This window comes from Prionailurus bengalensis, chromosome A1 (genome assembly GCF_016509475.1).
Source record: "Prionailurus bengalensis isolate Pbe53 chromosome A1, Fcat_Pben_1.1_paternal_pri, whole genome shotgun sequence".
In the NCBI taxonomy this organism is placed as follows: Eukaryota; Metazoa; Chordata; class Mammalia; order Carnivora; family Felidae; genus Prionailurus; species Prionailurus bengalensis.
Window position 1 is genome coordinate 20,223,116 of NC_057343.1, and position 144,179 is coordinate 20,367,294.

The 144,179-nt window shown below is 43.5% G+C and overlaps 1 protein-coding gene and 1 pseudogene across 2 annotated transcripts; both read right to left on the reverse strand.

Moving 5' to 3' along the window:
- Nucleotides 1-2,777: 2,777 nt before the first annotated feature.
- Nucleotides 2,778-94,769, reverse strand: FAM124A (family with sequence similarity 124 member A). 2 transcript variants are annotated; one of them, XM_043578204.1, is made up of 4 exons: nt 94,494-94,769; nt 84,908-84,939; nt 64,848-65,581; nt 2,778-6,125 (listed from the first exon to the last, which is right to left on the reverse strand). In XM_043578204.1, the coding sequence occupies exons 1-4, from the start codon at nt 94,556-94,558 to the stop codon at nt 5,328-5,330; spliced, it is 1,629 nt and encodes a 542-aa protein (XP_043434139.1). In that variant the 5' UTR covers nt 94,559-94,769; the 3' UTR covers nt 2,778-5,327. The 2 variants fall into 2 exon arrangements, with proteins under 2 accessions (XP_043434139.1, XP_043434149.1); XM_043578214.1 differs by lacking the exon at nt 84,908-84,939 and having other exon boundaries at nt 94,494-94,724.
- Nucleotides 94,770-133,115: 38,346 nt separating this feature from the next.
- Nucleotides 133,116-133,196, reverse strand: LOC122496956 (annotated as a pseudogene).
- Between the last annotated feature and the right edge of the window lie 10,983 nt (nt 133,197-144,179).

A 144,179-nucleotide genomic window follows, 5' to 3' on the forward strand; every position in this document is an offset into this window, starting at 1 on the left:
GCCAGGCCTGCTTGATGCCAAAATCTGAACACGTAGGTACTTGCACCAGAGGTTAATTCCATCAGAGCGATCAGCGGGACTATAAAATCTAAACATTAATGATGGCAGTAGGGGCGGCTGGTTCTCTGAGGGAGAGACGACGTCTCTTCTGTTCAGTCCCGGGTCCCGAGCACCCAGCCTGACACGTAGTGGAGCTCAGTAAATGCTTGTTGGATGAATAAGTGAATCTCTTCAGAGCAATGAAGAAAGAGGTACGGGGACCTGAATTCGTATCAATTCTCAGGAAGCTCGGAGAGGGATGCTGAGGGGATTTGTAATTTATCAGGAAGGGCTTCCAAGTGCCAGGGAGAGGGGTAGAGAGTGGAGTAGACTTTGGAACCACAGAGCACGGGTGAGGATGCAGAAGGGCCTCCAGAAGATGTAGACTCTCTATGCGTGTAGGCGAAAACCATGGGTAGAAGCCTCTGCTTTCTCAGTGGGATGTTGGCCTCATCACCTGCCCTCCACGTGCCAAACTATAGATTTGGTCTCCAGAGTGCAGGAAGCCAGCCTTCAGGCTTTCTGCCCTCTCCCCACAGTGTGGCTGGAGATGTCTAGCAAGGCTCAGTCAACCCATGGTTGTGTCTGCTCCTCCAGATCTTGTAAATTCCATCCTACAATCAAGAAAGCTATCAACTTGGAGCAAACTAGTATCCCTTGAGAGAAAATCACTCCTGGAAATCCCTTTCTAAGTGATTTTTTAGAAATCTGTGCTAAGGAAAACTTGGTTCCCATTGAGGAATACCATCAAGGCAACTTAAATTATAATGAATATAAGGCAATGTCACTAGATTTTCAAATCCTATGTGAGAACCAGGCTATTCACGTTTCCCTTTTTGCTTTGGCTTCTGGGAGAGTCATCCACAACAGTTAGGTTTTTCTTTCTTTATGGTTGGCATATTTATGGACCCTTTAGCCGTTAGCCCTGCTTTTCTACTTCTATTTGCATTGTCTTCAGTCGTGATTTCAGTTGCTGTGATACCTTGTAGAAATAAATGCAGAATAATAAGTGGAAACGAAATGCTTTCTTGTTCACCTGGGTGGAGCCGTCTTCAACGAAAAGGGTGGTTGCTGGCCCTCCTGGGCATGGCGGCCAGCAGGTGGCACCAAAGCTTTCCCACAGCCAGCTAGCTAGCGAGATGAGTGGGCCTGAAGGATTTCGTTCATCAGGCCCTTTCTTGGACTGTGCCACACACATGTGGAGTTGCTCCTGTTCCAAAATGCTCTGAGCTTTGTTCTAGAGATTGGGCAAGGCTGACCTCAGGGAGCCTGGCTGGCTTCTTCCAGATGCTCAACTTCTAAGACCAGTGTTTCAAATAATGGGGTGGTTGCAGCAATCTCCAACTGGACTAGGCCAGATGGGGCCTGTGCCTCATCTATCTAAGCATTTTTTCTGTACCATCTTAGGCAGCTGGAAGTGGGACCCTCATCACAGATGGAGAGTTCAGAAAGCATGCCATAGGGACCCAGAGAAGGGGCCTTTTCAGTCTCACCAAATCACTCTGGAGACTCCTGTCTGAAATGGATATGTTGATCCTAATTTTGGGCACATAATTGGACAATAGTTATCACATCTCTAGAAAAATTATTTAAAAAAGACCAAAGTGTGCCAACATTACCATTGATATTTCTTCCGTTATTCACTCAAATTATGTGATTTAAAGACATTTTGTATCTAGACTTCTATGCCCAGGATTAGAAAACAGCCTTCAGTAAAAGTTGGAAGAGTTTAATTATATAAAAATCTTTAAATTCAGGTTCCTGACCCCTCCTGAATCCATTTTTATATGTAAAGTCAATTTCTCATGTTATTTTTCTCAAGCCTCTACTGTATCTGATCAATTGTATTTCCAAGGAATTAAAGAGAAACAGAACCCTATAAATCATAAGAGGCATTTGTGTTGAGACCAGAAACACGGAGAGATGCGGTGGGCAGGGAGGGGGAAAGAGGACTATTCAGCTCTCTCCACTGCTCTCCTGAAATTCAGATTTGAGATCATTGACCACAATGGCTCGTTGATAGCATTCTGGGGGTTTGGGAGGGAGGAGCTCTTCACGATTACTTTTATTTGTCCTTAAGAATCTCTTCCAGGAATTCTGAATCTACTTAGGTGTTTCTTACCTGATGAATTGGAGAATTCATTCATCTACACAGACTCCAGCAGGGGGAAAGAAAGACTCCTGTATTTCTCCTGATTTACATGGTTTTCCCAATAAAAGTAAACATTTGGTCTTACTTGGAACGTACTTTACAGCACGGTCCCACTGACTTCCATGTGACCGTTCCCCCGTTCTTGGGTCACAGGGCTCAAAGAACACCCAGGACTATATTCCATCTTGTACACACGTCAGCCCTCCGATCACAAAATTATCTTTGGTAGCTCACCAACCCACCCCCCATGGGTGACCCAAGATGATTTCTGTAGGGGCTGGCAGGTCAGTTGGGAACTACCTAAGAAGCATTTGATCTTTCTAGCCCATACTGGGTGGTATTTAGAGTAGACCACGGTGGGACCATAAGCAGTAATTTGGGGAGTCTTTTTGGAAAAGAGACAAGAGATGGGTTGTCCTAGACCAGGACATGTGGCACCATGCCCCACCCCCTGTGCAACACTGGGGGGAGATAGAAGATCAACAAGAGATTGGGTTCCATTAAATGACAAAAAACTAGGGCTAAAATCTAGATTTCCTACACCACAGAGCCTAATCCAGGAGGGAAATAATTTGAGACTGCCTCGTGTGTTTCAAGTGAACAAATTTATTGAGCACTTACAGTATGTCAGCATCTATCACAACAAAAGTAATGCGGCTCCCCCAGTGGGTGTCAGGAGACTTCCTGGATGAGGAAAATGCTGGTGCACAGCCAGAAGTTGAAGCTGGGGCTTTGTCAACATCTCTCTGTGACATTCTTCTGCACAGGGTGTACGGCCACTTCTGACCACAGCCTGGGAGGGAAGGGAGGGGGGGATGCATGAATGTGTGTGGTGGGCTTCCCTCAGTGCTCCCCTTGTGTTACAGGGGCATCTTGCATTTCCTGCTTTTAAATGGCATCACTGACATCCTTTGGGGTCGCTGAACTGGGTAGACTGGACTGTGCTGAGGGTGGGTCACAAAGAAGGGATCGGACCAGACAGCATCAGGGTTGGGCTCCGAAGCAATCCTGGGGGTGCATGCAAGTATAATAAGGGTACTGGTAGGGGGGAAGCCAGGAGGAGCCAAACTTGGCAGTTGGTCCACTTGTTTATGTCTCATGGACCTTTGCTACGCATGAGCTTGCCTCCTGTTCCTCAGAGGCTGCATCGACACCTCGGAGTTTTCTCTTCCCTAACGTTAACATGTTGTTTTTCATCCTCAGCTGCCGTGAGTCACATTTCCGGAGGGGAGGTACACAGCTAGTGGCTTTCTAGGAACCATCTCAGCAGAAAGAAGTCCCTCACTGCTCTGAGCCCTGTGGTTCTGTAGTCACTGGCATGACGTGAGGACCCCACAGCAGCAGAGGGCTGCAGACTGAGAAGCTTTACTGTGGACTGTGCCCGAGATCGTAAATCATCCTCAGTCCAGCACGAGGCTTAGGCCGGTTCTTGTGAAGAAAGCTTTACTGGAACTCAGCCACGCCCATTCACGTGCACATCTTCCATGGCTGCTTTCGCACTGTGATGACAGAGTTGAGTAGTTGCAACAGAAACCCAATGGCTGGCAAAACCTAACATGTTCATTACCTAGCCCTTTCTAGAAAAAAGTTTGCTCTCTCCTGGCCCAGAATTATAAGAGATCGTGTTTTTATTTACTTAAAATGGAGCATATTATGATTTGGGAGGCCGGGAATATCCAGGATGTTTGGGACAGGATCTGAGCTTCTCGTTACAGGGAAGGCAAAGGCTTAACGGCAGCTTGGAGGACAGTGTCGACGAGGATTCCGAGGCGGTGTCTGGACTGGTCTGGGCACTTTCAGAGAGGTGAGAGCTGGGCTACGAGTCATGTAGGCGAGGAGCACCAGATGAGGAAATGAGCAAGGCAAATAAATCCATGCCCTTCTTTCCCAAAGGTGAAAGCACTTGGCACTGCTGAGTTTGGAACTGTAAACATACCCTCACTGGAGTGAGAAAGGTGACACTGAACTACCATTCAAGCTTGACAGAGGCAGACAACAGGCAGAAAAGGCTAAGGTTGGGCTAGAGCTCCTGCTTCAGTTAAGGCTTCTATGTACTCATGGGAGGCTAGCAATGAAACAGTGTTCATCCAGGGCGGCATTTCCTATAAAGCTTCCCATTTGGAGAAGACGGGGGCATTTATTAATCTGTGCAATTGCAATGCCGCTTAAAAAATGTTACAAATTATTTAAGGACGAAAAGATCAGGGTGTGTGACAATGCACGTTTATTGGAGAAAGTGGTCTAAAATGTGGCTCCTGTCATTTATATAGAGACGTATATACGTAGCCCTTGGACTGTGGGTTTTAAAGTTGAAGAATCTTAACACTACCTACTCCAATGAGCAATTCTTCAGTGATCCAAATAAATCCGGGTAGTGGAGTGGTCCTCCGCAGACTCTCCTTGTTACGGTGAAGGTGTCGCTGAAAGGTGGATGCCAGTCTGGTTTTGGGAACTCAAATCACAGAGTCTGTCACTCAGGATAAATCCTTCTAAAATATATTAGCTACCTTCGCATAAATCCAGATTTCCCGATGTCGCACGGCATCCAAGTGAGACGCTACCCTAGTCTGATACATGTTTACTGTTTTATCAAGCTGAGGTTTTTCACTATTAAGCACTCCCTGGAAATTCTCAGGGCCACTGGTCCCTGGTAATGCAAATACATACGCAGAATCCAGTAAGCTGTACGTTACGTTATTGTGCACTAATCTCTCCTACAGGTCACTTAGTATCTTTCCCACATTCAACGTTTTGGCTTTAATTGTTTTTCCTTCACAGCATGAAAAATTGCCAAATCAGCTCCGGCTGACTAGGTTTTCTTTTCATTTCAAATAATTATAGGAAGCATTTAAATTGTATTAAGTGCACTAGACCGTATCTCAAAGGGAACGGAGGATTCAAAAAATTTTTACAACAGAAGCTGGAGAATTTATTTGCATAAAAACGCTGGTATTTTTCCACCGAGTGTCTAGAAACCTGCCCCCTCTCAGGTAAGCATGGGCCGTGCGGCCAACGCGTGATGAGCCGGATCCCAGACAGACCGGGGAGCGGGGCTGAGAACTCGGGTGGGGTTCGGGCCCCAGCGGGGCCAGCAGGACCCGAGCCAGTGTGTCTGAAAAACAAGGGCAGAGGGTGTTCAGATGTAGAATTCCTCCATGGCATTGTCCACAGGTCCGGGCAACGCTGGGGGCGGTGGGGCATCCCCGCCGGTCTGCTCGGCGCTGGGAGCAGCACAGGGAGGCTCCGGCGCGGACTCTGTGAGCGAGGAGGGGCCGGAACCAGTGGGAGCAGGAGCAGCTGTCGCGGAGGAGCTGGCGGGCCCTTTGGTGAAGAAAGGGAGGGAAGCCCAGGAGGTGTCTGTGGTCACCCCGCCCCCAGCGGGCAGTGGTCCGTCTCTGGAACCCCTGGGCTTGGACCAGTGGCCGCCGCATCTTGCAGAGGGGAGGGCTGCTTCCCCGGTGCCGCAGAACCTACTGGGTGCGGAATACGCAGAGACCACAGAGAGGTCCGAGGAGGACAGGCGGAGGCCCGTGTCCACGTCCGTCTCCTGGGCCCCCTCCAAGTCATCGATGGAGAGGAGGCAGCCATGCCTCCACTCCGATGCCCTGTGCCCCGCGTCACCTGTGTTTGAGAACCACTGTGGTAGGGCCGAGGAGCCCGGGGAGGGGTCTCCCGTGGGCAAACAAAACAAGGACTTGCTTCTCTGGAAAGACCAGGGGAGGCTGGGAGGGCCGCTGGCTCGTTGGGGCCCAGGAGGCAGGCCCGTGGGGCCGGGCCCCAGGTGTGACCCTTCCGGCAGGGGCTGCTGGCTGCCCCCAGGTGTGCTGCTCGGGGCCGGGGCCGCGGTGCTCGGCGGAGGCGCGGGATGAGGTCTCTGCTCTGACGCGGGCTGAGTTCTGCCGGGTTTCGGAAACTTCCTGTGCACCCTTTGCGCCTGTAGGGGGAAGAGGGCGCATCAGGTTAGCGGTGGGCGGGACTGTCACGAGACACACTTCCTGGTCACTGGAAAATTCCAGCAGGGTCAAGGCCATCAAACAAGACCAGGAATTTCCTTCTCCGAACTCTAACGCGAAGACAGAGGCGGCAGAGCTCAGGAGAGTGTGGCTCACACTTCTCAGCCTGAGGAGCCCTCTCTAAACCTGGGAGGAGATGCAGGCCCTCGCCTGGCAGGGAGTAACTGCTCTCTCAGCGGATTAGCCACAAGAAGGAGGGTTGGGCTGCGCACGGAGGAGGGAGATAAGAATTACCAGTAAGTGCAAACAGGATGCTGGGAGGGTGTGTTTCTCTCCAACCAGAGCACCACTATTTGCATGTAACTCATGGGAAGATGAGGGCGATCAGGGTGGGGTAGCACAGAGCATCTCGGCTCAGAAAACACGGGACGTGATTCCAGTACATGTGTGATTGCCAGGACATATCCTAGGGGTGGCCCGTGGCTCAGGGCAGTATATCTGTGACAAGTGAGGGGCTATCAGGAAATTAGCATTTATTTACTTGCCGTCTGGGGCCACCGATCCTCTACAGACCTTGCCTTCCAGGACCTGGACAGGAAGGGGGGCTGCTGACTACTGCCTGACACCTTGGATGCCCCACAGACCTTGGATAAGCCGTCTCTCTGCCTTTAACACCTCACCCTGTTGTGCTATTCCCCCACCCTCCCTGTGGCGCACCAGGAACCTGCTTCCGTTGCACAGAACTGGGGACTCCTCTTTCCGCTGCACATTCCCACTTGGGTCTGCTTCTCTGAGATTCTCCGCCTGGCCTAGCTCAGTGCCCAAGCTTACGGGCCAACCTTACTATGCAAAGTTTCCATGAAATAATGGTTTTGGGAATAGCAGGTCTGGCTCTATTAAGTACAGCATCATCTGATTTATGAATCCTTGAGATAAGGATTAGGAGGATGGTTTACTATCAGAGATATTTCCTGGCACCCAGCAGGCTATGAGACACCGGCCCTTCCCTACACAACAAGCACCCTTACCTCCCTATTAAATGAGAACTGTGTCTTCCCACAGCCACTTGGGAAATACAGTTGAATGTAATATACATTTATCGTGCATCTGTTACAGGCAAAGGAGGAAGGACTGTGATGAGACTCAGTCTTTGACCACATGAAACCTACATTTCATTGAAAGGATAGGAGACAAAAAAGAAATTGGTCAGACAAGAACGAGACTGTGATGACGAATAGGGCTATGAGGGCGAGACCATGCCTGCCCGGTAGGAGCAGAGGAGTCTTCAGGGGAGGTGGCCCTCAAGGTGAGCCTTTGAGATGGGCAGCTGTTCTCCTGGTGGATGGCATGAGTGGAGAGGAGGCTGTTCTGGAGAGAGGCCAACTCAAACAGAGGCTGACTGTTGGCAGGTAAGCAAGGAACTTGCAGGGGGCACTGAGTAGTTTGCCTTGATTACAGTGCAGGTGCATGAAAAGATAAGTTGCAAATGGAGTCTAGTGCCATAGTGGTCAAGGAGACCTTGACTGAGTAAGAAATCTACATACTTCTCTTTATGTTGAAGTCTTAATTGTTGGAGTTTTTTTGACCAACCAATATATGAATATATGACCATTCCTTTCATCGATTTCTAAGATCTTTGCCTAATTGCAGATATTGCAATCTTTTTTTAAAGTTTTAAAATTTATTTTGAGAGAGAGCATGTGCATGTGGGGGAGGGCCACAGAGGGAGAGAAAGAATCCCAAACAGGATCTGCGCTGATGGGGGGCTTGATACCACGGCCATGAGATCGTGACCTGAGCCCAAATCAAGAGTTAGATGCTTAATGGTGAGTCACCCAGGGGCCCTGATATCTCTTAATCTTATAAACAGACTCATTGACTCATTCTTTCAATCAACATCAACGAGGGTCTTTTACGCAGGGCTTCCTCACTGGTGTGTTTACGCTTTGAATGGGTTATCAAAGGCGAGCTGAGATCTGGATCTCTTTCACCAGCAGCCTGTTGCACTATATAAATATTATTATTATCATTTTCTATGTGCTCTTTGGTGTGAGAAATGTCTGGAGGGCCAGGCCAGATAATTTTGCGTAAGACATGGTCTTAGCAAACAATTAACAATACAATGTTCAAGTATAATAAAGTGAGCTCTGATGATAAAGTGAATGGCAATATACAAGCCATGTTAAGGCACAAAGGAGGGAGAGGTTGAATAGGGGTGAGGCAGCATGGGGAAAGGTAGAGAAAGCTTGCCTTGGTAAGTCACACTTGGATGAAATCTTAGAAGTGGAAGAAGTGTTTGCCACCTGGAGGGCAACAGGTGAAGCATGGAAGCACACTCAGGCACAGAAGCAGCCTGATCAGAGGCTGGAGGCAGGAACCAAAGCCAAGAGGTGAGCTCTGAGAGGCGAGAGGAGTCTTGTCGTGGTGGACCCCAAATCATGTGCATGTATAAGGCACATGCATTTCAAAACCCAAAGGCTTGAAAGCAAGATGGTGGCATGGCCAAATCTGTGGCAGCAGGGTAAAGGAGAAAGGACTGGATGGGGGGGCAAGACTGGTGGCAGAAAGAGCATTTGGAAGATACTGCTGTAGTCTTTCACTTTTGAAGATTCATTTCAAGTAAGCTGTATTTTCAGTTGCTCGCATGAGTTTCTTAAACATCAGTTCAGATATTCAGGATTCTGTATGGCTTTGCTGTCCACCCTTCCTGATCCTCTCCTTAATTCTCAGTCTCTACATTCTGTAGCGTGGATGTGTACCCTTGTCCTGCCGCTTCTAGTCCTGCCCTCCAGGCTCTGGAGAGCATCCTGAAATTCCCAAATCATTCTGCCAAGGGTGGCTTAAGGAGCTAAAGGTGAAAGCGGCAATTGAGATTTCTGACGGTCTGAAATTATTGACGCTTGAAGAACGTGACGCAGAGTGCTTTTAGTGCAGGTTGTAAGTGGGTTCGGTGTCAGTCTTCTAAAGATAGCGCTCCACAAGGCCGTCCTCACCATGACACTTCAGTTTGCAGCAGCCCCAGCTTTTATGTGCACGAGGGACCTTGCTGAACATGGCAAGAAGACTTGGAGCCGAGCTGGTTCCTGCTGGAGGTATGATCCACTCAGTAGGGCTTGCTGCTCCGTGCTCCGGCATCTCCCGGACTCCCACCCAGCCCTTCTGACTCTGGAAGGGTAAGCATGAAGAGTCCTACCTTTGGGATGGGGACAGGAGCAGCCTCTGAAGGCACAGCTGTGCCCAAGAGGTATCACAGCGAGGTGGCTGTCGGGGAGGCAAACTGATCTTCTTACTTGCTGGAGTTTGGCCAAACAAGAGAAGATAAATCATGAAGCTCTTTACAGAAGGAAGTCCTCGGGGATGGAGGAAGCTTTGGGAGGGGAGAGGCAATGTTTATTCATTAAAATGTCTATCAGGACCAATTCCCTGGGGTGCCCCAGTGTATTTTCTTATTTGGAAATTTTCTTACACATTACCCTATGACTTCCATCTGTGGAGCCTTATTCGAGGAGCACGCTCTTGGGGAGCATGTTTGCATTCTCAATCTGCTTGAAAAAGGGAGCCTCTGAATATTACTTCCTGAGAAGCCAAAAGCCAAGGTTCCCAAGAAAGAAAGTGCTAGGAGACATCTCAATCTTTCCGCTCTCAGGGACAGAGTGGTGTTAACTTTGACTTAAAACCAGGAACAACTGGCAGAGGAGGAACATTTGATGGCAGGCATTGTCATCGCTGTGCTTGTTTAACAAACCTACCTGTGCTCTCTTATTTTTACTCCCTTATGAAGGCAGGAATTCAGATAAACCCTAAATTATGCTGCTTTGAAGAGAGGAGGAGGCACCTGGTGTTTGTCACCAGAGGGGGGCCCAGGTGCGCCGTGGAAGTGCCAGCTGGGCAGGTGGGGCTCCAACTGGACTGGTGTTGGCTGGTGGTAATGACAGGGTCTGGGGGCAGGGAGCTGCAGAAGGGTGGCTGCGAGCCTCCACACCCCAGCTCTCGGGCTGAGCACACGTGGGATGTGTTTGCAGCACATCAGGTATTCCCTGGTGGTATTCCCCAGCTCTGTACAGAAGAAGCAGGGTCTTGTCTGTCTGAAAGACAAGTCGCGTAGACCAAACACGGAGCTGCTTTCTTGTGTCCTCCTGGCTGCGGTAGCTGTTTCCGGCCTCTCTCGTCTGCTCGTCTAACTTGACCAGGAACACTAGAGGCTGAGAATGAATGGTTGGAGATGTTTCAGGAAACCCCTCCCCAGGTGATCTTTCCAGAGTTGAAACAATACCCTATGTGCCCTCCTTCCTTGGAAGCCTCTCTCTCCTTCTGTGACAGCAGCAATGTACCTTGGGGTCACCTTCCTTTCTCTTTGAAGCAGTGCAGGCTAGCTGACTCACTGGAAGCCAGTGGTTCCCCCCTTTGCTATTTATGGAACAGAATGGCATTAGATAAATGAATCTGCTTAAGGCAGCTAGCCAGGAGATCTGATTATGTCTCTGAAATCATCAAAAACTTGAAATTGCAGTAATCAACCCAGAAGCTTCTCATGCAACTTTGAGCATAGACAGTTTGCAGTTAGGGAGGTAAAGGAGTCTGAGCCGAAGCATCTCTTTCAATGATCTGGGTGTCAGTAGGTTCATTCCCTGGCACATGGGTAGATTCCCCAGGGAAGGGGATTCTGCCCCTGACCCAGTGACCCTGGGCAGTGTCACACCGGAGTTCACGTTCATCCTCACACTTCCTCTTTCTGAGAAAGGTCATTTCTTGTTGTGTCCTTGGCACAAACACAACGACTGTGGCTTTGTCTGCTATGTAATGAGTCAGCAATAGAGCTTTTAACCCAGGGACTAATAAAAAAAAAAAATTAGGGGCAATTCAAGGAAATTGGGCAATGGGTTCACATGAGAAATCAGATTTTTGTTCTAAAGAAAAACCCATCTTCCTTCTCCTTTCACTGTCCTTTGGGAAGTTTCCATATAACCACTAAGAGGGATACCCACAGGCAAAGCCTATGTTGTTTGTGAAATTCTTTAAAAATTTTTGAATAAAATTATTTTACCAAAACAATTCATATTGAAATATAGTTGATATATAACATCAGTTCCAGGTGTACAACATAATTTTTCGATGTTTATGTATATTGTGAAATAAGCCTAGTTAATCCATCACCGCAGACTTTTTTTTCCTGTAATGAGAACTTTTAATTTGCTCTCTTAGCAACTTTGAGTATACAGCCCAGTATTGTTAACTACAGTCATCAAGCTGTGTTACATCCCCAGGGCTTATTTGATAATTTTACAAACGTTTACATCTTTTGAACAGCTTCACTCCCCATCTCCCAATTCTGACAATCACCAGTCAGTTCCTTGTATCTATGATTTTTTTTTAATCCACATATAAGTAAGATTATATGGTACCTCTCTTTCTCTGACTTATCTTGCTTAGCATACTGCCTTAGCATAGACAGACCCTATGTTGTCATAAGTGGTGGAATTTCCTTCTTTTTCTATGGCTAAAAAAAAAATATTTTTCTTTACGCGTTCATCTGCTGGTGGGCACATAGGTGGCTTTCGTACCTTGGCTATTTTAAATAATGCTGCAGTGTACGTGGGAGGGTGCGTGCAAATATCTTTTTGCGTTACTGTTTTCATTTTCTTTGGATGAGCGCTTACGAGTGGAACTGCTGGATCACATGGTAGTTCTATTTTTAGTTTTTGAGGAATCTCCATGATGTTTTCCACAGCGGCTGCAACAATTTACATTCCGCAGCCTTTACTCCTCATCCTTGAGAACACGTTGTTTCTTGTCTGTTTGGCAATAGCCGTTCTGATTGGGGTGAGGTGGTAGATAGCGTTTGTGGTTTAGATTTGCATGTCCCTGATGATTAGCGACGTTGAGCACCGTATTATGTACCTGCTGGCCATCTGAAAGCCCCCTATAGAAAAATCTCCATTCAGCATCTCTGACCCATTTTTTAATAAGATTTTTTGTTTATTTGCTACTGAGTCACGTGAATTCTTTATCTGGATATCAACCCCTTACCAGATATGTATTTGCACATATTTTCTTCCACTCAGTAGGTTGCCTTTTCATTTTGTTGACGGTTGCTTTTACTCTGCTGTGCAGAGGCCTTCTAGCATGCAGCCTCACTGTTTATTTTTGCTTCTGCTGCCTTTCCTTTTGGTGTCAAATCCAAAAAATCATCACCAAGACCAATGTCAAGCAGCTTATCACCTGTTTTCTTCTAGGGATCTTATTTCAGTTCTTAAGTTCAAGCATTTAATCCATTTCGAGTTTGTGTGTGTGTGTGGTATAAAACAGTGGTCCAGTTTCATTCTTCTGCATGTGGCTGTCTGTCCAATTTTCCCAGTCCCAGTTGCTGAAGAAACTGTCCTTTATGCATTGTATATTCTTGGCTCCACTGTTGTAAATTAACAACCACATAAGTGTGAGTTTATTTCTGGGCTCCTTATTCTGTGCCATGACTCTTTGTGTCTGTTTTCATGCCAATACCATACGGTTTTTATTGTTATAGCTTTGTAATATAGTTTGGAATCAGGAAGTGTGAAGTCCCCAGATTTGTTGTTTTCTTACGATTGCTTTGGCTATTCAGGATCCTCTGTGGTTCCATACACATTTGAGGATTATTTGTTCTAGGTGTACGAAAAATACCATTGAGATTTTGATAAGGATTGCACTGAATACGTAGATTGCTTTAGGCTGTATGGACGTTTTTTTTTTTTTTTTTTTTTTGGCAATACTGATCATTTCCTTCCAAACCATGAGCATGAAATACCTTTCCATAATCTGTGTCTTCTTCAATTTCATCAATGTCTTTGGTTTTCAATGTATAGGACTCTCAACTTGGTTAAATTCATTTTCTGTGCTTTATTCTTTTGATGAAATTATAAATGGTATTGTCTTAATTTCTCTTTCTGATAGTTCATTAGTGTATAGAAATGCCACAAATGTGTATATATTGATATTGTATCCTGCAGTATTACTGAATTCATTAGTTTTAACAGGGCTTTTTTTGTTTTTTTGTTTTTGTTTTTTTTTGTATAGGCTTAAGGGTTTTCTATTTACAGTATATCATCCATCAATAGTGACAGTTTTTTCTTTGCAATTTAGGTGCCTTTTATTTCTCTGTCTTCGTTAACTGATGTAAGACTTGCAGTATTATACTGAATACATGCGGGGAGAGTGGGAATCTTTTGTTTCTGGCCTTAGAAGAAAAGTTTTCAGCGTTTTACCACTATGTATGATGTTAGCAGTGGGCTTAACTGTTATATATATATACCTTTATGATGTTAAGGTGTGTTTCTTCTATACCCAACCCCAGTTTTTTTTTGTAAATGTGGAATTCTGTCAAATGCTTTTTCTGCATCTATTGTAATGACCATACAATTTTTATCCTTCATTTTGTTAATGTGGTATGTAACACTGATATGCAGATTTTGAACTATCCTTGCATCCCTGGAATAAATCCCCCCTTGATCATGGTGTATAATCCTTTTAATGTATTGTTCAATTCAGTCTGGTAATATTATTTTGTTGAGGATTTTTCCATGTATGTTGATGAGGGATAATGATTTGTAATTTTCTTGTGGCATCTTTGTCTGGTTTTGGTATCAAGGCAATGCTGGCCTCGTAAAATGAGTTTGGAATGTTCCCTTCTCTCCTATTTTTTGGACGAGTTTGAGAAGGATTGCTATTTCTTCTTTAAATGTTTGGTAGAATTCACCGGTGAAGACATCTGGTCCTGGACTTCTATTGGGAAGTTTTTGATTATTCATTCAGTCTCCTTATTAGTAATTGGTTTGTTCAGATTATCTATTTCTTCATGATTTAGTCTTGGTAGATTTTATGTTTCTGACAATTTATCCATTCTTTCTTAAAATTAAAAAAAATGTTTATTTTTGATAGAGTGTGCAGGGGAGGGATGGAGAGAGAGGGAGACACAGGATCTGAAGCAGACTCTGTGCTGACAGCAGAGAGAAAGCCCAATGCTGGGCTCAAAGTTATGAACTGCGAGGTCATGACCTGAGCCAAAGTTCAATGCTTAACTGGCTGAGCCACCCAGGTGCCCTGGCATATAATTTCTCATAGTAGTCTCCTATGATCTTTTTTTTCTGTGGTACTCAGTTTAACATCTCTTTCATTTCTGATTTTTTTTTGAGGGATATCCTTGGTTTTTTTTGTGATGAGTTGAACTAATGGTTTGTCAATTCTGTTTTAGCTTTTCTTAGGTTCATTGATCTTTTTATTATCTCCTTTCTACTACATCTGGGTTTTCTTTTTTCTTTTTCTAATTTCTTGAGGTGTAAAGTTAGGTTGTTTATTCGAGCTCATTGTGGTCTCTTGATGTAGGCATTTATCTCTATGAACTTCTGTCACAGAAATGCTTTAGCTGTGTCGCACATTTTAGCATGTGGAATTTCCATTTTAATTTGTCTCATTGACAAATGAGACACTATAAAATCATTATAAAATAACCTTTGTCTCTTATTACAGTCTTTCTTAAAGTCTATTTTGTCTGCTAGAAGTATAGCTTACCCCTGCTTTCTTTCCATTTCTATTTGTATGGAAAATCTTTATCCCTTTACTTTCTGTCCGGAAGCATCTTGTAGGTAGTATATAGATACATCTTGTATAGAGATATGTTTTTTAAAATCCATTCAGCCATTCTGTCTTTGAGGGGAGAATTTAGTCCATTCACCCTTGCTTATTTATTTGCTTATTTATTTATTTTGATAGAGACAGAGAGCAAGGAGGGGAGGGGCAGAGATAGAGGGAGACAAAGAATCCCAAGCAGGTTCCATACTGTCAGCATGGAGACCAGTGCAGGGCTTGAACTCATGAACCATGAGATCATGACCTGAGCTGAAATCAAGAGTCAGATACTTAACCAACTGAATCACCCAAGTTCCCCCATTTACATTTAAGGCCATTATGGCCAGGTATGTACTTATTGCCATTTTGTTAAAACTGTTTTCTGTTTTATAATCCCTTTCTTTTCTTGATCTCTTCCTTTATGACTTAATGATTTTCTGCAGTGGTGTGTTTAGATTCCTTTCTCTTTATCTTGTGTGTATATACTACAGGCTTTTGCTTTGGGGTACCATGAGGCTTACAAAAAAACAACTTATATACTGTAGTTTATTTTAATGTAAAACAACTTAAGTTTGAACACATCCTAAAGCTCTAAATATTTATGCTCCACCCCAACATTTTTGTTTTGATGCCATAATTTATATCATTTTATCCTGTATATCCAATAACAAATTACTGTAGTTATAGTTATTCCTACAACTTTTGTCTTTTAACCTCCATACTAGCATCATAAATGATGAACCCATCACCTTTACAAAATTAGATTTTTCTGAATTTTACTGTATATTTACTTTTAGCAGTGAGATTTATACTTTTTCGTTTTCCTGTTACTCATTAACATCCTTTTGTTTCAACTAAAAGTAGCCCCCTCAACATTTCTTGTAGGACTGCTTTAGTGGTAATGAACTCTAGCTTTTGATTGTGTGAAAAACTTTCTCTTCTTCAACTGAAGGACAGCTTCACCCAGTATTCTTGGTTGGCAGTTTTTTCTTTTCCTCTCAGCACTTTGAGTGTATCATTCCACACACTTCTGGCCTGCAAAGTTGCTGCTGAAAAATCCAGTGATGGTCTTACAGGGGTTCCCTTGTATGTAAGAAGTTGTTTTTCTGCTTTTAAGATTCTCTCCTTGTCTTTAACTTTTAACACTTTAATTATAATGTGTCTTACATGGGTCTCTTTGGGTTCATCTTCTATGAAACTCTCTGGACTTCTTGGATATGGATGTCTGTTTCCTTCCCCAGATCAGGAATGTTTTCATCCATTATTTTGTCAGATTTTCTGCTCCTTTTTCACTTCTCCCTCTGGGGACCCTTATAATATGAATGTTAGTTAGCTTCATAGTGTCCCATAAGTTCCTTAAGCTATCTTCACTCTTGTTCTTATTTTTTTCTGTTTGCTGGTCTAATAGGAGGAATTCCAAAGCCCTATCTAGAGGTTTACTGATCCTTTCTTCTGCTTCATCTAGTCTGTTGTTGAACCCGTCCAGTGCATTTTTCAGTTCAATAATTGTTCTTCAGCTCTATGACTTCTTATGTGGTACTTTCTTATATTTTCTTTTTGTTGAACTTCTCCCTTTGTTCATTCATTTTCTCCTGAGCTCAGTGAGTATCTTCATCAGGTAAATAACTTATCTCTGTTTCATTAAGGTCTTTTTCTGAGATTTCATCTTGTTATTTCGTTTGGGACATGTTCTTTTGTTCATTTTCTTTGATTTTCTGTGTTGGTTGTGTTAGAGAAACACACTTCCCAGTCTGAAGGACTGGGATCATGTCCGAGATGAAACTATTATTCATCCTTGCTCTAGCTCTTTATCTCAAAAACTTTGTGTTTGTCCAAGCAGCCCATTTTATTCCTAATTGCTCCAAACAATTGAGGGCGCTCTAAGACCTGTGAGTATCCCAGAGGGAGAATCTCAGTCAGCACCTAGATTCAGGCTGATGGAAAGCAAGAACCTCAAGCAGCACATTTGAAAGTATGCAAATATACCTCTTTCAGCAGAAGACTGGGTGACAGGCATTATTGTCTGCTCCCTCTGCACTGAGCTCTGGGATGACAGCCAGTTAAGAACCATTTCTTTGTTTGCTACCATCCCACTGAATCTGGGAACACAAGCCCTGCCGGACACCAGAGCCAAGCTATCAAGGAATGTTTTCTCAGGGTGGCAGCCACAAAACCTAGGGCACCAAAAAATATAAAAGCTCCTTTCGTGGAGACACTGGCAAACTTGGGCCAGGAAGAGGAAAAGTGTGAAGATGGAGAGCACAAGGATGGTGCCCACCAGCCCTCCCGGTCTCTGGAGAGGACCGTAGTCAGCTCCTATACAAGTGTTTAAATAAAAGCATGCCTCACAGGCCATAGCTATAAAGATATGCTAATAAGCTTCTTTTAAAGAGTATTTCAGTCTGATGCTTCTTTGCTGTGCCCTGACGTATAGCTGGTTAAGAACTCTTTTTCAGTTTGTTAAAATCCTGTGGAACCCATGAAAGGAAGACCCCCCCTGGACACTAGAGCAAGCAGCCAAGGAGTGTCTCCTGGATGACAGCTGCAAAAATCAGGGCACTGTCTAGCCCTTTAAGAACTATTTCTCAGGGTGCCTGGGGCTCGGTCAGTTAAGCATCTGACTCTCGGTTTTGGCTTAGGTCATGATCTCATGGTTTTGTGAGTTCAAGCCCCGAGTCAGGCTCTGCATTGGTAGTGCAGAGCCTGCTTGGGATTCTACCTCTCTCTGCCCCTCCCCTACTCACACTGTCTCTGCCTTTCTCAAAATAAGTAAACTTAATTTTTTTAAATAAAAAATTTAAAAAAATAAAAAAGAACTATTTCCCAGATCACTATAGCCTTGTGGGTCTCACGGACACGAGGCCCATGGTTTTCAAAGCTAGATGTTTTGGGGACTTATCTCCCAGGTTCAGGTCTTAGAAGCTGTAGAACCACAAGAGGAGTTCAAAGCCTTTACTCCACAGGGAGAGATTATGAGTTGTGAGATCCCTCTTGATGGTGGGTTACCTTGCCAGGGCTGAGATTCATTGTGAGACTGTGTCTCAGTCTAATTTTTTTTTTTTAATTGAAGTAGAGTTGGCATACCACATTACGTTACTTACAGGTACACAACACAGTGATTCAACAAGTCTGTATGTTACACTATGTTCACCTCAATTGTAGCTACCAACTGTCACCATAAGACACTATGACAGTAACATTGACTGTGTTCCCTATACTGCACCTTTCATCCACAGGACCTACTCATTCACTAACAGGAAGCCTGTATCTCCCACTCCCCTCCCCTCTGGGAACCATCAGTTCTCTGTATTAATGGGTCTGTTTCTGTTTTTTCTTTCATTTTAGTTCACTTAGCATAATACCTTCTAGGTCCATCCATGTTGTTACAAATGGCAATCTTATCCTTTCTTATAGCTAATATTCCATTGTGTGTATGTATGCATTTCTGTATACACACACACACACACGTATCTTCTTTATCCATTCATCTATCAGTGGACACTGGGTTGCTTCCATATCTTGGCTAATGCTACACTAAACATAGGGGTGCATATATCTTTTTGAATTAGTGTTTTTGTTTCCTTTGGCTAAATACCTAGTAGTGGAATTACTGGATCATAGGGTATTGGCTTTTAGTTTTTTGAGGCACTTCCATACTGTTTTCCACAGTGGCTGTACCAATTTATATTCCCAACAGCAGTGCATCAAGGTTCCCTTTTCTCCATATTCCTGCCAACAGTTCTTTCTTATCGTTTTGAAACTAGCTATTCTGATAGGTGTTGATATTTCATTGTGGTTTTGATTTGCATTTCCCTGATGATTAGTGATGCTGAGCATCCTTTCATGTGTCCATTGGCCATCTTTATGTTTTCTTTGGAGAAATGTCTATTCTGATCCTCTGCCTATTTTTTAATCGGATTATTTTTCTGATGTTGAGTTGTGTAAGTTCTTTGTATATTTTGGATATTAACTGCTTATCAGATACATCATTTGAAAATATCGTTTCTCACTCAGTAGGTTGCCTTTTCATTTTGTTGACAGTTTCCTTTGCTGTGGAAAAGCTTTTAATTTTTGGTGTAGTCCCAGTAGTTTATTTTTGCTTTTAGGAGACATATCTAGAAAAATGTTGCCAAGGCTCATGTTTAGTAGATTACTGCCTATGTTTCTTCCAGAGAAGCTTTATGGTTTCAGGTCTCACATCTAAGTTCTTAATCCATTTGGAGTTTATTTTTGTGAGTGGTGTAAGAAAGCTGTCTAGTTTTATTCTTTTGCATGTAGCTGTCCAGTTTTCCCAGCACCATCTGTTGAAGAGACTGTCTTTGTTGTATATTCTTGCCTCTCTTGTTGAGATTAATTGACCATATAAATGTGGGCTTATTTCTGGGCTCTCTATTCTGTTCCATTGATCTGTCATTTTTGTGCCAGTACCATCCTGTTTTGATCACTATAGCTTTGTAGTATAGCTTGACGTCAAGGATTGTGATACCTCCAGCTTTGTTCCTTCCCAAGATTGCTTTGGTCATTCAGGGTCTTTGTGATCCCATACAAATATTGGGATCATTTTTTCTGGTTCTGTGAAAAATCCTATTGGTATTTTGATCGGGGTTGCACTGTATTTGCAGACTGCTTTGGGTAGTATGGACATTTTAACAATATTTTTCTAATCCATGAGCATGGAATAGCTTTCCATTTGTTTGTCTTCAGTTTCTTTCACCAATGTTTTGTAGTTTTCAGAGTGTAGGTCTTTCAGCTCCTTGGATTAGTTTACTGGTACGTATGTATTCTTTTTTTTTTTTTTTTAATTTTTTTTTTAACATTTATTTATTTTTGAGACAGAGAGAGATAAAGCATGAACGGGGGAGGGGCAGAGAGAGAGGGAGACACAGAATCTGAAGCAGGCTCCAGGCTCTGAGCCACCAGCCCAGAGCCCGACGCAGGGCTCGAACTCATGGACCGCGAGATCGTGACCTGAGCTGAAGTTGGACGCTTAACCAACTGAGCCACCCAGGTGCCCCCGTATGTATTCTTTTTTAATGAAGTTAGAATTGTTTTCTTAGTTTTTCTGCTACTTTGTTATTAGTGTATAGAAATACAACCAGTTTCTGTGTATTCATTTTGTATCCTACAACCTCACTTTATTCATTTATCACTTCTAATAGTTCCTTTGGTGGAATCTTTAGGGTTTTCCACATATATAGTATCATGTCATCGGCAAGCAAGTAGTGACAGTTTAACTTCTTCCTCACCAATCTGGATAACCTTTATTTCTTTTTCTTATTGCTGTGGCTAGGACTTTCAGTTCTATTTTTATTTTTTATTTTTTATTTTTTAACGTTTATTTATTTTTGTGACAGAGAGAGACAGAGCATGAACGGGGGAGGGGCAGAGAGAGAGGGAGACAGAATCGGAAACAGGCTCCAGGCTCTGAGCCATCAGCCCAGAGCCCGACGCGGGGCTCGAACTCACGGACCGCGAGATCGTGACCTGGCTGAAGTCGGACGCTTAACCGACTGCGCCACCCAGGCGCCCCTAGTTCTATTTTAAATGAAAGTGGCAAGACTGGACATCCTTGTCTTGCTCCTGATCTCAGAGGAAAAGCTCTCAGGTTTTCATGAGTAGCAGGTTAGCTGTGAGCTTGTCATATACGGCTTTTATTATGTTGAGGTATGTTTCCTCTAAACTCCCCACTTTGTTGAGTTTTATTATGAATGAATGTTGAATTTTGTCAGATGTCTTTTCTGCATCTGAGATGATCATATGATTTTTATTCTTAGTTTTGTTAATGTGGGTATCGTGTTGATTGATATGCTAATATCAAAGCATGCATGCATCCTGGAATGAATCCCACTTAAGGTGAATGCTCGATCCTTCTAATGTACTACTGAATGCAGTGTGCTAGCATTTTGTTGAGGATTTTTACATCTGTGCTTATCAGGGATACTGGCCTATAGCTTTATTTTTTTCATAGTGTCCCTGTCTGGTTTTGGTATCAGGACAATACTGGCCCTGAAGAACATGTTTGGAAGCTTTCCTTCCTCTTTTTTTTTTGGAATAGCTAGTGAATAGGTATTGACTCTTCTTTAAGTGTTTAGTAGATTCACCTGTGAATCCATCTGGTATTGGACTTTTGTTTGTTGGGACTGTTTGGATTACCAACTCAATTTTGTTACTAGTAATTGGTCTGTTCAGATTTTATATTTTTTCCTATTTCTCCTGGTTTGTCCTATTTGTTGGCATATAATTTTTTTTTTTTTTTTTGTGGTGGTCTCTTAGAACCACACATTCTGTGGTGTTGGTTTTTACTTCTGTTTCTGATTTTATTTGGGGCCTTTTTTTGAGTCTGGCCAAAGGCTTATCAATTTTGTTTATATTTTAAGGAACCAGCTCTTGGTTCCATTGATCTTTTCTGTTTTTCTTTTTCCAGTCCCTATTTCATTTATTTCTGCTCTGGTCTTTATTATTTCCTTCCTTCTACTTAACCTTGGGCTTTGTTCTTTTTCTAGTTCCTTTATTTGTAAGGTTAGTTTATTTGGGATTTTTTTTTTATTTCTTGAGATGGGCCTGTTTCACTATAAATTTTTCTCTTAGAACTGTCATCGTTGTGTCTCAAAGATTTTGGACCATTGTGTATTCATTTGTTTCCATGTATTTTTCGATTTCCTCTTTGATTTCTTCATTGACCCATTCATTGGTTGTTCAGTAGCATGCTGTTTAGCTTCCATATATTTCTGGGGTTTTTTTCCAGTTTTTTTTTTTTTTCTTGTGATTGATTTCTACTTTTCATACTGTTATGGAGAAAAAAGATGCCGATTAAAACTTGTTTTGGGCCTATATGTGATCTAGTCTGGAAAATATTCCATGTGTACTTGAAAAGAATGTTATTCTGTTGTTTTTAGGTGCAGTGTTCTGTTTACATCTGTTAAGTCCATCTGGTCTAATGAGTCATTCAAAGACACTGTTTCCCTATTTTCTGCCTGCAGGATCTATTCATTGATACATGTAGGGTGGTAAAATTCCCTACTATTCTTGTATTTCTGTCAATTTTTCTCTTTATGTCTGTTAATAGCTGCTTTATGTATTTAGATGCTCCAATATTAGGTACATATTTACAATTGTTATATCCTCTTACTTATGTAATGCCCTTCTTTAAAAGATAAAGACTGGGGGCGCCTGGGTGGCGCAGTCGGTTAAGCGTCCGGCTTCAGCCAGGTCACGATCTCACGGTCTGTGAGTTCGAGCCCCGCGTCAGGCTCTGGGCTGATGGCTCAGAGCCTGGAGCCTGTTTCCGATTCTGTGTCTCCCTCTCTCTCTGCCCCTCCCCCGTTCATGCTCTGTCTCTCTCTGTCCCAAAAATAAACGTTGAAAAAAAATTAAAAAAAAAAAAAAAAAAGATAAAGACTGTAACAAAAGAGAAAGTCTATTTCATCTGATAAAGCACTGCTACCCTATGCTTTGTTTTGTTTTGTTTTTGCATGGAATATGTTTTTCCATCCTTTCACTTTGTCTTTAGGCATCTTTAGATCTGAAGTCTCTTGTAGGCAGCATAAAGATGGGTTTTTTTTTTTTTTAATCTGTTCTGCCACCCTATGTTTTTTGATTGGAGCATTCAGATTATTTACATTTAAAGTAATATTGGGACACCTGGGTGGCTCAGTTGGTTAAGCATCTGACTGCGGGTCAGGTCATGATCTTGTGGTTCAAGAGTTCGAGCCCTGCGGCAGGCCCTGTGCTGACAGCTCAGAGCCTGCTTTGGACTGTGACTCCTTTTCTCTCCGACCCTCCGCCACTCATGCTTTGTCTCTTTCTCTCTCAAAAAGTAAATGCACATAGGGTTGATGGGGGGTGGAAGGGAGGGGAGGGTGGGTGATGGGTATTGAGGAGGGCACCTTTTGGGATGAGCACTGGGTGTTGTATGGAAACCAATTTGACAAGAGATTTCATATATTGAAAAAAAATAAAACTAAAAAAAATACACATTAAAAAAATTTTTTTAAAGGGGGATTTATGCGATCTGAAGAGATATCAGAGTTATTGACATGTATGTCCTTATTGCCATTTTGTTAATTGGTTTCTGGTTGTTTTTGTAGTTCTTCTCCACTCATTTTTTTCTCTTGGTCTCTTTCCTTGTGATTGATGACTTTCTGTAGTGTTATGCTTGGCTTTCTCTGTCCTTTGATCTGTTACAGGTTTTTGGTTTATCATTACTATGAGCTTTATATATAGCATCATGTCTATATCAAGTGGATGGTCACTTAAGTTTTAGAATGTGTCCAAAGAACTTTTCTACTCCCCCTCCACATATAAAAATGCTGTCAGTTTTATATCTTTTTATTCATAATTTCCTTCTAATTATGGCCTTTTCCACATCAACATGTCCCTTTATCATTACTTTTAAGGCTGGTTTAGTGGTGATGTAGTCCTTTAACTTTTGTTTATCTGGGAAACTTGTGATCTCTCCTTCACTTATGAACGATAACCATGCCGGGTAGAATATTTTTGGTTGTAAGATTTTTTTTCTCTCCCAGCTTTTTGCATTCCAGAAGGGAGTAGCATGATACATTCCATTTCTGCTGAAAAATCAGTTAATAGCCTTATGGGGTGTCCTTTATATGTAACTTTTTGCTTCTTGCAACTTTTAAAATTCTCTTGACCTTTAAACCTGTGGTATTTTAATTATTATGTGTTATGGTGTAGGACTCCATGGGTTTATCTTGTTTGGAACTCTTTCTTAAACTTAGATGTCTATTTATCTCCTTAGGTTAGGGATGTTTTAAATTATTTCTTCAAATAAATTTTCTATACCTTTCTTTCTTATTCTTTTGGGACCCCCCCCCTATAATTCAAGTTTTTGTCTGATGTCCAAGAAATCCCTTAACCTGCTTCACTTTTCAAAATTATTTTCTCCTTTAGCTGTTCTATTACCTTGTTTTCCAGATCACTGATCCGTTCTTCTGCATCTGGTAATCTGCTCACTCCAATATATTTGTCATTTCAGTTATTGTATTTTTCAACTCTGATTCTTAGTTGAAGTTCTCATTGGGTCCTTCTACTTTTCTCTCCAGTCCAGTTAGTATCTTCATATACCATTACTTTACATCCATTATGAGGCATGTTGCCTATCTCCATTTAATTTGGGTCTTTTTCTGAAATTTTTTGTTTTTTTAATTTGAAACCTATTCTTCTGTCTCCTCATATTGCTTGACTTTCTGTGGATCCATGAGTTAGGTAGAGTAGCTACTTCTAAACTCAAAGGAATGGTCTTGGGTATAGTCATCCCCTTTGTAGACTGTGGGTGCAAGCCAGGGTGTCCTGGGGCTCTCCAGCAGAGGGCACTCTGGTAGGGGACCTGGAACTTACGCATGGTACTGCTGGGGGGTCCTGGGATGTTCTGGACTAAGAACTAAGAGCTGAGGCAGGCATGAGCTGCTCCAGAGCACTCTGTACTGGGGGTACCCAGCTGAAGTTGAAGTGGTATGAGCCTGGAGTACTTCAGGTTGCTTGTGCCTGTGTCACCTTCGTGCAATAGCTGAAAATGTAATAAGTGCTGAGCAGGGCTGTCCTGGTGTGTGCAGCACTGTGTTGAGGCCACCTCAGGGGGACAGCTGGTGTGCTGTGGGCTAGGGGCCTGGAGGTCACTGAGTTAGGCTGGCTCGGGCACATGGACCCTGCTCCCACCCGTACTGCCAAGCTTAGGGGTGGGGAAGCCTGCCCCTTAGACCCAGGGAGAGTTCCAGCAGCTCTCTTGCCTTGCGGCCGGTTATAGTGCTAGTTCCTTTGTATTGTAGTTGCTGTTTTAAACTGCAGCCTTTTTTTTCTGTGCCCTAGGACAGATGAATCAGCTCACAGCCCCTTTGTACTAACTCTTCCCACTTCAGTTCATAATGTCAAGGGTTGGGGGGGGTTCCCTTCATGCCCCCAACTCTCTTGATATGTGACTTCTCGGTCTTCTGTTATGCAGAAGCTGTTCATTCAGCCCTCAGGGGGGGAACTGCTCCATAAACAGGTACAGATTTGGTGTGCCCATGGAGGAGGGTGAGTTCAAGGTCTTCCTACATTGTCATCTTGGATCAGAACTCCCGCTCTTACCCACTTTAATGTGGGTGTGCTTCTTGTTTGCCTGATCTGGGGGATCTGCTTACCTGGTTTTTGGGTTTCCTTCAGAAAGCAAATCTCACAGCTGTAGTCTTAGTGTGTCTAGGGAAGGAGGTGAATTTGGGACCCTCCTATGTCACCAGCTCAACCTGAAACCCTGTGTTGTTTTTTAGAGTGGTCATTGGAAAGAAATGAGGACGGTTCAGAGGAAAATCACACTGTAAAGGTAAACAAAACCTGTGCGCATTTGGTGAAATCAGTGACATTTCTAGATAGGACATTTGAATAGTGTCGAAGAGATTTTTCTAGGCCATATAAATCTTTGCTAGAGGGTCATTTTATCCTGTGTGTCATTCTATAATAGAAGAAAAGTACTTTTTCTCCAGAATTGGCCAAATGGCAGCCAAGTGGTAACCATCCACACTGCCTGGCTTCCTGCTAACAGTCACACAGCCTCCCTAATTTCACTGCACACACCAATCTGCGTGATGTGGAGAAGGACAAATCTGAACGTGTCCCTTGGCGGAACAGACCCAGTAGCAAGCTCTGCAACACTGTACAGTTCCAGAAAGACACAAGACCGAAGGAGTAATCTTTGTGTTTTGCACCTGTTTGGAAATGATATTGTTCCCCAACACACAGGTAGGCTTATATCTCCATGACTTCATGCTTGTCTGCTTAGAGAACACTTGCCCATCTTCAGAAACCAAACTCAAGGTGATGGTGGGAAGCCTCCTATGGCCACCTTCCCTCTTTTGTGAACAATGTGCACTCACTTCTCTTGGGTGTATATCTAAAGGTGAGCTTATTTTTTTAGCATTAGAAGGTACTGGAAAACAAATGTCCAAACTGACTGTATCAATATATACTTCTAAGAATTTGTTTCAGTTGCCTCACATACTCACCAACATTTGGTGTTACTGTTCTTTAAAATTTTTGCCATCCTGGTGGGTTTGGCATTTTCCAGATGACTGATGATATGGAGTATCTTTTATTGGCCTTTTGGATATCCTCTTTAGTGAAGTGTTTGTTCTTCGTGTGTATTCTGGATTCAATTCTCTTTTCAGATGTATACATTCGGATGTAAATATCATCATTCATCATTTAAGGCTGGTACTTACTATGCTGTGTTTTAAGAAATTGTTGCTACCCATCTACCAGCTATGCTAAGTCACAGGGTGGAGAACCTAACACAAAAAAAGCTTGGAACCCTGAGGACTGCCACACATAAGACAGAGAAAGCAGCATGTATCTAATAAAGCCACTATTTGTCCTTTCATAAGCCTGACCTTGCAAATCGCTGAAACAGAGCCATTCGGCAGAAATGTATATTTATATGTAGTTAGAGGGACTGGGTTAACTGTAAAATCCCAGTGCTGCAAGGCTTTTAGCAACTGGGTTGAATGACTTCTAATATTGGTATAAATGTTCATATTTGCACATAACAGTCACTTAATAAATTCCTACTGCATGAATACAAAAATACACATGAGGTAAAAATACAGATATTCTAAAAGTGATTATCAAGGGAATTTTTTAAAGTGCTTATACATATATATATATATGTATATGTATGTATACACACACACAAATATTCATAAATGGTTTTTGTAGGAAAAGAAATCATGAGAACTCTGGGATTATGGTAAAGTGGCAGCAGCATCTATGATAAAAATAAAGTTTTCAAGTCAAGGAATGCCTCAGGGACCAACTTTGTTTAATATCAGTGGCAGCTCTTGGGACTATGTGGCAAGTATCATAGAAGATACTACATAGAAAGGGACTATAAACCACTGGAACTGCTAGGAACCTACCAGGCTATTGGATATATATTAAAAAGCTATCCATTTGAGGAACAATAGAGAAAATCTGAGAAAAACAGATCTGAGGATTGGGAGCTGAGGCTGATACATTTAATGACAGAATCTGTATCTAAAATATGATTCATTAGAGGAGCATATCATGCCCAATAGTTAAGCTTGGTCTAAGTCCTACAATTTTCCCTGAATGCTTTATGTATTACCTTACTATTGGCTGTAAAGAGGCAAACCGAGCTGAGTTTTGTATTAACAAAGGAACGTTAAGAATTTGATTAAGGAATTTCAGAAGAGAAACATCCCTTGTCATAGTTCAAATGAAGAGATCTTAGAAGTAGCTGGCTGAAATGATTACCAACAACTTAAACAAAAATCCCATTTTTTTGAAATTCAAAGAAAATGAAGAAATCCTATTTGAACTATGGGGCACGATCAAAGAAACCAACTCCTTCTGGGGCTTTTTTTTTTTTTTTTTTTCAACGTTTATTTATTTTTGGGACAGAGAGAGACAGAGCATGAACGGGGGAGGGTCAGAGAGAGAGGGAGACACAGAATCGGAAACAGGCTCCAGGCTCTGAGCCATCAGCCCAGAGCCTGACGTGGGGCTTGAACTCACGGACCGTGAGATCGTGACCTGGCTGAAGTCGGACGCTTAACCGACTGTGCCACCCAGGCGCCCCTGGACCACATGGATTTAATAGATATATTCAAAACATTCCATCCTGAAACAGAAGACACGTTCTTTTCAAGTGCACATGGAACACTGTCCAGAATAGATTACATATTAGGCCACAAAACAAGTCTCAACTAATTAAAAAAGACTGAAGTCATACCATGCATCTCTTCTGACCACAATGCTATGAAACTAAGAATCAGCCACAAGAAAAAATCTGCAAAGAGCACAAATGCATGGAGATTAAATAACATGCTACTGGGGCACCTGGGTGGCTCAGTCAGTTGCGCGTCTCTTGATTTCAGCTCAGCTCATGATCGATCTCACGGTTCATGAGATGGAGCCCCACATCAGGCTGACAGTACAGAGCCTACTTGGGATTCTCTCTCTCCCTCCCTCTCTCTCTGCCCCTTCCCTGCTCACTCGTGTATACTCTCTCTCTCTCAAAATAAATAAACTTAAAAAAAAAATAACATGCTATAAAGAATGGGTCAACTAAGTACTCAAAGAAGAAATAAAAAGAATACATAGAAACAAATGAGAATGTAAACACAATGGTCCAAAATGTATGGGATGCACAAAAGCTTTACTAAAAGGGAAGTTTATACAATACAGGCCTACCTCAAGGAGCAAGAAAAATCTCAAATTAACAACCTAAACTTATACCTAAAGAAGCTAGAAAGAGAACAAAACCCCAAACCAGTAGAAACAAGGAAATAATAAAAACTAGAGAAGAAATAAGTGAAACAGAACTAAAAAAACAATAGAACAGACCAATGAAACCAGGATAAAAACAATTGATAAACCTTTTATCAATTGAAAAGATAAACCTTTTATCTTTGAAAAGATAAAAAACAATTGATAAACCTTTAGCCAGACTCGTCAGAAAGAGAGTGTGAGAACATGCATATGAGAGTGCTCAAACAAAATCAGATATGAGAAAGGACACATGGCAACCAACAGCACAGAAATACAAAGGATTGTAAGAGAATATTATGAGAAGCTATATGCCAGCATACTGGACAACCTAGAAAAAAAATGGATGACTTCCTAGAAACATATAACCTTCCAAAAAATCAGGAAGAAAGAGAAAATCTGAACTGATTAACAGCAATGAAATTGAATCATTAATCAAAAAACTCCCAACTAACAAAAGTCCAGGACCAGATGGATTCACAGGTGAATTCCACCACATATTTAAAGAAGAGTTCAAACTATTCCAAAAAACAGAAGAGGAAAGAAAACTACCAAATTCATTCTAAAAGGCCAGAATTACCTTTATAACAAAACCACATAAAGACACTACAAAAAAGGAGAACTACAGGCCAATACTTCTGATGAACATAGATGCAAAAATACTGAATAAAATACCAGCAAAATGAATCCAACAATACATTAAAACAATCATTCACAACCTTCCTAGGTTGCAAGGGTGGATCAGTATTTGCAAATCAATCAATGTGTGATACATCACATGAATAAAAGAAAAGTAAAAACCATATGATCATTTCAACAGACACACAAAAAAGCATTTGACAAAGCACAACATCCATTCATGATAAAAACCATCAACAAAGTAGGTTTAGAGAGAACAAACCTCAACATAATAAAGGCCATATATGAAAGACCCACAGCTAAAATTATATTCAATGGTGGAAAACTGAGAACTTTCCCAAGTCAGGAACAAGATAAAGATGTTTACTCTCACCACCTTTATTAAGCATGGTACTAGAAGTCCTAGGCACAACAATAAGACAAGAAAAAGGAATAAAAGACATCCAAATGGTAAGAAAGAAGTAAAAATTTCACTATTTTCAGATGACATGATACCATATATACAGAGCCCTAAGGTTAGTAAGGTCACAGGATACAAAATCAACGTACAGAAATCTGTTGCATTTGTATACAATAATAATGAAAGAGCAGAAAGAAAAATTAAGAAAACAATCCCATTTACAATTGGACCAAAAATAACAAAATACCTAGGAAGAAACTTAACCAGGAGGTGAAAGACCTGTTGTACTCTGAAAACTATAAAACACTGATGAAAGAAATTGAAGAGGACACAAACAAATGGAAAGATATTCCATGCTTATGGATTAGAAGAACAAATATTGTTAAAATGTCCATACTACCCAAACAAATCTACATATTTTAATGCAATCCCTATCAAAATATCAGCATTTTATATGGAACTAGAATAAACAATCCTAAAATCCATGTGGAACCACAAAGACCCTGAATAGCCAAAGCAATCTTGAAAAAGAAACACAAAGCTTCACAATTCCCGATTTGCAGATCTATCGTAGTAATCAAAACAGTAGGATACAGGCACAAAAACAGATACATAGATCAATGGAACAAAATAGAAAGTCCAGACATAATCCCATGATTATATGGCCAATTACTCTTTGACAAAGGAGGCAAGAATATGCAATGGGAAAACGACAATCTCTTCAAAAATGGTACTGGGGGGGCGCAGTCGGTTAAGCGTCCGACTTCAGCCAGGTCAGGATCTCGCAGTCTGTGAGTTCGAGCCCCGCATCAGGCTCTGGGCTGATGGCTGGGAGCCTGGAGCCTGTTTCCGATTCTGTGTCTCCCTCTCTCTCTCTGCCCCTCCCCCGTTCATGCTCTGTCTCTCTCTGTCCCAAAAATAAATAAAAACGTTGAGAAAAAAAAAAATTAAAAAAAAAATGGTACTGGGAAAACTGGATTGCTACATGCAAAAGAAAGAAACTGGACCACTTTCTTACACCATATACAAAAAAGAAATTGAAAATGAATTAAGGACCTAAATGTCATACCTGAAACCATAAAATCCTAGAAGAGAAAACAGGCAATGATTTCTTTGACATCAGCCAAAGCAACTTATTTCTAGATATGTCTTCTGAGGCAAGGGAGACAAAGCAAAAATAAGAGAGTGTGTGAGAAAAATAAAAAGTAAAAAACATCAAATAAAAAGCTTCTGCACAGCAAAGGAAACTATCAATAAAACTATCAGGCATCCTAGTGAATGGGAGAAGATATTTGCAAATGACATATCTGATGAAGGGTTAGTATTCAAAATATATGTAAGAACTTAACACCTAAAAACCAAATAATCCAATTAAAAATTAGGCAAAAGACATGAACAGACATTTCTCCAAAGAAGATACCCAATGGCCAATACACACATGAAAAGATGCTCTGCATTACTCATCATCAGGGAAATGCAAATCAGACTCACAATGAGCTATCACCTCACACCTGTCAGAATGGCTAAAATCGACAACACAAGAAACAAGTGTTGGTGAGGATGTAGAGAAAAAGGAACCCTCATGCACCTGTTGATGGGAATGCAAACTGGTGCACCATTGAGCAAAACAGTATGGAGGTTCCTCAAAAAGTTAAAAATAGTACAACCATATGATTCAGGATTCATACTTCTGGGTATTCACTCAGTATGAAAACACTAACTCAAAAGGGTATATGCACCCTATGGTTATTGCAGCATGATTTACCATAGCCAAATTATGGAAGTAGCCCAAGTATCCACTGATACATAAATGAATAAAGGAGAGGTGGCATATATATACAATGGAAGATTATTCAGCCATAACAAAGAACGAAGTCTTGCCATTTGTAACAATAGTAATGGATCTAGAGGTTATAATGCTAAGCAAAATAAGTCAGATACCATACAATTTCATTGCTATGTGGAATTTAAGAAACATAACAGAGGAAAACAAACCAAAAAATAGACTAACTATAGAGAACTAATGGTTGACAGAGGGGAGGTGGGTGGGAGGATGGGTGAAACAGGTGAAGGGGATTAAGAGTAAAGGGGCGCCTGGGTGGCGCAGTCGGTTAAGCGTCCGACTTCAGCCAGGTCACGATCTCGCGGTCTGTGAGTTCAAGCCCCGCGTCAGGCTCTGGGCTGATGGCTGGGAGCCTGAAGCCTGTTTCCGATTCTGTGTCTCCCTCTCTCTCTGCCCCTCCCCTGTTCATGCTCTGTCTCTCTCTGTCCCAAAAATAAATAAACGTTGAAAAAAAAAATTAACAGTACACTAAGCCTGGGGCGCCCGGGGGGCTTAGTCAGTTAAGTGTCTGCCTCTTAGTATCAGCTCAGGTCAGGATCTCACAGTTCGTGCCCTGCATCGGGTTCTGCACTAGCAGCATGGAGCCTGCTTGGGATTCTCTCTCTCCCTCTCTCTGCCCCTCCCTCCCTCCCTCTCTCTCTCAAAATAAATAAACTTAATTAAAAAGTTTATTTAAGAGTACACTTATCATGATGAGCACTGAGTAATGCAGAGAACTGTTGATTCTCTATAGTGTACCTCTGAAAACAATATAACACAGTACATTAACTATACTGGAATTAAAAAAAAAAAACACAACAAACCCTCTTTCTTACTTTTTGTGAAACGAACTCTTACAACCTTCCAGCCCCCAAAATTTGTGATTCTAAAACACCACGAAAACCAAGACCCAGAAAATTGAGCCTGGTATAATTTGCACTGACAAAGCTAGTGGGAGAGGTGCAGCCAGCACACAGGAATATTCTTTTCTCTTTTTTACCCCTCTCATATCAATCAGAACAGCATTCACTTTTTCCTCACGTTATACAATTATTTTGGCTTAAGTACACTGAACTTGTTCTCTCAATTAACCTCTGTCTGGAAAATGATACAGATGATGGAAATTCCGAAGAAAAAGTTTCCACTGCCACCTTCCCCTCTCAGTAAGTTTTTACTCTGTTCTTATCTGAAAATCTGTTTTAATAACAAAATGTGCCTTTTAGCCTTGAATCCTCATCAGTCCCAACCACCGCTGTGGCTTACATAAGTTTCTTCTCGCAGTATTATCTGTTAACTCACTTAGAACAGACACAACTATTGAATGCGTTTATAATGCTTACGCCAGAAACACGAGGCTGCCTCCATCAGAAGAGATCAACTAACCGCCCTACAGAACAAAGACCCAGGCTGAACAAAAGCCCCATCCAGCCTTCCCCAGAACACGCAGACGTCATTGGCATTGTACATTCTAAAGAGCAAAGATGGATCTAATCTTTTCCGTGAATCTGCCTCGCTGGGGCAAAACACTGATTGCTGAGATTAGTCTTGTAATAACAATGCCTCCACTCAGCGAACAAAATTTAGGACAGCACCTGAAAGTTTCGTGGGTTAGTAACATGTCAAGAACTCTCTATTGCTATTATTTGCAATGCAGCAGTACTATGTCCTTAGGTGCTCTCCTGGCTAGAACTGTGTGTGGGCTTTCCTGGGTGATGAAAAGTAAGTAAAAAAAAAAAAAATCCTGTCTTTGAAGAGCTTACTATTCAAGACACAGATGCAGAAACAGAAGGACCTAAAGATGGAACAACTTGATAGATGTGCAACAAATACGTCAATGAAATAACCACTTTTACTGAAAATAAGATGGGATGCAAGTATCTTCATATGTTGCAAAGGATGAGTCATTTCAGGCTTGTATTTTCAGATACGGTGACAACCTGACATATGTTCAGTTGGCTGTTTGCCTGAAGAAATATTAGCCACTTAACCAGATATCAGGCCTGGAGGACAAATACAGGTCCAGGGTCACTGCTTGGGGTTGGGCCCATCCTGGGGTTGCAGAGGATCATCAAAGGGATGGGCTGGATCCCAATTTCCATGGGATCTTGGAGAGCCCTAAGTAAACAGAACCTCTCCCAGAATGCCATGAGTGGGAGTGGGTCCCCAGAACTGTCTCACTGGTCCTAAACTCACCCAGTTCAGTAGCTGGGTCCTTGGACTTTCTCCAGTTTTGGGGACGACTCCAGCTGTACATGGACTCGTTCTGGCTCGGATTAAACTCATCTTCCATTAGTTACTCACTTAAAATTCTAGAAGTTTTCTGATCTGCTTTTGTGTACAGAAAAATATCCAAAACTACTTTTGAAAAATTAATATCCCATTAATTAAAGTTACCAACTTCAAGTCCAATTTCTTCTTAAACTTACTGATTTGAGCTCAACTCCCAAATCTTATTATTCTCCTAATCTATCAAATGTTAACACTTATTATTAAAAGGGCTTTTGCAGCCTAATTAACTAATTTCCTTTAACATCTTAAAATACACTTATATATTTAATGTACTGATTTTCTAAATAGTTCAGTGACTGCTGATTTAACAAGAAAAACCTTTAAAATACTTTAAATATTCGTGTAAAGCTGATTAAACATATAAACATGGTGAATATTAAATCCTCTTAAACGTTTCAATTTTACAAATTTACTAAAACTTTACCCTATACCCCTCAACTTAATACTGCAAATATAAATCAATTATAAACTACATTTTAAATTGGAATCACAAAGTTGATCTCTTGCTCTAATAGACCAAATTCTCTAAAACACAACAAATTCTTTTTTTTTTTTTTTTAATTTATCTTTGAGAGAGACAGAGTGCCAGCAGGGGAGGGGAAGAGAGAGACAAAGACACAGAATCCGAAGCAGGCTCCAGGCTCTGAGCTGTCAGCACAGAGCCCAACGTGGAGTTTGAGCCCACGAACTGTGAGATCATGACCTCAGTTGAAGTCGGACACTCAACCGACTGAGCCACCCAGGTCAGGTGCCCCCACGAAATTCTTAAAATATCAAACATGAACAAATTATTTCTGAACCTAAAGCAGAAATTTTAATTTTATAGATTTTATTTACTTTATTATTTCTGTACTTAATTTTAATTTTTTTCTTGTATTAAAACATAAATATCCACTAAGGGGATAACTATGTTATTCCAAATAATTTGGGGTTGCTTTTCTAGTGGACTGAGGTTACACATGGATAGCTGTTTGGCCAGGAGATGTCCCAACAGGGAAAGAGAAGTAGGACCCTCTTCTATGGTTGCTTTACCAGGGATTCCAGGACTTAAAGGGCCCATCTCCCTGGATAAGTTCGCTCATTATGTAATTTCTGTCTACTAACAGCCTCTGCAACCTGCTCTCAGTCTGTGGCTAACTTCCATCACTGCTTTGTTAGGTCTCCATGTCTGTTTCTCTGAAGATATTTACATGTTACCCTATTGGATTCCTACCTTTTAAGGCTTTGCTGACTCTACAGTCCCCTGATAACCAGATATTCTTGGGTTCATGAAGCAGAGGAGCCTGTAAGGCCCAGCTATTTGAAATATCCCATGTGAATCTGGTGTTAATGGAATGACCCCAAAGCAGGTGGGAACTGAGGAGAGAGGAAGGGTCAGGAAAGAAAGGTGCTAAGCTGCTCGGGACTCAACTAGCAACCCCCCAAAACTTAATGGGATCATGGAAAAGCAATGTGATGCCCTGGCTTCCAGGGCCCTAAAAACTTGGCATCTTCTTGTGGCCATTTGTGGGCCCACAGGCTTCTAGAGTCTCTGCCTCCTCCTGAGGTCCCGCTTGGGCTTGTTCATGCCACATGGTCCTGCTCCCATTACCTCGGTTACAGAGCCAAGAAAGAACCCCCTCCGTAAGGGAAAGGAAGCGAAACAATGGGGTGAGTAACTGGATTCACTCCTGAACAAATACACACAGCCTATGGTGGTCACACAAACAGCATAGCAGGAGTCTGAAGTTATGTGTAACAGAAAAAGTTATTAGTTCTGACCTTACCGCATTTATTCTGATGAAAAGGAGATGAAAGGCCTTTTTATAGTATTGGAATAGGTTATAAAGTTGTTTCTTTATTCAACAATGCCCAAGCTCTGGAAGCTTCCTCCATGATCGTGTTTATTATTTAACTGTTTTCATTGATCCTTTCTACAGCCTTCTCAAAAGACGGTGATCCAAACTGAATTTTGTCCTATAAGACTGAACGTACTACCCTTTCAGTTGTCGAGGACAGAAACTTGTCTCATGCTTTTTAATAAAGGAAAATGTAATACTGAAGAAACACTCATAGCTGCAGAAGTGCAGTGAGCCACAGGAATAAGTGGAGCTAAGGATTCACATGCAGTGCGGTCCATTCTTTTCTCTTCTCTGGCGTTTTCTTGTTGGTCAGCACCATTCTTCTCTCTCACAGCGGTGTGGCTTTCTCTATGTGGTGGAAAACAGAGCTGCTAACCGCTCCATAGCTTTACATGTTAGAGCTTCAGCCACCTGGAGGGAGACTAACTTTTCTTTCCCAGCCAATACCAGTTCCCCAATGCCAAAATGACATCAATGCACGGTCTAAATAGTTCAACTAGAGCTGGGAGGCAGGACTGGGTTATCCTACCCTGGTGCTCCGCATGTACCTGTGTGAATGGGGGACAGGGCTCTTGACAACCAAGTACTAGGAAGGGAATACCTTACTTGGCCACGATACAGAGATGACCAGTGCTAAACATGAACAGAAGAACGTCTTAACCATTATACTTCATATCATAACTTAGATGGTTCAACATCAGGCTTTGTCTTAAAAAAATTACATTTCTCATTTACATTGTTTGAATGTCTTTAGAATCTGAAAAGGTAGAACATAAAAAAGAATCTTACTTATATGAAAGTTAGGTGACAAATAAATTGCAAAACCTAATTTCCTGGAAATGTGTAGGGAGTGTAGTCAATAACTTAATGACAGGTGTGATTTCAGCCTGGCTGTATTAGGCATTTTCTTTACTTCTCTTTTTAAGGAAGATACCCTTCTCTTTTGAGGTCCAAGGGAGAAAAATCCATTTGTAGTTTCTGACCGCAAATATCACAGATAAGCGATATATTGGGATCAGACTAAGATGACATGTATTTTGTAATTTTCAAAGTTACATACATACATTGTCAAGCGCACATGGAAGATTCTCTAGGATAGATCACGTGTTAAACCACAGGCAAGTCTTGATAAATTTAAGAGTTTTGAATCCTATCCTATCAACCTTTTTTTTTTTACCACAATGATATGAAACTAAAAATCAATTACAAGAAGAAGACTGGAAAATTCACAAATACATGGAGATTGAACAACACAGTACTGAGCAGCCAAAGGGTCAAAGAAGAAGTCCAACGAGAATTCAAAAATTACCTTGAGAAAAACACAAATGTAAATACAACATACCAAACCTGTGAGATGTAGCAAAAACAGTTCTGACAGAGAATTTTGCAACAATCAATTCCTATATCAAGAAACAAGAAAGATCTCAAATAGCCTCACTCAACACCTCAACGAAGTAGAAAAACAGCAAACAAAACCCAAAGGTAGTAGAGGAAGGAAATAACAAAGATCAGAGCAGAAATACGTTAAAGAGAGATTAAAAAGACAATAAAGAAGATCAATGAAACTAAGAGGTTTTTGTTTTTTTTTTAATTTTAATTCCGGTGGAGTTAACATAGTGTTATATTCATTCCAGGTGCACACTATAGCATTTCAACAATGAAGAGGTGATATTTTAGAGATAAACAAAATTGACAACCTTAGACAGACCCACCAATAAAAATGAGAGGACTCAAATAAAATTAGACATGAAAGTGGTGTTACAACTGATACCAAAGAAATACAAAGGATCAAAGATACTACTGTGAACAATTATATGGCAATAAATTAAACAGCCCACAAGAAATGGATAAATTCCTGGAAACATACAACCTACCAAGACTAAATCATGAAGAAACAGAAAATCTAAACAGATCAATTATTAGTAAGGAAAGTGAATCAGTAATCAAAACCGCCCAATCAACAAAAAAGTCCAGGACCTGATGGCTTCAATGGTGAAATCTACCAAACATTTAAAGAATTTATGTTAATTCCTTCTCAAACTCTTCCAAAAAAATAGAATTGGAGGGAACACTTTCATTTTATGAGGTCAGCACTGCCCTGATACCAGAACCAGACAAGGGTACGACAAGAAAAAGAAATTACAGGCTAATATTCCTGATGAACGTAGATATAAAATTCCTTAACAAAATATTAGCAAACTGAATTCACAAGATATTAAAAAGATCATACACCATGTTCAAGTGGGATTTATTCCAGGATTACAATGGTTAAGCATTAATCAATGGAATATACCACATCAACAAAATGAGGATAAAACATACATGATCATCTCAATAGATGCAGAAAAAGCATTTGACAAAATTCAACTCCCAGTTACGATAAATACTCTCAACATACTAGGTATGGAGGGAACATACTTCAACATAATAAAGGCCATATGGGACAAGTGAACAGCTAACATCTTACCCAATGGTGAAAACCGAAAGCTTTTCCTCTAAGATCAAGAACAAGGCAAGATGGCCACTCTCACCACTTTAATTCAATATAGTATTGGAAGTCCTAGCCAGAGTCATTAGACAAGAAAAAGAGATAAAAAGCATCCAAATAAAAAGGAAGAATGAAAACTGTCTCTTATTTGCAGATGACACTATATTGTATATAGAAAGCCTTAAAGACTTCACCAAAAACCAGTTAGAACTAATAAATCAGTAACGCTGCAAGATACAAAATCAATACACAAAAATCTGTTGCATTTATATACACAAATAATGAACTACCAGAAAGAGAAATTTTAAAAATCCCATTTACAGTTGCATCAAAAATAAAATGAAATGAAATGAAATAAAATAAAATAGCTAGGATTCAATTTAAGCAAGACAATAACAAATTTGTATACTGAAAACTGTAAGGTGTTGGATGAAAGAAACTGAAGATGACACAAGTCAATGGAAAAGTATTCCATGCTAATGGGTTGGAAGAATTAATACTGTTAAAATGTCCAGACTATCCATGGCAACCTACAGATTTAATACAATCCCTATCAACATTCCAATGGTATTTTTCATAGGAATAGAAGAAACGGTCCTAAAATTTGGATGGAATCACAAAAGACCCCAAATAGCCAAAGCAATCTTGAGAAAGAATAAAGCTGGAGGCATCACGCTTCCTGATTTTAAACTATATTACAAGGCTAGAGTAATCAAAACAGTGGTATTGCCATAGAAACAGACAAATGGATCAACTGAAACAGAACAGAGAGCCCAGAAATAAACACATGTCACATGTATGTATGGTCAATTAATTTATGACAAAGGAGCAAAAAAATACAATGAGGAAGACAATGTCTTTAATAAATAGAGTTGGGAAAACTGCACAGCTACATGCAAAAGAAGGAAACTGGACGACCATCCTACACCACTCACAAAAATGAACCTGAAATGGATCAAAGATTAAAATGTAAGATTTGAAACCATAGAACTCCTAGATCTTTGACACTGTTTTGGCAATAATTTCTTGGGTAGTCACCCAAAGTAAAGGCAACAAAAGCTAAAACAAACAAATGGGCATACATAAAAACTCAAAATGGATGAAAAACTTGAATGTAAGACCTGAAACCTAAAGCTCTGAGAAGAAAACACAGACGGTAAGCTCTTGACATTGGTCTCGGTGATGACTTTTTGGATTTGACACCAAATGACAAGGTGACAAAAGCAAAAATAAGTAGTACTAAATCGAACTAAAAAGCTTCTGCACAGCAAAGAAAATCATCAACAAAATGAAAAGGCAACCTACCGAATGGGAGAAAATATTTGCAAATCATTTATCTGATAAATGGTTAGTATCCAAAATCTATGAAGAACTCTACAACTCAATATCAAAGAAACAAACAAAAACCCAACCTGATTGAAAAATGAGCAGAGATCTGAAAAGACATTTTTCCCAAAGACATACAGATGTGCCAATAGACACACGAAAAGATGCTCAACATCACTAGTCATCAGGGAAATGCAAATCAAAACAATAATGACATAGTACCTTACACCTGTCAGAATGGTTATTTTCAAAAAGAAAAGGAATAACAAGTGTTGGCGAGGGAGGACGTGGAGACAAGGAAACCCTTATGCACTGTTGGTGGGAATGTAAATTGGTGCAGCCACTGTGAAAAACAGTATGAAGATTCCTCAAGAAGTTAAAAATAGAACTACCCTACTATCTGGCAATTCCTTCTGGGAATTTATCTGAAGGAAACAAAAACACTAACTGAAAAAATACCTGCACCATGTTCTTTGTAGCACTGTTTATAATAGTCAAGACACGGACACACCTTAAGTGTCCACTGGTGGATGAACAGATAAAGAAAAGTAATACACACACACACACACACACACACACACACACACACACACGAGAATATTACTTGGCCATAAAAAAGAGAACATGCAACAACATGGATGGACCCTGAGAACATTATGCTAAGTGAAACCAAGTCAGGGAAAGACAAGGGCTGTGTTATTTCTCTTCTCTGTGGTGTCTAATAGATACAGAGAACACACTGGTGATTGCCAGTGGGAGGGGGTGAGGGTGGGCAAAATGGATGAAACTGGTCAAAAGGTACAAACTTCAGTCAGGAAATAAGTCAGTCACGAGGATATAACATACAGCATGGTGACTACAGCTACATAATAGTCAATTACCTACTGGAAGTTTCTAAGGGTAGATCTTAAAAGTTCAGGTAATGGAGGGGCGCCTGGGTGGTTCAGTGAAGCATTCAACTTTTGATTTCAGCTCAGGCCTTGATTTCATAGCTTGTGAGTTTGAGCCCTGCATTGGGATCTACACTGACAGAACTGAGCCGGCTTGGGATTCTCTCTCCCTCCCTCTCTGTCCCTCCCATGTCTGTGATCTCTTTCTCTCTCTCAAAATAAATAAATAAACTTAAAAAAAAGTTCTGGTGATGGATGTTAACTAGACTTACTGTGATCATTTTGCGACACATACAAATCATGATGTTGTACCTCTGAAACTACTATTATTTTTGTTAATTGCACCTCAATTAGCAAACGCCAGAGAAACAAATCATCACCAAGGTTCCTGAAGTATAGAATAGAACAAAACATGTTGGTCCAGATTCATTAGCTTCAGTCAAAAGAACATGAATCGGTAGGTATGATGGTATATGCATTTTTATCAAATACTCTAGGAGATTTTGATGCAAGCGTTCAGAAAAATAAATTCTCTCTCTATATATATTTTGTATAATATATTCTGCAAAAGCGGAAGAGGGCATTTGAAAGCTAATATGGTCACTTCTCCCAAAGGAAGTTTATCCAGATGTTTCTAGAAGTTTTTGCTCTGGGTGACAGTGAATCTTAGCATCTATGAGGACAAATACTGCTTGACTAAAGTAAATAAAAATTCTTAGGCTTTGAAGGTTTAATTAGCAGTGTTTTGATAAACAGAATCAGCCTTGCACTGCAAGTCTTACAAAGTGTGAATCCATTTGTCCTCCCAAAGTATCTCCTAACATACTATAGAATTTATTATCTGTCTCCTCCTGCTCGTATAGAAATTTCATGAGGGCGGGGATTTCTGCCTTGTTTACTGCTGTGTTCTGAGCTCACAGTGCCTGGCACAGAGTAGGTACTCTGTAAATTGGGTGAATGAACAACTGGTTAAATTTAGGCATGATGTAAATTCCCTGTGGCCTACAGATTACAGGTCTGTGTTGACGCCACAAACTGCCGTAAGGATTAATTATGGGAGCGGATGGCGTTGCGGGACTGATCTTATTCCCAAGGGCCAGCACGAGAGCAGCAGCGCCCGGTGGAAGCCACAGGGCCTTGTGTGGGCAGAGACCAAGGAACATGGCCACACAGGAGGCAGGCCATACTTTCCCTAGGTGGGTGGCCGTGTCTTTTACTGGGAGAATACTCAAGTTTCTGCTCTTGCAACCTCCATTCCTTATAGACATTTTTACAATGGCTATAAACTTATGGTATTGTAAATCATTAACCTATATCGTCCATAATGGGCCTCATCCCCTTCTTTAGAGTCAAGCTGCCAAGTGCTGCGATAGGCAAACTGCACGTGCTTACTAAGCATTACTGAGCCCCACTCGCTCAACTGGCTTTGGGGTCAGATAAGAGGATTCCTGGTTACTAATGCACGTTAAAATGCTGCTTTAGACGTCCAATTCAAGAGTAAAGGAGCACTGTATTTGTTTTATATTTTACCTAGTATATTATAGTTTTTATATATTCTAAATACAAACCCTACAATGTCTATGCAGCAGACTTTAATGAAAGGCCCTCCAAACTATCCCTAAAAATGACTGAAAATATGTGTATTTTTTGTCAATGTTTATTATTTAACTTTTCAAGTATAGAAAAAATGTTGAAAGAATAGTACTAGGAATGCCCCACATACCACAGTTATTTTGTCTCATTTTCTTTATTTACATATGTATAGATATATTTTATACGTGTGTATATTTTACCCTTCAATTTGTCTATATGTATACACCTATTTATGAGAATATGTATATGTAGTAGGATCAATATATAGCTTTTTGCTGAACCCCCTGAAAGCAATGTGTGGCTCTCATAACATTTTATTCTTACATATTGCAGCCTGCATCTCCCAAGAATAATGTAGGCGTATCCCATTTATGTGGCAGAGGTGAGCGCATGTTCATATGTATCAGTCAAGTATCTTGAATTCTTGTTTCAGGCAGAAAGGTGCCAGAATTGTTATATTCTGGAGAGAGGCCCCAGAGGTTGGGAGGTCCTGGCAGCCACCAGTTCAGCTAATGGCAGAGTCACCTGTGTGCATGTGAAATCTTAGTGAGCCACTTATTAGCTCTGTGGCCTGGGGCAAGTGGCTTACTAGCTCTGAAGATGATGATAGCGATAACAGCAGCAAACACCTACTAGCTTACTATGTGCCAGGATTTACTATTCTAGATCTTCTCCCTAGGAGTGACATCTCCAAGATGGTAACATAGGTAATTGCTACCTTTACTCCCCTTCACAACAATAAGCACAACTAACAACTATTTGTGAATGAGACACCACTGAGAAAATCGTAGACCTGGGGGGCAAGGCTGATGCACCCCCTGCACCACAGAAAACAAGACAGATTCATTAGAAGGGTAAGAGAAGCAACTACACCTTGACCGCATTGCCCCATCCCCAGGACACCACAGCACCATGCAGAGAGGTTTCCCTTGAGCCTCCAGTGGGAAGAGAGAGCCCAGGGTGGACATCCCACTCTGCCAGCATTGTGCGTTGCTCCTTGGGAGCTCCCACTCCTGTCTCACCTCACGAGGATCATGAGGGCATCTGCAGAGCTTGACGACTGGAAATCTGATCATGATGGAGAAGGTGGGAGGGGACTGCAACCACCAGTAGTCGGATCTTTGCTGAGTTTCTACCTGCAGCACCCAAGTAGTAGTCCCAACCAAACTTGCTCATCTGCAGAGCCAAGATGGTGGCACAGTCTGACCAGGGAACTAAAACACAGGTCTGCCTGATTCAGCACTCAAGCCTTCACAGTTCTGGAGCCCAGTCTGTCCTCTCACCCAGGCAGGGGAGCTGAGTCACAGTCCCGTCCACTGCTGAGTATAGTTCCTGGTCCCGCCTAACCAGGAAGCCACACTGGAACACCTGAAAGCTGCACAGTCCAGCCACACTTGAGTGGAGTCCAACAGGCAGAAGAGACACAGAAGAAAGCCAGTGGCACCATTCAGCCAGGGTACCTGAGGTATGTGTTGACTTGAGTCAAGACCACACACAGAGCCTTGTCAGGCTTGGAGCCAGTTCTCTGTTCCACCCAGGTAAGGGGGTTAATTCAGAGTTCCATCAGAACAGCTGGGAAATTACATGAAGTCAGCTCTCCTACTCTGTCTGGAAAAGGGAGCTAATTCATAGCTTCACTCTACTGAGGGTAGCTTTGAGCCCTGCCCAACAGGAAAGCCTGGCCTGAGCACCTGGGTAACAGCTGGGTCCAGCAGCGCTAGAGAAGAAAGCCCAATGAGCAGCCCAGCCTGTCTTCAGAGGCAAGCTGGTGACCCAGTCTAGGCAGAGAGTTTGGTGTACAAGTCTGCCTGATTAGCTCCCCAGACAAGAGTCTTGTCAGCTTTCGGGTATACTCTGTGTGCCATGTCCCCTGGCCCCTTACCCCTCTGGGACAGGGAAGCTAACCTATAGCCCTGTCCCGTGCTGAATACAGCCTCCATCCCTGCTAACCAGGAAATCTAACAAGAGCTCCTGGGAATCTCAGTAGCCCACCCTGCAGCCCTGATTACTGTGGCATTTGAGCAGAAAATCCAACTAGTAGCTCTGTATCCACAGAGCCAATATTGTAACCTCATCTGTACAGGGAGCTTAATGTGTAGGTCTGTGTGATTTGATTCCCAAAGAGCCTTGCCAGACCTGGGGACTGCTCTGCAACCGTGCAGGGAAGACAATTTATTGCCACACCCAAAGCAGAAGAGCCTCCAGCTCTGGAAACCTAATCAGAGCTCCCAAGAATCTGTATAGCCCAATTTATAACTCCTATTATAGAAGCACTGAGTGGAGAGCCCAGCCAGTGGGCCCACTCATCTCAAGAGCTGGGACAGTGCTCTGTCAGGCCACAGAACTTGGTGCATAGTTCTGACTAATGTGATCCCCAAACAAGAGCCTTGCCAGTCTTGGAGCCTGTATGGGGCCCTGCCTGGGCAGAGAAACTAATTTGTAGCCCCATCCACTACTGAATACAGCTGTCAGCCCACCCAACTAGGAGACCTAAACAGAGCACATGAGAAGCTGTGTAGTCCGCCCTACAGCCCTGCTTACAGTGACACATGAATGGAGAGCACAACACAGGGCTTTGCCCATCTGCACGGCAAAATTGGTAGCCTTGTCTGACCAGGATATCCAGTCCTCAGATAATGAGCAGCATGGGCCTCGAAGCCTATTCTGCTAGCCCACCAGGACAGGGAAGCTAATTCATAGCCATGCCTACTACAGAGTATAGTACGCCAGTCCCAATCACCTGGGAAGCCTGACCAGAAAACTCCAGGAATCATGGAGCCTATCCTACAGCCTTGCTTGAACAGGGAGCAGTCCTATCCAGTGTTATCAGCCAGTTAGCACTCCCACCCACCCATGACCTCAGAGCCTTGTCAGTGGCCTCATCCAAAGATAGACTCTGATAGCAACCTCCACCTTCTTGAGTATGTTATCAGCTGACATGGCCAGATCACCAAGCAGAATGGTGAAGGACTGTCTGACAGAGTGAATGTGCAAAGTCTGGAAAAGGAAATAGCTTATTCAAACGCCCAGACACTAATGTAAGGAATCAAGGATTGTGAAAAATTGGGTAAACATGAAACCATCATGGGAAATTTATAAAGTTCCAATAACTGACTTAAAGAAATGGAGATCCATGAAATCTATGAACTGTCAGACAATGAATTCAGAATAATCCTCTTAAAGATATTTAATCAACTAAAGCAACACACACACAACTAAATGAAATTAGGAAAACAATGCATGAACAAAAATAAGTTCAATGAAGAGATGGAAACCATTTAAAAAAACACCCCAGAAATCCTAAGGCTAAAAAAATACAATGACCGATCTAGAGAATTCAATAGAGAGTTTCAAAAGCAGACTTGACCATGTAGAAAAAAGAATCAATGACCTGGCACAGGAAGAGTGTGAACGAATCAATGACCTGGCACAGGAAAAGAGTGAAAAATAGTGAAAAAAGCCTACAGGATGTGTGCAACACAATCAAAAGAAAAAACATTCACATTATGGGAATTCCTGAAGGAGAAAAGAAAAAGGACAGAAAGTAGACTTAAAAACACTAATGGCTGAAAACTTCCCAAACCTGTAGAGAGAAATGGACATCCAGAACCATGAAGCCCAAAGGACCCCAGACAGGTTGAACCTAAATAGGACTACCACCACCCCACATTATAATTAAAATTTCAAAAGTCAAAGACAAAGAATTCTGAAAGTAGCAAGAGAGAAGAGACAAGTTTCATGCAAAGTAACTCCCATCACATTATCATCAGGTTTCTCAACTGAAACTTTTCAGACCAGAAGTGAATGGGATGATATATACAAAATAATGAAAGAAAAAACTCTCAACCAAGAACTGTATACCCAGCAAAGCTGTCCTTCAGAAATGGAGAGATAGACTTTCCCAAACAAGCAAAAGCCGAGGAAGTTCATCATGACTAGACCTGTTTTACAGGAAGCTAAAGGGAGTTATTTGAGTGAAAGTAAAAGGACACTATTTAACAGCATAAAAACATAAGAAGATAGAGTGAAATTCACTAGTAATGGTAAATATATAGTCAAAGTTAGATTTTGTAATAGGGTAATTAAAGGTGGTGTGTAATAAACTTACAACTTTAGTTTAAAAGTTAAAAATACAAACAAAATAAAAATAGTCACAACTGCAATAATCTGTTATGGAACGCAAAGTACAAAAATACTAAAATGTGAGTGGGAGAAGTAAAAGTATACAGTTGTTATCAGTTTAAAATAGGGTGCTATAATTTTAACATATTTTATGTATGCCTCATGGTAACCGTAAGGGAAAAATCTGTAGTAATTACACAAAGGAGCATGCTACAGAAGTAAAGGCATACTGATCCTGAAAGACATCGATATATTTAAATATGTATATATGTATACATATGAAAATTTATAAAATATGTACATAAAAATATATGTAAAATATATATACTATATATAAATATACATCAAAGCAAAAGAAACAAGGAAAAATGGATATACAAAACAGTCAGAAAACAATGAACAAAATGGCAATATTAAGGATCTATCAATAATTATTATAAATGCAAATGGATTAATTTCTCCAATCCAAAGGTAGAGAATGGCTGAATGTATATATACATGTATATATAACCCCACAAGATCTAATGATATGTTACCTACAAGAGACTGACTTAAAGATACATGTAGACTGAGAGTAAAAGAATGGAAAAAGATATTCAAGCAAATGTTAATTAAAAAAAGCAAGGATACCCATATTTATGTCAGACAAAAGAGACTTTAAACAAATAATGGAATGATGATACAAAAATGGCCATTATAAAATGATAAAGAGGTCAATCCTTCAAGAAAATATAACAATTTTGAGTATTTATACTCCCAACATTGGTCCACCTCACCTCAATATATAAAGCAAAAACTAACATAAATAAACACCAATAAATAATAGTTTGGGTCTTTGTAAAACCCTCTCAACAATGGTTTGGTCATTCATACATTAAATTAATAAGGAAACAGAAGATTTGAGCAAGACTATAGACCAAATGGACCTAACAGTCATGTACAGAACAGCTTATCTAACAAAGCATGATACACATTCTTCTCAAGCACACATGAAACATTTTCTAGGACAGACCATATGTCGCGTCACTAAACAAGTCTTAGCAAATTCAAGATGACTGAAATTATACCAAGTATCTTCTCTGAACACAATGGTATAAAACTAAAAAATCAGTAACACAAGAAAGCTGCAAAACTCACAAATACGTGGAAATTAATGCTCTCTGGAGCAACCAATGGATCAAAGAATAAATTAAAAGAGAAATTTCTAAGTATCTTTAGACAAATGAAAATGAAAACACAATATATCAAAACTTACGGGATGCAACAGAAGCATCTGTAAGAGGAAAGTTCTTAACAATAAATACCTACATAAGCAACAAGATAACAAACTTAAGTCTATGCCTCAAAGAAGAGAAAACTAAGTCCTTCAGCTGGAGGAAGGCACTAGTAAAGAGCACCAATATATGAAACAGAGAGAAGGAAAACAACTGAAAAGATTAATGAAATTAATGTTGGCTCTTTAAAAAGATAAACAAACTTGACAAAACTTTAGCTAGACACCAAGGAAAAAAGAGGGAGGACCCAAATAAACAAAAGTGTAAAGGAAAGAGGAGACATTACAACAGATATTACAGAAATTTAAAAGATCATGAGAAGCTACTATGAACATGACAAACTGCACAATCTAGAAGAAATGGAAAAATTCTTACAAATATACAACCTACCAAGGCTGAATCGTTAAGAAATAGAAAATCTAAAAACACCAATTGAATATGTACATTGAATATGTAATAAAAAAATCCCCCCCCCCCAAAAAAAAAAAAACCCAGGACCATATGGCTTCACAGGTGAATTTTACCAAACATTTACAAAAGAATTAACACCAATCCTTCTCAAATGCTTCCAAAACACTGAAGAGCAGGGGACACTCCCAAACTCATTTTACAAGGCCAGTAGTATTACCCTGATACCAAAGCCAGAAAAGGACACCACAAGAAAACTATAGACCTATTCCTGATGAATATATATTTAAAAAATGCTCAATAAAATAGTAGCAAACAAAATTCAGTGGCATGTTATAAGGATCAGTCACCATGATCAAGTGAGATTTATCCTTGGAGTGCAAGATGTTTCAACATATGCAAATCAACAAATATGATACATTAATAGAATGAAAGAAAAAAAATCATATGATCATCTCAACAGAGGCAGAAGAAGCATTTGACAAAACTTAACATCCATTTATGATAAAAATTCTTTTTTCTTCAATACAAATTCTTAACAAATTAGGTATAGAAGGAACTACCTCAACATAATAAAGGTCACATATGACAAACCCACAGCTAACATCACACTCAGTGGTGAAAGGTTGAAAGCGTTTCCTCTATAATCAGGAATCAGACCATGGTGCCCACTCTCATTACTCCTATTCAACACTTTACTGGAAATCCTAGTCAGAACAATCAGGCAAATAAATTAATTAATTAAATAAAATGAAGATAAATAAGACATTAAAAAAAAAGATAAAAGGAATCAGCACTGGAAAGAAAGAAGTAAAATGGTCTCTAGTTTCAGGTGACATGATTTTACATATAGAAAATCCTAATTATGCCACCAAAAAAACTGTTGGATCTAATCAATGAATTCGGTAAAGTTGCAGGATACAAAATCATATGCAAAAATCAGTGGCATTTATATAAAAGCAAATTATCTGAAAAAGAAATAGAGAAAACGATGACATTTTATAATAGCATCAAAACCAGCAAAATACTTAGGGATAAATTTAACCAAGGAAATGAAAGTTCTCTACACTGAAAACTACAAGATAATGATGAAAGAAACTGAAGATTACACAAACATAAAGGGGTTCAATGTACATGGATTAGAAGAACTAATATTAAAAGTGTCCACACCACCCAAAGACTTGTATAGATTCAGTGCAATCCCTATCAAGATTCTAATGCCATTTGTTATAGAAGTAGAAAAAACAATCCTAAGGTTTACATGGAACCACAAAAGACCCTGAATATCCAAAGCATTCTTGAAAAAGAGGAACAAAGCTAGAGGTATCACACTTCTAGATTTGAAGCTATTTTATAAAGCTATGATAATCAAAACAGTATGGCACTGGCATAAAACCGGACACAGAGACCAACAGAACACATCTGAGAGACCAGGAATAAACCCATAAGTAGTCAACTAATATATGACAAGGGGGCCAAGAATACTCAATGGAGAAAAGATAGTTTCTTTAATTAATGCTGTTGAGAAACTGGATATTCCGATGTAGAAGAAAGAAATTAGACCCCTATCTTACCACTCATGAAGTAACTCAAAATGGATCAAAGACTTAAATGTAAAATTAGAAACCATAAAACTCCTAGAAGAAAACATAGGAAAAAAAGCTCCATGATATGGGTTTTGGCAATGAACTTTTGGATATGATCCCTAAGGCACAGCAGCAAAATAAAAAATAAGTGAGATTACATCAAACTAAAAAGGTTCTTCACAGAAAAAAAATTAAAAAGTGAAAGGAACACCTATGGAATAGGAAAAAAATTGAAAACTACATATCTGGTTATTTTTGTATACTATTTGTACATAAAATATAAATATATGTGTGCGTGTATGTATATGTGTATACACACATTTATATATATAAATATAATATATATAAATATAACATTTATATAAAGATATATATAGTAATTATATATATTATATTTATATATTTATATAAATTTATATTTATGTCATATTTATATAATATTAAAAATTTACATTTTACATATATACACTTTTACATTATAATTTACATATAAATATAAAATATTACAAATATTTACATATAAATTTACATTTATATAAATATAAATTTATATAAATATGATATATAAGGATATATTTATATAAATATATATAAAAATACACTTATGTATTTATACATATATTTATATATATAAAATCACTCAATAACAAAACACCAAATAATCCAATTTAAAAATGGGCAAAGAATCTGAATGGTAATTTTTCCAAAATGGTACACATATGGCTAACAGGTACATGGAAAGGTGCTCAACATCACTAGTTATCAGGGAGATGCAAATCAAAACCACAATGAGACAATGCCTCATGCCTGTTAGAATGGCCATGCCCAAAAAGACAAGAGATAACAAATGCTGGCAAGTGTGTGGAAAATTCTTTTGTGTACTGTTGGTGGGATTGTGAAGTGGTGGGCCACTATGGGAAACAATCTGGTGGTTCCTCAAAAAATTACAAATGTAATTACCCTGTGACCCAGCGACTCTACTTCTGGGTACATATCCAAAGGAAACAAAAAATCATGATGTCAAAAGATATCGGAAACACCATGTTCACAGCTCTATTATACACAACAGCTGAAACATGGAAACAACCTAAATGTCCATAGTGACGGACGCTTCTTTGAGTAAAGAAGTTGTGGTATATATTCACATTGGAATGTTACTGAGCTATTAAAAAGGAGGAAATCCTGCTATTTGCGACAACATGGAAAGGTTTTGAGGGCATTATGCTATGTGAAATAAACCAGACAGAGAAAGACAAATATGTGATCTCACCTATAAGTAGAATCTAAGAAAAAGCAAGCTCATAGAAAAAGAGATCAGATTTGTGGTTCCAGGGGTTGGGTAGGGGGATGTGTGTGGGAACTGGATGAAACTGGTCAAAAAGTACCAACCTGGAGTGATAAGAAAAGTAAGTACTAAGGATGTCACGTACAAAATGATGGCTATTCACAACGCTATATGGCATGTTTGAAAGTCATTAACAGCAAATCCAAAGAATTCTCATCACAAGGAATAAACTTTTTCTTTTGGTAACTATATGAAATGCCTGGTGTTCACTAAACGTCTCATGGTGATCATCTCACAATACATGTAGGTCAAATCACGCTGTATACTTATATACAGTGCTATATGTCAAATATATCTCAATAAAACTAGAAAAGAATAAAAATAAGATCCTTCCCTGTATTTCAGTGACTTCATCCCATAATCATCACAGCTTTGCATTGGGTCAACTTAGCTACTACTATGTGTCCTGGAATTCCCTTCTCTGTATGATTCTGTGTAAGGTTGGTCACAAGAGAAATGTGCTTGGGACGTGAGGTGGAAATGAAGGAGCGGCCATTTTGCACGCTCTACAGGTTGGAGCAGGTTGCTAGGCACTGTGGCAGCTTGTACATGCAGTGCTGGTCTGCTTGCTTGCCTGGTGGGCATGTGGCTGTCCTTGGGGCCTGTGGACTCCGGCTCCCACTGGACCTCCATCGTCAGCTGCTCCTGGCCCTGGTCAGGTGTCAGGTGCATTTCAGGTCCATTCCAGCACACCTTTGACCTTGACTTCCCCTCAGCTTTTTCTCCTAACTGTTGATCAGATCTGGGGAAATCTCAGGTCCAACACCAGGGGCACAGCCTTCTCTGCCAGTTCCCATGATTATGTACAGTCCGTATGGTAGGTCACTCATAAGCCTGAGTGAGCCCTGGTTGATACAGCTGTCCTACGAGGTGCTTATTTTTATTACCCTCCTTGACAGATCTAGAAACTGAGGCAGAGAGAATATAACTTGCCCGGGGTCATAGAGTTAAGTTTCTGGAAGACATGGGATACAAATGCAAACTGTGACTCAGAGGCCAAACCTGGGATAATCATTTTTCTAATATGCAAAATGGTAAAAAAAAAAAAAATGATTCTCAGCTTTTGGAGATTAAAGGTGATATATATCCACAAGAGAGGCAGATATATGCTTATTAAGTGGAAGCCATTGGTTTCAGCAGAGACACATCTTAAAGCATGAGCCACCAAACCCAGTGACAGAAGGGGACTGATATGTGGGGGCAAGGGGTGTTGGGTAGGAGTGAGGATTGAGTCCCGAAGGATGTACCAGCAGAAGGTGACTTGGGTTTTGAGGGACCCTATGAGAACAGGAACAAGGACAAGCGGCAGGGAAAGAAGGTGCCTCATGGGTCCACCTGAATGGTCGCTCCCATCCTGCCACTGTAAGGTTTTATGTACGCCATCTATAATTTATTTCCTCTTCCCAAGCCTTTGACAAATAACAAGCATTAAAACACTTCCAGAGCAAACAGGACAGCATCTCTCACCTAAACACAGCAATGGTTACAGCGACTAAAGTCATCAGTCATCCTCGACTTTATCCCTGGCCACACAAAAAACATTTCTGCATCTTCTAAAAGTCATAGCTGAAGACCATCCACTGTTATCTTGACTGATTGTTATAAAAGGAACCTGCTGAAACTCAGCACCCAGAAACGTTTGTGTTTTCAGATCTGGATTTTTTTTTTAAATCAAACAATGAAAATTGTACTTCTCTTTCTGCTTTGGCTTTCAGGAAGCTCAACAATGAATCCCCAATGCCTTTTTCTCTGCCCTTCTCTATATGTTTTCTGATCTCTCAAGACAACTATTCTGCGATACACACACTTACTTAAAACACTTGCAGAAGTAAGGCAGTACATAATTTATATATACCAAATACAGACATCAAGAAGTATTAACGAAATAAAAAGTAAAACCAAGCAGGATTGTGTAATATTATCAGTAAGTAGAAGTAAAATGAGGGATACTGCTTGCTTGCCTCCTTCCCAAAGTGATTGGAGAGATTTGTGCGCCCAAGTGGAATGCTACGCTAGTTTTAACCACATCCCCCCTACTTACAAGTCACTGAGTCTAAAGCCCATTTAGAAAAGGCTCACTTGGCTGAGCAAGAGCCTTACTGTGAGACCCAGCAGAGACGTGTCTCTGTCACTTGTTAATCACAGTGGCTCTTCAGCCAGGGGATGCCTGATGGCCTTTCATTTAACAGGGAAGGACTCGGTGAAGAGGCATCTTCAGGGATACAGTGAGATCCAGGGGCCAGGGAGGTGGGCAAAGAGGCCGGGAACCATTCAGGTCCCTTTTGGACAGAGCAGGACAGTCGAATCCAGGCATCTTCCTCCTGCACTTGCAGAGTGCTCACGGAGAAGGCACTCTACCCGATCTGGAGTCACACTTGGTCTCCTGGGAGCAGAGCTGGCATTGGGGCACGCAGGCCACCAGCTTTCAGCAGCAGGTGGAGAGACAGCCCTGTGGGCCAGGCCTGGGGGTTGTCCAGGCTCTTCCTCCTGGCTGCCACTGCCCCTCCCCGTGACTGGAACCCTCCACTCCTTCCTGCCTCCCTTCAGGACCTACTGATTACCCTGCCCCACCCTTGGTCCACACAGCAGAAGGAAAGGTCACAGCCCAAGGTCACTCAGTGGGAAAGGTTAGGGCTCCCACCCGAGGGTCTGCAGACCTTCTGGCTCCCACGGACATCAGCAGGGGCTATACTGGGTCCAGAAGCCCTCTCTACTTCACCATGGCCCTGGGTGGGGGGGGGGGGGCGGTGATTCTAAACTTCTGAGGCCAGTTGGTACTGGCAGTGTGGGGCTATTATTTAAAAGCAGGTGTTTACTGGAGCCTGCTGTGAGCGGGCTCTGTGACAGCCACTCTGGTACATATTAACTGGATCCTCCCAGATGTCCCCTTCCAGACCACCTTGGGAAGAAAGTGATTCCTCTTAGGTGACAAAAATCCAAACTAGTGGAACCTAGACTTCTCAGGTGGCAAAGCTGTATGTGAATACAAAGAGGGAGATAGAAATTCCCTCAGCATAAAGTTTCAGAGGGCCCAGGGGCTCATTCTCCCGGCATGAAGCCAAGAATCAGGCAGAAAGCTCCTTAAGCTCAAAGTAACATCTGAATTTCCATTTCGTTGGGTAGAAGGTTGGAGGTGAGAGAGAGAAAATCAACCAAAAGATCTGAAGCCCTTTAGCAAAATGTCTTTGCTGACATTTTTTTTTTTTTTGAGGACAGGTGAGAAAGAGAAAGCGAACAAAATAGGTTTTTAAAGAAAATGGATGTATACAGTTTACGTGACCAAAACCCCAAACAAAATAAAACAAAAACCGAAAGCTGGAAGAAAATGCACAAAAACGTCCCGTTATGGTGGTAGCAACAGCGTCGTTGAGAAAAACTCTCACTTCCAAAAGTAAATTTGGGGAATTTGGTTTCATTACTTTCTAAGGAAACTTAGAAAGCAATGAACACATCAAAGAATGCCTAATTGGAAGGTGACAAAAAAGTCTATTAACACAGGAGGAAAAGTCACTGGAGGCTAAAGTAGGTGTTTGGTGTGGTGTTTCACGGTTTAGCCAAGCTGACAGGGCTGGCAGGTTACCAGACAAACAGGGTTCGGTCTGGATCTGTGAGATCTGCAGCCCAAACTCCTAACGGCTGGCTCCCAGAAGGCATCGGCCGCAGTCCTGTTGTCCCTGGCCCCAGAGGGAGGCGCCCCAACTCCGGAGCATACACACCACACCCCACTTGGCCGCACCACACTTGCACACATCCTGCTCCATGGAATGGTCTGGACTGGCTGTGCACTTGGAGCCCAGGGACTCTCCTGGTCTTGAGAGGAGACATTCAAGGTGTTTGCTGACTCAGACGGCTCCCTAGGGTGCCAGACCATCCGTTTCAGACCACAGTGAGGTTGGCCTGCAGGGGACTGGCCCAGCTGGCCGGGAGCCGTTTGCCAGGTGCAGAAACAGCAGCGCTTTCTTCCAGATCCACCACCAAACCTGACTCCTTTGGGAGCACAGCCCTGGACAGACCAAACTAAATAAACTAAGTGAGACAGGCAGGCCAAAAGGAAAGGTGCTCTAAGACTAAGAGCAGAAAACATGCTTAAAATTCCTCACTCTCCTCCCTCTGCCTCAAAGAGCTGATTCTGAGTCTTGCCAAGGCTTCAAATCACAGTTTCCTTCTCTCCCTACCCCCCCCCCTCCAAGGAGAAAATTACTCTTCCTTCCAAGCCTGAAAGAGCTATGATGTCACTTACACATTCTGCAGAAATACCAAAGCCAGACGATGCTCTGGGAAATGATTTTCAGGGGGCGACTTTCAACCACCCTGGGTAGTCTGCACAGATAAAATAGCCCAGTATCGGCACTGTAGTTGGTTGAAAACAGTAATTTTCTTCAGAGTCTGGACTGGGAGCCACAAACCTTGTGAGTAGAGCCAAGTGGCATGACCGATGGCCTCTGGTTCACGTGGTGTGAGTAGATACCTTGCCCCTTGGGTCACTGCACCCCTACCCTGAGAATACTAGAGACCAAGGGGGAGGAGCTAATGTTTACTGAGTAGCTGCCGTGCACTGGACATCAGGCTTAGCGCTGGGAACAGGATAAAAACAGTTTTAGGTTTTGCACAGCAAAGGAAACCATCCGCAAAACAAAAAGGCAACCTACTAAGTGGGAGATCTCTCAAATCATATGTCTGACAAGGGATTAATACCCAAAATATATAAATAACTCATACAACTCAATATCAAAACAATAAACAATCCAATTAAAAAATGGGCAAAGGACCTGAATAGACATTTCTCCTAAAAAGGCGTCCAGATGGCCAACAGACACATGACAAGATGCTCAACATCGCTGATCATCAGGGACATGCAAATCAAAACCACAATGAGCTATCACTTCATACCCATCAGAGGGCTATTTTCAAAAAGACAAGAAATAACAAGTGTTAATGAGGATGTAGAGAAAAGGGAACCCTCATGCGTTGTTGGTAAGAATGTAAATTGGTGCAGCCACTGGGGAAAACAGTACAGAGGTTCCTCAAAAAGTTAGAACTACCCTATGACCCAGCAATTCTGCTTCATGGGTGTGCGTATGAAGAAAACAAAAACATTAATTCTAAAAAATATATGTATCCCTATGTTGATTGCAGCAGTTTTTACAATAGATGTGGAAGCAACGTAAGTGTGCATTAGTAGACGAATGGGTAAAGATGTGGTCAACGTAAGTATGCGCGTGTGCACGCATTGTGCACGCACACGCACAGAGAAATATTACTCAGTTACAAAACAGAATGCAACCTTGCCATGTGCAACAACATGGATGGACCTAGAGGATAATATGATGAATGAGTCAGACAGAGGCAAATACTATATGATTTCTCTTCTATGAGACATGTGAAAAAAAGAAAACAAACTAAACAAAACAGAGGGGCGCCTGGGTGGCTCAGTTGGTTAAGTGTCCGACTTCAGCTCAGGTCACGATCTCTCATGGTTCGTGGGTCGGAGACCCGCAGGGGGCTCTCGGCTGTCAGCACAGAGCCCGCCCGCTTCAGATCCTCTGTCTCCCTCTCTCTCTGCCCCTCCCCTGCTCATCTCTCTCTCTCAAAATTAAACATTAAAAAAAAAAATGTTAGGAAAAAACCCAAAACCAAACAAACAAAGCAAAAGCAAAACAGAAATGAGCTCATAGACACAGAGAACAATCTGGTGATTGCCAGAAGGGAGGGAAGTAGGGGACGGTCGAAATAGGGGAAGAGGATTAAAAGGTACAAACTTCCAATTACAAAATAAATAAAACATGGGGATGCATGGGGAATGTAGTCGATAAAACTGTAACAACTTTGTATGGTGATAGATGGCAGCCAGACTTCTCGTGGGGATCACTTCATAATGCGCATAAACATTGGATCGCTGTTGTATACCTGAAGCTAATATGTCAATCACACTTCAATAAAATAAAATAAAAAAATACTCTCAACAAACAAATTGGCTCCAGTGGGTTTCTTGTCACTGAGGGGAGGTAGAGAATAGATTTTTTTTAAGAGGAAAAAAGCACAGTAGCAATTTCATTCTGATGAAAACAAAATAAAACAAAACAAAAACAGCGTGAGGAAGTTCTGCCCACTCTCCAGATACTTCCTGCGATTTGACTTTTTTTTCCTTTAAAAAAAGAATGATACATAACTGATACGTAACATTATGTTCATTCCAGTCGTACAACACAATGATTCAATACGTGTATGTATTGGGAAATGATCACCACAAAACTGTGACTTGTGTTCTTGGTGTTCTGTCCCAAGCCTGCTATTAAGTACAAGTATAATATACTTTAGAAAGTGGACATGCCCCAGGCAGCAATAATCGAACACAAAGCGGCCACTGGGTAGTCCTGCCTTATAATATCCCGCGTATGGTGAACAGAGAGGGTGTTACCAGCCGCAGCACCTGGGAGCTGGTCAGAAATGCAGGATCTCAGGCCTCACCCCGGACCTCCTGGACCACAGTCTCTGCAGGCACGCCTGACAATCTGTGATTTTCACGCCTGCTGAACTTAGAGAAGCACTGCTAGAGGGAATGTCCAGGCCCCCACCGGGTCCCTTGGACAAGGACACGGAATAGCACGACCAATGTGTGCTCGTGAGTCAAAGGTGCCGAGGGCCACTGCTGGTCCCCCCAGTTGCTGTTGGTGATAACGCCCCAGGGGGACGGGCAGGGAGAGGCCAGGGGAGGCCGCCCACCCCTCCTCTTTGCCCTCTGCCCAGTGTCCAGTGGCCTGAGTCCCACCGCAGTCAGCTAGGACACTCCTGTCTCAGTCTCCTCCTCCGGGTCCCTGTCTCTCTACATCCCCCTCGCCCCCAACCTCCTCCTAACAGCCACGTGCGGGCTTTCCACCACTCGGTCTGCCTGCACTGGGCAGGTCCGAAACAGCCCAAAGCCTCCCACCTCTCTCCCCTTCTGTCTTTCCTTCTTTTATTCATTCAAACACTGAGCATCGAGTATAGGCCAGACACTATTCTGGACGCTAGAGATTCACCAGTGGGCAAATCAGAGAAAGTCGCCGCCCTCAAGGTGCTTATGCCCAGTCACTAGAGAGCAGGTTAAAAGGTGACAGTGCAGTGGAGACAAAGAAGGCAGGGCAGGGAGCCGGAGCGTCTGCGTGCGAGAGAACAGGAAACGGGTGTTTTTCATTGGGTGGCTGGGGAGGCGTTGCTCATGAGGGCACGCTGAGCGGAGACCCGAGGGGGCTGAGGGAGCAGCCACAGGGCCCTTGTGTGGCTCCAGGCAGAGGGGACAGAGCGGAACAGTGTGTTCCACGGGACAGACAGCAAGGCAGATGGCCGGGTGGAGTGTGGCAGGCGAGGCAAGAACAGTGGACCTTGGAGAAGCAGGCTTGTGTTCCACGTGGGGCGGGATGGGCAGCCCTCAGGGGCTCTGAGCAGAGGACTCCCACGGTGTCACTTATGTCTGAGAGGGCCCTCTAGCTGTGCAGCGGAGAGTCTGCTGCAGAAGTCAGGACACTACTCAGGGGCTCCCGGGGAAACACCAGCGGCTGAGCCGGCCTGAGGTGGCAGTGGTGAGAGGTAGGTAGAGTCTGCGGGTATTCTGGAAGTGGAATACATAGGGACCTCCTGAAGGAGAAGGCCCCAGAAGGACCCTGGCGTTTCTGTCCTGAGCATCTGAAGAGTGGTTTGCGTTTCCAGTAGCTGGTTTCTCACTAGCTGCCTCCCTGCCCTCAGGACGGCAGCTCGGAACCCTGACCACTGCCCTGGGCCCAGCAGCCCTGCCTGGGTCTCTGTGTCTGCTGCTGCCCTGGGGCTCCCCTGAAACCCCCGGACCCACGGCCACCCTCAGTCAGCTCAGCTCAGGCATCAGTTCTTCTAAGAAGACTCTCGTGACCATCTGACCCCTGTGTAACAATAGCCCCTGTTCACTGATTCATGGGTGCTGACTGAGAGGTAGCTCAAAGGCATTCTTTCCAAATGTCCAACCTTGCACGGTTAAGAATTAGAATTCTGTATTTGCAGATTGGAAAACAGAGTTTTAGCAATGTCACGTCACGTGCCTGGAGTTACTCAACTCGCAAGTAAAAGAGTTAGGGTCCCATCCCAATACATCTGACTACAAAGCCTGTGCCGTATACTGCCCTGTGTGAGTATTTCAAATCACAGCATCCGGAACATTTTGCTGGATATTTTGGTTTGCATGACTGCTGCCTCCACTGGGCTGTGAGCTACCGAAGGGGGCGGGGGTGGGGTGCAGTGGTGGTGACGGGGATACTGTTGGCACAGAGGGGTTATCTAATAAATGTTTGCCAAAGTTTGCTTTCAACAGGGGATCACAACCCAGACGTAAGAAGCTATAGGGCGGTCATGGACCCATTTGAGATTCCAGTAATGGCTCTAGGCCCTCTTGTCCAACATCACATTCATTCATATACTTATTCATTTGACAGTCTAGTAATAGAGATAGATAATATAGAGGTAAACAAATATACAAAATAATTTTAGATGGTAGTAAGTATGTGAAAAAAAAAGATAATGTAATAGTGCTGGCGTCAGGCAAACAGAGCTACTTTAAGCGAGGCAGCAGGGAAGGCATCTCTGAAACCCAAATGATGAGAAGATCTTGGAGGAGATGATTCCAGGTGGAGAGAACACTGGGTGCAAAGGCCCTGAGGCAGGAGTGAGCTTGCCACATCGGAGGAACAGAAAGCAGGCCAATATGGAAGGCGTGAGGGAGCAAGAGGAGAGAGAAGTGGGAGATAAAGCTGGAGAGGTAGGCAGTGACCAGCTGATGTAAAGCCTTAGGCCTTGGTGAAGGTCTGGAAGGGCCTGCAAGGGCCATGAGACGCCTCTGCAGAGTCTTAATCTTGAAAGAGACAGATCTGATGCACCTTTTCTAATGATGCACGTAAACACATGCATACAACCTGTGCATGGTGTCCAAGGATGGCAAGTCAAGGATTTCTGCTGTAGAGTCTAGTTCTAGAGTACATGGGGCGCATCATAATAAGACAAGTCTCACCTCAATGTTTGCTCTATTCTTTCCACCCTCCTAGAGCCGAAAATGACATGCTGTGGCCTCACAAAGAGCAAGGCTTTCTCTTCTTTGGCAAAAAATAAGTCTTACCCCGTGCACTGTTGGTGGAAATAGAAAATAGTACAGTTGCTACAGAAAACAGCATGGTGGTTCTTCCCCATAAAAAAATGAGCACAAATTACCATACGATCCAGCAACTGCACTTCTGGGTATATGCCTGGAAGAAGCAGCAGTAGGAACTCAAAGAGATATTTGTACACTCACACTCACAGCAGCATCATTCGCAAAAGCCCAAAGGTGGAAGCGACCCCAGTACCCATCAGATGAGTGGATAAACAAAAAGGCGGCATGTTCACGAGGGAATATCGGTCAGACTTAGAAAAGAAAGAAATCCTGACATGTGCTACCACGTGGATGACCCTTGAGGACGTTATGCTGAGTGAAACGAGCCGGTCATGGAAAGGCAAATACTGTATGATTCCCCTTATGTGAGGTCCCTAAAGTAGCCGAATTCACAGGGACAGAAAGTAGAGTGGTGGTTGCCGGGGGCTGGGGGAGGCGGCACAGGGGTTGTTGTTTGATGGGTAAAGTTTCAGTTTTGCAAGATGAAGACAGACCTAGAGATGCATGGTGGTGGTGTGGGCACGACGTGGATGCACTTCACACTACTGAACCGCACATTTAAAAATGGTGAGGATGGGGGCGCCTGGGTGGCTCAGTCGGTTAAGCCTCCAACTTTGGCTCGAGTTCACGACCTCACAGTCTGTGAGTTCGAGCCCCGCACTGGGCTCCGTGCCGACAGCGTGGAGCCTGCTTGGGATTCTCTCTCCCTCTCTCTCTCTCTGCCCCTCCCCCAATTGTCCTCTCTCTCTCAAAATAAATTTAAAAAATAAAGACAGAAAAAATGTTTAGGATCATAAATTTTATTATGTGTCTTTTACCATAATTCAGCACTTTTAAGAAGTCTCTGGAGCCCCCTCAGTCCCTCAACTGCATCCTCATCAGCCTCTGTCCCCATGACCTCACAGCACCGGTGCCCCCCGTGTCCCGAGACTGGTGGTCCACTCAATCCCCTCACTATGTAAGAAGACAAGTAAAGTAGCTGGCACGGATGAGGCCTTAAAAGCTCTCCAGTGAAGAGAGTCTCAGAGGTTGAGCCTGGCATCTCAACAATTGTGTGTCTGATTTCTTGCCCATTTTTAAAAGTTTATTTTCTTTTGAGAGAAAGAGAGCGTGCACACTCATGAGCAGAGAAGGGGCAGAAAGAGAGGGAGAGAGAATCCCAAGCAGGCTCCACACTGTCGGCACGGTGCTTGATGTGGGGCTCGAACTCAGAAACCATGAGATCCTGACCGGAGCCGAAATCAAGAGTTGGACGCCCAACCGACCGAGCCACCCGGGTGCCCCTGATTTCTTGCCCTTCAAATCTTACCTGATCCATTTTGTCCAAACGGATTTCCCCTTTTGCCTTTTGCAGACACAAAGAACAGCTGGTGACCGTCCCCTATGGAATAAGACTCCCAAAGCCTTCGACAGCATTGTTCAATTACCTTGCTTCTTTGAAGATGCTGTCAACGTTCCCCAGCCTGAAGCTGCAGTCACTTGCTCTTGAGGAACCGAGCCTTGCGCCCTCAACTGTGCTTTGCGTGTGAGTTTGGGTGCATCCCAAATCATTCCTTAAGGACAGCTCTGGCCCTGCCCATGGCAGGGCCTCCAAAGGAGGCAGGTGGCCCTCCATTCAGGCCTCGGAGAAACAAACTTGAGGAGACTGCTTGAAGATGTATCCCTCCTTTTAGGATTAAGCCAAGTGCCCAGGGGCTGCTGGAAGAGACTGCCTTGTTTTGCCCACCCTCTGTGCGGTGGCTTTTCCACACTATGCTGGGCAAGGTACCCTGGCCCACTCTGAGGACACCGTATAAGAAAGAGGTCTGTAAAGTCTCGGTGCAGTTATTCTAGGGGTACAGGTGAGGGCGGGCTGTTGATCCTACTGTGGACATGAGAAGGTGTGGGTGGCACTGCTCCCACGACTCAGAACGAGGCAAACCTGCACATCTTAGGCATGGCTTATTTTTCCCCATGGACTCTAAATCCTGCCACTGATGAGTGTCCCCTGTGTTTCTGCTGCTAGAGAACTCTAAATCAAATATGAGGACTACTTCTGGAAGGATGCTGTCCAACACAACTTTCTGTGATGATGGCAATTTTATGTATCTGTGCTAGTCAATAGTGTAGCCACTAGCCACGTGTGGTTACCGAGTCCTTGAAGTGTGTTGAGATTGAGAAACTGGAGTTTGCATTTTAATTAATTCTGATTTTAAATTTAAATGGCCACATGTGGCTAGTGGCTACCAATTAGCTCTAGATACTATATGGGAAATGCATGCATCCTGATATCACCTTTGGCTTATGTGATTTTCCTAGCAATATATTCTATCTACTTCAAATCCCTTTGCTGTCTAATTATTTATAATAATCTTCTTGTGTGGTATATATCATTGTCAGCTACCTTAAATCTTTTTAAAATTTGAGATCTTCTTATAAGTACAAAAAAAAAAGATAACATACGCACATTCCCAATTTCTTGGACTAGATACTTCTTCCCCACTTGCTGCAAAACGGAGTAATTAATATGTTCATTTGCGGGAAGGGCATTGCAGGAGTGGGGAAGAAGCCTTCTCTACCGTTTCTTCATCTGGATGCTGCTTACACAAATGTTCACTTTGTGAAAACTCACTGAGCTGTGCACTTAGGATATATGCACTTTTACTATATCATTTATTCTTCAATAAAAAGTAAAGGGAAACCTATAAAGAGAACCTGCTGTGTCCAACATACAATGTTAGTTTAGCTCTAGGGGATGCGGAAAGATTCAGACAACTCGGATCGTGACTCCAGAAAGCTGCAGTTTAGTGTCACTGAGCACGAATGGAAATTTCTAGGATGCATTTTCCAGAGGGATCTCAGGCAACTTGTGCTAGCAACTCCCCACCCTCCTCTTCCCTGCCTTCCCCCGCCGAATCAAGCAGTGCCAAGAAAGGAGAGAGGAGTTTCAGGAGGAGGAGGTCTTTCTTTCTATCTTATCGTATTTTAGTAAAAGACATTTCCAGGAGTGCCTGGCTGACTCTCTGGGTAGAGAAGGTGGCTCTTGGTATCAGGATCATGAGTTCAAGCCCCATGTTGGGCGTGGCGCCTACTTAATTAAAAAAACAAACAAATAAAAACCAAAAGATTTCCAAATTCTTATGAAAGGCTGGGTAACTCCCAGAAAAAACCTTCCGTCTCTTCCAGGGGAATTAAATCAAAGGAAGAGTTCTCTGGAATACGGAATGTTAATAGGGCAGGATGAGGAAATAAAATGCAATCTGTGTTTTAAGAAAGCAACTAAAAACTGCCCAAGATTTGCTTCAGTGTATGGTAACTCCACCCAACTGAACAAAAGCATTTATATTAGAAATTATAACTAAAACTATAACTTGGGAGACATACACTGCTAAGGATGATGTGGCTAAAAGGTACTCTTCCAGGCAGGTCCCTCTCTCCATGACTTAACTATCTTAATGTTGCTAAAGACTGACACATAAATTTTTATTTTAAAAGTAACTTAAAGAGGTGGGCAGGTGCATATTTCATGCTAGAGCAGAAGGTTGCTTTCTGCACTGATTCTGTCACGGTAACCTGTACAAATGGCCATAATCAAGAATTATGGGGGGGCGAATATTAGTCATTTCTGTCCACATTAATTTGCCTCCTCGACATATTACTATACGGAACAAAGGCCTGCATTCCTGAGACCCAAGATACAAATCTTTTTTCTTACCTTTTTCACACTTTGATGCTCTAACTTCAAAAGCCTGCACCTGTACAGATTTTATAACCATTTAAATGTGTGAATCTTTGAAATATTCTTTCAATGGTTCCTCTGAGCACAGTCCAGGCCAAGTTTTTATACTTTGTTCTTTCACTTCCGTTATTACAGGCATCAAGAGAAAAAGTATTCTAATTACTGCAAAAAAGGAAGAAGTCCCTTCAAAACAATCATATTCATTTTGGTCTTTGAGCATAAACAAAACCCTTCCATTTACTTTTACTTATTCAACTGCATTATATTTTGCATACAAGCATCGGCAATCTTCAAACACAAGTTTTTTCTCACATTTCAAAAGAGACAATGGAGCAAATGCTAGCTAGCATTCAGTTCACTGAATAATAAAGCAATATTATTTAGTTTCTTATCTGTATAGTTCAAAGAAAAAACTGAAAAGTATCTGTGTCCCATAAACAGTAAATATCTCAAGGTGATCTTTCTGACTTGAGCAGTGTGGCCCGCCTAAAGTTTTAACCAGCTATCTGACATGTGCCAAATTCTCACTTCATTTTGGGATGTGTGGATTACAGTTCTGATGCTTAATGTCAAAATCAAGAACTATGAAGCTGTACCTGTGATTCAAGTAACTACAATCAGCATCTTCAGGAGGTGATTTCCAGATAATGGCCCCTAACTCGCTATCAACTTTCTCCTTCTAGGTAGCCAAATGTGAAAACTGAGATGCCCAGGCCAGGGGTTTTTCAGAAAAACAAAGTCCTGGGGCACCTGGGTGGCTCAGTCAGTTAAGTGTCCAACTTAGGCTCAGGTCATGACTCACAGTTGGAGTTGGAACCCTGCATCCGGCTCTGCTGACAGTTCAGGGCCTGGAGCCTGCTTCCCATTCTGTGTCTCCCTCTGTCTCTGCCCCTCCTCCACTCGCGCACGCGTGCGTTCTCTCTCAAAAATAAATAAAAATTAAAAAAAAAAAGAAAGAAACAAAGTCCTATGTGCTTGGAACTGATTTACATGTTAATTCCAGAAAGCCTGGGTTTGGAAAGCACTTATCAGGTAGGGCCAAGTGCAGGACATTCTTAAATCTACCTGCTGAATTTTGAATTCTAGAGTATGATTAATGATCCTGAAAGGGTGTCAGCCAGCCACTGGAAGGATGGGAGGAGAAAGGGATCCAGCAATTGAGTGAAGGATTAACCACAGAACGGGACTCTCTACTGCGTCCATTTCCTTAAAATGTATTCACTCGCCTCCTCCCAGACTTAATGAAACCAAAAACTCCAAAGGCATCACTTACTCCTTACAGTATTTATGAGAAAGTAATTTTTCAAGCGATCACTAGATTCCAACAACCTACTTACTGCCTAGTGGTAGAAGGGATGGAAGGTGGGGAGGCACTAAAGGGAAGAAAACAAGCACATCCTCTCTACGGAATGTCAATACAGTTTACAATTTTCAAAGAGCTGGGTTTTCCTGGAAGTCCTTTGTGGAAGGGAAGAATGCACTGGTAAAAACTCCCTAAGTGTGAGGGAGTAGATTCAGGAACCTTCCATAACAAGCAAGGTCCCTGGGATATAAGCTCATCTGAAATCCCCAGGAGTCACTGGCATTTAGCGGATGCTCAAACCGTGGGCGAAGAGGGGCGCAGAGGACCTGGAAGTTGCTTGCTGAGGCACAGAGCCAAGGCGGTGAAGTGAAAACAACCCATGCAAAGAACCCTTGATGCCTCCTCTTGTGTTGGGGCACAGTGTGGACGCCTCGATTTCGTCTAAGAGCCAGACAGGGGGCCACTGATCCCTCCTTTTTGTTTCTTAGCTCATTGCTCTTTACCAGGTACTAACCAGAGTTTCTGGCAGAGCCAACCCCCCGGTTTCTCTGTTCCCCCAGACAGACAGGGAGGTAGACCTACAGACAGAGACCTCCCCCCCCCCCCCCTCCACACTCCCCTTCCGTCCCAGGTACCTGCAGGAGGATCTTGTTCCCGTCGAGGTCCTCTGTCTGCCAGCGCCCCTCACTGATGGGGCTGCAGGGGTTGGGCAAGAGAGGCACGAGCTCGCCGATGTCCTTGACCCGGAACTCCAGCACCGAGGAGTCGGTGGGGACGGGGGTCTGGTCACAGGGCAGTCTCTTCAGGGAGAACTGGATGTCCACATCCAGATTGGAGAAAATGGGGAAGATGCAGAAGTCCGTCTTCTTCTGGCTGGGGCTGCGCCGGAGGATCAGCTCGTAGAACTTGAGGATGTCGGCGTAGTTGTCGTGGCGACAGTAGATGGTGAAGCGCACGATTTCCTTGCCGTAGTGCACGGGCCGGATGGCCCACAGCGGCGTCCCGGGGGCCAGCGTGAAGAAGTCCTGGCTGCAGGGCAGGTAGGGCAGGAGCCTGCGCGGCACGCGCTCCGTGTGGTGGTGGCGCCAGGGCGGCCGCTGCAGCGTGCGGTGCAGCTGCAGGATGGGCTCCTCGCCGTACTCCTCCTGAAGGAACAGCACCACGGCCAGCGCCGGCTGCGCCACCTTCGGGGGCTTCCTCCGCCGCCGGGGCGCCCGCCTCTCCGAGACCCGGAAGAGCTGCAGGTCCGGGTGGATCCAGGCCAAGACCTTGTCGATGGCCTCCTGCAGGGGCTGGGATTCCCCTGGGTCTGCGATTATGTGGATGCTAACCAGGAAAGGGTCCTGCGCCTCCTCCACGGAGAGCTCACCTGGGGGGCGCAGAGAGAGAAACGAAAAGGCCGTGTCATTAAAGGCGTCCCGTGATGACATGCAAGGCTTTCACGGGAGGAGAGGCTAAATCGTCACTGCGCCGACTCCGTGATCGTTCGGAGCCAAGAAGCAGAGACCTGACTACTGCTGGGAAGTTCCCACACCGGCCGGTGCTAGGAGGTCCCCGGTGCCGGACTTCATCAGGTCCAGTGTTACTTTGTATTAGGCGGCAGAAAGTCCAATCTCCACGGATGTGGAAGGGACAGCACGCCCATTAGAAGAGAGGCGGCCGCATTAAGTGCACGTAGGCCATTTAGTATTTCCGGAAGGAGCTGCAGGGCCTCGCCCCACGGAAGGTCCCTGTAACACTGCACTCCTCTGATTGGCTTGTTTTGCTGGTTTACATTGTTCATTCATTTAACAAACATTTATGGAATCCTTTCTTTACACTTCCTGCTAGGTGCTGAGCCAGGTACTCACTCTGACAGATAAAGCCCTGGCAGGGGAGGCTCACTGTGTCCTTTCAGTAGGCTGATCAGGTGGGGTGGCCTGGTCCTGACCACCTTGCTGCTGGAGCAACCATGGGGGTGGGGGAGGAGACTGTGCACGGGGAGCACAGTGTTCTCACAGTGTTCTTGCTGAGGCTGCTTACGGGGGCTGTCGGTTAGGGATGGGGGGGGGGGCGCATGATGGGGCCATTGCTACCTGCTTAATGCTATCTTACGGGCTTTTCCTTCGGCAACGTCCACTCAGGGGCCCACACATCCTGAACGGGTTGTGTACCTTCCCAATGTCTCTGGCAGAAAGAACATCTGAGAGCATTGAATTCAAGTGTGAGGTTGGCCATTTAACTTGGCAACGCTACCCCACAGGGTGAAAAGTTTGCTGGCCACACTGGTGTATTTCTAATTCGGAAATATTGAGCACATTTTCTCAGCCTGATATAAGCCTTGTTCTTGGGGCGCCTGGGTGGCTCAGTTGGTTGGGCGTCCGACTTTGGCTCAGGTCATGATCTTACGGTTTGTGAGCCCCGTGTTGGGCTCTGTGCTGACAGCTCAGAGCCTGGAGCCTGCTTCAGATTCTGTGTTGCCCTCTCTCTCTCTGCCCCTCCCTGCTCACACTCTATCTCTTTCTCTTATAAATAAACATTAAAAAAATTTTAAAAAAGAGACTTGTTCTTTTAAAAGGTAACTCTATTTGCATTTTTACAGGCTTTATGACTCATCCAAGGGAAATCAAGAAATCTTTAAGTCCACTGCAACTTGGGGGGGGGGTGGGGAGTGGCAAGATTCATCTAGAATGTAGATCTGTCATCACACACATGCCTCACAATGTCCACTAGGGTATTAGACCGAAGTCAATCATGCAGTCAATAACGTTTGAGAAGCGTGATGTGCTTTTAGGAACAATAAACTCGATCAATTCACAGGATGAAAAGTCAATTTTTTTTTCTAGGTTCGCAAGACATGCCAAATGGGCTTGCAGGTATATTTCATTATATTCACCTGTAATAACATGGTTTTAACTCTGTTGGATCAAAACCTGTCTGAATTTCCATCCCAACTCCGGCTGTTAGATTATTTCACTTGGGAACAGTTAATTCAGTCTGTTGTGGCCTTTCTTATTTACTCATTTATTTACACAGTTGTTGAGCAATCAGTATGTAGCAGACCCTTGAGAGATGAGGAAGCTGGTGTCATCGAGTATTATGGGAGTCTGTCGACGTAGGCCCCAGTGTGAATACTGCTGCTCCCCTAGAATTGTGCAGGATATAACCCAGACAACCACAACAGCAGCCCTCTAAAGAACCATTAAGTCACAAATGAGAACGTCGTAAATACAGTCATAAAAAATTAAAATTCAATCTGATATATGCCTATAGGAAACACAACAGAGTAGCATTTTAGGCAGGGGTTAGAGTCTAAGGTTACCCTGAGCTAAAAATTACCTATAGACAATATTACTATTGAAAAGTCCCTTAAATTTCCAATATGGCACTGAAGGTCCTGCTTGTAACAAGACAGCATAGTCAGACAGGTGTTCCTCTGGCTGAACCCCAGATGAAATAACAGGCTTGCTGCATGGCTTATGTCATAAAAGAATAGTCTTGTATCAGTAAGCACCAGATCCCTACTCAGCAGGCTGTGCCTTTCCCCCTGCGAGAGGCTTCTGGAACATAAGGATGGCCAAGGTAACAGCAAAGTCAAGTCTCAGCACTTCCATGATCATGGACTAGAATGGTGGGTGAAATTATATAACTCCAGCCCCTTATGGCTGAGCATGTATTCTTGAACTTGTACCAGTTAAATATGAGCGTGATGTCCTTCCAATTTACTACTGTGTGACAAAGGACGGAGCAACTTTTCTTCCAGACTGCTTCTGGGAAGGTTTTCTGGAGTTTTCTGAACTGGGCCTTGAAGGGTAAACAACATCTCACTCATAATAACCTCCAATGTGGGGGAGATCACTGCGGGGAGAGGGAAGACTGTTTATGAAGGCACAGAATGGTGCAAAAAAACAAGCACATTTGGAAGGGGGTGGTGAGTACTTCTGAAACGTGGTAACAGACGCAGCGGGGAAAAATGGACTGGAGCCAAGTTGTACAGGGCTTCAGCTCAATTTGGTAGTGATAAGGGGCAGTGGAAAGTTTTAATAAAGGGATGCTGGAATCCAGTCAGGGGGAAGCCAAGTGAGAAGTCATAAAATGAGTAAACAGCCTAGACAACAGATAACAAGACTTGGCCTTGGAGGAGATGGCGTTACTGGCCCTCGTTCTTTTCCTGCCCTGCATCCTTTCTCTCTGCCATGGGACTTTATAGTTCCTCCCACTAATGGGTGAAGTGCTTTCCCTTCCCTTTGACTTCGGGTTCCACCATATGTCTAACTCTGCTCAACAGAAAGACACGATGGTGACGCGTGTTGGGGCCCGCCTTCTTGTGCTTCTGACATTTCCCTGAGAAGAATGTGCTCAGGCTAGCACATTAGTGCCAGAAAGCAGGATAGGAGACACAGGGATCACAGCCGCCCTAGCTGAGTCCGGCCTGTATCAGCCAATCTCATACGCCCACAGAAGAAACATGGGAAGAGCCACCTAGCTGGGCCTGGTCTGGAGCACCTAAGACATGTGAGAAATAAGAATTGACTGTTGTTTCAAGCCAGTGTTTGGGGGGGTGGTTGTTACACAGCAATATTTCCAAGTGCAGGGTATATACAGAAAAGGCCCAGATTCACAGGCTCTTGAGGAGGCACAGGGGACTAGCTTTGGAGCCCACAGGCCTGGGATGGGAGGCAGGGAAAGCAGGAGAGGAGTGTACCATGATGTTTCTGGCTTGAGCAACTGGTCAGTTACCGATGCTTAACTAAGACACACAAAATAGAGGCAGAAGGGCAGATTTGTGGGTAAAGATAAGGAGTTCCACTTCGGCCATGTTGGTGAGATGGACAGCCAGAACGACTGTCAGGAGGGATGTCCTGTTAGCAATGGGACCTATGCGCTGTTGAGGTCATGGGCTGAACTGAAGGATGGATCAAGTTACCTTTCGACTGTATTCTTGCTTTCATGCAGTTATCTGATACACGTGTGCCCCCATATAGATCTGAATCAGTGGAAATCATCATGGTGGCTTAAGAAACAAATCAGAATTCATGGGCTCTTGTGGTTTTTCTCTTTGTTTGCTCTTCTGCTCCCCTGGCTACTTTCTGTTTCGCTGAACAACCACTATCAGCAGAAGTGCAGCACGAGGCAAACCAATGAAATTTCCCACTGGCCAGCAACTCCAGCAAAGGTAGGACAAGGTACCACAGCCAAGTAAAAGGCGTATTTCGCTTTCCCGCGGTCACTTGATCTCCCAACAGTGGGGACACGCGACTTTGCTGAACATTTATGAATGTTCGGTATGAACAGAAAGAGGTAGAAAGGCTTGGAAAGATTTAGGGGATGAAGAAATGTACTTGAGAAAACTACAGATGATTTCTGCGAGAGGAGAAAAGGACATATGGGGTAGAAAAAATATTTGAGAAAAGGAGCTGTCAGAACAGTGAGGCAGTCCCGCTGAGATGCTGAGCCCACTCTCAGGGTGTGTGCCTAGCCACGTATGTGGAGAGACGTTAGCTAAGACACATATGATGTTCTCTGGGGGCCGGCACTGTCTCAGTGTTCTACGTATATAAACTCATTTAATCCTTAAAACAACCCTGGGGGGGGGGGGACTATCATTGTCTCCATTTTAGAGAGCAGAAAATCGAGGCACAGAGAGGCGAAGTAATCTGCCAAGGTCGCACAGCATCCGAGGAGCGTCTGCACAATCACCGACGGTTCTGCAGGGAAGTGTGCTTACCCTCCAGCGCTGTATTCGTTTCATAGCAGGAGGAGAGCGGCCCCGCCCCATCATTTCTGGTCACACTCCTAGTCACCACTCTCCACTGCTTTCCTGCCTCCTTCTGGCCGGCTGGCTTCTCAGCCACCGGCCACCAGCTCCATATCCTGGACACTCATTTACGTCTCTTTCTTCTGGCCCTGGGTGTGTGAAGAAGAAGGATCCAGAAACCACCTCCCCGATGGCACACACCCAGGTCTTTACATCTGAGTGCTGCCCTCTCATGCTTGCAGGCGAGCGTGAGGCCTGGGTGTGGAGAGGTCGCGGGGAAGGTGGCTTCTGAGTCCCCGAGACAGAGTTGTCAGGGCGCCTGGCGTCAGGACACCTCCATCCGCCACACAAAGGTTTCCCAGAGAGAGCAGTAACAAAGGCCATGCTGAAGCCCCCGCGGATGAGTGCATGTTGACAGCTTTGCGGAAAGGCAAGATGCCCAGCCTTCGAGCAGGGTGGGGGCACGGCGAGAGGCATCTGACCGAGCCCCGGCTCGCCTGGGCAGCCTGGGATGCGGCCAAGAGCAAGCAGGGAAGGAAGATGAAGACCCGACCCCCGAGCCTCCCTTTGCACTGGGTGCATCAGGGCGATGTAAGTCGATAAAATCCTACCCTGAGAAGAATGAGAGTGGGCGGTGGCATTAATAGGCTCCCGCCATCACCAGCACGTGCCCACTGCACGAGGCCCTAAAATAAACGGGCCCCAGGAGCCACAGTGTGCAGCTCCAAACCGTCACTGGGTGCTGGGTGCTAGGGTTATCCACACCCCAAAGAAAACGTGCCTCCTGGAGCTGGATAGGAAACCAAGTATTTGAGGGGAAGGAGAGGAAATGTGAATAATTAATTGTCATGGAAAGCCTCTCTGCCTCCCTGGAGAAGCAGGGATGTTGCGACTGTGGGAGATGCTCTGCCTTTATCGTATCTATTACACGTCTTCTCGGAGGGCCTCAGACCGCACCTGTTCACTTAGGGTGAGACACAGACCAGACATGAACTGGGCAACAGACGGACTTCCCCAGGGCCGGTTAGAGGATGGGAGCTGTTCACAAATTTACAGGTATTACCAAAGCTGTCAGATTTCTTCCCGTGTGATCATGCACAGTTAGATTTTTTTTGATAATGTAAAACAAAAAAACAGCTCTAAGTAAAGCACTGTCAGAGTCAGGCCTTCTATGAGGCAGAAGGTGTACTATGAATCTGTGTATTTGTTACATTTCCCCCCAATATTTCACCTCTCTTGTATATCCCTTGTCTCTTATTTAGGTATTAAGAAAAAATGTTTTTTTTAAAACTTTTTTTTTTCAATGTTTATTTATTTTTGGGACAGAGAGAGAGCATGAACGGGCGAGGGGCAGAGAGAGAGGGAGACACAGATTCGGAAACAGGCTCCAGGCTCTGAGCCATCTGCCCAGAGCCCGACACGGGGCTCGAACTCACGGACCGCGAGATCGTGACCTGGCTGAAGTCGGACGCTTAACCGACTGCGCCACCCAGGCGCCCCAAAAATGTTTTTTTTAAATAGAAACTTCTCTTGCGAGAGAGAGAGAGCGCGCGCAAGCAAGCATGACTAGGGTAGGGGCAGAGAGAGGGAGAGAGAATTCTGAGCAGGCTCCGTGCTGTCAGCACAGAGCCTGATGCCAGGCTCTAACTCATGAACCGTGAGATCACGACTTGAGCCGATATCGAGTCAGACGCTTAACCGATGGAGCCGCCCAGGTGCCCCGGGTCTCTGAAGTTCAAAAGATAACAATTTAGACAGTAATAACCATATATGAAGCTCTTATTTGCCAGGCACTGTCCTAAAAGCTTTACATATATTATCTCACTCAATTTAAAACAATACCATGATAAAGGTGTATTCTCCCCACGCCGCAGGTGAAATATTCATGTATCTGACAAGGGCCCACCCAGAACAGGGTCTCCGTGCTCTGCACCTGTGCGCTTTCTCGCTCTCTATCTAGCTCACCGTCCTTGCTTTGCTTGGCTGGGCCCTGAAAGTGTGGCTCAGCTCCTTCAGGCAATGCGGCAGGAGATTCTGCCGTGAATGGAGGAGGACCATTATGCCTGGGCAGTTTCTGGCAATCCCGGGCTTGCATGGACACGTTAAGCTGGAGTCTGGTAAAGTCTGGGCAGGGACTGAGGTCCTTCTGCCTGTTGACAGACATCCTGATGCTGGACCTCCCACTCAGCTGTCTCAGTGCTGCCTGCACCCGGACTCCTGCCATCCTTCGCACCCGGGGGGCTTCACCCCATTCTTGCCTGTGCTGTCTCCCACTGCCTGGGGCCTGCCAGGCTGGCCCTCCTCCCAGAACTGGCAAACTACTGTGTGTCCCCAAAGTATTTCCTTCCCAGCAGCAGGTATGTCTAGTTCAAAGTCCGGATCTCTCATTTCAAAGGCGTGGCCCAGCCAACTCTCAGGATACAAGTTCAGACGCCTCCTTCTAGAAGTCTTGGACGGTGGCTGACGTCTCTGTCGTTTTATCCACCATTTATCACTGACGACTTACAATACAAATCATTTACCGAACCAGGCAGTGTTGATTGAACACCTACTCTGTGCTGGGCACCGCAGGATACAGTGGGGAACGAAAGACTTTCTGGCTTCCTGGAACTTATAATCTAGTGGGGGAGTCAGAGCAAGCAAATATAGAAGATGAAGTCAGGCAGCTAAGTGCAAGGGGCAGACACTTCACTGAGCAACCTATCCTGAATGTGGTACCCTAACAGGTTTCCAAGGCAACAGCCATAACCAGTTAGCATCACCTGAATACACTGCCACGTGCCATTCTAGTGTCACAAGAGGCTAAAAGAATCAGACCCAGGGCACCTCCAGCTGCTGCCGGGTTAGGGAATTTGGCCCCGGAGCTTGCCTGGACATTTCTCGAACCGCATATGCAGGAGGCTGAATAAACTCCTTATTTGCATTTCTAAAGCCCCTCTCTGTGGCACTGAGTCCGTCAGGGACTTGGATCCTTGGTCTGGTCAACCAGACCCTCATGACTGAGGGGCAGAAAACCCAGGTGAGACGGCGGATCGGGTGTGCAACAAAGGCAGGCCGGGCGCCGGCGGACGCTGGGAAGAAAAATTAGGTCAGGAAGCGGGAGGAAAAGAGGCTCCAGGGTGGCGAACACAAAACCGACTCCATTGTCAAGTGCCACAAAAGAGCCAGCCTCCCCCCACTAAGCTGCCCGGTCTTCCCGGGAATGCCTGCCTGAAGCGAAGGCTCTCAGAAAGGGGCTTCCAAATTCCTTCTCCAGAGAGTCTATTCATCCCGAATGTAATGAATAACCTGCCTTCATCGTTTTTTTTTTCTTTTTTCACAGTTTTCCTTTAAAGCTAGTTCCTCAGACCTCTGAACTAATGAACAAACTGAAGCAAGAGCCTTTGCCCCTGCCAAGAGCTAAGATAAAATCTCAGGCTTTCTCAATCCTTAGTGGTTTTAGGATTTCGACAGGGCTTTTGGTTGACCTCCAATGCTGGGCTGTGAAAGTGGCAAGGCTGACCCCAGTGCCAGCCCCAGCCGAAGCCAAAATTAGAGGCAGGGTGGGAATAGCGAGAATCTGGTGGCGACATCGTGACACGCAAGGTTTTTTAACATTGGGGATCCGAATAATGCAGATAAAATTGTGCTCCTCTCGGGGCCCCTGGGTGGCTCGGTCGGTTGAGCGTCTGACTTTGGCTCAGGTCATGATCCCACGGCTCATGAGTTCAAACCCCACGTCAAGCTTCCTGTGGTCAGCGCAGAAACCACTTGGGGTCCTCTGTCTCTCCCTCTCTCTGCCCCTAGCCCACATTTTCTCGCTGGCTGGCTCAAAGATAAACAAACATTAAAAAAAAAAAAAGTTCTCCTCGGGGCACCTGGATGGCTCAGTCGGTTGAGCCTCCGACTTCGGCTCAGGTCATGATATCACGGTTCGTGAGTTCAAGTCCCGCATGGGGCTCTGTGCTGACAGCTCAGAGCCTGGAGCCTGCTTCAGATTCTGGGTCTCCCTTTCTCTCTGTTCCTCCCCTGCTTGTGCTCTCTCTCTCTCTCTCTCTCTCTCAAAAATAAAGAAAGATTAAAAAAAAAAAGTTCTCCTCTCTCAGCCTGAGTTCACAGTACTTTCTTGTAATTGAAAAATGGAATATAGGCTGAGGTGGTTAAGCCAAAGCCTATATTTTCACTTGGCAGAGGAAAACAATGTGGAATCTTTCTGATCCTTAGGCCTTTTCCATCCGTAACGAGAGCTGCCTGCCTTCTCTATTCTCACCATCTGCTGCAGGAACGACGTCAGGGATCTGGAAGTGTGGCACTCGCGTGCCAGTGTCCTGCTACACTATTGAGACCCTATTAAGGACACTGTTAAGGACGAAATAATAGAGAAAGTAAGACAGGGTCTTTAGACACCCTGCATATTTTTTCCCCTTGAAAATGAAATACGCATTTTATTTTGTACGTACTTCTAAGTTTCATTCTGAAATAAACCTCCAGATAGGAACAAGAGGGGGAAGCAAAGGCCAGCCACTCACCAGAGAGCAATGACAAAGACCCTTTAAATTCCAACACAGCCTGGCATAAATTCGGAAAGGGGACTAGGAGGTCGCCAGGTCATTAGTGTGAGAAGGTATACAAGCGGTAGGAACGAGGGCCATCTCTTGATGGCAGAGTTGTTATCTAAGTCCTTACGACTGTAGTGATTTTGAAAGCTTATGAGAAGGTGACACAGGTCTGTTGCCCACCGCAGTCTGATGCTTAATACTGGACAAAGACCCTCGGAGTATAAAAGTTAAAGGGCTCGACATGACAGAAGCGATGCTAGTATTTTACACAGAATCCTTTCTTCTACTCAGGAATGTGTACTCGTTTTCAACCGCTTCATATATACCTTGTCATTTTCAGCAGTAGCAAAGTCATCCTGAGAGCCAGGACCTCAAGAAAATTCTACAGACTGGGAGATGAGGCAGCAGGGCTCGCAAACAACGGGGTTAGGATATTCATCGTGGTTTGAGAGGTAAGCTACATCTATCACAACGGAACAGACAAAAGCGGAGGACGGTGACCAAAACCTACCCCAATGATTTGTTCATCAACCAACCCCAGACCTCTAGTAACTGGAGCTGGTTGGAGAGGTCCTCACAATTACAGTAATTAAGACTTATTTTACAAAGGGATTTATTCTGGCAGGATGTTGAAAAATCAAACGTTTAGCTATTACAACCGGTTTAGGAAAAAGCACTACGTAGGTGCTCATAAAATATATCCTGACCGCCACAGGAGGAAGACCAGTGATGACATCTGGTGCTGGCTTTGCTCATGATCAAACTAGCAATGCAGGGAAGGGAGCCTGCGGACTTGTTTTGTTTGTTTGTTTGTTTGTTTTTTCTGGTTTAAAATTTGATCAAATGTTCCACTGCTTGACCAATCTCAACATGATACTGACACGTTCCTGGTCCTGGTTTCCATTTCCTTAGAAAATATGTACCTTCCAACCCCCTGAAGAACAAGACTACTGGACATGACTAGAAAATGAAAGATGGAGGAGGCATTTAGTCTAGCCTCCTCATGTCACAGATGAGGTCCAGCGACTTGCCCAAGTTGACCGGCCACTTAATGGCAGGCCTAGAAAGGAGCAGACACCTCCCAGACTCCCAGTTCGGGGCTCTGCTTCAGCTCTCCTGTAAACAGCCCCAACGACTGCACAGCAGGAGGACACATGCATGTCCCTTCTGGAGCTCACAACCTAACTGAGGAAGCAAGGTATTCACACACGACAAAGAGAAGGAAAACAAAGTGGGAGATGTGTTCTAAACGACACAGCAGATGAATTTTAGAGAGAATAACCAAAGTTCCCATTTACCACAATTTTCTTCTTGCCTTGTGGCCCTCCACCTGCACATTCGGGGCTGTTCATGGCTTCCAGGAGGGTGGGGGCAGATAGGCCTATGAGTCAAGTTCCTGAACTCATATATAGTTTCCAGATCACAGCAGAGAAGACAGTCTTGAAGGGCAAAGGCTCTCTATTGCAAGGGCTGGGGCTCTGGAGACAGAAGAGGCTTTCTGAGCTAAGAAAAGCTAAAAACCTAGAGCAGAGAGGGTTCTCCCCCAGCATCACCCGTGCCATGTTGCCAGAGTGGCCTTTTCAGCTCAGAGATTGTCAGGTTTGGGCTTCCGGTGGAAGGAAGAAGACTGGAAGGGACCTGACCGACGTCTGGATGGCAGAGGGTTTCCGAGAAAGGATCATGTACCGAAACTTCTGGGCCGAGGCCTGCAGGGGTGGAGGACCCACAGCAGAGAGCACCGTGCCTTCAGCTGCTAGGCATGAGGGCAGCTCAGAGTGAAGTTCAGCTTCAGTGTAAGTGCAGTGGTTCTAGTCTTATGCCTGAGCATGTGACTGTAAAAATTCATAGTCACTATAACAGGAGGTTCAAATAGAGTTCTCAACAGAGAGTAGAAAATGCTAGAATGTGACTCCTGAAGCATGCCATCTCATAGAAAGATGCGTCCAAGCTTGAGTCCAGGTTATCCGTGACCTACACACATTTTAGCCTCGCTGTGCTCAAGCCTGAGGCTGTGAAATAAAGATGAATCACAGAGGAAGCCCAGCTCTCTCTGCAACAGACAAATGAAGGACTTCTCACAACTGCTCTTGTTACAAAGGACAGAGAAGCCTTCCAGTCACAGGCTGCACTGCCTTTCTGTGCTAACAATAGTGGCGGGAGATGCCAGGTGAGATAAAAACAAAAGGGGGAGGGAGAGCAGATGGAATATTCCTTCCCTCCCGTAGTAACCAGCGGGTCGTACAAAATAGACGTTTGATCGACGTGGAGGAAGGAGAGAAAGTTTACAAAGAAGAAACGAAGGAAGATGGGCAGGATCCTCTTTGCCTTCCTAATCAATTCTGAATATCGTAAGCTTTAGTGGATACGACCTGGCTTTTTGCACAATAGTCCCCAAACACTTCCAACTTGTCATAACGCCTGTGCAGAGTACTGATGGATTTGCTGGCTGTTCCTGCTGCTAATGTCACAGTGGGAGTGTAATCAATACTGTACTTTTCAGGAGAAACACAGAAAAGACTTCAGGTTGCAGGTCTCCAAAACTTGAGAGTCTCCCCATTTATCACCGACTCTTCAGAGCACTTTTGACCATTGTTATTGTGTGTGTATCCGTCAATATTGTTTTTCATTCACAAAAATCACAGTTTTTATGAGGCCCTGGCACCCTCATCCATGCCAGGCGGGGGGCGAGTGAAATGGTACCCCTGGAGAATGAGCTGACAGTAAGCATCAAAAGCTTTACATGTTTATAGCAATTTCACTTGTAGGAATTTATCCTAAGGAAATAATGAAGGATACACACAAGGATTTAGTATAAAAATACTCCTGGCAATGCTGTTTATAATAATAAAAAAGTGAATATAACCTATGGTGCCAACAACTGGGCACTGGTGAATGTACAGAAATATAATGGAATACTGCACAAACTACTGTAGAAGTTTACTGACAACAAAGAAGTTCACATATACTTATTGAGAAAATTAGACTATAAAACTGTACTATTTTTGCTAATAATATATAACTCTAGCAATATAGATGCTCAGAAAAAAATCTATAAAGGCAAATTACGGCTGTTGGTTATTTCTAGATGGTAGCAATCTGAGTTTTGTTCTTTTTGCCAATATGTATTTTCTGAATTGTCTACAATGACTATGTATTATTTGAGTAATGATAATTACTTAAAATTGAGAAAAGCGCCAAGCATGTCAGGAAGGTGGGATGGAAAGTACTCACTGCAGACTGTGTTCCCTCCCTCCCTGGGGTGGGTAGTCCGGACGACCCCGGTAGACCAGCTGTCCCTGAAGGGTTACTTCAGCTTCTAAAGGAGAACATGGTTGTGAGAAGTCGGCCCCCATTTTTCCTTCCTATCCTGGACAGAAACTGACACCACCTCTAGGAGCTGAAGTCACACAATTAGAACTCATCTTTGGACCCATAGGACTGCACCCTATTTGGGGGGAAGCGGATGCCAGCGTAACAGAGCATCAAAGGAGTTGTTTAGGTGGTAGATGGTCTTCGCCCCTTGATTTCCTAATGTGTACCTTTGCTTGTCGCTTTTTTCTTACCAACTGCCAAATACCAGTGTTTCCCAGCCTTCCGGATTCCCATGCAGAGGACTTTGGCCGTACAGAACCCACACTGTCCAATAAAGTCTAACTGCACTGGTTTTCAGCTCCAGTACCCTCGTTCATCTCAGGCTTCATTCGCTAGTCTGTGATCTTACAGATAAGGCTGGCGCCTGCTTCTCAAAAACGAACAAACAAAACAAAACAAAAACAAAACAAACCAAAAAACCCCAAACACACACCTCTAGCTTGCTTGATAAGGACAAACTCTATGTTGTAAAACAAACTACTCAGGAGATAAGGACAACATTCTATGTTTTAAAATGAACTACTCAGGAGAGGAACACAGTTTTCTTCTTTTAAATTATCAATAATCTATAATTTAAATATTTGTCAAGTGAATTTTTTTTCTCATGTAGATAAGTCCTGGAGTATACAGATTATGCCATTAAAAATCAGAATCTAAAAGAAATCTGGATGGACCATACCTACCTTGCTCACTGGGGAGATGAGCTAGATTAGTGCCCCTTAAAACTTCAGTACAAACAACTCACATGGCTCAGGGGGTCTGGAGCGGGGCCTGGAATTCTGCATTTCTAATAGTCTCCGGGGCGATGCTGACGCAGTGGTCTGTGGACCATACTCTGAGTAGCAAGTTTTCCAGTTTGGAGATTTATGTGCTCTGCCAGACCAAGAATACCTTCTCGGGGCAGCTGACAAAATGCTGAGCGAGTGGACCCCAACCTGCACCAGCTGGCATTCTGTGGCTCTCAGGCTGGGGCTAAGCCTCCACGTTGAGTGGCTTCAAGACCCAGACTTGCCCAAAATGACGCAAGTGGCCTTTTCATTAGAGCTTCCTGCAAGCTACATGCTAAGTGGCTCCAGGTCTAAGAGGAAGGTCCAGGAACATGATGAGCGTCTCAAACCAGGAGCCATACTTGTCACAGAAAGCCTCGACGCTTGGAAGCATGAGTAGAGCCACCAACAGCAGGGCCCTCTCTCTAAAAGTCAGGGCAAGCTGGAGGGAGGCCAGGGCATTCCCAGGAGGAGGGAAGAAGCCTTAAGGGCTCTTTCTCACGCAGTGACAGGAGCAATGGCTGTAAGTGTACCAGGTGCCCGCTGCCAGGGGATACAATGGAGACTTCTGAGTCCAAGCTTTAATCCTACAGTCACCGTGGAAGGCAGAGCCACAAAGGAGGACAGAATGGACAAAGCAAGCAGACTATCTGTCCACATGCAAAACATCTTCATGATTTCCGATTGGTCTCTGCAGCCATGGCCACATGTCTAGGAGGGCTGTGTTATCAGGGCCACCAGCGTCCAACACACGGCCACTCACAGAGACCCTGCCTAGGGTTGCAGATTCATTCCAGCTATGTGGCAGGTCACCCTGAATCTCCTTCGAGAGCAGTTCTGGACGCAAGCATGCTTTTAATGCACACTGAAGATGGAAATCGCTCTTATTTAGGGTTCATTTCTGGATGCTGCAAAATTAAGAGCTCCCGGCTCAATGGAATGACCAAGTAGGACTTCAAAACCCTGACTTTCCTCTACTTGGAAATAAGTATAGTGTTTCTCCCATGCTTTGTTTTATGTCACCTGTTGGCTTTATGACAGTGTATCAAACATCATTAGTATCACTAATGAGCCCTGAGGACACTGAAGATGTGGGAAATGGATGACAGTCGTGATAGTCTTGAATGAAGCTACTTAAGACACTTGTCAGATTAGCCCCACAGACCATATTACCATCTATAACCAACTTTGCCTACAAGGCCACATTCTGATCTAGAGAAAATTCGTGACTTTTCTTCTGATGGTTTCACTGCAATAGGAGTGTTTAGCTGGGGATGGACAGGTGGATGTTTTAGTCTCTTTGCAAAACTGTGTACATTGCCAACTTCACGCTGGCCACAAAATTATGCACATGCAATGGCTAAAATTGTTCGTCATAAGGATTAATGAATAGATCTGGGTTTTTCCCGGATCTTAGGAAATAAGAGCCTACAGGAGCAAGCATTTATTCTGAAAATCATAATGGAGAAAGTATTGTACACAGAAGAAAAAAATGAAAACTATGAAATGTACCCATGGATCAAAGTTAAATTGGCTACCATCACCTTTTCTAAGATACTGACCGTCCTTATTTGCACAACTGGCTTCTTTAAAACATCCATCTGGGGACGCCTGGGTGGCGCAGTCAGTTAAGCGTCCGACTTCAGCCAGGTCACGATCTCGCGGTCCGGGAGTTCGAGCCCCGCGTCAGGCTCTGGGCTGATGGCTCAGAGCCTGGAGCCTGTTTCCGATTCTGTGTCTCCCTCTCTCTCTGCCCCTCCCCCGTTCATGCTCTGTCTCTCTCTGTCCCAAAAAATAAACGTTGAAAAAAAAATTTTTTTTAATAAATAAATAAAACATCCATCTGTCAATAACTTGTCTAACCAACCCAGAAAGAAAACAATGAATATTTCATTATCCCAAGTCTGAAGTTAGCGCTTAGATACAGAGCCACAGATCATTTTTATTTCAACCTTCCCCACCAGCAACAAGTTCCACAGAGCACCCCATGTCCTTTCAGTGTATTGCCTTCAAGGCTCCTTACTTTTACTAATTAAATCGCAATGAGGCTGACCTTTCCCTCGGTGCTGAGGGGAGGCACAGATGTGGCCAAAGACAAAATTAAAACGTGGGGTATTTTAATACCTTAAAACTTCAAGGAGATGATGAGACTATGAAGACATGAAAGGGAGAAGATGGTATTTATGTGGAACGATGTGCCTGTGAGACGAGGCAGCCTTGGGAAGGGATAAGATGTCCTCGCAGACAGCAGGAAGGCAGGACCCACAAGCCCCTGTAGAAGCTCTAAACCAGCCACAAGGCCTTGTGATGAACTGAAGACGCCTGACTTTCCTATTTGAAAAATGCCTGGGATCACTTGACCCTTTCTCCTCAAGAAGAGATTGTGTCCAGAGGCCCGCGGCATCAGGTCACAGATATGGCGGACCCAGGAAAGCTAAGAGGACAGAACTCCACCGGACTTACAGCCTGTGGGAGCTCTGGACCAGCAGGGAGAATGCAGGCAGGAAACCGGGAAGCTGCCTGAGTCACTGGAAGGACAGAGCAGGGAGCTAGGAAAAGAAAGCTGGGGAAACAACAGGAGAGCAGGAATCCGAGGCCTGGGTGGGTTGAAGAACAGATTCCGCGACTCCTGCCCACCCCATGATGTGTCCCTTCTCTGCATACCTTGGTATGCGGTCCTGGGCTCAAATCAGCAGAACACGCTGTTCATGACCCTTTCTCCATAATTTCAGATACGGGGAATTCCTCAGGGCATTGCCAAGGGCCTCGGTATCACTTCAAAGGATCTTCTACCATTTGCATTTTGAAAAGTATGAAGTGGCACAAAACTGTGAGGCATTTCTGCTGCCACTGGCAGTTTATATGGTAAAGAGTCACTGACTATACCTGAATTGTGAGAAGGAGCAGTTTTAAGGCACAGATTAGGAGGGCAAACAGAGGAGGCTGTTGGAGAACAGTCTCCAATAAAGAGAACTAGTTAATTCTTTGACCCCCTTCTCCTGGCATTATCCTGGGGCTAGAGATCCTCAAGAAATGTCACATTGTCCTAAAGATACCATTTTTAAGCTCCCAACGTATTCTAAGAATAATTCTCCGAGTCTGATTATAAACTTTATTTGAATGAAAATATTCAATCATACATGATGGGAATTTCATTAGCATTACCTGGCACAGTTGATTTTCTTCTCCCAGCATAATTATTGTTTTTATTTTATCCTGTTTATAAATTTTTTTTATTTAAATCACTTAAGAATGCAAATTGTACAAACTGGCTTGATGATCTTCTAACCAGGTTTCGGGAAAAACCACCTAAAATTCTGGGAGTATAAATCAAATTCATCTTTCCTAGGAAGTATTGTGATTTCTTGAGATCTGAGTGTTAACAGTGTATTTCGCTTTGTAGAAAGCACAAAGGAAAAGCTTGTCAACTCTGTCAATCTAAAAAAAGGCAAAGGGACCCATTGCAAGTAGAAAAAAACTTACCCAAATTGACATTTACCCCATTTACAAAACTATCCATTAAAGAAGCCTCCTCAGCCACTTCCCCAAGAACTGAAAGTGACACCAAACACATTCAATGGAAATGTGATTCTGAGATCCTTGAGGTCAAGGGAAAACAGAATGCCCAGTGAGCCACATGCCCTTCCTGACTCCATTCCGGAAGTAGGAGCTAGGAGACCTAAGTCCCATACCACTGCTTGACTACTTTCTCTTGGTGATGACCTTTCTTCTTCTGCCATCAGGGGCAGGCAGCATGAGGAAACAGCCCCTGCATTCTGAGGGAAGAGAGGCCACCTAAATAGCAACCAGTGCCCTCGGAGGAAGCTTTCCTGCCCATTCTAGCAATGATGAAACCCGACCGTGGACAAACGGACTCTAACCCTAGCTCAACCCACGCAAGTTCTTATGTCCCTGTGAACTCAGGAATGAATGGGTAAAAGAGCATCATGTGAATGTTGAACAGGACCCACTAGAAGACAGAAAAATCCATTTCCTAACAGTGAATGGTTAGAACCAAGGCTCAGATCCCAACCAGAAATCAGAACTGAGTCATTCAGAGAGACTGCCCAAGGGCAGGGGAATGATAGTGAGGTGCAGGGTCAGTACGACAAGTGGGAACTGGGACCAGTCAGCTCTGTGGGTCCTGCCAGTCACATAGAGGGTGTTGGCACAGGTGGGGCTGTGACAAGGAGCGACCCTGGAACTGAATCCTTCAGGATGGACAGTAAACATCTCTCCACTTAGTCCTCTGAATGTGATTATCTCGTTCTTGGGGAAATGAGGTTTTTAACATCTACCTGGAAAATACTTTTTATTATTAGAGCACTGTCAAACCTATGTTTTTAAAGGACAGATTTAAGGCTTCAGACTTAATTCTTTTTTTCTTTTCAGAAAGGGCCCACTCTGTTACCTTTCACTGACTGCTACAGGGGCCTTCCCCTACATCTGGGTGTGGCCAGGATTTGTGCTCCTGGCTGGGAGGAAAGACAGGCCAGGCAAACACTAGGCAAAGACAGCCAGGGACCCAGCAGTATCCACTCACCCCTTCTTCCTGCCCAGAACAAGGATGTGATGCCTGTGGTAGAGGCAGCCATCTTGTAACTCTGAGGCAACCCTAAGGACAGAAGCCAAAAGCCAAGCAAAACGATAAAAAGAAGCTTCCCTATCAGACCTGCATTGTCTCCTCTGAGTTTTTGTTGTTGTTGTTTTTTTTAATGTTAGAGGAAAACAAACCCCTACTTAAGTCCTTATTTTTTTCTCTATTATTTATAGCCAAATACATGTCCTCACTAAAATATGAAATGCATATACATCCTCACTTACCTAGAGGTCCCAACACTGAAGACTGAGGCAGGAATAACCAAACATTTAAAGAGAAAAGGAAGAGCAATAAACGGCTATTGATCCCAGTTGCACTGAGAGAAATTCCAACTCAGAGATCGCAATTAAAATAATGGAGAGGAAAGCGTCCCAAACCAAATTACCGGTTTCGCTGACAAGAGAGGTGCTTTGTTGTGACCCAGAGGACTGATTTGAGAGCTACGAATTGAGCAAAGGCTTTAGGCAAGTATTTCATAAAAATCATTCTTAAAGAAATGTAGCTTCTGGGCAAAACTGAGTGGAATGAGAATGGCAGCATAGAGAGAGAGAGTTCAAGACAGGCTTCCCTGATTTGTAGGAATCCAGAAGCTTCTGGGAGGGCATGCAAATCACTGGAGCATTATTCTCATTATTACTAATGGTTCTTAATAACTAAGGGGCAATGTTGGGTCTCCAGTTGGCTGAAATGATCACAGATTATTCGCTGCAGTTATACTAATAACTAAATACAATTTGACACTAAATTACAATTCCAGAAATACAGCTTTCTGCACAGTCTCTTATTGCAAAGGAAAACTAAGCAAGAACATCAATAAATAGAATAATCCAATTAAGTGGCCTTCCATTTGAGTACTACTTAGAATTGAGGCTTAACAGGGAAGTAAGATAGGAAAAACAATTCAGTATTTACTGATTCAAATAACCAGGGCTTTTATTGTAAGACAATTTTTTGTTATTTTAAAATAGGTGTTTAATTAATCTGAATGGCTTTGGTCATTTATGTAGTGATCCTAATCACTGCAAATTGTTCCTAGATATAAGGCCTAATTTCCCATGAGTAGATTTACTTGTAAATTAGCATTTAATACAGGCATATTTTTCTACGCTTACAGTGTGTTTATAAACACATTCCGAACCACTTTTTTTAACCACATAGGACAATCACCTACGACATCTGTCTGCAGATACAAAACTACAAGGGAGGACATTGACCCAACAGATGAACCGAGGCCACCCCCATGCATACTGAGCTGTTAGCCTTTGGGCTGTAGGTTTTTGATAAATGTTTGTTGAATGAATGAGTAACCTCAGATTATTCAGAGAGGCTGTTTTAGAAGCATCCATCCTAACGGAGCCTAGGCTAGTTCCTCTAGACTCAGTTTCCAAAGGGAAAGTAGTGGCCTTAACAGAAGAATCACCCAAGGTATCCTTGCCGAAGAGCATGATGCAGGATCCTCTGACTCTGAAAGTTGGGGCTTTTCCTGGAGAATTTAAGAACTAGTTAGTTCTTAGAGCTAGTTAGTTGTGAAATCAAGGAACAATTAAATTCTCCAGGAAAAGCCCCGACTTTCAGAGTCAGAGGATCCTGCGTCATGCTCTTCGGCAAGGATACCTTGGGTGATTCTACACGTAGGTGGGGCTGAGAGGCCAGTGCTGAAGGACATTTAAACCATACTTACTGCTGGTGGAGGACATGTGGCTGTAGTCAGACCTGAAACACAAAACCTTGGTGTTAGTAGGATTAGACATTATTTTTCTTTATCCAAATGATTTCTTCATGCTAGAATTTAAAAAAAAACAACAGTCTTACAGTGGTAAGTAACTATTTAAATGTGAGGAAATGGCACACATCAAAAATTGTAGTGCAGAGGGATTTTGTGTAAAACAAAGTGATGTCTGAATGTGAAGGCAAAATTTTAAAGGCATTTTTTTTTTTTAATTTTTTTAAATGTTTATTTTTCAGGAAGAGAGAGTGAGTGAGAGAGAGCGAGAGCGCACGTGCGAGTGGGGTAGGGGCAAAGGGGTGGGGACAGAGGATCCAAAGCGGGCTCCATGATGAGAGCAGAGAGCACAAAATGGGGCTAGAACCCATGAACTGTGAGATCATGACCGGAGCCGCAGTTGGACACTCAACCGACTGAGCCACTCAGGCACCCCTAAAGGCACTTTAGAAAGCGGGTTTCCTTCATGTGGGCTCTCTGGATCTCCAAGATGGCAGACCAGCTGGGTCCTGAACCATCTAAATTCACTGGCAAATTTGTGAATGGAAGCTTATTTTTTCTGGGGAGAAGGCTCAAAGTTTTCACCAGATTCTCAAGGGCGTTCATGATTCTCCAGAAGGTTAAACCTCCGCAAATGAGCACCTTCAAGTTAGCTCCACACCACGGGGAAATGTTTCTTGGCTGCCATCAGCAGAGCGATGATGGAACCTGGCGGCAGTGTGAAGGGACCTTGGCTTGTGAGGGCTTCCACAATCAGGGTGTGGCTGGCCCTCAGGAAACACAAAGGCACAATGATGCTTGGCTGATTTCAGTTCCAGCTGAGAAGAAATCCTGCTGCATATTAGAGTAACAGGATGTGGGCTGTGATAGGGAAAGGGAAAAAGGCACGGTAAGGGCCAGGGTGAAATTACCCATCAGTTTCTAGGCTGAAAGACCAGCTCCTGGCACTCAGCCTCTGTGAGAATGGGAATCTGGCCAAGGATCTGCCTGCTTAATCTCTATGAAGTTTCTGCTCTACTTGTGTGGCTGGGAAGCCTTCCCTCTCTGGCAACGTATATGCTATAGAAGCTCTTGGTTTTCTCCCCCCAGTGTCCCAAAGTCATTCTCAGTGGGAAATTAATCTCTCAAGCACGTAGGGATTTATTATGCAAGTGGTAGTTAGGGGATATGGTTATGCAAATAAAGTAGTTAATTATGTTTAATTTTCCACATACACCCTCCTTTTATTTACTTAGTCTCATGTTGCCTTTCTTAAATTATCCAATTTTCACTCCACTGACTTTGTTACCACATCAACAAAGCATATACAAAGCTTCAAAAAACATCACAAAAAAGCACACCTCTTACCCGTTGAAATGACCTACATCTCTCATGCCAAATGATGCACTGATTTATTGGTAGAGGAACAAAATGGAAGGAAAACAGCACGTAGTTTCCCCTTTTCAAATGAAATGCTTTAGCAGTTACAGAATCACTGAATTTTAAAGCTGGAGAGAATAGCGACTACTAACATTTCCAAATCCCTGTATGTATTACAAACTGCATCCGCCTACATCTAATCCAATTTTTTACATTCCTGGTTAGGAAACTAAACTGATACTATTGGCGAGGAGATCAGGAGGTGAGCAATGATAGGGACTTGAAGTACGGGGGCAGGGTGATGGCAAGACAGGAGCTGAAAGGTGGAAGGATTGGCTGGGGCATGGTGACACGCTGGCTAAGGAAAATGCAAGAGAGGACAGTCAGGATCATTGACCCCAGTGTTGGGGCATTAAATTCTTTCTGGAACCAGGCGGGACCAAATTAACTTTAGAACAAAACTTAGAAATCTAACTGTAGGGCCGCCTGGATGGCTCAGTCAGTTAAGCACCTGACTCTTGATTTCAGCTCAGGTCCTGATCTCCCAGTTTGTGAGATTGAGCCCCATGTCGGGCTTGGCACTGACAGAGCAGAGCCTGCTTGGGATTCTCTCTCTTCCTCCCTCCCTCCCTCCCTCCCTCCCTCCCTCCCTGTCTCTCGCTATCAAAATAAACTTAAAAAAAAAAAACAAGAAATGGAATTGCATATGAATGTAACAAATGGTCAACAAGCATTTTGCAACGACCAAACAATCCCAATCCAATATGATCATCTTAGGATGGTCAGGCTTTAAAGAAATTTCATGACAATTCAAATGAAACATTCAATGGCAATGTGTGATTGGACCATGTATTAAAAATGTGAGGGGCGCCTGGGTGGCGCAGTCGGTTAAGCGTCCGACTTCAGCCAGGTCACGATCTCGCGGTCTGTGAGTTCGTGCCCCGCGTCGGGCTCTGGGCTGATGGCTCAGAGCCTGGAGCTTGTTTCCGATTCTGTGTCTCCCTCTCTCTCTGCCCCTCCCCTGTTCATGCTCTGTCTCTCTCTGTCCCAAAAATAAATAAACGTTGAAAAAAAAAATTAAAAAAAAAAAAAAAGAAAAATGTGTATGTTCAGCTAGGATTTTCCAAATACTCCTGAGGCAGATGCATTTCACAAATGCATACAGGCATGCATGCAGATGGATGTGAACGTAGAATGGAATTTACATGCGACACCTCTATCGAGAATCTTAAGGTATAACGGGCAGTATTTTTAGGCTAGGTGCTTGTGTAACAAAGGTCCCGGCTGTGCATCTCTCTGTATGTAGTTCTTGTGACTAAAGGCACCGCCTGGGTCAGGCCTGACAGCTGGTCAGTCTCCCGACTGTCACTCTCGTCTCGCTCCAGTTCCTTCCCCAAACAGCAGCCAGTCTTTGCGAAGCACAAATCTGATCCTGTCACTCTCTGGATGAAGCCCCAGCTCAACAGCGTACCACATAAACCCCTCTTTTCATGAAGGATGGCCTCTGCCCAGCTCTGCAGTCTCATCCATCACCCCAACCTCCATCCCTGTCCACCATCAAAACGGAAATCAAACAGGAAGAAAAGTCACCGAAAGACTCACAGTGCTCTCCAACCGCTGATCCTGTTTATGTAATTTGTACACAGTTGCCATAATGATGGAGATACAATTCTAAACTGCTCTTTTCACCAAATACCGTCACAACATGTTGCTATAGTTCCTGTAATTATAATTGTAAAGTGATGTACTATAATTTATTCAACCATTTGCCTGTTGTTTGCTATATGATTGTTTCTCATTGTTCACTTCTGAAAGCACACAGAGATGAGATGCTCACAAATATAGCTTGAGATTTACTTTCTTTTCCTTACAAAAATTATCATGAGGGGAAACAGGAACTGAGTCAAGCGATGGGCACTTTTATAGCTCATAAAATACATTCCAAATAACTCCAAAAGATTATTTACTGCAATTATTATATTGCTGGTGAAAGACAAACTGTAAAGCTTAAAACAATTTTGTGCTTAAAGAGGTTCAAAAAGTTTCAGCTAATGACTACAGTTCTCTGGAGGGGCAGATAATCTCCAGCTTTTTAAAAAAATTTTTTTCTTAATGTTTATTTATTTTTGACAGAGAGAGACAGAGCATGAGCGGGGGAGGGGCAGAGAGAGAGCAGGACACAGAATCTGAAGCGCGCTCCAGGCTCTGAGCTGTCGGCACAGAGCCCGACGCGGGGCTTGAACTCACGGACCGCGAGATCATGACCTGAGCTGAAGTCAGATGCTCAACCTCAAATGACTGAGCCCCCAGGAGCCCCTCCCCAGCTTTTTTTTTAAGGTAGGAGGGAACAGTAGTGAATCCTGTTTATTGGTCTCACATCCTAAGAATTGATCCACTTGGTTCTGCACAAGACATTCAACTCTACAAGTATAAAGCATGAAAGGTGAATCCGTGAATTTTAGGAAGAGAATGTATGGGCACACGACACAGATAAGTAGAATGATGCAAGGATTGTAGATCTTCACACATCTGACACATATAGGAGACACATTTGCAAATATTACATTTATTTGGTACCTGTGCCAATAATAACCAGAAATTTAGATGCAGTTCCTTCACTGTAGTTTACTTACAATTCTACATATAGGGGTTATATACAAAAGCGCCTGCACTTAAGACAGGTTATCATTGTCAGCAGCCATATACCTTCTTAAATTCTCTTTTCCAGGAAAATCTTGGCAGAAGAATTGATCTTGGCATTTTAGTAATATTGATCTTGAGGTTTCTCTAAAACATCAGCTCAGTGCATTATGGATCTCATCTGTTAGCTCTCAGTCCATTGAATTAGATGCCATGGTAATTTAGAGCCAACTAGCCCCACCTTGAACACAAAGATAATAGAGTGCCTAATAGATCATCCTGTCTTCTCTGCAAGATTTCACCTTTTACTGTTCTCTAAACCTGTCCCATCTTCAAATTTATTCCCCCTAACCTTTCCCATTCACCTGCTTTATAAACAGTAGACCTGTGAATTGGTTGCTATCTCTTAAATCACACTGAAATGTCAGGTGGAGGTCACCCAAAGGGTATGGTATGACCCTATGTTTTCAGAAGCTCAGTGACAGGTGACATGGAAGTGGAGGTTCATTAGTGCCAGATCAACCCTCTGAATGAAAATAATCCAGGGCGCCTGGGTGGCTCAGTTGGTTAAGCATCCAACTTCACCCTAGGTCATGATCTCATGGCTCATGAGTTTGAGCCCCGTGTCGGGCTCTGTGCTGACAGTGCAGAGCCTGCTTCGAATCCTCTCTCTCTCTCTCTGCCCCTCCCCCGCTCACCTCTCTCTCTCTCTCTCTCTCTCTCTCTCTCTCTCTGAAAATAAGTACACAAATGTTTATACAGTATTAAAAACATAATTCATCAGATAACGGTCATATTTGAAAGAGCGTCTCAGAAGCCAAATCTGGGAGACACCACTAATGAAACACCCGTTGTAAAGCATTCGTCTCACTCTGTGCCTTTTATTTTGGTTTACAACAACACTGCCTGTCCCTCTGTTAAGGGATTCTGTTTCTTAAGATAGTTTCTTAAGATAGTAACTGGCTTGCCAGTTTTTTTTTTTCTAACGAAAAGTACACAGAAGCACAAAGCTTGCTTTCACGTGCATTTGGAAAAGGGGAGCTTCAAAATGACACCAATTGCCACCGAAGAATACTAGTTTGCCTTTAATCTTGGCCTGTACTAGGTGGGTCAGACAGCAGAGATAGCATTTTCAGCAAAAGGCAATGCCTGAGCGGGAAACGAGAATTAACTGCAGATCGATGGCTCTTTGAGAGGCACGAGGTGGGAAGCATGCTGGAGACCCAGGCTTCCATTTTAGGCCACTAACTAGTCGTGCACCCTCGGAACCTCCATTTCCTCCCCTGTAAAATCATAACATTTGTCCTATCCTCTCGCAGATGTTCTGAACGATGATCAAATTTCTTAGGGCACTGAAAAACATCAGAGCATCCACTGCGATGAGTATACAGAACATATGATCTTGAGGGCACCTGGAAATATACATTTTTATTAAATACAACTGTAAGTTTGTCATTTGGAGTGTTGTTCGTAACAGCAGTAACAGCATGATGAGAAATAACGTACTGAGGGTTCACTTACACCAGGCCCTGTTCTAGGGGCTTTAAATGTAGAGGCTAATTCTCACACGCACCGTGTCAGGTGGGTACTTTTATCATCTTCCCCGTTTTACAGCAGAGAAAACTAAAGGCACAGAGTTGAACCCCAGTAACCCGACTCTGTTGACTGTCACTTTTTAAAAATATTTTTATTTGTTTTTGAGTGAGTGAGAGAGAGCCCGTGAGTCGGGGAGGGGCGGAGAGAGAGAGAGAGAAGGGGACAGAGGATCAGAGAGCCCGATGCAGAGCCTGAACTCATGAGCTGTGGCATCATGACCTGAACCGACGCTGGAAGCTTAACTGACTGAGCCACGCAGGCACCCCCGATTGTCAGTGTCAAAGTGAGCAGCACAGTGTGCCCACCGGCAGTTGGGACGCACAAAAATTCTTAGAGCCTTCTCTTTGATCATGCTGCCGAAAGGACTGACAGCTCCGTCGATACCTCCAAATCCCTTGCTCCTATGTTTTGTTCACACTGGCCTGGCAATAGGACTTCTCCCCCCAAACCTTGATGATCTCAACCACTCACCGTCTCCCTTACTGCCTGTCCCTAAGGAGCTGAGCAGGAAAGTAAATAGCAAGGGGGAGCGGTCCCTTCATCCAGTCACAATCACTGATCCCAGTGATCCCAGGTGGGTTCTCACTCAGCGGTGCCCAAACTATTTCAAACCTCCATTTTCCTGAGGGAGGGGGGCCGCACCTGCCTGGAACAGAAAGCCATCTGCCCCGCCAGGTTGTAAGAAGAGACGGGCCTCCCCTTCTATGCAAAGCCCATCCAACCGAGGGGTCCCAAGTCCAACACATCTCCACCTTTTCAGAAAGTGGACGTCACAAACCATCGGTTTTTCTGTATCTCTATTCTTTCCCTTTCACAGAGTCTTTTCTATAAACACGTATTTATGGGAGACGGATTACTGCCTATGTTTCGGGAATCCTTCCTGCACCCCCTCTACCCTCCTCCTGCTACGGCCTCTCCTCACCCCTCCCTTTCTCGGGCACAGCACTCCAGCGACCTCCTCTGCAGCACGTTCTGCTCCCTCCTGGAGTCAGGAGGAGAGGACGTGGCTTCTGCCTCCACCACTCCTCTACTCCACCCTTCCTTCATTACCTCCGTTTGAGAAAAAGAGCACCTTGCGTTCCTGCATCTTAATGCACTTCTCAGTGGCACAGCTGACGCCTTTCCCTTCTTCCCCTTGGCCTCTAGGAAACCACATTCCTCCTTTTCGTCCCCACGCCTACTTTTCCTTAGGCCCCTTTATTAGCTCCTCCTCCTTCACCCACTTCTCAAGGCTGGTCTTAAATAGTTCCTGCTTCACAGCGTTGCTGAAGGATGACGTAAAAGGCCCAGCGCAGTACCCAGCATGGAGTAAATGCTAGTAAGGGTTTGCTATTTACTGCCTTTAGTTGATTTAAATCTGCCCCCAGGACTGCAACTGCCATTTTTAGGCCGACGGTTCCCCGATGCAGCGTCATCAGGCTGACCTCCTCTCTAAGACAGATACACTCAACGGCTGGCTCATCACCTTTCAGACGTCTCCCAATACCTCAGACACAACACGTTGAAAATGAAACTTCTCCTACGCTACCCAACTTCCTTTGGAGGGGATCGCAGGCTACTTCGAGCATCTGATGAAAGACCAGTCTCTTCTCACAAAAAGCCACAAAGAACATCATTTTGCATAAAATTTCAAACAATTCATGGACCTCAAATTAACGATCCCTGCCCGAGCATCTGTGTCACTTGAGCTGAGTCTGGAATGAAGGTAGAGTTTCAGCCGGTGGACAGGCATGCCAGGTGGAGAAGGGCATAGCTGGCGAAAAGGGCGGCCCGACAAAGGCAAGGAATCAGAAACACCTTGCTCATGTGGCTTGATGCTGGGTACGAGGGCGGTCCTGCCGAAAAATAAGGCCAGAGAGACAGAGGAGGACCCCGTAACACCAGGGGGACTTCATCGGCCAGTCTAAGCTCTTTGTTATAGATGCCAGAGCTGCTAAAAGTTTGGAAGGGAGAGGGAGAGAATCAGGTTCGTATTTTAAAAATAGTCATGACAGCAAACACGTATTAAGTGCTTTCTACATGCTTGGTAGATAGTCTCGACAGGTAGCTTTAGGAAAGCAAGGGAGGGCTAGAGGGGGCAAACTCTGCAAAAGCCAGGAAACTCCGAGCGGCTTTTTCGTAACCAAACCAAATTTCAGGAAATATAGGACTATGTGGCCTATGCAAGATTACTAACTCTACATCAAAACTCTTTTATTTCAGTGCATGCCATTTTACTTTGATCTTGAGCTTAAGGATGCTACTAAGGCCATAAGTAAACAATTCTATTCTGTTACAACTACACACTTCAGTGACAGAAGCAGTGAACAGAAGTTCTGGTGTCCGTATGTTCAGCAAGCCCCTCCCAGGAACCCTGGCAGCTGTCATGTTGTTCGCAGGGATCCCAGGGAGTCGTCACTCCTGGGTCAGGGCCTCCCCTCCACTTCTCCGGGACAGAATCTTTGGGGAAAACACCTGTCTTAGGTGAGCTTTGCAAACTGAAAATGGATGAACCTGTTAGTGCCTTATTTAACCCAGCTGAAAACGAGCTAGTTTGTTTTGCTTTGTTTTCTTCTTCTATTCATGGCCTAGCTAACTAGGGGCAGAAGGAAAAAAAAAAAAGCCAAGGATCTTCAATTAAAGTTGATAAATGCCGTATACACTAGGTGTGGGGGGAAAAAAACAAGGGAGTGCAGTGTTTGGAATCAGGTTACTTCACCAGAATGTAACTGGGCTCCACAGTGAGCCAGAAATGATTGCAAGTTGGGATGACAGGGAAAGCCCATTGCTGTAGGGTGTAAGGTCCCAGATTTGGGCTAGGAATGGGTGGAGCCTGCAGGGAAGGCTCGGGCTGGGTCCGCAGGAGTGACTGCCTAGGAAGCCTAACCCCTTGTGCCCATTCTGGGACTGGACTCTCTTCCTGTCCTCACAGGGCTGCCAAGCCCCGAGATTATAGTCTAAATGTCCTCAACTTTCCAGGAATGAGGCTTTCTGTAATCTGGGCACCTCCAGCCCACCCCCAGGGTTACTCCAGAGAGGAAAGGACATCCTTTCCTCCTGGGTCAGAATTCGCATCCTGGATGTTTGCTGACTCTGCACAGGGAAATCCTCTGGCGATAGGAGCTGGGTGGAAGCATTTACAATGACATTCATCTCCTTAAAGATACTCGGTCTTTTGTCCCACTCAGGAAAACCGTGTCGTTGGGAGAAGGCTAATTAGTCCCCAGAGATAAAGGTCTGGGCTACATGTTTGAGTCCAATGAAGCTGTTTCTTTAAGCAGGGCTGGATCATAGCACCATTTTCATCCCACCTGTACCCAAGGCTGGGACAGGTGCGCAGAGAGAAGTTCGGCGGAGAAATAGGAGTCGAGCAGCGGGTCTCAGCAAGCACAATAAAGCCGGGAATGAAAAATGTCACCCTCTTACAGGATTCTGAAAGAATTTTAGGTGCCGGGTGTCCTATCCTCTTCCCGTCCCCAGCCCCCAGCCCGGACTCCAGAGAGCTGCGGGGCTAGAATAAAGTCCTCGCAGAAGGTGGAAACAAGTGCAAGCGCATCTCCTAACGATGATCTCAGGGGGGCACCGCATTTGCCGGGTACTCGACATCATCTCCGCGATAACGGGGGGCCAGGAGGGGCGGGATGTGGTGGTGTGCGGGGGGTGGGGGGGGGGGGTTACTCTGAACCTTGAGTCCTTCCACTTTCCTCCCCCGGGGGGTGGGGCCCGCCCTGCCCGGGGGCAGCTACGGACCACGCTGCGCTGCCCTCGGGGACCGCCCAGGAGGAAGCCGGCCCGCCACAGCCCGTCTGCCTTCCACCGGGGGTCCGGCAGAAGGGGCAGCCCGCGCGGCCCCGTCCGGCCCCAGAGGCTCCGGTTCTGCCGCGGGGTCCGGGAAGGTCCCGGGCAGGGAGCAGCCGCAGCGCAACTCGGAGAGCGTCCCCCGCCCACGGCCCGGCCCGGCGCGGCTCACCCTCCGGTCTCGGCGCCCGAGTCCACGCAGTCATCCTCCTCGCCACCGCCCGTTTTGGGGTCCATGGCGCGCTCCCCGCCGCGCTCGGCTGGCGGGCGCCGGCGTGACCCGGGGCGAGCTCCCTGTGGGCCGCCCCGCCCGACCCCGCCTAGCCCAGCCCGGCCCGAGCTGGCTGGGCTCACTGCGAGCGTCTCGCGGCTCCGGGCTCCGGGAAACAACTCGGGCGCCAGCCGCGCTCCGCAGCGCCGCGCCGCGCCCTCTCCTGGCGGCGCCCGGCCGCGCACTGGCTGCCGCTCCCCGCCCGGCCCCGCCCCTCGCCGCTCGGCCGTGTGAGCGTGTGCGTGTGCGCGCGGGGGTGCGCCCGCGTGTGTGCGGGTGAGCGAGGGCACGTGCGCACGCAAGAGGGTGGGTGCACGGGGCGTGTGCGCGTGTGCGCGTGTGCGCGCGCGCGTGCCGGCGAGCGAGGGGGTGGGCGCGCGCGCGAGAGGGTGTGTGCCCGGGGTGTGAGCGTGTGCGCGAGCCTGTGCCAGTTCGTGTTTTGCGCTTCCGTGTGTGGTTTGAGTGCAGGAGCGGGCGAGGCGTGTGAAGTCGCGTGCCCCTTGTTGTGTGATGTGGGTGGTTGGGCGAGGTAGATGTTTGTCGGTGCGCGCTTGCGACCGCGGGTGGTGTGTGAGTGTGTGTGTGTGTGTGTGTGTGTGCACGCGCGTAGGAGCCGCCCCTCTCGCTGGGGCCCACAGCCCCAGAATTCTGCGTCCCCGGGATTGCCCAAAGGTGCCTGAGCCCCGTAGCTGGGAGCAGCACCGAGGAATAACCCGACCCCGACCGCACCGTGAAAGGAAGGAGGGATCTGGTTCACTATTGGGACCAATTGGAACGCCTAGGTGTTTTCCTATAGTTTCCTGAGAATTGCCAACACTGAATTCATTATCGCCTTTCGTAGCGCAGGTCTGAGTGGCTTCCCGCCACCCCAAGACACTTACAATCTGTGTCATGCATTCTTTTGCTATTTTTAAAAAATGCCTTTAAAAATAAAGACCATTGGATGTACCTGCAGGGGTTGTTGCAGTAAGGGTATGATAATGGATGTTTGTAAAGGACCCCCATCAGCGCCTTGGGGGGAGGTAATGATCACTCTTGGAGGGGCACACCTCTCCCTAGTAGGTAGTGTGAGGCTGAAAGGAAACTCGAGGGGAGGCGGGATGAAAACAATTCGGATTTCATTCTGACAGCCCTCTCCAAGCCATTGGAAGGCGCTCATTTCTACTTTCTTCTGTGTTAAGGCCAAGTTATTTAACTTTTTTGAGCCTTAATTTACTTATCTAAAAGATGGGGGCTATTGATATCTATTTTAGAGCCTGTTGTGAGTTTAATGAGAACATGCATGTAAAAATACTTAGCATCCATCGATCCTGATAATGTCAAGTACTACTCACCGGCAGCTATTGTTACATTGAAAGCATGAGCTAGCTACATTTCCAATCCTAACTTGCAAAGCAGTGATAAACTGTATCTTGAAGAGGAATATAATTTCTTTCCTCTCTCCTTCTCCTCTCTCTTCTGTTCTTCCTTCCTTCCCTACCTAAATATCACTCTGTTTAATTCGTATCTTAATTAAATTACACAAAAGAGAAATCCAATTAATAAAAGAATACAAGTGCAACCTCATCAAGAAAACGAGCACAGGTAAATATGCCAACGCCAAATCTTAACTGAATTATCTTTACTGAACGTAAAATTCCTTGCATGGAAGACAGAAATGGGTGTATTATACTCAATTTGTGCTCATTAGCTGGAAGAAAGAAGAGTGCCAGTACTTTACGGGAAACTCCCCTCACCCCACCCTATGTACTGACTTTTAAAAGAAAATTCTCACACGAGGCAAAATTACATTGTGTGAGGAGTACCTGAGTGGCTCAGTTTTCAGCCTAGGTCAGGATCTCTTGGTTCGTGAGACTGAGCGCTGCGTTGGGCTCTGTGCCGCCAGCATGGAGCCTGCTTGGGATCCTCTCTCTCCCTCTCTCTGCCCCTCCTCCACTTGTTCTCTCTCTCTCTCTCTCTCTCTCTCAAAATAAATAAACTTAAAAAAATTACACTGTGTAAGTGATCTGCCCAATGCCATTAATAACCATTTTCAATGTATCAATTCATTCAATAACTATTTAAATATCAGACAAGAGGGTGAATTCTGGATGCACAAATAAAAAAAAAAATGGGAACAGATAGGACACCTGCCATCACGGGGTTTATAATCCAGAGGGGGAGACTAATTAAATTCCATATGTTAATATAAAACACACAAATGGAGAAAAACACTCCAAGGAGAATGGTGTGTCCTGAGAGAGAACACAATTTAAGTTGGGGTGTCAAGGAAAGCTCTCTCAGGAAGGGATATTTTAGCCCTCCTCTGCCTCAGGCCCTTTGCACTTGCTGTTCCTTCTCCCTGGAATACTTTTTCCCAGATTTTCTGCAAGATTCCTGCCACGTGTCCTTCAGGACTATGTTCAGATGGCCCTTTCCTTGGAGAACACTTCCTAGCTAAACCTGAATCACAGTATCCCCTTATCCTGCTAGTCTTTCTTAAAGCTCTACCAGCCGTGGGCGTATGAGAGATTTAGTTACTAATTAGCTGCTCTTCCCTCCCCTACCCCCTGAATGCCAGCTCCATGAGAGCAGGGACTCTGTTTAGTTCACTGCCACATCCCCAATATCTGGAGCAACGAATATGTGTCAGTGAATGAAAGGGAAACAGCCCCAGGGTGGAGGCAGGAGTGAGGAGAGCTTTCCAGGTAGAGAGACCCGGGGGTGTGAGGCTGGAGGGGGCGCTAAGCATTCAGTTAGACCGGAGGAAAGCTGGGTGATGAGAAGAACACCAAATGGCCAAGGCAGGGAGGCATTTCAACGTAAACGCGACATCCCCGGGAGGTCAACAGACCATTATAGCCTATGTGCAAAGTAGGACAAATTGTGCCAACGCAACCAGATCTAAAAAATCGATAAAACGGACGGAATGTGTAAGTAACAGACATTCTACCGTGTTATCATCCTTAGAGCTGTGAGGAAACCTACTTGGTCAGTTCTGTGTGGGGACGATTCATTTTTGTCCCCAATGCCACCTCATTTAGTCGTCAGTAAAGGTCGGTGAGGTACGTTCCGTTTTTCATCCTACAGGCGAGGAAACGAAGCCTCAGCAAGTCCAGGCGCCTTGCCCCAGGCCACCCGTGGGTACCAGAGGAGCAGGGTGCCCATTTAGTGTGGACGGAACCTACGTCACCTAACTGGAAGGCCGACCGGCGGGCCAGGCACAGCCTCGAAGGATGGCAGGAGAAAAGGGCGGAGGAGAAAGGGTGAACTAAGTACGGGCCCAAGAAGGAAGGCCATGGAAAATGGGTGCTCCTTGAATGACTTCCGTTTTCCTCTGATATCTCGAAAAAGGTCAGAGCAGGCCAAAAACCCCGGGCCGCACCTAAACATGATGCGCTGATTCAGGGCCCCTCAACCACGGGGGCCGCAAGTGATGCTTATCATTGGCACAAGGGCTCAGGGTAACTCGGTGATGCGTTTGTTATGGGGAAGAGAGGTTTGAACGGTAATCGTGGTCCCTCTGAGCAGCCGTGTCTCGGTTACAGGAGGGCTCCCACGTCAGTCCGCAGGTCTTAGGAGCCTCATTTGGTTTATTTGGTACAAGAGTCGCCAGCAGGTAATCAGCATGAGGACCTTGTGGCAACCACACAGGGGGTGTCTTGCCCGTCACCTGTACCTGGTTCCCGGGCTCTACTTCCAGTCACTGAGCATCGATGGCTTTGGTCCTGGGGCGCCCTGTAAGATGGGGGCAGGGGAGTATCGTGGTCTTCTGAAGGTGGTGTGCCTGCTGCCCGAAAGACATCAAGTCTGTCTGAGGATGGTGTCACAGGCCAGGAAATGTAAACCCTGGGTTCTGGACCTGAACGTCATGTCACTAGAACAGAGGGTGCCTCGCAACTGTTTTAAAAGCTCTTCCCGCGTCCCGGGCATTGTGCCAGGGGGCTTTACATACACGATCTCTTTAATCCTCACAAAATTCTCATGAGGCTTCCTTCGTCCTTAAACTAGGGCTGTTGGTGTCAATCTCGCAGGAGACTTGAAGCCCTCTAGAAATTGCGAAGCATACCAACACAAGATACCCCTGATTTTTTAATCTCTCTCTCTCAGACGAATTGAACAGCATTCTCATGTTGTATTTCACCTATAATGCCCATTTCAGTCGCTGTTGATGTTGTTGCCTGTGTCGGTGTGTTAGAAAATAAGGCCACTGATCCATTTATTTATTGGGCACTCACGGTGTGCCAGGCAGTGGCTGGATGCCAGGGACAGGATGGAGAACGAGCCAGAGGCGGGGCCTGGCCTAATGGAGCTTTCGAGGTCAGGAGAGGGCAGTTTATCAGGTTCCGGGCCCCCAGGGCAGAGCTGGTTTCCTACCAAGCCTAGCCTCCTTTAGAGGGCCCCTCAGAGCCCCACAGTGCTCCCGACAGGTGCACAGTGCTGTTGTCACTAGAGTGGAACCGGAATATCAAAGCCCTTAACCGGGGGGGGGGGGGGGGGGGGGGAACCTCAAACTAATCTGATGGTAAGTAAGAGCATCAATTTTACTGATGGGAGACACAGATTAGTAATTAACAAGGTCACAAGTAATTGGGAGGGGCTGAGGGTTTGGACCAACCAGAAGATAAGTAGCTTTAAGAATAAGAACTTGAAGCAATACAGATTGAGAAAGATAAACATTTAAATCTCCTGAGCATGGGATTTGCCTGGATTTGAGTTTCAGTTTGGAGGGAAGCTGGGCCACACCTTCTGTGAGTGTAAACCTTCTGGACCATTTGCTGTGAGGCCAGCCCAGATCTAAGATAAGCTCTTGAAATGAAATACTAGTTTAGGTTATCCAGAAGCAAATAGAACGGGAAGATATGTTGGTTTGGGAAGTTTTGCTCATTCTTATTTATTTATTTATTTAGTTATTTAGTTAAAGAGAAAGAGAGTGAGAGGGGCTGAGGGAGAGAGAGAGAGAATCTCAAGCAGGATCCATGATCAGCATGGAGACTGAAGTGGAGCTCAATCCCACGACCCTGGGATCACGACCTGAGTCAAGGTCAAGAGTCAGACGCTCAACTGACTGAACCACGCAGGCACCCTATTCGCTTTTATTTAATACCTTATTTATAAACCACGTGTTCCAGAAGCAAAAATTTCAGGTTAAAGAGAGATATGGGGTGGGGTGGGGGGGTGGGGGTGAAATCTCTTTCTTCCAAGTCTCCAGAAGAGTTTGTCTGATGTGAAAAATAAATATTATGATCATGACAAGAAAAAATTATCAACTATTGACAAATCTACTTAGACAAAGAAAGCCACTAGCCTTACAAGCAAGCATAAGGGGACCAGATGGCCAAGGGATAAAGGAAACTAAAGATAAACCGGTTGAGTTGGAAAATAATCTCATTAAAGTATAAATGACTCGGCTTGGATAAGGGACAGCAGAGACAGTGGTCTGGCCTGGGAGCCTTCTTAAGACTCTGAGCCTACAGTTCCCGGTGTGAGCTCTGGAGTTTAAGATCAGACACCCCACGGTATACCCACGTTTACCCCTCCAACCACCAGGGGTGGCCGAAAAGTGAGACAGGGTGGGGAAAGACCTCTGGAAAAGTGCTGTGGAAATTCAAAAGTACAATGAAACCCGGGACTCAGGACACTGAGGATAGCCACACCTCCTGGGAATTATGGCCAGGTCACCCATTCGTCATCATACTAATGATCTAGACTTGGAAAGGTTGGCTGTCTGTCCTCTTCACATTTTGACACTTTCCTTCAGTGACCCAATCTTCCACAGCTCTGACCGCCTGCATTAATATGCTAGACCTGTCAGGGTCACCTGAGTGGCTCATTCTGTTGAGCGTCTGACTTTGGCTCAGGTCATGATCTCACGGTTCATGAGTTAAAAGCCCCACATCAGCCTCTCTGTAGTCAGCACAGAGCCCGATTCGGATCCTCTGTCCCCCTCTCTCTCTGCCCCTCCCCTGCTCACACACTCTCTCTCAAAAAGAAATAAAAACATTTTTAAAAATCTGCTAGAACTGTTATAATGACGTACCACAGACCAAGTGGCTTAAAGAACAGGAATTTCTTACAGTTCTGGAGGCTACAAGACCCGGATCACAGTGGTGATGAGTTTGGTTTTTCCAGAGGTCTCTCTCGTTGGCTTGCACATGGCCACCTTCTCTCTGTGCCCTCACATGGTCATTCTTCTGTGCACGCACATTCCTGGTATCTCTTTCTGTGTCCAAATTTCCTCTTTTTCTAAGGACACCTGTCTGATTGGATTAAGGTCTACCCTAATGGCCTCATTTTAACTGAATTATTTCTCTAAAGACCTTATCTCTAAATATAGTCACATTCTGGGGTGCTGGGGGTTAGGCTTCAGTCTATGGATTAGAAGGCACACACTTGAGCCCATCACACTGCCTTTGAAGGAGTCTCATGTAGGACGCAGGATAGTCTGTATAATGGGTAAGACTGATGCTGGCCAGACTGCCCAAGTTTAAACTGTCCCTCCATCACTTTCTAGGTTTGTGATCTGGGGCAAGTAAACTCTCTAAGGGACAGATCCCTTGCTTGTATCTCGGGCATACTTAGGGCTTTGGGAGGATGGAGAAGCTACCTCGCAGAGCTTGTGCCTGGTGTGTGAGAAGCGTTGGGCGTTATCATCTTGCTCTACCGTCAGCTTCCAAGTCCGTATCTCTCTTTGTGAGCTCTCTTGGGTTCCATGTATGACCGTCCAAATGCCCTTGACTCTCTCCACGCAAATGCCATGCACTCACTCACTCCTCAAAATGATACTGACTTGGGGATCCTGTAGGATCTGGTCCACATAAGAGAGAGAGAGAGAGAGAGATCCTGCCTTTGAATCCTGACGGTCATTAGTGGGAGACCCAGGCAAGTAAACCCTAATCCTCAACACGATGTAATGAACGTTATGACAGACGTGTGTGCGGTTCAGTCTAGAAACACGTACAAAATGCTGTTAGAGCCAGTGGACGTGAGTGAACAATACATCCTGAGCAGCGTGGGAGGGGCGGGGGAAGGAGGGTGAAGTGACAGGGAAAGGTTTCACAGACTAGAAGATGTAGGTTGATTAAGTAGGTGGTGTGGATTCAGGAGTGCCCTTGTTGTGATCAGCACCGGGTGATGTATGGAAGTGTGAATCACTATATCGTACCCCTGAAACTAATATAACACTGTTTATTAGTTTATATATATTAATGTTGATGATTAATTTATTAACTAACTGGAATTAGAATAAAAACTTTAAAATAGAATAAACTTTCTTCCGTAAAAAAACAAAAAGAAAAAGATGCTTGTTGAGATTGAAGGAAGGAATAGAGTTCACAGACAGGGGAAGGGCAGAAACCTTGCTTCTCGGAGGCTCCCTTCCCACTCCCTGGACCCCACTTCTGAGGAGTGGACATTCCAGACATCTTGGTTCCTCCCCTGGCCCAACAAGGACCCTAGTATTTGCCCACATTCGTCGTTTCTACCCCAACCCTGCCTTCATTTTCTACCTGCTCCAAATGCAATCGGCAATTCCCAGATGCAAATCTATGACTGCCAGTTCCAACCTTCCCACTCTCGTTTCTGTCTCTGGGTCTGTTCCTTAGCCTCACAAAGACTTCTATTTGCACATCTTTAAGTGAAACCACCCTGAAGTGGGTCTGGATAGATCTGCTGCTATCGCCTGACAGCACAGCACTTAACTTTCATCACTACCTCCTGACTCATGGAATACAGGCAAACACGTCGACGTGACACTTGTCTTTCCAGCCTCATTTCTGTCTCTACCTTCTTTCTACTCCCTGTGATGAATCTTTCCTGGTCCATCAACTGCTCTGTATCAGGTACAGCACTGGGCATTGTGAACGCACACCTGGGGCACAACCCATGCCTTTAAGCAGCTACCAGCTGTATCCAAGAATTAAAAAGGAACTAGACAGTTTGGAAACCATGCGATAACCTTTCTCAAATCCAAAGCCAGGATGAAGGAGTTCTCCTTACCTCTTTGACCTCCCAGACCTTTTATGTAACACCTATTGGTGTACTCACCTTGTTCCCTTATTTTATTTTATTATTTTATTTTATTTTATTTATTTTTTTCCAGAACTATGTCTGGACCCCTGGAGACTTCTGTGAGATATGTTTACAAGTATCATGAACCACAGAATGAGAAGATTGCTCTATTTTTTGGGCTGCCTGGGGTTGCTGAGCAAAGCTCAGGCTCAGGCAACCACTGTCCTGGGTAGACCAGTAGACAATGCCCTGACCAGACCTCAGAATGGCAAGGACAAGATCAACTGACCGTATCTTTGGGATTCCCTGACGCTGGCAACAATGCTACTTGCTTTGGTAATGTGGTCATTGTTTTTTTTATAATCTAAGAACCTGACCTTGTCAACACCCACAATGACTACCTTCAAAATACAATCTTTCCACTTAAGGCTCCTATCCCCTCTAGCCTTCTCAGAAATTGTTCTCTATTGCTTGCTCCTTCTATCTGTGGTCTCTTCAACCTCTCATGGGTCTCTCCACTGACATTGAAATACACTCATCTCTCTCATGTTGAAAAAGAGAAAGACCAGGGCACCTGGGTGGCTCAGGCAGCTACGTGGCTGACTCAATCTCAGCTCAGGTCTTGATCTTAGGGTTATGAGTTAAAGCTTATGTTGGGTCCCATCCTGGGCGTGAAGCCTACTTAAAAAAAGGAAGGAAGGAAGAGAAAGAAAGAAAGAAAGCAAGCAAAGGAAAGAGAAAATCCCCATCCTGTTTAGCCTGTTTACCGCCATGTTTTCTCTCATCAACTGCCACTCCTCACCCAGCACATTTTCGGAAAGCATTATCTCTGTTTACAACCTCTGTTTCCTTTCTACTCTAGGTAGGTTTTCATTTCTCTAGACACTGTTAACTTGTCATTTCTTCTTGGACAGGTTCTTCCCTTGGTATCACACTCCCTAATTTTCTTCCCATCCCTCTGATCACATCTGCTTTGTCTCCCACGTGGGCTTCCCCCTCGGTCTTCACCGAAGGTCTCAGCTCTGTCCCTAGGCCCCCTTCTCCTCTTCCGTTGCATTCTCTCCCTTGGCCTATGGTTTCAGCTGGGACTTCTAACATGAATCTCCAGCTCTGACACCTCCTCCGTGCCTCAGGCCTGACCGCCTTACTATCTCTTCGGCATCTTTCTTTGAATGTTTCAAAAGCACTTCCAATTAAAGGTATACAAAACTTAGCTCATGATCACCTCCCCCACCCTCACCCCTGCCACGATGCTCCCATCCCTCATCCCGGTGAAGAGTACCAGCATGTATCCTCCTCTCCAGCCAGAGATCTAGGGGTCCTCCTTGAAAACTCTCTCTCCCTTAACTGCTTATCAATGCCTCACCAAGTCCTGTCGTTTCTGCTTGTTAGAGGTGCTCTGAAATCTTCGACTTGTCTCCAACTCCACTGCCATCACGTCAGTCCTTTCTTCCTCCTCTCTAGGCTAGCCTCCAAATGGCTCCGCACATCCATTTCCCTCTGTCCCATCGAGTCACCATACTCTTCCTGAAGGACAAGCCTGGTGGTGTCACCGCCTCCACAGCCTAAAGGATTGTAATAGCTTCCTGTTGCTCTTAGGACAGAGACCAGAATGGTACCAAACCTCCAGTCACGTGTCATCACAGCCACCCCTACCCCATTCTCTCTCCATTCTCTGTGCTCCAACCGCACCGGCCTTCGTTACCTCCTCAGATGACCAACTGTGCTTCCTCTCCCAGCCTAGAGCATTTGCATACGCTGGTTTCTCTATCTGGAATACTCTTTCTGGCCCATCTTTACCTACTTGGTCATCATCAGATCACCTGTCAATAATTATTTCCTTCCTGACTAGATGGATCTCCCTATTTATGCCTTCAGAGGGTCTTAACGAAGAGGTGATTTTGCATTTGGTTTGGTGGTTCCTTGATCATTCCCTTTTTCCACCTGTAAATTACGAGCCCCACGAAGACTAGGCTATTCTGCTCACCCCTGAACCTTCACGGTCTAAAACGGGGCTTCACACGCGGTGAGTGTTACTACAACAGATACTTCTGTGCCTAGCATTGGATACTGAGTCTGGGACACAGCAGGCATTCAGCAAATGTTGCTGAAAGGGTGACCGAACACAGGGGCTGTGAGTGTTCTAAGCCCTTGGAGGAAACCAGAAAATTCTCAAAGATGTTCACCTTGTTTTAAAAAAAGAGACTTACAGTTTTATTAAAGCATTCATCATGGGCAAGGCAGAATATGTAACAGAGCAGACATGGTCCAAATAATTAAGTTTCATCCCACTGGGAGATTTACTTACTGGAACAAGTCTGGAAAAAGGGTACCATGAGTGACAGTGGTTAATTCCCACAGCCTCTCAAGAGTTGACCCAAGTGACCTCTGGACTCTTCCAGGCGTGAGTAATATAATGTGGAAAACATTACATTGTGAACTGGCTGTGCTTTGATGCCTTCACTGTTCCATGATGTTTTCCAGAATTCGAAGTATTATACGGAGTCATCTCGAGGTAAATTAGGTCATTTTCTTCCCATTCTATCTTTGGTTAGCGGTCTTCGACTGCAATGGTCGTTTTGACATGGCACCTAGGATTCTCACAGGGTAGAGGTTGCTAAGCACAGAGAACTGTTTGCCAGAGGTTGTAGAATCTTCTCTTCTGAAAGGGAAAGCAGTTCTTTTAAATACAAGGATTCCTTAGTTCCTCGGGGTCAGGTGAGATGTTCTCCCGCTGAAGGGGAGTGTATTGACCCCGTGAGTTCCCCAGGCCTCCCTCTGCATTATGATTCCATGATCCTATTAATGTTTGACAGAAGGGCAAGTCTAAATGTGCAATTCCATATAACCCTTGAGTTTTCTCCTGGGGATGAAATTGAATAGAAAATGGAATATATCATAGTGATGGGAATCTAGCCATGTGCTTTGGAATAGTAACTAACTGCACAGCTTCATCACCTTGGAAACAAGCGAGGCCTGATATGGCGACCTCAGAGGGCGTGTGCGGCTGACTCAAAATTGATCTGGATTTGGCTTCACGGTGGGAGGAAACACATGTGATGGTTCATCTGTGAGTCTGGGAACATTGACAAATGGTGTTCTAAGTGATTTAAGAAACCAACAGTGCATTAACCCAAAAGATCAAGGCGCAACCCCCTGGTTTTATGCTAAAAGGAAGGGAATGTGGGTCAGCGTGCTGTGGAAAGTTTTAGGTTGTTTTGCACATGATGCTAAATATCGGGATGATTCATGGAAAAAAAAAAGACTGTCAAACATCTGCCCATTTCGTTTATATGATGCCAAACACTGAGATATTTGGAAACATTGAAATGTGTGACATCGCAGTGACCAACTTTCTGGATGAACAATTATGTGAGGGTTGTTTTTTTTTTGTTTGTTTTTTGTTTTTTTTTCAATTCCTTATTTTGGTGCTGCAGAAATCATTTTTGAAAAGTTGCTTTATTATATGTAACTAGGATTTACATTGCATTTCAAAACATAACCTAGGGCTGTCCAGAGAGGTTTTTGTTATTGTTGTTGTTTCTTTTAATAAGTGTTTTCCAATCCTATCATAGAATTTTTCCCAACAGAAAGACTATAGAAACTTTTTGACCTCTCAGCAGCAGCCCACACAGGCAGCCACACCCTCCTCCCTGGAGCACTCCCTTTACTTGATATCGTCCCCTGTTGGTTCTCTTCCCACATCTCTGAAAATTGCTTCTCAGATTCCTCTGCCAAATCCTACAGATCGATCTGACTTCCTGTATTAGAATCCATCCTAATTCTCTCTCTCTCTCTCTCTCTCTTCTCATTCTCCACTCATTACCTTGGTCACCCTATGCAAGCTCACAAATACGAGCACTATCAATATGCTGATGACTTCTAAATATGCATCTTTAAAAAGAAAATTTGTTGACTTATTTTGAGAGAGAGAGCAGGGGAGCAGCAGAGGGAGAGGGAGAGAGAAACTCTTAAGCAGGCTCCGCCCTGTCGTCTTGGACCCCGATGTGGGGCTCAAACTCAGGAACTGTGAGATCATGACCTGAGCCGAAATCAAGAGTCTGACGCTCAACAGATTGAGCCACCCAGGTGCCCCCTAAATTTGCATCTTTGACCCATTTCTACTAGCTGAGCTCCAACCTGAAGTTCAATTCCCTACCTGGTATTTTTCCTTCAGATACCTCAGAGATATGTCAAATGCAACATGTCCAAAACAGAAATTGTGATCCTTCTCCACAAACCTGCTGCTTTTCTTAGTATACAATCCCACCATCCACCAGAAACCAGGGAGTCATCTCTGGTTCTTCCATCTGTCCCACCTTTCACATCCAATCATCATAAGTACACCTTGTAAATGTTTCTTGAATTGTCCCCTTTTCTTCATTTCCGATGGAAAGAACTCAGTCAACATTGTTGCTAATTAGATGATAGAAATGGCTCTCAACTGGCATCCCTGTACCCACTCCTGCCCTCTAACAATATATTCTCTACACCAGGTAAAGAAATTTTATAGAAATGCAAACCATGCTACTTCTCTGCTTAAAGCCCTTCCATAATCTCCCAGCACCCTTAGGGGCAGAAGGAAGAGTGGGATTGCAAGACAAGACTACACACTATATCTTAAAAATGTTGAGCCTTGACATGTCTATGGGATTCAGTTAGGGTTCCCTGGCAGATAGAGGCCACAGCAGGAGATGTAGCTATGGTAGTCGCTACAGGAACTAAGAACCAAATGGAGATGTTATAAAGGTAAACCAGGTGGATCTCCATTAGGACTTACAAAATGGCAATCTAAATTGAACGTGGCCATGGCATTCTAGAAGCTTCAGAGGATGAAGAACTCTACTTTGCCGGGCCCCGCAGAACTAACCGGTGTTTTAGGGGCTGTTTTGTATACATCTAACTCACAAGTGATTGATGTATGACCAACACGTCAGTTCATTAATTTAGAGTGAGAAATAGGACCACTAAGTTCTCCCAAAGACTTAAGTTCACTGCTCAGTACGTTCTCTGTCTGAGGACAAATCAGTGTAAGACACATTATAATCAGAAGGCTGTTTGGTGAGTATAAAACCCATGACAGAGAAGTGAGGTTAATGATTCTTTTTGAACTGTTGGTCCAGAACAATCACATACAAGTTTCTAGGCACTGTTTGAGGCTGTGTCTTAAAGTGTTGTTTGTGCTTTTAGCTAAACTTGAGGTTGGGGTGAAAATAATGAAGCAGTTTCTGTCTATACATGAGAATTATTTTCTACAGATGGTTTTTGCTCCCTTATAAAAACGAAATAGCAAACAACCAACCTAGAAGACACCAGGCTGCAGAAATGTTCAGCATTTAGATAGAAATATTTAGCTCAAAATATATCATAATTCAAAAGGTAACTTTGTACTCTCCACAGGAACCAGCTGGAAGAATGTTCTAATTTATTAAACTTTTTACCCTGAGGAAGATAAAGCAGTTGAGCGAACAGTTCTTTGATTCCTTTCTTCTGCTTGGGTCTTAGAAAAAAATAACCAGAGAGAGAGCGCCATGCTTCTGATGTAATTGCCGTGGGGGGAAAAGAATCAGTGAGGAGGCAAGCTCTGCTCTAATGAGCAGAAATTAGGAGAGGCACAATGAATGTTCTGAGCACAGGACTGCTGAGATTTGTGGTATGTCTCCTGCTCCTCCCTGCCCATTAGGAGGATAGTGAGACTTTAACTCCGAGCCAGGCACTGTTCGACACGCTTCAAGTATATTAACTCATTGGATGCTTAAAACCCTGTGAGTTAGATGCTCTACTTATCCCCAGTTGACAGACCAGAAAAATGAGGTTCCGTGAGGCAGGTAATTTGCCGAAGGCATATAACCAGTCAGTGGATGAGCTGGGATTTGAGTGTAGGAGGTTTGATTCTTGAGTTAACAGTCCCGAGACCCCAGCCTCTTCCTTTTGCTCTCCTTGGAAGTGACAGAATCTCAAGCTGATGATTTATGGTCCTGGAAGAGCCCGTTACATCTGCGTGCAGGAAGCCACAATCAGTTTGAGGGGACATATGCCTGCACCCAAGGAGGGGTTCCACCGGAGGACCAAGATAAGGAAGGGGCTGAGGTAGGGGCTGGGACATTGGTGCCTTTTCGATTTTTTTCTGTCTTGCCCACATAGCAAAAGATGAGATTCTTTTCTTAAGTACCCTGGCTCTGGGCTGCTTACTTCAGGCAGATTATGGGATAGGGGGGTGGGAAAACAGGGTATGAACCACGGCAGTGAGCTCTCAGATCTGGCCACAAGGGTCCCCTCTCCTCTGGTCTGTGTGTTGGACACGTGGACAGATTGGCATTGTCTTGTTACTCTTTCTTTAGGCCACCTGCTAGCCACACCCTTCTATTCCAGTCGTTCTTCAGCGAGAACAAAGTGCGATAGTTCAGATTTCGGCTTTCTTAGTTAAAAATCTCCAGTTGTGCCTTTGGGAGAGGAAGGTACTCCCAAGCCAGTTGGTTGGGCTTGGACAGACACAAACAGCTTTAGTTTTGTATTTATGCGCCATCTCTCTATTTTCTTCTATATATGGTTAATATTATTCTCTGCGTTACTGACTTTTCTGTTTAACGCTGAGCAGGTGACATTACTCACGAGTTATGTTGACAGTGGTGGTGGGGATGGGGTGGAAATTGTCTCACTTCTCCCAGTGGATTAATATAGGAAGAATGCTATGAGCATTTAATCGAGAGCCGTTGCCAGGAAGAGAAGGAAAAGAGTCCAAGAGACCCTGGGAACATCACTGTTTAAGAGAGGGGCACAGGGGCGCCTGGGTGGCGCAGTCGGTTAAGCGTCCGACTTCAGCCAGGTCACGATCTCGCGGTCCGTGAGTTCGAGCCCCGCGTCGGGCTCTGGGCTGATGGCTCAGAGCCTGGAGCCTGTTTCCGATTCTGTGTCTCCCTCTCTCTCTGCCCCTCGCCCGTTCATGCTCTGTCTCTCTGTCCCAAAAATAAATGTTGAAAAAAAAAATTAAAAAAAAAAAAAAAGAGAGGGGCACAAGAAGGAGGAAACTTGGAAAGATCTAGATTAGTGGGAAACTATCTTACAGAAGCCAAAGTAGAGTTTGGGCAAGGACCTTTGTCATCAAGAATGTCAGATAATCTGTAAGAACCAAGAAGGTATGCAAGTGGTCCAAGTGTCCATCGATAGATGACTGAATAGAGATGTGGTACATATGTGTGTGTGTATTCATATGTATATAAAATATGTATAAATTATAAATATATAAAATATGTACACAATGGAATATTATTCGGCCATACAAAGAAGGAGATCTTGCCATTTGTGACAGCATGGGTGGATCTGGAACATAATATTTTAAGTGAAATAAGTCAGACAAAGAAAGCCAAATACCCTATGATTTCACTTATATGTGGAATCTAAAAAACAAACAAACAAATAAAAATCGAGAATCCTACTTACAAATACAGAGAGCAAACCGGTGGTTGGTTGTCAGAGAGGAAGGGGGTCAGGGATGGGCAAAAGAGGTAAAGGGGATTGAGAGGTACGAATTTCCATGTGTACAATAAGTAAGCCATGGAGATAAAAAGCACAGCGTCGGGAATATAGTTAATAATATTGTAATAATTTTGTGTGGTAGAGACGGTGACTACAGATATCTTGGTGAGCATTGAGTCACGTAAGGAATTGTCAAATCACTATGTTGTACACCCGAAACTAATACAACATTGTATGTTAACTATACTTCAAAAAAAGAAAAAAAGAGTGTCAAATATCACGAGGAGGTCAAGTAGAATGAGATGAAGAGGTTGCTGAGAGAATCAGAAAGCCCTGGCGGAAAAGCAGAACAAGGCGTTACCACAGTGATGGAGAAGCTATAGCTCATAGTCAGACAGGCTGGGAATCAGGTGATGGAGAGGTGGATTCACACAGGGAGAATGTTATGAACATTTAATTGAGAGCCGCTGCCAGGAAGAGAAAGAACAGAGTCCAACAGACCCTGGGAACATCACTGTTGAAGCGAGGAGCACAAGAAGGAGGAGACTTTTTAAAAAAAATTTTTTTTTCAACGTTTATTTTTTATTTTTGGGACAGAGAGAGACAGAGCATGAACGGGAGAGGGGCAGAGAGAGAGGGAGACACAGAATCGGAAACAGGCTCCAGGCTCTGAGCCATCAGCCCCGAGCCTGACACGGGGCTCGAACTCACGGACCGCGAGATCGTGACCTGGCTGAAGTCTGACGCTTAACCAACTGCGCCACCCAGGCGCCCCAGGAGGAGACTTTTTGAGATCTAGATGAGTTGGGAAACCATCTTATGGAAGGTGAAATAGAGTGTATTGATCCCAGTCCATGGGGTTGCAGACCCAAATCAGACTTGAGAATTAGGCAATGTGAACCCGAATCCAGGTGTGAGCTAAGAGATTACTCCATTACACCAGTGTGGACCGGGTGTCCTTACTGGGATAATGTCCATAAAAGGGTGCTCAAATCTTGTGGCTCAGGGTCATTTGCAAACCTGCCCTGCATAGCTGCAACTTGTTAATAGGCAGCTTTGGTTCTCAGGAATCACCCAGGATTTCTCGAGTCACCCCAATTCTCTTGGGATAGTAACCTCAGCTCTAATCCCCCGAGAACAGTAATCTCCATGTGCTTGAAATAACAAAACTATTTACTTGGTTAGTGTGTTTAACTCTGCGAATTAAAGAAATGATGAAATACACAAAATCTATTGTATTCATATTCGTTCGTTAAGTTTTAAAGTGATCTCGTACACATGAATGTAAAATTTGAAAGAAGTTCAGCATATTATTTGATCAACCTCTCCTACCTCAGGACCCTTGCACTTGCAACTCTTCTGCTTAGAAATCTCTTACTTCCAATAGTCTCATGCCTTGCTTTACTCAATCCGCTGTCTTTACTCAAATATCAACTTATCGATAAAACTTCCTCCAATCACCTTTTAAAAACTTATACTTTATCCCTCCCAACCTCCGCTCAATTTTCTTCACAGCACTAGCCACCGTCTGCCATACTATATATTTTCATTATTTATTTGCCTTCGCTGTGCACGAGGTACTGTTTTTTGTTTTTTTTTTTTTGTTTTTTTTTTTGTTTTTCCACGAGGTACTGTTCTAAGTGCTGTGAAATACCATGATAAGCAGGCAAAACAGACTTGCCCTTTTTGGAAGAATGGTTCTGGTTTACTGCTTGGGGTTCGAGTGAATCTAAACAGGCACAGCTGAGTAACGGATACTAACTGAAGGCACAATAAAAATGAACAGGACAAAATTGTCTAGAAGGACTTCAAACATCTTACACGATTTTATTAAGTTATATTAAGCTATTACTGAGTCATTGATGTGATTTCTTAAGCTTTAGGATAGATGCATATGGTAAAAAAAAAAAAAATTCAAATAGAGCAAAACCATATAAATGCAAAGTCAGGTTTTTTCCACCCCAAACATCTTGTCCTTTTGACCTAACTCCCTCCACCAGTTTTTCTGCTTCCTTTCAGACATTTTTCATGCACATGCTCACATACAAGAATATATTTTTTAGGTAATTTGCAACATTATTACAGATTTTTGTCTGCCTTGATTTTTGTCACTGAAGGTGCCTTGATTTTTGTCACTGAAGGTATTTTAGAGATGCTCCTGTATAAATACATACAGGCATACCTACTTCTAGAAAAGCTTTTCTTTCAATAGAGCATTACATGGGTTGCCACATTTTATTTTTTTTCAACGTTTTTATTTCTTTTTGGGACAGAGAGAGACAGAGCATGAACGGGGGAGCGGCAGAGAGAGAGGGAGACACAGAATCGGAAACAGGCTCCAGGCTCCGAGCCATCAGCCCAGAGCCCGACGCGGGGCTCGAACTCCCGGACCGCGAGATCGTGACCCGGCTGAAGTCGGACGCTTAACCGACTGCGCCACTCAGGCGCCCCAAGGGTTGCCACATTTTAAAGGAGTAACCTATTGATGAGCCCAGACAATACCTCGATGAACATCCTTGGAGCACCTCTTTGTTATTTTGTCCGGTATAAATATACCTGTAGGGTCAGCTATAAGAAGCAGAATTGCTGATATGGGTGTAGAAGGGCACATGACACAAGAGTTGAAAGCTTTTCCTTCTCAAACTCTAGTTTGAATGAATTAAAACTTGGTTTTACTTCTAGCATTCCCACTGTGTTAGTCACACGCAGGGATTGACGCTTCCTTCCTCCGGCCCAGTTTCCTATCCTGATGACGAAGATATTTAACAGCTATGCAAATAACATATCAGAGATGGAATTTATTAAAGTGGCACCAGAAAGTACCACTTACGCACTGGGAGATTTGACGTAATAATGGAATTCCACAAGCCTTTATCAAAGGCTCAATTCACGGGCCCGATTCATCCTTTTGTGCGCGTCTCGGCCCCGTGTGCGGTCCTTAGCCACCACAGAGGGGGGATGGAAGGCCCCTGTTGTGCCTTACCATCGGAAACTGCAGCAGTGGCCACGCTTTGAGTGGCTGGGCTGTGGTTAGCAGGAGAGCTTTCTACGAACACATTGAGTGGGGGGAGGAAAACCCCGCGTCCTAGGGCATCACGGGGCATCCAGCCCCTCCCAGAACCTCTGGGCTCGCTCCGCCTCTGTCTGTAACCACGTGTCAGGTACACTGTAGGGATGGAACGGCCCACGTGGAAGTCCTTGCAGAGTATATTAGAGTCGGGGAGCCGACCTACAAGTTTCAGTCTCACGAGCAGCTCTTACTTAGAACATCACAGGCTTAAGAACAGCCTTGGGAGAAAAAGTGCCGATGAAGTCAAACTTATTATTATTATTATTATTATTATTTTTGCAATCAGGTGGAAATATTATTATCAAAAAAAAAATGCAGCAGCACATTTCTAATGGTGTGCTGCTAAGCCATTGCTCTGGAGGGGGAGCAAAAAGCCCTAATTTGTAGTGCTTGCCAATTCCTATGGCGTAAGTATTTCCACTGTGGCCAGTCTGGAAGGTATGCACAGGCTCATAAGCCGGTATGAACTGCCCCTGGCACACCACAGCACATTGCCTTTACACAGAAGTGAAAGAACGGTTCACGTCGCCAGACAGAAAGAACCCTCGTGTGCAGATTTTCACAACTGTATCAATATTGCCACTTGTCCAATTGATAGAGGTTAGGGATCATTTTATAACTAACAACAAAGAATATCAGTGTTCCAGTGGCCATCGCTGCTAACAAAACCCTAAAACATAATGGCCTCGAAAACCTGTTTCATTCAGGGGCGCCTGGGTGGCTCAGTCGGTTAAGCGGCCGACTTCGGCTCAGGTCATGATCTTGCAGTTGGTGAGTTGGAGCCCTGCGTCGGGCTCGGTGCTGACAGCTCAGAGCCTGGAGCCGCTTCAGATTCTGTGCCTCTCTCTGCCCCTCCCCCACTTGTACTCTGTCTCTCTCTCTCTCAAAAGTAAATAAACATTGAAAAAGAAATAAAGTCCAAAAACTGTTTTATTCAGTCAACAAGACTAAAAGGCAACTCAGGGAATGGAAGAAGAGATTTGCAAATACATGCCGGATAAAGACAGATACCACATGGTTTCACTCTTATGTGGATCCTAAGAAACTTACCAGAAGACCATGGGGGAGGGGAAGGAAAAAAAAATGGTCAGAGAGGGAGGGAGCCAAACCATAATAGACTCTTAAAAACTGAGAATAAACTGAGGGTTGATGGGGGGTGGGAGGGAGGGGAGGGTGGGTGATGGGTATTGAGGAGGGCACCTGTTGGGATGAGCACTGGGTGTTGTATGGAAACCAATTGGACAGTAAATTTCATATGAATAAAAATAAAGGGTTAGTATCCAAAAGCTATAAAGAACTTATCAAACTTAACCTCCAAAAAACAAATGATCGGGTGAAGAAATAGGCAAAAGACATGAACAAACAATTTTTCAAAGAATACATCCAGACACACGAAAGGATGCTCGACATCACTCATCATCAGGGAAATACAAATCAAAGCCACAGTGAGACACCACCTCCCACCTGTCAGAATGGCTAAAAGTAACAACTCAGGAACCAACAAGTAACAACTCAGGAACCAACAGATACTGGCCAGGACGTGGAGAAAGAGGAACCCTTTTGCATTGTTTCTGGGAATGCAAACTGGTGCAGAAACTCTGGAAAACAGATTGGAGGTTCCTCAAAAAATTAAAAATAGGACTACCCTACGACCAGCAATGGCACTACTAGGTATTTATCCAGAGGATACAGGAATGCTGATTTGAAGGGGCACACTGCCCCCCCCCCCCCACATTTATAGCAGCACTATCAACAGTAGCCAAAGTATGGAAAGAGCCCAAATGTCCATTGACTGACAAACGGATAAAGCAAATGTGGTATATTTATACAATGGAATAGTACTCGGCAATCAAAAAGAAGGAAATTTTGCCCATTTGCAACAACGTGGATGGAACTAGAGTGTATTATGCTAAGCGAAATAAGTCAGAGAAAGACAAACATCATATGATTTTGCTCATATGTGGAATTTAAGAAACAAAACAGATGAACACAGGTGAAGGGAAGGAAAAATAAGATAAAAACAGAGACAAAGGCAAACCGTAAGAGACATACAGAGAACAAACTGAGGGTTGCTGGTGGGGTGTTGAGTGGGGGGATGGGCTAGATGGGAAGGGCATTAAGGAGGGTACTTTTTGTGATGAGCACTGGGTGTTGTTTGTAAGTGATGAATCACTGGGTTCTGCTCCTGAAACCATTATTGCAATGTATGTTAACTAACGTGGACTTAAATAATAAACAAACAAAGAAACAAACAAACAAAAATACCTGTTGTATAATGCTCACAGATTTTTGTAGATCAGGAATTTGGACAGGGGAGATTTGGTGATGGCTTACCTCTGTTATATTATTGGGACCTCAATTAGGAAGACTCCAAGGCTGGGTATGATAACTGGGGGAATGGGATCATCTGTCAGGCTTCCTCACACATCTGGTGGCCGACATTGGCTTTCCTCTGCTACTGCATCTGAGGCTGTTGGCCAGAGCGTCTGTTAACGGCCTCTCCATGTGGCTGCTTGAGCATTCTCGTAGATTGGCAGCTACGTTTCAAGAGCAAGCATTCCCAGAGAACTAGATGAAAGATGTATTGCTTTTTTTTTTTTAAGTTTATTTAGGGGCACCTGGGTGGCTCAGTCGTTTGAACAGCTGACTTCAGCTCAGGGCACGATCTCTCAGTTCGTGAGTTCAAGCCCCACAACAGGCTCTGTGCTAACAACTCTGACCCTGGAGCCTGGAGCCTGCTTCAAATTCTGTGTCTCCCTCTCTCTCTGCTCCTCCCCTACTTGCCCTCTGTCTCTCTCTCAAAAATAAATAAGCATGAAAAAATAAAAAAAAAAAGTTTATTTATTTTGAGAGGCAGCTCGAGTGGGGGAGGGGGAGAGAGAGAGAGAGAGAGAGAGAGAGAATCGCAAGCAGGCTTCATGCTGCCAGTGCAGAGTGTGACGCAGGGCTTGAACTCACAAAAGTTTGAGATCATGACCTGAGCCAATATCAAGAGTTGGGCGCTTAACTGACTCAGCCACCCAGCTGCCCCAAACCTGTAGTGCCTTTTATGACGTAGCCTTGTTTCATATTTGCTTATTTCTTCAAGGGAGTTTTTAAGATACAATGTCATTGCTAAAATTATAAGCCCATCAGGGTTCAAGGGGGAGGGAATATAGATGCTACCCCTCAATAGGAGGAGTATCAAAGCCACATTTCAAGAAGAGTATGTGGAATGGGAGGTATTTTAATGGCTATTTTTGGAAAAATACAATGGGTCAGAATTGGCATTTAGGGAACTCTTCAGAGAAGTAGACTGGGAATTACTCCCACCCAGTTCTCCCAAATTCCCTTGAAGCTTTGATCCTTCAGGGAGACATCTAAAAGCTCTGTTAACTATCCATTTTTTTGAGGTGTTCCAGACTCTATGTTCTAGACTCAGTCACCAGAGAACAGTGTGAGGGGACTCTTAGCTTAAGAAGCCACAAGAATCATATTCATCTATCCAACAAAAATGTAGTGGCACCTGCTATGTGCCTGGCACCATTCTGGATACTTGGGAGAACAGACAGATATGGTCCTGCACTCCAGGTGATTGCCTCCTACTGAGGGAGGCAAACAACAAAGTAACAAATAAATACGCAAAATGTTGATAACTTACAGCAAGTACTACAAGGACAATAAATAGGGTACGTGATTGAGAATGACTGGCAGGGCCCTTGCTTATGCTGGATAAGGCAAGTCTAAAGTCCCCGAGGTAGGAAGGAGGGAAGTGTGTTTCAGAGGCACAGTGAGAAAGGGGGAGTCAGATATGACCAAGGGGCTGGGTGGAGATAACACTGTGAAGCCATCAACCCAAAGATGACATTGACACTGTGGGGGAAGTAAAAGGTGACCCAGAGAGAGCGGACGGGTGGCAGGGATGGGGAGATGTGGTGCACAGAGGAACACCCTGTTTGGAAGTATGAAGGGGAAAGAAGAGGGAGGGAGGGACGGCAGTGATGGAAGAGGGGAACTAGAAACCACAACGACACAAATGCTACCGAAGGGAAGGCTTCCAGAATGCGAGAGCTGCCATCTGCTGAATCCCTCGCTCTCTGCCCCTCCCTCGCTAGTGTGCGCACGCACCCTCTCTCTCTCTCAAAATAAACATTTTTTAAAGCTTTACGTTTACATGAAACCAATTATTCCTAAATGTGTCCCCCCAAATTCACCTGTTGAAATCCTAACCCCCACCGTGATGGTAGTGGGAGGCGGGATCGTTGAGGGATGATGAGGTCAGAAGGGTGGAGCCCTCATGAGTGAGATTGGTACCCTCCTACAAGGGACCCCAGAGAGCTCTTTCCCACTTTCCCCACCACATGGGAATACCATGAAAAGATGGCAGTCTGCAACCCGGAAGAGGGCTCTCTGCGCTGTCAGCACAGAGCCTGATGTGGGGCTCCATCCCATAACCGGGAGGTCGTGACCTGATGCTTAACTGACTGAGCCACCCAGGTGCCCCGCAAACGAAAAGTTTTGAGAAACATAGCTCTAAACACCAGTCTTTACGACCTATCCTTCTAGAGCCTTGGCAAGCTAATGTGCATTAGGACTTTTCCTCCTTGTTTGATCACAGAAAGCTTTCTTTATCTTTAAAATCTTTTAATTTCTCTTTTCAAAAATTGTAATTACATTTTAATTAACCTTTCTTTCTTTTTTATTTAAAATTTTAACTTTATTTTATTTTTTTTTTTAATTTTTTTTTTCAACGTTTTATTTTATTTTTGGGACAGAGAGACACAGAGCATGAACGGGGGAGGGGCAGAGAGAGAGGGAGACACAGCATCGGAAACAGGCTCCAGGCTCCGAGCCGTCAGCCCAGAGCCCGACGCGGGGCTCGAACTCACGGACCGCGAGATCGTGACCTGGCTGAAGTCGGATGCTTAACCGACTGCGCCACCCAGGCGCCCCTAAAATTTTAACTTTAATTGTATTTTGCAACCAAGACTAATGGAACAAGCTTTAGGAAATACTGAGTTGACTTTTACTTTTTGTCCTCAAGTTTTATGCGAGGAGGTCATGAGGAAAGCTTACTAAACGTGCATTTCTTTTTTTTTTTTTTTTTTTTTACTATTTTCTTTTTTTCTTACTTTTAAAAATTTTAACCATGTTTGTTTGTTTGTTTTAATTTATATCCAAGTTGGTTAGCATATAGTGCAACAATGATTTCAGGAGTAGATTCCTTAAGCCCTTTACCCATTTAGCCCATTCCCCCCTCCCACAACCCCTCCAGCAACCCTCTGTTTGTTCTCTCTATATAGGAATCTCTTATGTTTTGTCCCCCTCCCTGTTTTTATATTATTTTTTGCTTCCCTTCCCTTAGGTTCATCTGTTTTGTATCTTTTTTTTTTAACGTTTATTTATTTTTGAGACAGAGAGAGACAGAGCATGAACGGGGGAGGGGCAGAGAGAGAGGGAGACACAGAATGGGAAACAGGCTCCAGGCTCTGAGCGGTCAGCACAGAGCCCTGATGCAGGGCCCGAACTCACGGACCGTGAGATCATGACCTGAGCTGAAGTCGGACGCTTAACCGACTGAGCCACCCAGGCACCCCTGTTTTGTATCTTAAAGTCCTCATATGAGTGAAGTCATATGATATTTGTCTTTCTCTAATTCGCTAAATGTGCATTTCTTTATCCTTTGCAAAACGATAGTAAGCACATTATCAGTTAAGTTAGTCAATGTGCCTTATATAAAGAACTTTGTGACAAATTTCCTCTACAAATCAATACGAGGAAAAATAAATTGCTTCTCTGGATGAACTGGGGCAGTTAAAAATACCGATCTGTGAATCAAGGATGAATCACAGCATTGTAGATCTAAAAATGACCTGAAGTTAACCTTGTCAATCCCACTACTTTTACAGAGGAGAACACAGTCCCAGAGATGTTAAAGAACCTGCTGATGTCCTGGGCTCCTCAGCAGCAATCTCTCCGCCCAGCCAGTCCTCGGGTCATGCCCAGTGGGGACATGCTAGGAGATGTTTCTTCACCATACAGACCTCCCAGGAGTCTTTGGCAGTGACTCTTGTTCTCAACCACAGTAACCAATTTATCCTAACCTCCTGATAACATCTACTATACTTTCTTAAAATTATTGTTTTTTCTTCCTGTTTTTAAAGAGTATGCTTTACTTGGCTTTTAGTTAACAGCTCCAGATACTCTTAGAAAGCATAATCATAACTATGTTAATTAAAAAAATGAGTGCATAGAGAAATTTACAAATTTCACGTGTCTAGAACCCGGAAGGTAATTTCGTGTATAAACCATGTTAAACACGATGGTTAGTTTCTACCACCAAAATCCTGAATCCGTAATGGAGTTGAAGTTTATCCACCTGTTCCCCCTTGGGCTGGTCCATTACTGCCCTATGAAGGGTTGCATGGTAAACCTTTATTCCCGCCTGTTAGGACCGGGACTTGTGAAGCAGCAGTGAGCACAACAGTGCCCTCTATGGGTCACACGCAGCAGGGCAAGCTGAGATCTGTTCTTTCCTGCGGACCCTCCTTCACTTAACATGGTTTTAAAGGCATGTTATTAATTTGTATAAAATAACCTGTTCTCCTATAAACCACCATTAAAACCCACAGTGTTTTGGTTTGGTATTTAAATGATATTTTTGGAGTGAAATAGTCTTTAGGGTTCTGACTACTGTACCCAGGGGCTGGTTATGTTAACCTAAAATATAGTCGTTACCCAGAAAAAAAAAAAGAAAACTTTAGGAAGTAGCAGAAGAAGTATACAGTAAGAAAATCTCAACCTACATTAAATCAGACCAAAAAAGAGTGGAGAGAATGAGGAAGAAGCTCTACTTCTTGAGACAGTGACTATTTTCTATGGAAGGACGCCAATCACATATTTAAGGATTGTATGACTCCCAAGAAGGAAAGTTAAAAGGATGCCACACCTAATACAGCCCTACTTTCACTGGGGACCCAGAGCCAAGAAATACTGACAGAAAACTAAAGACGAAGAGGCTATCTTAAAAAGCGATTAAAGAAAAAAGACATATTGCTTTTAAAGAATTGATGGCAATACTTTTCGTGAGCAATAAGTCAGAAAGCAGTGAACTTACTTCCTCAATGAATTAAGAAAGTCTAGATGTCCGTATCTAGCTAAAATACCCATAAAGTAGGAGTCTCAATAAAGATATAATCAAACACACACACACACACACACACACAAATGAGTTTTTTACTATCAGCCTTACAGATAACAAACACTAGATTAATACACATTTTGTATGTTATATGTATTATATGCTGTATTCTTACAATAAAGTGAGATAGAGAAAAGATAATTTTCTTTTTACTAAGAAAATCATGAGGCAAAAATACATTTACAATGCTGTGCTGTATTTATTGGAAAAAAAATCTGTGTGTAAGTGGGCTCACACAGTTCAAATCCATGTTGCTCAAGGGTCAACCATATTATATCTGTTTTCTTTTAGTGGTTACACTAGAAATTACAGCATGCATTGTTACCTTACCAAGGTCTAATATTAAATACTTTTCATCTCCTTTTGGCTAATATAAGGACATTGGAATACTTTAAGTACATTCACACCCTTTCTGATTTACATACTATTTTCGTTGGGTGAGGAGGGTGGAGGCCTCTTTGGGAAGGTCTGGACTTTGGAGAACAGTAATTATTATACCATATGGGATGTGACCTTTCTGCGTGATTTCACAAAATGTTTAGCAATGACCTCAGAAATCCTGACATTCTTAGGTCATTCGATTTCCTATGGAAACCGCAGTAAGGCTGAGTTCATGTTCTGACTGATTTCACCTGATTCAGGGTCAATAGGCATGGACGAAGGAATACAAGTCTGACCGATAAACGATTTTTGATAAGAAAGTGGGAAGTTGGCCTTCAGGGTGTCAGAGGTGGACAATGCCTTTTGATGGCCTCGTCCAGGGTCTAGTCATGGGAGAGGTTATTGAAAGGGTGTGGCAGAAGTTTCTGGAAGTGAGGAAGCAAAGACACAGAGGCAGAATTCATTCATAACAACCCTCATATTTTGATTATCATTGCTTACTCCTTATGGCTTTCATTATAACGAGCCAATCACTTTTGGGTGTATGTCTTCAATCTACTGCCTCTATATGACATCAAAATATCCAGATGAAAAGAGAAAAGTTGAGGACCACTCAGAAGGTGGTTTGAGTAACACCAAGCATGCAGCAGTGGGAAGATAAAATGTCACAGTGATTGATGAATCACCTTTATCCAGACATTTTGAAGTCAAGTCGGAACAGCCAGAAAATGGATATTGACAATTTCCTAGAGATGAAATTGAGTACTTGGAATAGGTCATTGCATCTAGCCTGAGAGCCTACAGAAAATGGGGTCTCCATATTACCCAAAATTAAAGTTGGTCAGTAAGATGAAAGGCAAGAGCCTGGGAAGTCTGTCAAAGGAACGATTTTGAAAATTTAGTAGCAGAAGATGAAAGACAATGTCACGAAGGAGATAAAACAGCCTTGGAAGTAAAACCTACATGGGAAGCAAAGGTCAAGAAATACAAGAAGATAAAGCTCAGGACGCTTTCGTGGTCCAGGCCTACAGGGAATATACTTCTGAGAATAAATGGAATGAGACATTAAAGAGGACCTTTACAAAGTTTAAAGCCTATTCTTCCTGTGGTCTAAGATCGGATTTAAATTTTGTTGGAGCAAGCTACAGATGAAGAATAAATCAAATTGAAGGGCACTACATAATATTCTTAATTAAGTAGAAGTCAGAATTTTTGATGATAGGAGTGGAGCGGTGAGGGAGCAGTTCTGTTGACCATGATCTGTAGACGCTATTTGACACTGATGTGCAAAGAATCACATGGGGATTTTTGTTGCAGATTCTGATTCAGCATGGCTGTCGTGGAGCCAGAGATTCTACATTTCTAAAAAGCTCTCTGGTGATGCTAGTGCAGCTTGTCCCTGGACCACACTGTGAGTGACAGGCTGTAGAGTAGAGGCTTGCACACCTGGATTCCAAAGAAAGCTCCCCAGGTAGTACTGATATGCAGCGGGAGTTTGGAACTAAACCGATTGAAAACCTTGGAGATTAATTAATACAGGAACAGGAGGAATCAGGAAGGAGAATCATAAAGCCTCTTCAAAGAAAATTATTATTTTTTCCCTAGCAGCATGTAGAAAAAATATTGTAGATGATTGTATAAGATATCTAAGGCAGCCATCAGAAATTTGGAGAGGGGCTGGTATGTTTTTAGTAAACCATACAGTGTCTGTTTGGAAGATGTTAAAGGCCTGGAGTGGATAAAAAAGGAGAGATGGGATGAGTGAATCTGTAGACATGTTTACACTTTTGAAAGTCTTTAATTATACTTTTAATCTTTTGGATAATAAATGTGGCCGGTAACTCCTTGTGTTTAAAGAGCCAGGAATGGAGACAGAGAAGGAGAGAGAGAGAGTATCTGAGCTGATGTGTGTATGAGCATGCATGTAGTGAAAGTGTGTGTGTGTGTGTGTGTGTGTGTGTGTGTGTGTGCATTTAGTCAGAGAAGCCCTACTTTCACTGGGAACCCAGAGCCAAGAAATACTGACATCCTGCATGAGTGCTATGCCTCGTGTTACATTCAGGTGGTGAAAATATAATGCTCTTCACACATCTACTCTCGTCCAACTTTACCAGACTCTTATAATTTCTGTAGACTCCCTTTCCTCTTCAGGACTGAATGGGATTCAGTCTCTGCCACCTCCCATTTTGTTCCTTTTAGTAAAACGTAATTAGATGCAAATATAAATCACAACTATTGTCAGAATTCAAATGGGTTCTGATGAGAATTAATATTTTCCATTCATAGAAGTACTAATTCAGAACACACAATAAGGCAAAAATTCAAAATTAGGCAGAAACCACTCATTTCTCAAGCAGAAATAGCTATATTCTAGTCATCTTATAGAGATTAGAATTTTGCAATGGAGATATCAGGGCTTTATGCTATAAATGATGTCTTATCCTCTTTCCCAAATCTTACCCTTCATGATAACAATTGAATAAATGAATATGTGGCAGAATTAATTGAATGCTATTATCTTCACTTTAGAGTTTTAATTTCAGATCTTGTCTCATTAACACAATTATCTAGGAGAGCATTATGTCAAACGAACACACAACTGTGATGTACTGTATATATTAATCAGAATTCTTGGTTTGCAAGTGACAAACTCAACTCATACTGATTCAGATCAAAGGAAAATGAATGTATTGGTTCGTGTAACTGTATAACTGAAGTGCACTTGAGGGACATTTGGACCCAAAGAGTTGATTATTCAATCTTTTTCTCTGTCTTCTTCTTCTGTTTCCTTTCAGTGTTGGCCTTATTCTTCCCATAGCAGACAGCTTTTTCCAATCAAGGAAGCTGTCTCAAAGCAGCTTGAATTTATAGATTTTAGGACTCAAGTTCCCAGAACAAGAAAAAGAAACTTTTTCCATATCCGCGGCAGAAAAATCCTTGGGAAGACTGTGCTTCAGCCTGGCTTACACGTCTTGTCTCTGAGACCATCATGATGGCCATTGAGCCGGAGCCTTCTGATTGTCCTTGCTTGAGTCACGTGCCCATCCCTGGCACTAAAGTGTGGTCAGCATGGTCCCCACCTTGACAACTTTGATTGTAAGGAGAACGTTTCTCCTGAAGGAAGGAGTGATAGGCAGGTTGATGATGTATTTCTACACCATTATAAGCCTTGCTTGAACGGTAGGTAAGCTGAGACTCATGCGGGGGCTGCCAAGAACAGGAAGACAAGTACTTGGAAGGGGCTCAGGGAAGGTTAAAGGACAAGACATAGAAATAACAGAGGAGGGGCGCCTGGGTGGCGCAGTCGGTTAAGCATCCGACTTCAGCCAGGTCACGATCTCGCGGTCTGTGAGTTCGAGCCCCGCGTCAGGCTCTGGGCTGATGGCTCAGAGCCTGGAGCCTGCTTCCGATTCTGTGTCTCCCTCTCTCTCTGCCCCTCCCCCGTTCATGCTCTCTCTCTCTCTGTCCCAAAAATAAATAAAAGTTGAAAAAAAATTAAAAAAAAAAAAGAAATAACAGAGGAGTCTCAAATTAACTATTAGTCATAGTAAGATTTCTGTGTATTGACAGCAGACTTCGGAAAAGCTATCAAGGCTGTGATGACCGTAATAGAAGAAAAAGGTTGTCTGGCTACAGTGGGCCTTCTTAGGAGACCTAACAAGCATAAAAGCATGTCATCTTTGTTTACTTATTTAGAGGGAGAGAGAGAGAGCTGAGGAGGGGCAGAGAGAGAGGGAGAGAGAGAATCCTAAGCAGGCCCCCCTGCAGAGGAGGGCTCGATCTCATGAACTGTGAGATCATGACTAGAACCAAAATCGAGTCAGATGCTTAATGAACTGAGCCACCCAGGTGCCCCTAAAAGCATGTATCAGTGAATGCAGGAATAGTTCACAATGATGTGTGTTATGAGATCTAAAATTAACCTCTGATATCTTTAAAGCATATTATCATGATTGTGTGTTTTGTCCGGAGCTCAGCTGAGCTGAAGGGTGTCAGAGTAGCCGACTAAAGCCACAAACACAAAAGCAACAGGGAAGCCTTTAATCGCTTATTGTGACAGCGTGAGCAAGAGGCCTAACTCAGGAAAACTCCAGCTCCCTTTGTTACGCTTTCCCATGGAGTGATGCTCCTGGCAAGGTTCAAGTGGATCGAGCAGACATGGGGACCGTCTCACTGTTGAGGGAGGGAACACAGGCTCTTGCAGTGAAAAAAAAAATTTTTTTTAATGTTTATTTATTTTTGAGAGAGAGAGAGACACAGCACGAACAGGAGAGGGGCAGAGAGAGAGAGGGAGATGCAGAATCTGGAGCAGGATCCAGGCTCCGAGCTGTCAGCACAGAGCCCGACGTGAGGCTTGAACTTACAAACTTCGAGATCACGACATGCAAGGCTCTTGCAGTTTAATGGCTCCTATGGTTTTATGGATCATATATAAACGTGACCTGTCTCATGTTTAATCTAGGGGCTGGGCCTGAAAAATCACACAGAGCTTTTAAACTTTTTTAAAAGTTTGTTTGTTTGAAGAGCGTGTGTGTCAATGGAGTACTACATGGCAATGAGAAAGAATGAAATATGGCCCTTTGTAGCAACATGGATGGAACTGGAGAGTGTGATGCTAAGTGAAATAAGCCATACAGAGAAAGACAGATACTGTATGTTTTCACTCTTATGTGGATCCTGAGAAACCTAACAGAAACCCATGGGGGAGGGGAAGGGAAAAAAAAAAGGGTTAGAGCAGGAGAGAGCCAAAGCATAAGAGACTCTTAAAAACTGAGAACAAACTGAGGGTTGATGGGGGATGGGAGGAAGGAGAGGGTGGGTGATGGCATTGAGGAGGGCACCTTTTGGGATGAGCACTGGGTGTTGTATGGAAACCAATTTGACAATAAATTTCATATATTGAAAAAAAAAAGAGCGTGTGTGTGTGTGTGTGTGTGTGTGTGTGCACGCGCACGCACAAGCAGGGGAGGGGCAGAGAGAGAGAGTGGGGAAAGAGAGAGAATCCCAAACAGGCTCTGCAGTGTCAGCATGGAGCCTGACAAGGGGCTCAATCTCACCAACCTGAGCTGAAATCGTGACCGGAGCTGAAATCAAGAGTTGGATGCTTTACCTACTGAGCCACCCAGGAGCCCCAATCACATATAGGTGTTTAGCCAGGAGCCCAACTCCTCAAATTAGCTCATATCAAGGGTAGAGTTTTCGTAGCATTTTAACATAAGATGACACAACATAAAAGATGTATTTTTTCCCGTGACTCATTCTTATCATGGTAGGGAAATGAAGTAGGAATTGACAATAAATGGGGCATTATTATTTCTATAGCTCCTGGTCCCAGGGGGGTTTTGTGTTCCACAGAATAACAAGAATTCAAAGACCTGCAGGATTAAAAGGACCTATAGATTTCATTTTACACTAACTTTTGATACTTATCCATTATTCATCCCCAAGTGGTCATCCTGCCTATGATTACATTCCAGTGACAAGAATCTTGTACTTAAAAAAAATGTTTATTTGTCTATTTAGAGAGAGAGCACCAGCATGTACAATCAAGGGGAGGGGCAGAGAGAGAGGAGAGAGAGAGAATCCCAAGCAGGCTCTCTGCTCACAGCACAGAACCCCACATGGGGCTTGATCCCATGAACCGTGAGATCATGACTTGAGCCAAAGTCAAGAGTCAGACGCTTAACTGAGCTAACCAGGTGCCCCAAGAATCTTGTATTTTTAAAGTAAATCGTAACATTTCCTCAGACTTTGATGGCCAGAAAATTCTTTATGAGACAAATTTGTCTGGCTCTTCACCCACTGATCTTGGGATCCTGTGGAACAACTATGTTCTCTTTTTCAACAGGCTATTCTTCAGATGTTTGGAGATAATGGTCACCTATCTTCCAGACTAGTCTTTCCAGAGCAAACATCCTTCGTCAGTCACTTCATCATCCTTGTACGATATGGTTTTGAGAACCTTCTCTCTGCCCATCTCCTCTGAGCAACCTTGCCTGCCTGGGGTTCCTATAGAACCATTATAGTGCCTACAACCACTCAAACAGCGTAGAGAACAGCCCCTATCTCTCTTGTTTTAGGTTTGGTAGTTTTATTAATGTAGCCAAAGACCAAGGTCCCTCTTAGGAATTGTTCTATCGCCCTGTTAACACACATTGAACTTGCGAGAAAACTTCCAAGTTGTTTCATGCAAAGTTTACGTCTCCTTTATTTCTACTTGTTCAGTTGCTTTGGGACTCAATTTTGTAGTGCAAAAAAATGCAACCTAATATATTTCTCAATTTGACATTTATAATACGATCCCTCTGTCTTAATAGCACAGTAAACAAGCAGTAAAGAATAATGGCTAACACATAGATTCTTTAAAAAAAAAATCTATATATTTTAAAATAAACCTGATGCAAAAGAAGCTGCAAAGCAAATGTTTGCTCAATGAGTTATAAGGGAAACAATCAGGTCAAAAAGTAGAACTTTGCCAGTCACGCCAGAAGCCCCTCTAATGCGGCTGATTCAAGTCTCAACACCTGTCTCCCCTAATCAGATATGACTATATAAATATGGTAATACAAATGAATCTCGTAATTTTTTGTGTCATTTAAATATTTTCAATAGGGGCGCCTGGGTGGCTCAGTCGGTTAAGCGGCCACTTCAGCTCGGGTCACGATCTCGCGGTCCGTGAGTTCGAGCCCCGCGTCAGGCTCTGGGCTGCTGACTCAGAGCCTGGAGCCTGTTTCCGATTCTGTGTCTCCCTCTCTCTCTGCCCCTCCCCCGTTCATGCTCTGTCTCTCTCTGTCTCAAAAATAAATAAAACGTTAAAAAAATGTAAAAAAAATAAATATTTTCAATATACAGATACATCAGTAGACACTATTGTTTTCCCATTTAAAGAAGTTACGACTAAGTCTCTCTTAATCTCTACTTCCCCCACCCCCAGCCCCCATCTCTTTACTTCTCTTAAAAGTTACCTGTTGCATTTGACCTGAAGAGTCACCTACAGTGTGGAATTTTTTACAGCACGATCATGGTAAAATTTAACGTGCTCCTTTGCCCTTTGTATTTCCTGCCAGTTGGTGGTTAGATCTAAAGTCTTGATCAGACTCACGTTTAACCCTTCTGGCAAGACCATAAGTGGTGGTGTGTTTGTTTTTTCCTTCCAGCTTGAGATATAATTGACACATAACATTGTATAAGTGTCAGGTGTACAATATGTTTTTCCCCATAAATTAAAAACATTTTTTATTTGAGTATAATTGACACAAAATGTTATATTAGTTTTCGGTGTACAACATAGTGATTCGACTTCTCTCTACGTTATGCTGTGCTCACCTTAAGTGTAGCTACCATCTGTCATAAGGTGCACAATGTGTTACTTGGATACACTTATAAGTGGCAAAACTGTACGTTATGCTGTGCTCACCTTAAGTGTAGCTACCATCTGTCATAAGGTGCACAATGTGTTACTTGGATACACTTATAAGTTGCAAAATAATTATCACCATAGCTTTAACGAATACCTGCTTCGTGTCCCATAATTACTATTTGTGTGTGTGTGTGTGTGTGTGTGTGTGGTGAGAATACTTAAGATCTACTTTGGTAGCAACTTTTAAGTATATTATAGGTTGCATTAACTGTAACAATTATCCTCTACAAAAGATCCCAAGAAAATTTTCATATTATAACTGCAGTCTTTGGGTGGCATTGTGTTCTATCATGAGGAGGCATGTTATGTGCAGTCATTTCTTTTTTGGGATGGTACAAGTTGATGATGCCCAACGCACAGATCCATTAATTTACTGGGATTTGGAGACAGTGTTCTTTCTATCACTCTTTGCAAATTATTTATTGTAGAACTCTTTATAAAGGGACATTTTGCTCATTTACAATTTGCTTATTGAGTGATAATTTATGTAGAAAGGATGAATGTTTTTATTTCCTTTCGTCTATTGGCTTTGAAGATGATAAATTGGTTTCCTATCATTCTTTGAAGGTAAACAATTAGATTTTTAGGGGCGCCTGGGTGGCGCAGTCGGTTAAGCGTCCGACTTCAGCCAGGTCACGATCTCGCGGTCTGTGAGTTCGAGCCCCGCGTCGGGCTCTGGGCTGATGGCTCGGAGCCTGGAGCCTGTTTCCGATTCTGTGTCTCCCTCTCTCTCTGCCCCTCCCCCGTTCATGTTCTGCCTCTCTCTCTGTCCCAAAAATGAATAAACTTTGAAAAAAAAATTAAAAAAAAAAAAAAAGAAAAAGAGAAAAAAAAATAGATTTTTAAAATATCATTATGAGCCTGTTGGTTTAATGGACTTAATCAATTGCAGTGATTCATTTAAAACTCAAGCTGTTTCTCTTTGGCTGGCAAGAGCCTCTTCAGGTTGGTCTCTAAGTATTTTTGACATGGCCCTTGTGGTCTTTGATAGTTTCCTTGCTATCTGGTATTCTAGGTGAATCTTGTTTTCATTTCCTACCCTAGACCTAGAATCAGCCATTTCCCCCCAACAAATTCTAGGTTCTTTCTTAACACCGTAATCTAGGTACTGTGCGATAAACGATGATGTATGAGATAACTAACTCACAAGTCAAAATGAAGACAGATCATCCAAGAGAACTCCTTTCTGTTAAAGTTTATATCAATTTCCAACCTCTGTTGGATTCACTGAATATATAAAGGATGAACTGGAGATGGTGATTATGAGCTGAAGATTACTTCCATGTCACCAAGAAGCTACCCATCTAAAATGAAATCAAAACAAAAGTAATTACACACTTCAGAAATGTTTGTCCTTTATTCATTCATTAATTCAATGGGCATTTATTAGCCACCTACTGTGTGCCAACGGCTCGGGAGAGAGTACTAATCCTGAAAATATATCTATGAGGTCTCTGGCATGTACAAAGTAATTGAAGATATAACAGTGTTCAGAGAGAGTTTCTAGACCAAGAAGAGAAGGGATGTGAGCTTCAAAGACATCAACACTTCGAGAAGGAGCAGTGTAGGAGGAACTGACAAAGAAGACTAAAAGTCTTAGCCTGAGAGGAGGGAAGAGGAGAGCAGAGCACCATAGAAGCCCGGTGGAGAGAGTTTTCCCGGTGAGTGTCAAATTCTGCTGAGTTCAGTCAAGATGAGAATGAAAAAGTGTCCACTATATTTAGCAGTAAGATCACTGACAGCTTTGGTTGAATGAACCTGTCTTATGGGGAGACTCCAGCATCTAGAGTTTAACACATTTCACAGATGGTGTGAGAGCCACTGCTCTAGCCTTTGCACATGATCTCTCCTTTGGAGTCTGCCCAGACATTTGGTTTACTATTTCTTGGACCACCTCTTGCTATCCCCACCACAAGTGAGTCCCCTATCTGAGGCCGATTCAGGTTTCCTGATGTTATATCTGAGTCAGCATTCCAAGGTTGGCTTGGCAGGGAATAAAAACCAGATACAGGAAGAAGTTAAGGATACCCTAGGATCCAGCTACATTGACCAAGTAGACGGCGATGCCTTTTACCAAAATTCAAAAAATAGATTTAAATAAAAAAGAGTGGTCTGACAAGAACACAGAGAAGGGCTGTGGTGCTCAGCGTTTAGAAACAGGTAAATTGGAGAGTGTTTTCTAATATTTTTCCTGGGTAGAGGAAGGAAATCATGATAAGTGGACAGATCTATTCTGTGAAGGCAGGATCATCCCTGTGATGAGAAGGATGATGTATTGGGCACCGATAATTTGCAACTACCATATACTTTCATATACTACACACTTTTGCTTGTATTCTACGTTTACCAAGTAATATTCTAATGGTTTAATTTACTTTTTTATAATTAAAGCAACATTGGGGCACCTGGGTGGCTCAGTCAGTTAAGCATCCAAATCTTGACTTTGGCTCAGGTCACAATCTCACGGGTTCATGAGTTTGAGCCCTGCATCAGGCTCTGCACTGACAGGGGCTCTCTTTGTCCTGCCTCCTTCAAAAATAAATAAGCAAATACTTAAAAAAAAAAAAGGCAACATTTTCTCATGCTAGAGAACTTGAAAAATAGGAAAAAGTATAGGGAAAAGAAAACAAAACACCATGTAGCACATAACCCAAATAAAATGGTAATATATTACTTTTGAGTGTTTTGATAATATACTTAATGATATTTGCATATACATATAAAATTATCCTTCAGATAATATATGTTAGTGACTGCAAAATATTCTCTTTTGGATATTTAGATAATTTCAACAATCTGTCATTGTAAATGACATTGATAATGAGCATTCGTGCCACAAATATTTGTCTGCTTTTGAGGTTGTTTACTTAATACTTAATAAAAGCTTAAGTACTTGGTCAAAGGACATTAATATTTTTTAACTCTTTATTGCATATTTCCAAATTGCCTTCCAGAAATATTGTATCAATTTAATTCTCAGTAACAGTCCTTGAAAATGACAGTTCTCCAGCATCCTTGCTAAGAAGACATTATTACCTGGTTTTAAGATATTGGCAATTTGGGGAGAAAAGATATCCTATTATTTTAATTTGCATTTGTTTTTGCTAAACAGTAATTTTGAAAATTACTCCTGTGTTTATAGTCATTTTTATTTTCTTTACTGCAAATTACATGTTCATGCTTTATGCCTGTCTTTCTGTATAGGCTTTAGTATCACCCGTGCTGATTTATTTCATAGCATTTGTATATTAAAAATATTAATCCTTTGCCTGCCATATTAACTGCCAGTATTTTTCTTGCTTGTTGATTATTGTTTAATTTGTCATTCGTTTACATCAGGTTTTGAAATTTTTATACGATGAGCCCATCATTTTTTTTTCTTTGTATCACAGGGTTTTAAGCTTAGAAAAAAAATGTCCTCTTTACAAATAGGATACATATTTACCTACCCTTTCTTGTCATTATTTTTACATTTTAACATTTATCCTGTTTTGTCTACAACTCATTTTGGTGTGCCTTGTAAAGTTATGGCCATTATTTGTTTGCAATCACCTGTTTTTGCAGGCCATTTACTAAATACATCCTCCCCAGACTGTGTGACTGTGGCATTGAAAGGAACGACACGGAATGCCATTTAGGAGAGCAAAACCAAAGAACAGACACCACCTAGAGAGAAGGCCAGGTGAGAAAGTATGGACATGAACGCCCACATACAAGTGGGTTGGCACGAATTACACAGAGTCACCAAACCTTCTCGAGATCGGCAACTACATGGAAATGGAGGGAAAGCAAAGGAATTTCTGGCAGATCTGAGAGCTAAACCCCTCAAAATTCCCAACACATTTTCACAGGAAAGTGTAACTCACTGGTCTGAGAACAGAAAAACTTGGACAGCATTTTGTAACCTTCAGTTTACAGGTGAGTGCTAAAGTGGACGGGACCCTGGGAACCCTCAAAACTAACAAACCACACTCCCTTGCAGAACAAAGTTATGGACCGAGGAGAAACCGCTAGGAGTCAAATCTAAACCGAGCAGGATGGGAACAATCGGTGCCAAAGAAAGAGCTTATTCTAGATCTGGTTCCCCCTGAAAACAAAGCCTGGAATAAGGGCTTGTGAGCAGATGGCTTATTTAGGCTGGGATCCAGGGACCAGGAGGGTGGCCCTGATGATGTGAAAGAGGGAAATGCAATGTAAGGATGTCTTTTCTTGCTCACCCCATGGGAAACTGGAACTCAATTCCATCAGAAAACACTGAGGAGATTCTTGTGATTTGCTATGTGGCCTATGATATATGATCAATGTTCAAAAATGTTTCCTGTGTACTCTAGAGATATTTGGAGTGATAATTTATTTCTCAAGATTCTTCTGTTAATTTGTTGTAAGCATGTTTAACAACTGCCATTACAGGATGATTTGGTCAGATTGATTTTTTTCCATGAAGCCTGATTGAGAATCCTGGAAACAAGTTCCAGAGTAGATTTGTTTTGGCTGCTGGGAGAGGGGTGGGGTGGCTAGGGATGGGAGGCCGGAGTTAGAGAGATTGTTGGATACCACATTCGCTCTCTGGTAATTTTTTTTTTAATTTTTTTTTTAACGTTTATTTATTTTTGAGACAGAGAGAGACAGAGCGTGAACAGGGGAGGGGCAGAGAGAGAGGGAGACAAAGAATCTGAAACAGGCTCCAGGCTCCGAGCTGTCAGCACAGAGCCCGACGCGGGGCTCGAACTCACAGACCGTGAGATCATGACCTGAGCCGAAGTCAGACGCTTAACCGACCGAGCCACCCAGGCGCCCCCACTCTCTGGTAATTAAAGCAAGCAAAGGTTAATGGTTCAAATAAGACAATTGAAAAAGAAGGAGATATATAATAGATATATTATATAGATCTCTCTCTCTATATATAGACAGATAAATTCAGTGTATTGTGTGTTAAATTAAAAATTGATAACAAATGTTCCCAGTATTGGCTTTCTTTTCAATGTACTTTAATGGATGTTCAGGTTTGGGGAGTGAAATAAATGCTGCCTATGAAATCACAACTGCCTAATACTACACTTGATCTTAGCCAAAAGGCCGAGAAGCGATTGCACAACTGCCTAATAAAGTATTGATTATTGATTAGGTTGCCAAGGGTGTCAGTGCCAAGAAAGATTTGCCTTGGACTTACTATTGCACGTGACAGCCAGCTACAGATGCAGATACAGATATAGATGTGCAGATATGATTATTATGTATATATGTAAATTACATAATATGTGTTATAAGTATATATATGTGTGTTTTGTAATCTGGATTATTGTGTATATGTATATATGATTGTCATATTATTCTGGTGAGTCATCATGCCCAAATACAGATGTTGTGAACTAGTTATCACAGACACAGTCTTACAATCACCCTCAATCACCCTCGAGCTCTGGACACCATTTGGAAGGTTCCCCTCCCTTATTATTACCATATAGATGGCCATGCGAGGGAGCCATCCTCTTGTTTATTTTTGTTTCTATCTCTTTATTAAATTTTTTTTAACATGTGTTTATTGTTGAGAGACAGAGAAAGACAGAGAATGAGCAGGGGAGGGGCAGAGAGAGGGAGACACAGAATCTAAAGCAGGCTCCAGGCTCTGAGCTGTCAGTACAGAGCCTGACGTGGGCCTCGAACCCACAGACCGCAAGATCATGACCTGAGCCATAGTCAGACGTTTAACCGTCTGAGCCACCCAGGTACCCCATGTTTCTATCTCTTTCTTATATGAGTACTCTGCTGTGGAAACCCCAACACAGAAGGTTCTCGAGACACGGTTACAGATAACATTTAAAATTGTGCTGACAAAGAACAAACTGTTGGTCACCAAAGGGGAGGTGGGTGGGGAGGGGTAAAATAGGTGATGGGAACTGTTGAATCACTATATTGTACACCTTAAACTAATGCAGCACCACATGTTAACTATGCTGGAATAAGATAAAATAAAATTTATTTATTTTATTAAAAAAAAATTTTTTTTAATGTTTATTTAGCTTTGAGAGAGACACAGTCGAGCAAGGGAGGAGCAGAGAGAGAGGGAGTCACAGAATCTGAAAGCAGGCTCCAGGCTCCCAGCTGTCAGCACAGAGCCTGACGCGGGGCGTGAACTCACAAACTGTGAGATCATGATCTGGGCCGAAGTCAGACGCTCAACCAACTGAGCCACCCAGGTGCCCCAAGATAAAATAAAATTTAAGAAATAGGATAAAATAAAATTGTATTTATAATGGACAAATATAGCACAGTCACAAAATCCTCTTGCAATGCAAGATGCATGCTTTCTACACACTAATTTAATTTTCAGTCCTTTTGGTGTAGTTTTTCCTTAGTTATACTCATTTCAGTTGGACATAGGGTTGGCTTTTGCCATGAGTGGTCATGGAAACGTAAGGTAGTGTAGTTGTTTTCCAATCTCTTATTCATAAAAGATGCCTTTTGGAATCTCCCATAGTTCAAGTGAAGTAAAGCCAGTCGATTGGATGTGCTTTCATGGGTAACTCTTCCCCTCCTCAGTGTGCTTAGGTCTTAAGCATTCAACCCCCATCAACTATTGTTTCGGTAAGAATGGCAGAGGGACTGGTTGAGGAGTTGACTGCCTCTGGGCAAGAAGATGAATAGTTCAGTAACAAGGACTTAGATGGATGGGTTTGGTACAATCTTTACACAATAATCGGAACATTATTTGGGCTTAAAATAAAGATCACAAATGAAAATTTAGAGAGGCTTTGAAAGAAGCCGGCCCTGTATGGCAGAGACCTCAATGCCTGAGTAATAGTAATAGTTTTTATTGGTTCCCTTACAAGCAGATAGCACTGAATTATACTGGGCTTTCAGCCCTATAAGCCTCCATAACCTCAGGCACATAGTTCTCCCGAGTCATTCTCTCCCCTGTGAAGAGGAAATCCGAAATCTCCATCATGGCTCACACATTTTTGGTTACTCTGAAAGACTGGGTGTGGTACCCAAAACATTTTTCAGAAAGGCCACAGAGGTCTTCGATGAATTAAAAGAATCAGGAAGTGAGAACCCTTTCTTGTCCTCATACCCAGGATTTAGCTGCAGGCTGGGCCAAAACAACAACAACAACAACAACAACAACAAACAAACAAAAACCCACGGACCCGCAAGTATGGCGTGGTCTCCAAAAATGAATCGGTAGATAATTTTGCTGAGAGAATAGGCATTCTGAGCCAGTGTTTGGGAAGATGTCCAAAAATAATAATAGCAACATCAAGGATACTAAGTTACCATTTATTAAGCACATTCCAGGTGCTGGGTGCTTTACAGAAACCATCTCTAATACTCCCAACAAGAAGTACATTAGTTTTCGTTAATACTTTCTAGACACAGAAACAAACTCAGGAGGTTAAACAAATTTTCCAAAATCAGAGTGCTGATGGGGATGCTAAGCCAAGTGTTTCTGGCATGAAAGCTCACGTTCTTAACTGCTCAGGTCCTTAAAAAAAATACTGGCCTCTACTTGCTGAATTAATATCAATTACCTCACATATGAGCATTGCTGATTGCGCAAAGCAGAATTAGCTAGATCCCCACTTTACAGATGGTGAAATAAAGGCTCAGAAAGGATTAATCGTTTGCCCAAAGTCACACAGCTAGTAATTTGGAGGATTTGAATTCAACCCCAGGTCTGTAGGCTCTCAGAGCCATACATTTCCCACCAAGCCACACTGACTTCTGGGGCCAAGAACTTTCCTGGATATGAAGAGAAGTGTGCTGAGTGAGGGCAGCATTTCCCTGATCTTCCAGATGGAGCTGGAATTAAATGTCAACTTTATTTATCCAGGAAAATTTATACAAAAAAAAAAAAGAAGGAAAGAAAGAAAAAAATGTAGCATATGTCCTTGGAAATAGAAAGACTTGGGCTTAATGTATCCCTTGTGAGCGCAGAATTTATCAGCCAAGACAGATGGCTGGCCTTGTGGAGTCAGAGAGTGCAGGGAATTTTGAAAGCCCAGCATCATTCAAGGCATGGGAAGTCAATTCTAGGAGCAAAATTTCACAGTTTGTGAACACTTGGAGGAGTGACGGAGAAGTCAACTGACTTTCAGAAACATCAGGTAGCTGTGTGATTTCAAGATGTTGAAATCCTGTGTCGTGTCCTGTATTCCTGATATGAGCTCATTGCATTTCAGTGAAATTGTAGGGTGGTCTTTGGGTTTGCTGCTTGACCAGGTGTGGGCACTCTGTCTGCATCAGAAGCCCGACTTCTCTCCCAAAGACAGTTATTTCTGTCTGGGAATAACTTGTGGCATTCTGATTACACCACAGAGAAACGGTCAGGATAAAGGGAGGGTAAAATAGATCCTTCAGAGCAGAAGCAACTTTGTGAAAGGAAGACATTTTCCTAAATGTATGACCTCTTTTCCAACAAGCACTGAGAGCTCTGATCCTTATGCCTACATTTCCATTGTTTGCTGTTCAGGAAGATAGCAAGCAGAGCACTGGGAGAAATCACTGTTACTTAGCTCATCACCTGGAAGTTAACGAAGAAGTCAAGGCAAGTGGGTGCCATTTTGTGGGCATTCTGGAATTTTGAGGGTGCCACAGGGTATACAGAGCCTGGTCAAAGTTCAGGATAAGAGCAGAAGAGAGAGATGGGCTAATGAGTGATGGGCATAATTTAAAAACAGGATTTCTTGTTTTTTGCTACAGTTGATAAGCTCTTTTTATAATTTGGAAATTAATCCCTTATCAGATACATGGTTTGCAACTATTCTCCCATTCTGTAGGTTATCTTTTCACTTTGTTGGTTGTTTCCTTTGCTGTGCAGAAGCTTCTTAGTTTGATGTAGTCCCATTTGTTTATTTTTTTGTTGCCTGTACCTTTGGTGTCATATTCATGAAATCATTGCCAAGACCAATGTCATGAAGCTTTCCCCCATGTTTTCTTTCAAGAGTTTCATAGTTTCAGATTTCATGTTGAAGTCTTTCATCCATTTGAGTTGACTTTTGTGTATGGTGTAAGATACAGGTCCAGCTTCATTCTGTTTTTCCAACACCTTTGTTTGTTGAAGAGAGAATTCTTCCCCATTGTGTATTTTTGGCACCATTGTTGAAAATTACTTGACCATATGTATGGGTTTATTTCTGGGCTCTCTATTCTGTTGCATAGGAATAACCTTAACTAAGAAGGGGAAATATTTATATACTAAGGAGTAGAAATTACTGATGAAAGAAATTAAATGAGGGAGAGACAAATGGAAAACCATCTTGTGTTCATGGACTGGAACAGTTAGTACTGTTAATGTGTCCTTACCACCCAAAGCTATCCACAGATTCAATGCAATCCCTATCAAAATTCAAAGACATCTTTTACAGAAATAGAAAAACAATTTTATGATTTATATGGAACCACAAAAGACCGCAAATAGCCTCCTTTGTTAGGAATGAAAGAAGAACAAAGCTGGAGACATCACACTCCTGATTTCAAAGTATATTATGAAGCTATAGTCATCAATATAGTGTGGTACTGTCATGAATACGGACATATCGACCAATGGAAAGCCATTTTCTGTTAATGGAGTCAGCTAGAAGAAGCTCACACCAGTTCCACTTACCTCCCAGTCATCAGAACTTTGTTACATGAGTACACCAGGTTGTCATGAAGGCTGGAAAATGTGACCTTGATTTTGGGAAGCCATTCGTTCAGCTAAAATCGAGAGGAAAGAGAGAATGGTTACTAGGGGAAAACTAGCAATCTCTGACTTATAAGACCATCAGATAATGGGAAATTATCTGATTTAAGTAACTGATATTCTAAACAAATCATATCTTTGATTCTTCTAACTGCACCTCCCATAGGTGTGTTTCCTTGTCCAGGAAATAAATGGTGATTAGTATTTATGAGATGTCTGTTACAGCATCTGGTACATAGAAGCGGTCAACAATGAAGGGTCTCTTTCTTCTCCCCTTTCGAGGAAGTACATAACTCTCAAAATTCTATGAGGACACTGTATTGTACAGCTAGCTGAAGGCTTAGAACCCAGATTTATTCATGGGAATTTCATCTTCTGGCTGGACATACACACTGAGAGGCAGCAGCTGGAAAGCTTACAATAAATGATTTTGAAAGCTTCTCTCTGAGCATACAGAGCTCACAGAGATTAAAAGTAAAAGCCATAAGGCAGCAGGATGTATAGTATATCCAAAGCCTGGTAATCGAGTTAGAAAAGTATGTTTCTTCTAACATACTGGGTTGGAATCAGAAACCCCTAGAGTTGATTAGTTGAGGCTCAATCAGGCATTAATGCCTATATAACAGAGATACCTACCCAGAAGATTAAAAATAAATAAAGGGAGCATTGAGACTTTCTACACCATGAAAATGGAATTTAAAGGTCGTCTGTCATTTCCCTGTAATTTTGTAGTCCCCATGAGCAAGCCAAGGCCTCCACCCTGTGCAGCAGATGGGCCATCCTCTTCCCTGCGTCTTCAGTGGCTCACTCCTTAGGCTTTGTTTCAAGGAGGGATTGGGGAAATCCTAGAGTCATGGGTTTTATAACTATTGCCTCTAGACACATATCAAAACAGGGCTTTTCAGCTTTAGAAGGTGCTGTTGTATATTTCTTCTAGAAATCCACTCCTTTCTTTGACTTGCCCAAAGACACACAATGCCCAGGTCACCCTCCCCGACCTTCCCAGAGAAGTGTATGTGAACATGTGTGTGTATGTGTATGTGAGTGTGTGTGTGTGTGTGTGTGTGTGTGTGTGTGTTTGCAATGCCTTTGGAGTTCGAATGAAGCAAACTCCTGGTCTGGCTTTATCATACAGATAAAGTCATGCTTGATTTTTTTGAACAACCTTTTTAAATGTAAATTCATTTGTTTGCTATTCTGAAGTCAAATAAGGCTGGAAAGAACAGTGTTTTATTTACATTCCAGCTCCTCTACTTTCTAGCTTTCTAAACTTGGACAAATGATGTCCAAATGCTTCTCTGTGTCACAGTCCTGCATTCAAACCCTGCCAGCAGAATGAAAGTGCCATTAAAGTACACATTAAAGTATCCCTCTTTTGACTAGTGATGTACCCTGATAGTAATAGTTAAATGGAAATAACCATTCTGTCTCATGGGATTATTATTAAGATTAAAAAATGTATGTACCCAAAGTACCTGGTCCTGAGTATGGCTTAGTTAGTGCTTAATGATGACTGCCATTATTATTTGGGAGTATAACGTTGTGTCGATTAAAAACATAGCTTAAATGCAGTTTTACATCTCACTTTTCAGAAACTGTGATTACTTATTGCCACCAGGAAAGTATCAGCAGAATCTGCCCTCACTCTGTATCTGTGACCACTATACATGGACGCATTCCATCAGCATTTCAATGAAACTGTTCTTGTCAAAGCAATGACTTCCATGTTGCCAAACCAAGGGCACATTCTCAGTCAGTCCTCACCCTCCATGACTTATCAACACCATTGAAAGCATCCTTCCCAAAATGCTTTCTTCACCTGGTGTTCCGGATACCCCACTTTCGTGAGTTTTCTCCTACCTCCTTGGGTTGCTCCTTCTTGGTGTTCTTTGCTTGTTCCTGTCCTTCCCCACCTATTATATTGACTGTCCCAGGAACCAGTGTTTGGGATCCAAGGCTCTCTATATTCCTTCCCTGCGTTGGTCAAGGCCTGGACAGGAAAAATCTAGGTCATTTCAGGAGATCTTACTGATGGGAATTTTGATGAAGATGTGAACACAGTTTAGGAACATCAGTGATTAAAAATCCACTCTTCTGGAGTTAGAAACAGTGGGGAACCTGAGGGGCTAGAGGCAGGAGTAGTTACCAGAATCTAGAAAGGGCAGCTGAATAAGTGGGCTGACTGATGGGAGCTATGGCCTTTGATACATGTTGGGGGGCAGGTGGGGCATGGGTAGGGGAACAGGTAGAAGGATTGCTCTAGATTAAAGGAGACTAAGACAATAGCACATACAATCGAATGAATGGAATATGTGAGCACTAATGAGATCCTGGATTTAAAAAAAAAATTCTAATGTTTATTTATTTTGGTGGGGGAGGCGGGTAGAGGCAGAGAGAAAGAGAGAGAGAGAGAGAGAGAGAGAGAGAGGGAAACATACAATCTGAAGTGGGCTCCAAGCTCTGAGGTGTCAGCACAGAGCCCGACACGGGACTCGAACTCACAAAGTGTGAGATCTTGACCTGAGCCAAAGTCGGAAGTTTAACCAACTAAGCCACTCAGATGCCCAGGATCCTAGATTTTTAAAAGTCAGCTCTAAAGACTTTCATTAAGGTAATTAGTGAAATTTGAATATAGATTGCCTAATAGTTGATATTGAAGCAATATTAAATTTTAGGGGTGTAGTTTCTTAAAAAAAAAACAAAACCTTTTTGTCTGCTAAACACAGGCCAGCCTTGACTCTTGTGCTCGTCTGGGTTCTTTCCACCCCACTTGTCTTTGATTATATAAGAGCAGGTACACATTTAGATAGATAATATAATGCAACCAACTACCAGGATCAGAGCCCTAATGGTTATGAGGCTCCAACCCTTTGCTGATCATCTAGTTTTCCTGTTCCCACTCATTTCACTTACTTTTTTTTTAATTTTTAAATTTTATTTAAATCCAAGTTAGTTAACATATAGTATCAATTACATTCTTTAACGGACTCTGGACAGTAAGCTCAAGAAGGCAGGGCTCTTTCCCGTTTTATTCATGGAAATACTAGAAGCACCTAGAACTGTGGCACGTAGCAAGGGCTAAATAAATGCCTATTGGCCAAATGAATTAGATACAGGAAGCCAACTGATCCTGGCACATTGATTATGATACTGAACAGCAGGGTGGAACCCACTTATTAATTCTACGTATTTATGAATTATCCCTTGAGTTTTCTTTGTGTGACCGTGAAAAAGGACATTTTATTTTGTTTTGTTTTGTTTTGTTGTTCCAAATCCTTGCAGATTTTATTTATTTTTCTTACTATGCTGACAGGGTCTCTAATACAACGTTGCCTAGAAGTGCCGGCCATAGGCTTCCGTGCCCTATTTCGTACTTCAGAGAGAATGCCTCTAGTGATTACCATTAAGAACGGCACTCTGTGTGCTTTTGGTAAATACTTAAAAAAAATCAAGTTAAGGAATTTCCTATTTCTGGTATGCCAAGAGTTATTATTATTATTATTATTATTATCGTCATCATCATTATTATTAATATATGTTCTCACTCATTTTATACCTGCCATCTTGAGCAATATTCTTCTAATCCCATTAAGAGATTGTGAATTTGTGAGCCACTGGAAAACAAACAATTTTTCATTAGTTTTCAATGAAGGAGGCTCATTTCCCACTTTATCTTTGGGGCCCCGTAAAGTATGTCAATATGGAGGAGCAAATCAAAGTTTTAAATATTGGCATTGTGTCAACCTAGTCTTAAGGTCACACTGCTTTGAGGATGAGCTGCCAGGAATGAGACATTCATGCTGAACAAAATGCATAAAAACGTGGAATATACATCGCATGTTACAAGTCAGCTGGCTTATGGAGCTGCGTGGTGAGTGAGACCCTCTGTCTTTAGGATCTTTACTCTTTCATTGTATGTGGGAATGTGTTGCATTGCTAATTACCATAGCCTTGAGATCTCAGCACAACAATGGGATAACAATGACAGCAGCAGAGGCTCAGGGAGAGAGAGAGAGAGATTGAGTTTTTTTTTGAAAGCCAATAAAAATTCAACTGTAATCTATTTCCTGAAAGGGGGTTAGCAAGCCAGCCACTCCCTGTGGCTGGAGGAAGCTTAAGAGCTCAGCAACTCAGAGCAGGGTTTCAGAATTCTCTGGACTCAGCTCCCTTTCATTTCTTGTCATTCTACACGGCCACCCCTACTTCCCCTACCCTTTCAGTCCTTGTCCTGACATCTGTTTTTTTCATCACTGTCAGTGAAAACAAGTGTGGTGCTGTCTGAACCCCATGAAAAGCAACCTCCGGGGAAGAAAATATAAATCATAGGTGGATAAATCATCTTCCCGGGGAGTTAGCATACCATCGACCTGCACTAGAGACTGCATTGTCATTTAACGCTGAAAATCAGCTTTTGTGTGTATGATTGGTGGTGGGGAGGGTAGATACATAAGACACAATGGCTTCAGTGACTCAGAACTGGCAAAAGTCTGTGTGCGGGGAGAGAGAGATTGGTGGATTCATTTTGGCATCTAATCAGTCCCCGAGAACAGTAAGAAAATGAAAAGGGAGCCAGCTTATCAGCATATTGACTTGCAATGAAAGCCCCCTTAAGTATTTCCCAGTTCCCTGTGCAGAGGGAACTGAGCAGGAAAGCCACTGTCACAGGAAAAAATTATTTGCCCGAATATTCTCTTTAACGAGCAGATTTATTCATTTTCTGGGGAACACTATCATTTCGTCTCTATCACACGAGAAGAACTGGCTGGCGCAATCAATTCCAGAGAATACCCATCAATTCCGTTAAACAACCAGGGGGAGGAAAACCCCCAGAAATCAATAACAGTTGTTTCATTGAATTGATGGGTTACTTCAAGTTGTTCAGATCCATCTGTTGGCTTGTGTGTTCAGCTGCTGCCATGTCTGCAAAGAGTCGTAGGGGAACTTCAGGCCACGGCAGAAGCTGCTGGAAGGCGTGGAAAGTGCCAGGGGACAGAGCAACGGGCTCACCGTGGCCAATGGGTGTTTCCTTGGCTGGGAATGACCTTGCTGCTCTGTGTAGCCGCCGTCATCATCGTGGGCAGCTTGCCTCTAGCGAGCACTGTGGCGGATCCTCTTAACCGTCACCACTTGCCGCGTGCCTTCTGGGAAAGAGACGCGTTACAAACATTATTACTTACCTTTAATTTTTTTTTTTAACGTTTATTTATTTTGGGGACAGAGAGAGACAGAGCATGAACGGGGGAGGGGCAGAGAGAGAGGGAGGCACAGAATCGGAAGCAGGCTCCAGGCTCTGAGCCATCAGCCCAGAGCCCCACGCGGGGCTCGAACTCGCGGACCGCGAGATCGTGACCTGAGCTGAAGTCGGACACTTAACCGACTGAGCCACCCAAGCGTCCCATTACTTACCTTTAATAAAGCAGCCAAGTGGGGATTATCATCTTTCCCTGCTCTTTTCTTGCTTGAAGATTTTAGAGAAGTCATTGACTTGGTTAGCCAGCAGTGAGAGGCAGAGGCAGGATTGGAACCCACCTCTGCCCAGGGCAAAAGCCAAAGTTCTTTTCAAGATACCACCTGCGTCTTTGCATAGCATAGTGCCCAAGAACATAGGTTCTGATAGCCGATGGACACGGGTTCAAATCCTGGCACTCCTTGCTGTGGGACCTTGGGCAACGTACTTAACTTTTCTGAATTTCAGTTTTTCCCATCTGCAAAATGGGTATAATACCTGTTTGTTGAAAGTATGTATATAAAGTCCGTCGTATAGGGACTGGGTCATTATAGATGTGGAAAAGTTTTTTTTTTTCTTAGCCGTTATTCTTAGTAATATCAATAAAGGTAGTGACATGAGGTTGTCTTGAGTTCCTCTTATGGCTACAAGCCTTCCTCTTTTCTCGTCCTGGCCACCTGCAAATCCTTGGCAAGGGCTTCGGGAGGCATAACACAGGTGTCAATATTTAATTGCCTATCTCCGAATTTGAGTGAGCATTGATTAGCCCATGACTCACTGAGGCTTCTACTAAGCCTGCTTTATTCCTTCAACATTTAAAAAATGCCAGTTGGCTGCTCCGTCACCTGCCTGGAGGAAAGCAAGGAGTGCCATGAAAATGCTGGCAGTAAAAATCCCCAAATCTCATTTCTATGAAGGTCAACAACAGGCCAAACTAACCTAAGGCAGTAGATGTCAGCCCTGTGACTACCTCTGGGGTTGGGGGTGGGGGTTGGTGGGAAAGAGGCAGGGGGGCCTTTGGGGGTGCTGGAAATGTTCTATAGCTGGACCTAGATATACATATGTGCGCATCACATTTCAGTTTTCACTTAGGATCGTGTCCTTTGCTGGTGTGTGTGTGTGTGTGTGTGTGTGCCCTTCCTCAATTGAGGAGAATTTACAA

Bases quoted from the DNA above. Each gene is read 5' to 3' on its own strand.
- FAM124A (XM_043578204.1), bottom strand. From the start codon at position 94,558: ATGGACCCCAAAACGGGCGGTGGCGAGGAGGATGACTGCGTGGACTCG. The intron at 84,940-94,493 runs GTGAGCCGCGCC...TTTGTGTTTCAG, and splicing joins TCGGGCGCCGAGACCGGAGG to GTCTGACTACAGCCACATGT. The intron at 6,126-64,847 runs GTACCTGGGACG...TTCCCCCTACAG, and splicing joins GGAACAAGATCCTCCTGCAG to GCGCAAAGGGTGCACAGGAA.